This window comes from Dama dama, chromosome 5, assembly GCF_033118175.1.
Source record: "Dama dama isolate Ldn47 chromosome 5, ASM3311817v1, whole genome shotgun sequence".
NCBI lineage: Eukaryota > Metazoa > Chordata > Mammalia > Artiodactyla > Cervidae > Dama > Dama dama.
Window position 1 is genome coordinate 77,899,752 of NC_083685.1, and position 127,652 is coordinate 78,027,403.

Here is a 127,652-nt window from a genome sequence, read left to right on the forward strand (position 1 = left end):
GAAAAGGGAGATTCATGTATTTTGAAGGTAAACCTATTAAAGTGAGTCATTATTAAAAACACCAAACGAAGCCATGGAAGTGAAAGATTTCCTCCTCCCTTGGCAAGTCGAGAGAGGTGATGATCTCCAGAGTCCCCTCCAGCTCAGATGTGCAAGAAGTTTCTTGAGGAGGAGCGCAGGATGGGAGTTTGCTAGTTCTGTTCAAACGCTGACCCATTTGTCTCTGGCCCGAGTGTCTCCTATGAACAGATACATATTTTGCAAGAACAGAGAGAGCGGGATAGGACAACAGGGGAAACTGGGGAAAGGAGACTCATTTATTTAACCATTTAGCAAATATGTATCAAGATCCCAGTGCATGGACCACATTGAACAGAAAGGCAAGAGAATATTTCTGACAGCGGAGAATTCACCAATGACCTACAGGATGATTCTAAACAGTGTGGGAGGCTGAACGATGCTGCCCCTCCCCCGAGATGTCCACACACTGATCCCCTAAAGCTACTGCTTTGTTACTTTACATAGCAAGAGGGACTTTGTGGGTGTGATTAGAGCTCATAACCAGTTCTCCTGTATTATCCCTGGGGACCCAGTGGGATCACAAGGAGCCTTACAAGAGAGAGGCAGGAGCTCAGAGTCCAAGAAGGTGTAATGATGAAAGCAGGAGTGGTGTGGGACCACGAGGCAAAGAATGGGGACAGCCTCTAGAAGCTGGAAAAGGCAAGAAAACGGATCTTCCCCTAGACCCTCCAGAAGGCCGACAGTCCAGCCAACCCAGGAGTTCTGGAATTCTGACCTCCAGAACTGTAGGAGTATAACCTGTGTTGCTTTAAGTTACTAAGTTCCTGGTGATTCACTAGAGAAGCAGAATAAAACTAACATAATGGTTCCCACAGAAAACTTTCTACGTCCATTTCTATACAGTTGATTTTATCTGTATTAGAATACATGGATCACATTAATGTGTGTGTGTGAGTGTGTGTATATATATATATATATATATATATTTTCCCTGGTAGCTCAGCAGTAGAATTCGCTTGCCATGCAGGAGACGTGGGTTCAATTCTTAAGTCAGGAAGATCCCCTGGAGGAGGACATGGCAACCCACTCAAGAATTCTTTGCCTGGGAAATCCCGTGGACAGAGGAGCCTGGCGAGCTCCTCTGAGAGCTCACGAGGTCACAAAGAGTCAGACACAACTGAGCAACTAACACACACACACACACACACACACACTCTGGCCCGAGTGTCTTCTACGAGCAGAAACAAGCACACCTAACCCACCATATATATATGTGGGAGATGGAAAGGGGCAGGGAGGCTTGGCGTGCTGCAGTCCATGAGGTCACAGTCGGACATGACTTAGCGGCTGAACAACAATATATACACACATACACACACACAGTGCAAGTACATCTAACCCAAACGCAATCCCACCTCGAGGAACTGCACTTGCTAGTCTTTGACAAGAGTGCTCTCCCCCTAGACCTTTACATAGCTCCCTCCTTCTCAGCTCTGTTATCTCTGCTCAAGTTTCATTTCCTCGGAGCCTCCTTCTCTGACTGCTCTTTCTAAAATAGTGTCATGCTAATGACAAATATCATATGATATCACTTATATGTGGAACTGAAAAGAGAAAAAAGACAGAAATAAGCTTATTTTCCAAGTAAAATGAGATGCACAGATATAGAAAACAAACTTACGGTTAACAAGGGGAAAGGAAGGTGGAGGAGGGATAAATTAATAGGCTGGGATTAACATATACATGCTACTATATATAAAATAGTCAACAAGGACAGGGAACTATACTCAATATTATATAAAAACCTACAAGGGAAAAGAATCTTAAAAAGAATATATATACTGTATGTATATATATATATATATATCAAAGCTTCCCTGGTGTCTCAGGTGGTAAAGAATCCGCCTGCAATGCAGGAGACCTGGGTTCAATTCCTGGGCCAAGAAGATCCCCTGGAGAAGGGAATTATAAATGGGATAATCCTGTATAGGTTATCACATAATATTGAGTATAGTTCCCTGTGCTATACAGTAAACCCTCATTGATTATCTATGTTATATATAGTAGTATGTATATGCTAATCCCAGCCTCTTAATTTATCCCTCCTCCCACCTTCCTTTTCCACTCCAGTGTTCTTGCCTAGAGGTTCCATGGACAGAGGGGCCTGGAGGGCCACAGTCCACCGGGTAGACAAGAGTCGGGCGTGACTGAGTGCCGAACACTCCCACATTTCATAGATGTATTTTATATGTACCCAGTGGCTTCAGTCATGTCAAACTCTTTGTAATCCCTTAGACCACAGCCCGCTAGGCTCCTCTGTCCCAGGGGATTTTCCTGGCAAGGATACTGGAATGGGTGGTCATTTCCTCCTCCAGTGGTTCTTCCCACCCAGGGGTCAAACCCACGTCTCCTGTGTCTCCTGCATTACAGGCGGAGTTTTCATCTCTGAGCCAAAGCTGCGCACAGAAGAATTGATGCTTTTGAACTGTGGTGTTGGAGAAGACTCCTGAGAGTCCCTTGGACTGCAAGGAGATCCAACCAGTCCATCCTAAAGGAGCTCAGTCCTGAATATTCATTGGAAAGACTGATGCTGAAGCTGAAACTCCAATACTTTGGCCACCTGATGCAAAGAGCTGACTCATTGGAAAAGACCCTGATGCTGGGAAAGATTGAAGGCAGGAGAAGAAGGGGACGACAGAGGATGAGATGGTTGGATGGCATCACTGACTCAATGGACATAAGTTTGGGTGGACTCCAGGAGTTGGTGATGGACAGGGAGGCTTGGTGTGCTGCAGTCCATGGGGTTGCAAACAGTCAGACAGGACTGAGCGACTGAACTGAACTGAACTGAACTGAGCCACCAGGGAAGCCCCCCATATTTTATATATATATAATATATACATTATATATACATAATACACATAGAAACTGAATTGCTGTGCTGGACACCTGAAACTTACATGATACTATAAATCAATTATATTTCAATTAAAAAAATGCTTTAAATATCATCATGTGTCCCACCACCAGGCCCCCGGATGTTCCAGTGTTTCTAGACTGCAGGCTGCAATCCATTGGTAGATCATAAGATTAGTCTTAGTGGTGCATAACCAATATATTTTTTAAATACAGTAGAAAAGCAGAGGAAATATGAGAACACATCATGTGTAGTAAATGTAAGCACTGTTTCACAACCTTTTTGTTCTATTCTCTGTGTGTTAGTGTTTGTATATATATATACACATATATATATAGGGTTGAAATGTAAAATAACTCACTATGCATCAAAAATGTCCATCTAATTCAGCACCCTGCTGAATTTTCTCCAGAGTTGATATCACCATCTGTGATTCTCCTGTATATGTTATCTATGCTCCATCTCCACAGGCATGTAATCTCCATAAGGTAACGACTGCATTGGAATTTTCTTTTCTGTGTCCCTGGCATCTAGAAGAGCCAGTTACCCCATAGACATTCAACAAAGATTTGTTGAAGGAATGAATGATGAATTGAGCTTATGATTTCATGCATACTATTGTTGAGAACAGGAGTAATATTTTTCAAAAGTAAGTTAATTTAAAGGATCATATAAAGGCACTAGGAATACAGGTAGACTCCAGTGAGGCAAAAATGATGAGGATGACACTGAAATACTAAATTGGGGGAAGCAAAATAATGGACTTATGCCCTGCTCCTGAGGGGCCGTGAAGCTAGCTGGGGCAATATGCTGCAGAAGGGCCAAGGGACAGATGGATCTCACTCCAGAACGCTGGGGGTCACGCCCACCTCCTTCCGTCTCACCCGTGAGAATGGCATAGCCAGGGATGCCGAAGTGGCTTCTCCCAGGCCAGGAGGCGAGCCTGCATGAAAATTTGGGGCATATTGGTTTCCTTTCAATCCCAAAAGTCTGAAAGGCTTCACCCCAACTCTAGCCCCGCCTTTCCCACCACCCCTCCCATCCAGTGCTTTTCCTGCCCAGGAGCGTGGAGGCAGCATTTTACAGTGGAAAGATACCCAGCTCAGGAGTCAGGCAGAAATGGCTTCCCATGGACCTGTGTCTCCTGCTTGTTCACCCGAAAACAAGCAGGTTTTTTAGCCCCTTGAAACCTCACTTTACTTATCTGTAAAATGTGGAAATAAAATAACAAATCTATAAAGAGCCCAGAAGAAAGCAGATTCTCAGGAAATGTCAGTTCCCTTCCCTTCCCTCTTAAGGGATTTATGCATTGTTACTGTGGCTCAGCCTCTAACAGATGCCCACCGAAGGTGAGGACTGTTCAGAGGCCATCTGTGATAAGCTGCTGGGTGGCCCTCAATTGTCAGCTCCAAGCAATCCAGGCCCAGAGCCCCAGCAAGAGGACTGTGTCCTGAGGTGGAGGGCACTGTGCAGGGGACCCTCGGGCAGTGTCAGGGTGGGCATGGAGGTCCTGGGAATGGTGACAGGCCCCCCAGCACCCGCGTCCCTTCTGCACATCCCACTCCCACTGAAGTATAACCAAGCCAGGACCACATGATGACATTCATGGCTCTGGCCATTTTTGCTTTTGTAAACTCCTTCCTCCATCAACCAAACATTTAAAGTCTTATTTTACCACTACAGTGGTACACAATGAATATATGAATATGACATCATAAAACATTTTATTTAACCTAAAAGGTTTTCTTCTGATTTTTAAAAGAAATGCAAATATATTCAAGGGCCCCTGAAAATATTAGCTGCCCTGTGCCCACCATGGCAAAGCATAAATCAGTCCTAAGTCCAGTCTCTCACCCCTCATCCTTAACGATGGAAATTCACTGCTTCCACGGGGGCACAGGCCACGGAGGTGGACTCTGGATTACTAGAAAGCACCTGTTTATAATGAGGGAAAAGGTGTGTCCCTTGAGCTTCCATTCTCCGTGGCCCCAACTTTAGCTGCTGAAACTACAGAGAACAAGTTAACTAGTACCTTCCCTGTGGCTTCCCTGGGGGCTCAGATGGTAAAGAATCCACCTGCAATTCGGGAGACCTGGGCTGGGAAGATCCCTTGGAGAAGGAAACAGCAACCCACTCCAGTATTCTGGCCTGGAGAATTGCGCAAACTGTACAGTCTATGGGGTCGCAAGGAGTCAGACACAACTGAGCAACTTTCACTTTCCCTGGAGGAGAATAGCTATCTCTAGTGGGTTGAATGGTGGCCCCCAAAAAATATGTCCACCTCCCAGGACATCTGAATTCTACCATATTTGAGAAAAGGGTCTCTGAAGATAAGTTAAAGATCTCCAGAAGACGTCACCTTGGATTATCCAAGTGAGCCCCGAAACCAGTGACAAATTCTGTAAGAAATACACAGAGGGGAGACAAGAAAAGAGAAGGCAGTCAAAAATAGGAGGGAGCTCAGCTGCCTCAAGCCAAAGACTGGTGGCAGCTGTTACCAGCCAGAAGAAACGAGGAAGGACCCCCGCTAGAGCCTCTGGAAGGAGCGCAGCCCTACTGACACCTCGATTTTAGACTTCTGGCCTCCTGAGCTGTGAGAGAATAAACTGCTGCTGTAAGCCACTTTGTGTGTGGTCGTTCGTTACAGCAGCTCCTGGAAACTAATACACTTCCATTCATGATGCTTCTGCACCCCCAGCCACCCTGGGCTCTTTTTCTTGGAGCTGTAGAAAAAACAAAGGTTTTCTTTATATTTTGGTTGTTGTAGATAGAAAGTTGTGTTTAATCAGAATGACAACAATCTGGGGAGATGGTGGGCTCAGAGTTGCCCCCCACCAAAACCACCTCCAAAGATTCTGCTTGGCCATGAAAGCTTTCAAAGGGAAAACAGGGAAGCAGGCTCAGGGAAGCACTGAGATAGGAGGTCAGAGTCATCAATATCCCCTGCTGCCTGCAGGCTGGTCGACTCCTCTTGATCTTTCTTTAGATGTTAGCTTAGAACAAAGGCTTTCAAGTCTGGATCCTGACTCTGACTCTGCCAGTTGGTACCTGAGTAAAGTAGGTAGGTTTCCTAGCCTCCCAGCTAACTCATCTGTAACATGGGGACAAACATTATCAACCTTATCGGGCTGTTGTGAGGATCAAAAATAATAACTAGAAAACGTTTGGCTCATGCTTAACAACAGAGGGAATAATCAATTCCCACTGGGCTCCAGTGAGGGCTGCAGAGCCCAGAACAGCCTCTCCCTTGCTGAGACTCCAAAGCAGACTGGCCCCCCCACCGTAGAGAAGACAGGACGCCTGGAGCCCTGAGAAGGAGAAGTCAGCCCTGCCAGGGGCAAACCCTAGGAATATCCCTACCTAGGAGGTGGTGTTCATCTCCGTCTAAGGGCCTGGAGCTTCCAGCTCAGTTCTTATGCTTGGAAGAAATTTTGGATCCACTTTCTTCTGGAAAACCAAGAAAATATGGCATTCTTTCAAGATACTTCCTATTTGATTATCTGAAAGAGAAGATGGGGAAATGGATGGATGAGGACACACCACAGCTTTCTGAATGAGAGTAAAGCCTATAGAAAATTCTGGTCCGCTAGCAGGCCATGGGATGAGCAAGACTGATGTGAAGTGACCTTTTTTGAGGCACCAGAGAAAGGTATAAACATCAAGGAGTCAGACTTCCCTGGTGGTGCAGAGGATAAGAATCCATGGGCTAATGTAGGGGACACAGGTTCGACCCCTGGTCCACGAAGGTCCCACAGGCCACAGAGAAACTAAGGCCATGTGCCACAGCTCCTGAGCTCACACTCTAGAACTTGCAAGTCCCAGCGGCTGAGCCCGTGTGCTGCAGCTACTGAACCCCATGTGCCTAGAGCCTGTGAAGCCACCTGCGTGTGGCAACAAAGATCCAGTGCAACCAAAAACATTAATCAACTACTTTTTAAAAAATACATCATGGAGCCATGGGAGTCCAGGAAACTGGAGGAAGGAGTGCAGATTATCTGCTTGGCCAAAAGATGTGGGAAGGGTAAGGATGAGGAGCCCCAGGGTTCGATCCCTGGGTCGGGAAGATCCCCTGGAGGAGGGACTGACAACCCACTCCAGTGTTCTTGCCTGGAGAATCCCATGGACAGAGGAGCCTGGAGGGCTACAGTCCACAGGGTCACAAAGAGTTGGACACGGCTGAAGGGACTTAGCCCACGCGCACACACCTGACTCCAGAGCCCTCACTCTGAACCATGAGGGTGGGTGTTCCCTCTTCCTCCACAAAACAAAGACAATAATACCTTCCTCACAGGCTGTTCTCCATTCTAGACCGTTCACAGAAGCTTCCATAATGGCCAACGTGACTGTTCCTGGGCCAGTTTCTTGCCAGTCTCCTAGGACATTGATGGCTGAGCAATCATTTGGTTAACGAGGTATTAATATTCCTATTCTGATAGGGATGTGCCACCCCTGTACCTCCCCTCATCTCATGAAGCCTTGTTCTTCACTGAATTTATTTCTGTGTATATGCAATTACAGCTATCAATACAGACCAACATTCTCTTTGAAAAGTGAAGAAAATAAAAAGGAGAGCTGACTTTTACATTCAGAAACAAGAGGATGAAAATGGTATTTTCCAGAGGTTACATGAATTATCCCATAACTCCAGAGTGAACTATTTCCACCAAGAGGAAAGCACTTTAGCAGGCAGTGGACAGCATCACTTCTCAAAGAAATGACACAGCGCTCTGTGCTGCTGCAGCTGCAGAGATGCCCACATCCTCCAAAGGTCTCCTGGCAGACCCTGGTTGCTGCAACTTTGCCCAGAGGCCTGACGCTGCATAGAACCGTCCCGGATAATCTATCTCTAGCTATGCCAGGTAGAAGATGAAGGCTGCACAGTGTCTGTGCAACTCATAGGTCAGGCCAAGATCTTCCTGTACCCCAAGAACCCAAAGAGTTGGAATCAAACAGACCTGGTTTCAAATTCTAACCTTTGAGGTATAACTTTGGGAGCTTTATTCAAATCCTCTGAGGCTTCCAGATGGAGATGGCAACTTTGTTGAGAGGTTTTGGGGCCCAAATGAGGTGACTTCTGGATACTTAGGCAAACGGCAGAACTCAAAGACTGACAGGTCTCATTACAGCCGCAGCTTTTCCCTAGAGAACGTCTGTTGTTTTTGTTCAGTCGTTAAGTTGTATATCCTCTTTAGGCCCAATGGATTGCAGCATGCCAGGCTTCCCTGTCTTTCACTGTCTCCTGGAGTTTGCTCACATTCATGTCCACTGAGTCAATGATGCTATCTAAACATCTTATTGTCTGTTGCCCCCTTATCCTCCTGCCCTCAATCTTTCCCAGTGTCAGGGTCTTTTCCAAGGAGTCAGTCTTCGCATCAGGTGGCCAAAGTATTGGAGTTTCAGCTTCAGCATCAGTCCTTCCAATGAATATTCAGGGTTGATTTCCTTTAGGATGGACTGGTTGGATCTCCTTGCAGTCCAAGGGACTCTCAAGAGTCTTCTCCAACACCACAGTTCAAAAGCATCAATTCTTTGGCACTCAGCTTTCTTCATGGTCCAACTTTTAGATCCGTACATGACTGCTGGAAAAACCATAGCTTTGACTAGATGGACCTTTGTCAACAAAGTGATGTCTTTGCTTTTTAATATGCTGTCTAGGTTTGTCATAGCTTTCCTCCCAAGGAGCAAGTGTCTTTTAATTTCAAGGTTGCAGTCATCATCTGCAGTGATTTTGGAGCCCAAGAAAATAAAGCCTGTCACCCCTTCTATTTATTCCCCTTTTATTTGAGATGAAGTGATGGGACCCTATGCCATAATCTTCGTTTTTTGAATGTTGAGTTTTAAGCTGACTTTTTCACTCTCCTCATCAAGAGACTCTTTAGATCCTCTTCACTTTCTGCCATTAGAATGGTATCATCTGCATATCTGAAGTTGTTGATATTTCTCCTGGAAATCTTGATTCCAGCTTGTGATTCATCCAATACAGCATTTCTCATGATATTCTCTGCATAGTAGTTAAATAAACAGAGTAAAAATATACAGCCTTGTCATACACCTTTCCCAATTTTCAACCAGTCAGTTGTTCCCTGTAAGGTCCTAATTGTTGCTTCTTGACTCACATATAGATTTCTCAGGACACAGGTAAGATGATCTGGTATTCCCATCTCTTTAAGAATTCTCCACAATTTGTTGTGATCCACACAGTCAAAGGCTTTAATGAAGTCAATGAGCCAGAAATAGATGTTTTTCTGGAATTCCCTTGCTTTCTCTATGATCCAACAGATTTTGGTCATTTGATCTCTGGTCCTCTGCCTTTTCTAAATCCAGCTTGTACATCTGGAAGTTCTCAGTTCATGTACTATTGAAGCCTAGCTTGAAGGATTCTGAGCATAACCTTACTAATATGCAAAATCAGTGCAACTGTATGATAGCTTGAACATCCTTTGGCATTACCACGCTTTGGGATTGGAATGAAAACTGACTTTTCCCAGTCTTGTGGCCACTGCTGAGTTTTTCAAATTTGCTGGCATACTGCGTGCAGCACTTTAACAGCATCATCTTTGGGGATTTCCAATAGCTCAGCTGGAATTCCATCACCTCCACTAGCTTAGTTTGCAGTAATGTTTCCTAAGGCCCACTTGACTTCACACTCCAGGATGTCTGGCTCTAGGTGAGTGACCACACCACCAAGGTTATCTGGGTCATTAAGACCTTTTTTGTATAGCTCTTCTATCCCCTGGAGGAGGGCATGGCAACTCACTCCATCATTCTTGACTGGAGAATCCCCATGGATAGAGGACCCTGACGGGCTACAGTTCATAAGATCGCAAGGAGTTGGACACAACTGAGCGACTAAGCACATCTGTGTATCCCTGCCACCCCTTCTTAAATCTTTCTGCTTCTATTAGCTCCCTACCGTTTCTGTCCTTTATTGTGCCCATCCTTGCATGAAATCTTCCCTTAGTATCTCCAATTTTCTTGAAGAGATCTCTAGTCTTTCCCATTCTATTGTCTTCCTCTACTTTTTTGCACTCTTCATTTAAGAAGGCCTTCTTATCTCTCCTTGCTGTTCTCTGAACTCTGCATTCAGTTGGGTTTAGCTTTCCCTTGAGCACGTCCCCCAAATATGTTGGGCCAACAGCACCACCTGGTGGTCAGACCTAAGATCTGGCAAACCTGGCCTCGCTTTTAGGACTTTCTCAACGTGGGCAGAGATGTGCGCACATCGCAAAAAAAAAAAAATTATTTGCCTTCCAAAAAGGGAGCTAAAGAAAGAGACCTGTAGTCAGGAAAGGACCATATCTATTTATAATTCTTCCCTGATGGAATAAAAAATGGGCTTGGTCAAGAAGGTGGACGTTGGGTTCCGCCCACCTTATAAGACAAGACAAGACAAGCAAGACATTGCACTTTTCTGAGCCTCTGTACCTTCATCTATATAATGAAAACAATAGGTATCAAAAATGAAATTAATAAAGGTCCAGGTGACTGGCATCTAGTACACACTCAAGGCAATTTTTAACATTTAGGAAGCAAATGCATGTGTCTAATCCCCCAAAGCTGTGTCTAGTCTTCGGACAACTGGGATATGTTTTTCCAAGAAGCAGCAGCCAAGCCCTCTCCTGGGCCAGGTTCAGTTCTCTCTACTTGCTTTTTCAACCTCCCCTCCTCCAGGTGACACTACCTGAAAGACCGATCGGCTGGAGAAGCACCCACCAGAAGCCAGGGTTCTTGGAGACTGGAGAAGGAAGACGATTCATTCATTCACTCACTCATTTAACAGAAGGGCAGAGCAGTGGGGGTTTCCCTGGTGGTTCAGTGGTAAAGAATCTGCCTACTAATACAGGAGACGCAGGTTCAGTCTCTGGGTCCTGGAGAAGGAAATGGCAACCCACCCCAGTATTCTTGCCTGGGAAATTCCACGGACAGAGGAGCCTGGCCGGCTATAGTCCGCCAGGTTGCAAAGAGTCGGACACAACTGAGTGACTGAGCCCACATGCATGCACTCACGCTGAGCACTGGAGATCCAAAGATGACCTTGACATGACTTCTGACTCCAAGGAGCTCGCTTTCTAACTGGGGAGACAGAGGAACAAGGAAATACGTAAATGCAATGGATACTATAGTAGAGGTATGTGCTGTTTAGGAAGGTAACACAGAGGAGGAGGTATCTCGCCCTAGAAGATTTGGATAGATTCAACAGTTACCCACCAACTGTTGGGTAGCAAGTACGCAGTGAGGATTTAGAGATACAAGGATGGATAAATCTCGACCCATGCCGCAAAGAGGTTGTGATGGACAGGGGTGACTGAAGGATGCAGAGAGGCCATGCATGCGGTTTGGGACTACAGGCTGTGGGTCCAGGGAACTTGAAACAACAGGACAACTTGAGCCTTAAAGGTGGGACAGAGCAAGATCAGCTGGTGGCATCTCCACACCCATCCACTGCGTCCCCTGAGCTGCCTGCCCTGCTTTGGGATTCAGGCAATGCACTTATCATGTTTGATTCCATGCCATTTTTAAAGTTCGCTCATCCTCCACTCTGGTCCCTTCTCCAAAGGTCCCAAGTAGGTGAGGACTGAACTACATCACCCAGAACATCTCAGGCAAGCCCCCTCTCCACTCACCCTGCATTGGTACTCAGGGTCCTCGCCGAGGCCAGCTGCCCAGCAGCAGCCTGGCCCACCTTCCCTGGGGTCTTAAAGCCTTGGGTCTCTCCCAGCCGCCAAGCCGCCTGAGGTTCCAGGGTCCCTCTGACTTACTAACTGCTGGGAGCTGGATGGGAGGTACCACAGAGATACTGCAGGGGGGCGGGGGGGGGGGACTGCCCTCAGGTTCCAAGCTCCCCTGCTCTCCCATCCCAAGCCGTGAGCAGAACCTACCGCCCAGGCACCCCCATTTCCCGAGGATCTGCCGTGTCCACTCCCCTACTTCGGGGCGGGGAGGGGGGGGAGCAGTGGAGGGACAAGCTCGGGCCTGAGCGCTCACTGAAGTTCTGCCGCCTTCCAGCCGGGAGGTTCAGGACAGGCTACTTAGATGCCCTGGGCTGTGATTTCTTCAGTGATAAAGTGGAGAACAGTACCTACCTCATGGGGCTGTACCGAGTTCTTAGAGGTGGCCTGACACACAGTAAGAGCTCTCAGCGCTTATTCAACCACTGTGTGCCAAGCTCGGGCTGGGCGCCAGGGACGGCGCTGCCGCCGTGGGCCAAGCAGCCCAGGTCCTAGCCTCACCATGCGTACAGTCTGCTGCAGGAGACGGACTGTTAACACTCAGGGTGGGCTCACATGATTATCTAGTCACCAACTGGGATGAGCTCTGCAGAAAATGGGTAGTGTGAATGGAAGAGAAGAAATCAGAGGAGGCACTGGAATGAGATGGGGGACTGGCATTTCAGCCAAGACCGAAAGGATGTGCAGGAATGAGGTGATGAGCTGAGAACAGCGGGCCAAGGCTCCCGGGAAGCCAAGAATGCTGTGCCCTCGGGAACTGGAAGGACTGGGGCAGGGAGGCTGCAGGGCAGTGAACACAAGGGCGCGGCCCGGAGCCGAGGCTCAGAGCGAGCGGACGCCAGCGCCTCCGGGTCCCGCGGGCCACACAAGAAACTGGCCCTTGTGCTCCATCAGCCAGAAGCCACTGAGGGGCTTTAGGTGTGGGTGTACCGTTCAGACGCTATCTAATTGACATTTTCAAAAGATCACTCTGCTTATAATATTAAGAGCAGAATTGAGGACACCAGAAAGGAAGTGATTATAACCAGGGAAGGGGCGGTGGCCAGTGTGGGGGCATCAGGACTTGTAATCAACAGGAGCTGGTGATGGAATGGATGTGGGAGGTCAGGGAGGGGGAGGGGGAAGAGGTCATTTAACTGCGATGGGGAGACACTGAGGCAGGAACAGACCTTAGGAACAGAGTCCTTAGGAACAGACCTTAGAACAGAGTCCTCTTTGCAGACGTCAGCTTCTCATGGAGATCTGGAATATCAAAGAAATGGAGATTCAGGAGCCACACGTTTGGGAGTGAGAGCATAGAGCGTTTGTGTCAAGTGGTGAGGATGGATACATCACTCCGGGAGAGAGTGAGAGGAAGCAGAGAGGAAGGCTCGGGGTAGGGACCCCAGCACTCAGAAGGCAAGTACAGTAACAAGAGATCGCCAAGGAGACTGGGAAAGAACCGCCCCAGAGGGAGGAGGAAAACCAGCAGAAACCATTGTTTCAGAAAGGAAGACGTGACCCACAGAGTTCACAGCTACCTCAGGGCTAAGGAAGATGATGACAGGAAGGAACCACTGTGGACGGCCTTGCGTCGGTCAATGGTGACCTCGGCGAGGACAGCCTCACGGAGCAGGGAGGAGCTGCCTTGCTGGACCAGGCGCACGCACGGGCGGTGTGAGCGGACATCGCTTTTCATTAGCTTCAATCTGGTGGGTGGGGCGCGGAGTGAAAGAAGGAGCAGAAAGGTTGGTGGAGTCAAGGGATAGTTTTGTATCCCTTTAACAAGTTGAAAAACATTGAGCAGCTGTGACAGGGCTGATTGGGATGATCCAACAGGGAGGGCAAAAGGACAACACGGTCAAGAGAGGGGACAAAGGTGGAAAGAGGGCATTGAGAGGTGCAAGGGGGCCGCGGTCCAGAGCCCCTGTGGGCAAAGGAGCCTCGAGGCGGAAGATGGGGACAGGCGGGGGTGGGGCTGTAAATAGAATCAGTGGAATCGGAGGGGAGTTAGCACGGAGTTCTGTGCGAGGTCTTTCCGCATTCAATCCTCAACCAAGTCCTGGGATGTCAGTTTTATCTCCCCCACTACAGTCATCGGGGGCTTCCTAGGTGGCGCTACTGAAGGGCCCGCCTGCTAATGCAGGTAGATGTAACAGACATGGGTTTGATCCCTGGGTTGGAAAGATCCCCTGGGGAAGGAAATGGTAACCCACTCCAGTGTTCTTGCCTGGAGAATCCCATGGACGGAGGAGCCTGGTGGGCTATGATCCATAGGGTCGTAAAGAGTCAGACACGACGGAGTGACTTAGCACGCACATAGTAGTGAGAGGGATGAAGTCTAAGAAAGTTGAGTCACTTGACCCAGCATTTTGTTCTTGGGCTGCCAAGCCAGATTCAAATTCTAATTTGTCCAACTCAAAGACTGTTCTCTTCAGCCGGTTGCCCTGAAAAGTTCACAAAACAACCCTCATCACGGAGAGAGTGCTCAGTAATAGTTGAAGGGTTGGTTCTAAGCATAAATTAACCCACCAGTCCAGCTCTGCTGATTTGAATCTCTTAGTAGCAGCAGAGCATGGAGTCCTAGGGAGTCGAAGGGGTTGATAAAGAGGGGGAGACTTAGAAGGGAGTAGGTAGAAGAATTCTCTGGTGGTCCGGAGGTTAGGACTCTATACTTCCACTGCAGGGGCCACAGGTTGAATCCCTGGTTGGGGAGCCGAGGTCCCCATGCCTCATGGAGTGGTTCCCCAACCCCCACCAAGAAGAGAGAGTGAGTAGGTAAAGATAAGATGAAATTGGAGTGGAAGGGCAGGTAAGAAAAGAAGAGAAGGAAAGATCAGTATAGGCTCACGGGGATGCAGACTCCCACACATGGCTCTTGGGGTTCGCCTGCTCATTCCTATTACATCCCTGAGTGTGTCCCCACATCTTTGGTCCAGACACCACACACCAGAATATGGATGAACTGAAGCTCTTCTGGATTCTTGATTTACCGGATGTCATGGTTTGGGAGCCCCATCAAAGAGGTCGAGGCTCTAAATTCTGGACCAAGCCCAGCTCCATCACTTATTAGCTATATAGTTGTCAACAAGTCACTTTACCTCTAGGATTGTGAAATATTTATTGATGCATTTTCCTCTGGTATTTCCTGTTTCTACATCCCTTGTCCCCTGAGGCAACTGAACTCTGCAGCATCTATTTCTTCAGGGAAGGAAAGCTACACTGGAAGCCAAGAAATAGCTTTTTGAGTTTCACAAATGAACCCTGGGGGTCTCAGGACACAGCAATTACGTGATAAATCAGAACTAGGTTGCTTGATCTAAGACTGATTAAAAGACCCCTCAGATAAAGAAGTAATGGTGCGCACCTCACACTGGTCAGAATAGCCATCATTTAAAAGTCTACAAATAACAAATGCTGGAGAGGCTGTGGAGAAAAGGGAACCCCCCTACAGTGTTGGTAGAAATGTAAGTTGGTGCAGACACCATGGGAAACAGTACGGAGGTTCCTCTGGAAACTAAGAATCGAGTTGCCCAGCAACCCCACTCCTGGGCATATATCTGGGCAAAACTATAATTCAAAAAGGTCCATGCATCTTCACAATAGCCAAGATGTGGAAGCAACCTAAATGTCCATCAACAGATGAATGGCTAAATAATGTGTGATATATTTATGTGTGTGTGTGTGTGTGTGTGTGTGTGTGTGTGTATACTACTCAGCCATAAGAAGAGTGAAATAATGCCATTGGAAGCAACATGCATGCAACTACAGATTATCACCCTGAGTGAAATAAGTCAGAAAGAGAAAGACAAATGCCACACGATATCACTTACATGTGGAATCTAAAATACGGCAGAAATGAAAGCATCTATGAAACACAAACAGACTCACAGACATAGAGGACAGGCCTGTGGTTGCCAAGGGGTGGAGAGGTGGGCTGGAAATCTAGTGTTAGTAGATGCAGAGAATCACACACAGAATGGCTGGACCACAAGCTCCTACGGTACAGGGGACCGTGCTCAATCTCCTGGGATGAATCATAATGGAAAAGAATACAAAAAAGAATATATATATATAACTGAGTCACTTTGCTGGAGAGCAGAAATTAATACAAAGGTATAAATCAACTACAATAAAAAGAAAAGAAAAAAGTAAGTAATAGCGTGGCAAGACAGGCTAGCTGTGTACCAAGCCCATCCCCCCTGGTCCAGGCATGCAGGTAGGCTGCACCTGCCAGACACCCCTGCAGGTACACGCAGCCAGGTAACTGAGTCCTAGCACACACAGTGCCATCAGCTGTGACACGGGGCACTCCCAGGCCTGGCCCAGAAACCCCTTCCAAGCTCAGTTCTCAGATACTCCTGCTCTGTCCCCGGCCTGAGGCCAACACACCAGCAGCTCTGGAAGCCACGTGCTGAGGACGCACGGGCTACGGATGGAAGGGGATAGGAGAGCCACCTCCTGATGAGAGATGTCCATTCTAGGTTTCATGATGAATAAGCTCCTCCAGAGTTTAAACTAGTGTACAGTTGTGGGACTGGCATCCAATGCTGCCCCGTTACTACGTGTGGAAGAAGCTAAAGACGAACAAGCTTGGTTGTGCAACAGAGCTGGGGAAACAACCGGCTCCTTCTATCCAGGCTTGTGGGATTGGGGGCAAGAGGGGGCCTGCGCCCTGACTTTTAGAGGGAGCCACGGAGAGGTGGTGGCAAACCCACAGGGGAGTGGCTGTGTGGTGTGTCCAGAAAAGGGACATCCAATAGAGCCTCGCTGGGTTGGAAATAACCTGAGTGCATGGGAGTGAAGGCTGTTGCTTGCGTAGCCAAGAGAGGCCCAGAAGTTAGCTGAAAGACAGCTAGAGCTCTTGCAATTAAGAATAAGGAGTGGCAGATACAGTGGTGACCACAGGGACCAGAACAAGGGACATCTCAGTGGAGAACTGCAAAGACTAGTCTGCCCCTGGAACTCAGACAGAAACGAGAGAAGAGCCACAGGGCAGGGCAAGGCCCTCAGGGAATGGAATCCACCGAGAATCAGATTGTGTCCTTCCAACACAGCGGCGCTTGAAATAGAAAGTTAGGTCGAATGTTTGCACATCTGAGCTTGTGGACTGAGATTCTTACTTGCTGCTTCTCCATTAACGGGGCTGAAAAATCCTCTTCTGCCTTCCTCGTAGAGCAAAGAGAACCAAAATCTAATAGCATTCCTCATAGAGAACTGTCCACCACCCTGAAGCATAACTTATCACTGTAGTCGTCACCGTCTTCATGGTTAGTTTCAGCCAAAGTTGATGGGGAAAGATCCCCAAGCACCCGGGAGCTTTACAGCATGAAGGTCAGGCTTTTCTGGCAGCCCCAGGGAGTGTCCCCTCCATCGACAGGTCCGAATTACCAGCCCTCTGGGTCCCCGACACACAGGCCCGGATCCTGAAGAAATGACTCCTTCTCTGTCTACCACCCTCCTCTCCTCCTTCAAGCAAAAGGAGTCCTGTTTCCTAGAGGCCCATCGGGGGCAGACCGGCTGACTACACAGCAGATGACAAGTGAGGGGGGGCTTTTGACGAAGGGACAGAGCTCAAGAATGCTGAAGGACATCACCAGCTCACCCAGAAGGGAGCTGAGCCCACACTACCTGGAGCCCAGGCCCTCCCTGTGTCTCCCCACAGTCACTTACATCCTCTACTATGTTCAGCCTTTAACGGGGACATTGCCTTATGGACACAAACATTATTTCCCATCCAGAGTAACAGCTGATCATAATTAGCGTATTTAGCGAGCATTCACCAGGTGGCAGACCCTGCACTAAAAATGTTGCTACCCTATTTCGTATCCCTTTCACAAAAAATTATTTTCATTTCAGAGATGAAGTGCTTAAGACTCAAAGAGACTCAGTAAACTACTAGGTCACACAGTTTGAATGTGACCAAAATGTCAGAATTCAAATCTGAGACCATCTGACTTCAGAGGCCAAGCACTTACCCATCAAGCTACACAGCATCCTGCTTTCTATTTATGACATTTTTTGTGCATGGGCTAAGTCAGTTCAGTCGCATCCAACTTTGTGACCCCATGGACTGTAGCCCGCCAGACTCCTCTGTCAATGGGATTCTCCAGGCAAGAATACTGGAGTGAGTTGCCACGCCATCCTCCAGGGGATCTTCCCAACCTGGGGATCAAATCCGAGTCTCTTACATCTCCTGCATTGGTAGATGGGTTCTTTACCACTAGAACCACTTGGGAAGCCCTATGACATCATAGGCATCTGTGTTCTACACGTGAGGGGAAGCTAACACTTTGAATCAGAAATCTGTCATCATCAGTGATCACAGGCCATCTGCACTTTGTTGCTTGTTGCTGCTGTTTGGTCGCTGAGTCATGTCTGACGTCTCCTGCACTGGCAGGCGGATTCTTTTCAAGGGTATCAAAACTGTATCCTCACCTTGGCAAATCTCAGGAGCCAGGGAACCATGCATTATCCTCATTGCCCTTATCCATGTATCAGACCGCAACAATGCCGCATAACAAACCTCCCCACGCTCGGGTCATTTGTTTCCGTCACTCTCCACCCCGTGAGTTGGTTGGGGCAGCTCTGCGTCAGATTGTAGCTCAGCTATGCTTGGCTCCAGGCTCAGGGATGAGTGCAGACCTGTCTACATGTCCACACATTTTCTTGGGCCAGCAGTTCCTGGGGCGTGTTTTTTCTCACGGCCAATCCTAGGAGCACAAGAGATCCACTCTCACAGGCACATGAGAAACCACTGACTGTCGTCTCGCAAGTCAGATGGCCAAGCTGACATCAGTGTGGAGAGGAAGCGACCTGCACCCGCAGCGGGAGGGCACCACAAAGTCACATGGCAAAGGGGACGGATAGACCCAGAGCCCGGCGGCCACAGTCAGCATCTGTATCACCCTGACCAGCAGGCGTGGGCTTGGCTAAAGGATTAGGCTGGCAGACAGCAGCGCTGAGGTCCTCTGGAGCCCTGCATGGGGCGCGTCAGCCCAGCAGGCTGCTGGTGACCCCTCTTCCCTGCTGCCCCTTCCTTCCTCCCAGGGGCATCTTCGCTGCTCCTCGCACACCTCCAGGCACCCTCCTTTCAACTCCCCCTATTTCCCTGGCACTGACTCTTGCAAAGCCAGTCAGGTCCTTGGCAAAATCCAAGTGAGTCAAGATACAGCTGAAGCAGAAATCAGAATTCACTATGATAAATAAAACCCCTCAACTTTGAGCCACTTCCCGACTTGAACTTGACAACTCCCTCAAGTACACGGGGCTGGGAATGTTATCCAGGTTCCCACTGCACAGAGGCGGAACCCGAGGCCAGAGAAGTCACGCTGTCTGCTGAAAGGTCTCCTGGTAGCGGCCCGGCCAGAACTTGAACCCAGGTCTCCTCTGCCTGGGCCCTGGTAACAGGAGGGAGGGAAAGTCATCAAGTGCAAAATTCTGAAAACAACCCAGCCTTGGGAAAGTCAGACTCGGTGGGAAAAAATGTCTGGGGGAAAGGTGTGTCCCACCCAGATCGCCTGCACACACTTCCCTCCGGAAGCCTGGTCTGCACGGCCATGCACACAGCCCGGCCTGCAGCAGCCCTGAGTGTGGACGTGGCCACAGACGTCCAGGCCACAAGAATTCGGTGTCCTTCTGAGTGCCTTCAGGAGAGCCGATTTCCATCTTAATTCTAGGAACTCTGTGAGTGTATTCATGCCCATCCCCGAGCACCGAGGAGACATGCTTTTCTTTGTTTCCAGGGAGTTTTCGTCCAACCACTGACCGCGCCCCCACCCCCCCGAACCCCTCCACCCACCATCCCTTCCCCCATCTTCTCCAGGCTGGAAGATAACCTCCCGATTCGATTGGTTTTTCAAATGAGATGAGAAATGTAAACAAAGTCCTCTCTGCGGTCTTTTCAGCTACAAAGTGGTGTTGCTATGTTTTGGAGATGATAGTAAAAGAAGGACATTTTTTTTTTCTTTCAGTTAATGAATTGGCTGACATTATGATGTCAGAAGGACTGGAGCCAAAGGTGTTTTGCTAAAGGGAGTCTCCCCACAGCCCCCCCTCCAGACGACACAGCACCCCTGGAGCCCATAGTACTTGGGACTGTTCACGCTGTTTACACACCCAGCTCCCCTGACTGCCTCTTTGTGGGAACTTGTTTACATGAATTTATTTTGGGAAAATTCCATTAGACAGGACCAGGATTTCTTCACAAATCATTGCCTCTCGCTTGTGTCTTGATCAGATCTGGGCAGGCCACTCTTCTCGGAGCCCTGACTCCCCGAGCTTCTATTCACGGGTGGGAGGGCTGGGGGAGGGGGAAGAGGAGGATGGCGAGGGGACATAAAAGATAACGAAGTGGTCCATGGGGACGGGCTTAGGAAACAGAGGTCTGTCTGGCGGGATCTGAAGCAACAGGACTGGAAGAACTGGGGGGTCCCCACTGGCTTGGGGCCTGCAGACACACAAAGACAGTTTTTCAGAGAGTAGATACACATGGACTTGCTCATCTCGGTGCCCTGTGCTAAGGTGCTGGAGGACACAGACAAATTCATGATGCTTCCTGACTTCAGGAAACCCAGAATCTGAAGGAAGGAGGAGCAACAGAAAGAAACAGTTCAATAAAGTTGGGGTCTTGGGTCCTTGTCCCACCCAGGACAATCCCTCAGTCAATCACTGAGCACATTGATTCCCTCCGTGAAGCCATGCCTGCTATTCTGCTGAAGAAGAATTCCAAGTATCAGATGCACCCACTTTGTTTCCACTGGTTTGACCTTACGTTGGCTCACAACGTATACGGGCCACAGAGCTGCCTCCTCAGTGCCAGAGTAACCCTTCCTTGTTCCCTGAAGAAAGACTCACTGGGTCCCTACTAGATACAAGGCCTCAGGGATTCGGAGATGCTGAGACACCGTCTTGGCTCTGCAGAAGCTCAGCCTGGGCCCTCGCGGAAAAGGGGAGGGGAAGGGAATGGGGACCACAGAGAAGTCATCAGGGGACATGTGCCCTCGGGTAAGGGAAGCTGGCTGCAGTTCCTGGGATCCTCCAAGGAGGGTTGAAAGGAAGAGGGCAGTTCTGGTAGTAACTCAGCACCACTTGTGGGTGAAGGCACCCTAGACCACCATCAGGCTTAGCTTCCCTCCCCAGACAGACTTCTGACCTTGAAGACCGGTGAAGCTCAGGGTCACAAAGCTCACCAAACAACCCTGCAGGTCTGCCTCGCACGGGCTTCCTCATCTCTAAGAGGAAGGGGCTGCACTGTTGAGTTCTGTAGCTGCGCTAGCCACGGAGAACTCTGTGGGAACAAAATCTCAAGTAGCACTAACGGCTCATATGTCCTGAGCACTCACGACATACCAGGTACAGTTCCAAGTGTTCGACGTGAATCAGGTCACTCAGTCCTCAGTACCCCTATAAGCTGGGTACTTACCAGAGAAAGCAACTCTGCAAAATATGAAGTGATTTGCTTGAAGACCCAACATATGAACCACATATGTACACCAAGGTACCTTTTGTGGATGAGAGGGTAGGTGTCCCTGGTCCCTACAGACCTGACTGTAGACTCTCAGGGTCAGAAATAAAAACTCTCCTTTGCAGATGCGGATCCATCCCCCTCTAGGACCTTAAAAGCCACCAGCAGGGTCCTATGAGTGGAGAGGCGGCGGGAGAGGGTAGAGGAAGCCTTCATTTCAGGGTCAGAACTCAGCTCATGGCCCAGCTCTGTCACTCACTGACTCAGCAAGTTACTTGAGCAAATTCCTTAAACTTTCCAGACCTTGCTTCCCTCACAGGGGTTGCATGAACACTAAATGAAAACATGGATTCAAAGCACCCACGACAGCATCTACAGTGGATAGTAAAAAAAAAAAAAAAAAAATAGAGCAACGCTTGTTCTTATCCAGATGGGTGCAAGGGGCAGCAAGGGGAATGCAAGACGGGCACCGCGGTGGGCTAATCCTTGAGCCCCAGCCTGGCTGTTTCAGGGATGGAGGCCATCCAAGGGCTGACCTTAGTGGATTTTCCATTCCGCCACCACTTTCAACACGTTCCCACACATACTGCAAGGGCTACTGGATGAATGAGAATGATCTAGTGAATGGATGGGTGAAGGGCGGATGCATGAGTGGATGGATGGATAGATGTTCCAGAATGGTCGGTTCTCTGCAAAAAGCTCCACCACACCCGAATACATGTCTCATTTCAACACATTACGGAACACGCCAGCCCTTGCCGCCTCCCTACACTTCCAAAACCTGTGGCTCACCTTGCCAGATATCTCCCTGTGGCTTCTCTGCTCAGCCCCCCTCCACAATAACACACTGTTCCACTATCTGGTAGTTCTCGACCCTGGCCTTGCCTCGGAACGGCATCTTTTGGAGCCACCCTCCGCAGCCCGTGGGCCAACCCCATCCCAGTGCTGTTATCCCCTCCACAACCCCGGTCTGTGCACAGAGCTTTCAGGTTGTTGGGGAGGAGGTAATATACAGGCATTCATTCCCTGGAGCCCCAGTCCCTGGAGACCTGGGTTGGAACAGTGGCTCCTGTGTATCTTGGCATTCCATGGCCAGACTCCAGCCATGCACTGAGGCTGTTTCATGCACAGGCTTAAGTGCTCTGTGCTCTGCCTACCGAGGGGCTGGGAGCAGGCCCAGCCTGAGGCTCTGTCGCCCTCCCTTGGCAATGGCTAAAGGTGAAGAGAGAGCTCAACCTCCAGCAGAGTACCTGGGGCCACAGCCCACTCGTCCTCCCGGGGGCCTGTAACAGCCCTCCAGCTGTAGTCAATCCAGGAGCAGCTGGCTTCCCCACGGCCAGGGTTGCCAGCCCAGCACACGGATGCCCCACCAACACCATCACAGCTCCTGCCCTCACCATCACCAGTCCCAGAAAATTACCCAGTACTTGGAGCATCGTGCCCTTCCCCTTGCAGATGCAGTGATACCGAGAAAACCTCCGGTCCAGGTTCTTGGGGGGTCATGCGTGTCACCTTCCTAGTTTCAGACCTCGTGGAGAAGGTCGAAAGGCTGGCATGACTCCTCTCCCAAGCTGGGGGAGGAGACGAGGCCGTCTTGAGGATGTGGGGTGTCAACCAAATTCTGTGCTCTTTTTACATCCAAAGCCTCAATTTCAGGAAGGAATGGCCCATATTTCTGCAGGATTCCTGGTGGTAGGATGCTAATTAGCAATTCCAAGTTCAGTAGGAGGGGACCAGCTCTCCACTGGCCTGAGGGTCAAGTCATTCAGACTGACGCTGAGCTGGCTGGGGAGGGCAGTGTGGGAGCAGCTGGGTCTCCCCACAGAGCACGTGGGGAGTACGTCCAGGGGCTGGCGGGGTCTGCCGTGTGTGGCTCACTTCACCCTCCAGTCACTGGCCTCTCCTGCCCAGAGCTTCACCCGGGGAACCCATGAGCCCTCAAAGTACGGCCTCCTCATGCACACCACCTCTCGCTATTGGTTCCAGAAAAAAAAAAAATGCACTTTAGGGGGCAGATTGTAGAGGCCCTGTCCTGGAATCAGGTCCATCAAGTGTGGCCTGGAGCCCATCTCTGGGGTAAGCACAGCAGGCCCCTTCTCCTGCAGAGACATCAACACCATGCCCTCCTCCTTCCTGGCAAGACCCTCCTCACCCATCTTAGAGAAGAACAAGGAGGGACTTCCCTGATGGTCCAGCAGTTAGGATTCTGCACTTCCACCACAGCAGGTACAGGTTCCATCCCTGGTCAGGGAACTAAGATCCTGCAAGTGTCACAGAGCAGACTTAAAAAAAAAAAAAAAAGGAAGAGGGAGGCATCCTGAAAGATGCGTCAGGTACCTGAACAAGCCAGGCTAAAGGTTAGTTCCCAAAGAGACTGTTAGCTACTCAGGTCACCAGACAATTAAAATTTAAGGGGTGTTTTCCCTTTCCACCTTTCTGAAGAAGAGAAAGCTGCTAAGGAAAGCAAAATCCACTACAGAGAATTGCCTCTGAACTCTAATCTCACTACATATGTGATTAGAGTGTGAGGAAATTTATACCACAATGAAACCATACAAACAGACACCCCTGAGGGTGGATGGGAGGGTTCGAGTCTTGGAGAAAGTACTCAAGAAATAACTGCAATAACCATTTTCATTCAAATGAAGTTTATAATCACCGTGCTTCAAACATCGAACAGATTAAAAGAGACCTCGGGGCTCTGATCTATCCCTCAGAAGCAGGACCTGGTTCTGCGGAGACCCAGCCTGACATCCACAGGCCACTCCATGAATTGTCACTCACGGCCGGGTGCAGAGTCCCTGATACGGAACGCAGGGGGGCTCTTCGGTCTGCAGGCCCAACCTCCAAAAGTGACAGGAGATGGGACCATGGTGGGTGGGGGGTGGAACGCCAGGCTCTGTGCTGGGGAGGGTGCCCACTCCCATTCATGACTGCAGACCCTGCCCTGGGACAGGAGGTTGAGCTTTGCCCCAGGCCAGGGTCTTACTGAGAACAAGACTATTAGCAGAGAATCTGGGCCCTCCAGAGGAAGGAAGGCCAAGCAGAGGCCTTCAGCCTTCTGCCAGGAGGAGAGAGAGAGGAGGTCACCAGGCCTCCACCACCTCCACCAAAAAGCCGAGTTCCGGGGTGCTGACAACGTCCCCTTCTTGATCCAAGTGCTGATGACAAAACTTTCAGGTTCCATGTTTAGCATTTATGCAGTTTTCTACCCTTTGATTAAGAGTCTATTTTTTAAAGTCGCCAAAAACAAAATCAAACGTCCTCCCCCACAGTCTCCGGGTTCTTCACAGCCCCTTTTTACTGGGCAGAGAGGAGCACCCAGGCAGCTGTTGCTATAAATTGCCCAGTTTAATCCAAGTCAGTGAAAGATTGGGTCAGGCCGGGAATGGCCCCCAAGGGATATTTCACTCTTTCACCACAAAACTCAGAGTCTGACCTTCATTTGTTCTTCCATTCACCTCACAAGCTTATGTTCACCACACATTTCCACTCAGTGTCCCCTAAACTGGATGTCTCACACCTACCCTGAAACCTGTCTGACCTCCTGTGAGTCACCGTTTCCCCAGAGACAGACTCTAGAAGCTGAGCTAAGGGCTCCAGTTCCCCTCAGCTGTTTGAGGTTTACAACAACTGACGAATCACACTGTCATTTCTGCTCTGGAAAAGTCGCCAGACTCCATGCCTTCCTTTCCCTGAGCTACACCTGCCTCTTCCGGCCCCCAGACCCTGACAACAGCCTCCTCCTTGTGTCATGGTCTGCAGCCCCCACGCCTTCCAGATCAACCTCCCCACACCCATCAGAGACAGTGCAGGCATTCATCACCAAAGGCTTTTGACGGAGCCCTACTACCTCTGAGAAAAGGCCACAACCAGCCCCAGCTTGGCCAGCCAGGCCCTCCATGACCCAGACCACCTCCCTGGCCTCCCTGCTTTCAGCCCACCGACGGCAGGGGACCGCTCTCCAGTCCCCACGTTCAGCCGGCACATTTTTACTTCCATGGCTCCACTCACGTGACCTTCTCAATCCCACATACTCTCCCCACTTCCCAATCCTTCGATGTCCCCCTTGGCCTCCAGGGCTCTGCATAGAAATGAACTCCTCTGAGAAGTCCGCCCTAAGCCCCTGCTCAGATTTCAGCACCTCTTCACTTGGCAACTACTACACGTGGCCCATACTTGACTGCCATTCTGCCTTATCGCATGGGGACCATCATCAGAAAAACCAACCAGCTCTCCCTTCAGAATGTTTCCAGAATCTGGGCATCTCCCTCCACCTCCAGGGCTGCGCCTCCGGCAAAGCGTCACATCTCTTTCTGGGATTCTTGCCCCTAACTGTTCTTCCTGCTTCCATTCGGGCTTCCCAATAAGATCTGTTGTTTACAGAGTGACACTCTGAATATGTCTCAGGCTACACTATGCTTTGGCTCAAAGTCTTCCTCAGAATGAAGTCTAAAGTCTCCACCATGGCCTGGAAGTTTCTGTGGGATCGGCCCAGTCACCTCTTTTCAAGGTCCTGATTTTCTTTTTTTTCCAACTATCTATAAATGTAAAAACCATGCTGAGTTCGTGTACTACATATTAGGTGGCAAGCCAGATCTGCCCATGGGCTGTGGTGCGCTTACCGCCAACTTCAAGGCTGAACCGGCATCCTCCAGGTGAAGATGGAAGAATGGGTTGGGGATAAGCGTCAAAGTGACCCTGCAGAGTTAACAGCCTTTGAAAAGTCTTAAAAACACGTAAATTATATGGAAAGAAGCTTAGTGTGAGAGTCAGGACTAGGGTGGGGTCTGGACTGAAAGAGGAGAGATCAGAGGGTTCAAATGAGGAAGGAGCTTTCAAATTACGAATTTCATATACGCTTTGAATTGTGTAAAGACGTGATCAGACCCTGATGCTGGGAAGGATTGGGGGAGGAGGAGAAGGGGACGACAGAGGATGAGCTCGTTGGATGGCATCACCGACTCAATGGACACGGGTTTGAACAAACTCCAGGAGACGGTGGAGGACAGGGAATCCCTGCATGCTGCAGCCCATGGGGTTGAAGAGAGTTGGACTGGACTCAGTGACTGGAGAAGGACAATGATCAATCAGGCTTGCAGTTTAGGAACATGTCTCAGGAAGGAAGAGAAGCAGGGGACGGGCCGCCTGGCTGAAAGGCAGCGGTTTTAGTGCAGGCAGGATTGTTCTGGGTCCTGCTCACAATCCTGCAAAGCTGCTGTTAAATATTCGGGCATTTTTGTAAGTCAGCAGTTGGACACATTCGTTATTTTTGAGTTAGATTTTATACAGTTACAATGAAATAAATTACTTTTAAAACTAAGGTAGTCAGTACTCAAAACTTATCACTCTATCATTATTTTATGACGTTTTACTATTATCTTCGCTCTTGCGGTTATTTACGCCTATGCATTTATAGGGAATGCTACATAATGACGAGCTACTGAGCATCTCTGCCCAGCTGTACCCTCAGGGACCTGACGCGGGTAGCTTGAAAGTAGCTCTCTCTGTGGGAATACTTACACCCCAGAAATGGACCAAAGCTACAAATCGGGACACCCCCCGCCCCACCCAGCTGGTAAACCTTAACCAGCGCCCTGCCTGGCCTAGGGCGGAGATGGGTACCGGCGTCAGGAAGGAGGGGGCAGGGCGGGGGGAACGCTGGGATGAAATCACTTCAACCGGGTAGCTCTGGAGAGATGAGGGAGAAGGACCAAGAGGAGACGCTTCCAAACGCTTCCACGTCAGAGAAGGGTCTCTTAATAAAGAGGCCGCGGTGGGAACCCAACCCCCGGCTCCACACTCTCCCTGACGTCCTGGGTCCGCAGCCGCAGGGCGAGCGCGGTGCGGCGGGAGGAAGCGAGCGCTCGCCCAGGGTCCCCGAGGGGGTCGGCCCGGCCCCTGCGCCCGCGCTTCCATCTCGTATGCAGCTGCGCGCAGGGCTGTCTGAGCGCCCGCAGCGCCCGGCCAGCGGCCCGGCGTGTATTTACAAACACAGAGCCCCACAGACAGGTCTCACCGACATCATTTCGCACGGCCCCGCGGTGCCGGCGGCCTGCTTCCCGACCTCCCGTCGGGGGCGGCCGCCGGTAATCGGCGCTGATGGGAACCGCGCTCTCCCGGCAAGAGGCACGCAGCCCGCCGCCCACAGCCAGCGCCGGCTTCCCTCCCGGGGCCCGGGGGCCGGGCCTTCCTGGTAGAGCTCTGGGGAGAGGCGGCTGTAAACACGCCGCGGGCTGACCCGCGTGTGGAAATGACTCGCGGTCGGGCCTGGCGCCCGGCCACAGGCCTGCGGCCTCGCTGCCGCCAAGTATCTTTAGCAGGAGCCTTGGAACGGCGGGCCCCCCGCCGCCTCCCCCAGCCCCCGCCCTGCCGGCTCACACCCCGAGGCCGAGCCTCACCCTCGAGCGCGCGAGGAGGGCCTGGCTCCATCGCCCCCCACCCCCGGGTCATCTGACAGTAATCATGACAGCGCAATCACAGCTTCCGCTGCCTGGACGGGGCGCTTCGTCCCCGGGATCTGGTTGCATTTACACGGAAGCTTCGGAGAAAGGAAGGTTGCAGAGAGCAAGGTCAGTGGAGGCGTCCGGGGCTCTGGGCACACCAGAGACTCACACCATCGGGCGGGAAGGGCCCCTGTGCCCGAGGAAGAGAAGATAGAGCCAGGGGCAGTGATGGCAAGACTGAGAGAAGAGCGTCGTGGGCCTAGAACGGAAATCCACAGGTGCAGTTACGGCGTGAGGGAGCCGTCATGGGAGGAGAGCAGGCCTCCAGATCAGAGACAAAGGCAGGAGGGGTCTCTGAAGACTGAGTCAGGCAGAGGACATTCAGGAGCCCTCGGAGGCTGCAGAGGCTTCAGGCCCGGCTTCCTAAGGACCCTGGAAGGCCTCCTTGAAGACACGGTCCAAACAGGACCACCCCGAGGCCATCTTTCAATAATGCCAAGCCTTCATTTCTTCACCAAATTTCCAGGCCGCCCTTGGGCTGGGGAACTCACCACTGTGGGAAGGCGGCAGGTGAAGGAGACAGTGAAACTTCTCTTGGTCTCCATGACCGGTGGACAGGGCGCCTCTGGCCTCTGTTTTCTCTGAGATGCTGACATGGCCGGGGTTAAGCCCTCGCTGAGATGGTGCATGAGGCACGTGGCTGTCCTCCACGATCCATCCACTGAAGCTCTTCTCTCTCTCTCCCTCTCCTGAGCTCCTTCCTTCCCACTTTCTTCCCTCCCTGCCCCCTCCATGTGCCCATTCTCTACAATTCTAGCAGTTGGATTGTTCTTTCTTGAGTTGAACCACCCTCAACCTCCCTGTAGATCCCACATGTTTGCTCCCATGTCTGCCCTCCAGGGCCAGGTGGGATAAGTAGATAAGAAAACAACCATGAGGGTGATGCTGGGGCTGCCCCTGATGATGCAAATATTACTCAACTCTTATCTTGCACTGAGAAATTTGCAGCCGTTCCTTCACATACGAGGATCGCAACCTCACAGAACAGGTTCTTTAACCATCTCCATTTCAGAGACTGCAAAACTGAGACTTGGAGGCATTCAGTAACTTGTCCCACATTTCACAGCAAACGGGTGGCAGAATTAGGATTTGATTCGGAATGTGATCCAAAAGCCAGTTCTCTTAACCATGGGGATGCACTGATTTTTTTTTTTTTTTCCTCTGTCTTCCATTTGTGCATGTGTGCTAAGTCGACTCAGTCATGTCAGACTCTTTGCAACCCTAGGGACTGCAGTCCGCCAGGCTCCTCCATCCATGGGGATTCTCCAGGCAAGAATACTGGAGTGGGTTGTCATGCCCTCCTCCAGGGGATCTTCCCCACCCAGGGATTGAACCCAGGTAACCTGCATTACAGGCAGATTCTTTACTGTCTGATCCACCAGGGAAGCCCAAGAATACAGGAGTGGGTAGCCTATACCTTTTTCAGGGGAACTTCCTGACCCAGGAATTGAACAGGGGCCTCCTACATTGCAGGCAGATTCTTTACCAGCTGAGCTACCCAGGAAGCCTTCCCAGAGCTGAGTATAAGCCTTTCCCCACATGCTCATTAACCTCCTCAAAGATCATCATATCCAGCTCCTTCCTTTTGAGAAAAAATGCATTAGCCCTCCCTGTCGGGCTTCCATCTTTCAGAGACCTGAGAGATTCAACCATAAAACAGAGATAACGGAATCAACTATGCAGAGTATCTATTAGGTACCACATCTGCCATCCCTGTGATGTCACTTGCAGCCGCCCATTTGGGGACCCTCCCTAAATCAACTTCCACCCCCCTCTTACTGCTCCTTCAATACATCTCCCCTCATGCTGTGCAGTGGGTCCTTGCTGCCTCCTTCAGGTTAGACATGCCCTCTGTCCGCCACTCCCCTGCCTCCACCCACAATAAACCCAGATCAGATGCAAGCCCAAACCCTACCCATTGTCACTGCAGTAAACAGCCTGGACACGAAGCCCACCTCCCTCACTCCCCAGAAGATTAATAAATCAGATTCAGACGCCTATTGTTCTGGACACAGTCAGAATCAATTGCAGGATTTTAAATCTCTCAGCACAGAGCAGCTGGCCGGCTATGAGAGGCCCCACTATGTCTCTGGGAAAACTTTGCCAGGGATGGAATGAGAAAGGAAAAAGGGATCAAATAATCAATAGCTATCATGAGCTCTTGGCCTTGTCCACACAGTATCCTTCAGGAGGCAAGTCCCCGACTTTATCCTGATTCTCACTTCATAAGGGAAGGAGGAGGGGCAGAAGGAGGCAGGTCCAGGTCTGCTGGACCCAGGCTTAACCCTCGGATGGGTGGGGTTGCTCCCCACCCACCTCCTAACCTCACCAATGCCTAATTCCATCTGCAAATGTTTGAATGTTTCAAAAGTGAGCACTCACAGCCTGAAGCCACAGGGTGAATTCTAGTTTATTATCCCAGAATTCCCAAGAAGAATTCATAGAAATCCTTGTATCTTAGACTAATTACCACTCACCACCCCCAACCCCTAGTCCTTGGTCTTTTTTTTTAATCCCTTACTCTCATGGGAGACATGGTGTGCCTGCCACTGCCGCCTGAGTGGCTGCTAGCATTTTCCCTAGCTGTTTATGTGGAAAATCATAAAAATATTTGGTGGCCAAGAAAAGAGAGGGGAAATGCTTTGGTGGTCTGATGCAACAGAAATGCTTTTTTGAGGGGGAAAAAAAAAAGCTGGCTGTCTTATTCTAATCCAAAAGCATGCATAAACGCTGTATTGATTGAAAAGTACTATGTGGAAGGCACATTTGTCTCAGAGACCTGCCCCCACTCCACTCCCTGAAAGCAGACAAAAGCACTATTGGCAGCTGGCAGAGGGTAAGTCACTTATAATCCAGCCACAAGGTTTGGGAAGAGCTGAAAGCAAAAATTCTTGTGGGCTGTACTCTACCCTGAGTCTGGTATTATGCTTCTGCCCTGGTGGCCTAATTCTCTTGGCTGAAAGCGGAAGCAATGCTGGTGATGGTGATAGTGATGATGATGGTGGTGGTGGTGGTGATGGTGGTGATGATGGCAGAGGTGGTGATGTGATAATGATGGTAGTGATGATGGTGGTGATTGTGATAACAGGTCTGATGATAGTGGTGGTGGTGATAGTAGAGGTGATGGTGATGGTGGTGATGGTGGTGGTGATGGTGGTGATGATGGGGGTGATGATGGTGGTGGTGGTGATGCTGGTGGTGATGGTGGTGGTGGTGGTGGTGGTGATGGTGATGGGGGTGATGGGGGTGATGGTGATGGGGGTGATGGTGGTGATGGTGGTGGTGATGATGGTGGTGGTGATGCTGGTGGTGATGGTGGTGGTGGTGGTGATGGTGATGGGGGTGATGGGGGTGATGGTGATGGTGGTGGTGGTGATGGGGGTGATGGGGGTGATGGGGGTGATGGTGGTGATGGTGGTGGTGATGCTGGTGGTGATGCTGGTGGTGGTGGTGGTGGTGTTGGTGGTGATGGGGGTGATGGGGGTGATGGTGATGGTGGTGGTGGTGATGGTGGTGGTGGTGGTGGTGGTGGTGGTGGTGATGGTGATGCTGGTGGTGGTGATGCTGGTGGTGATGGTGGTGGTGGTGGTGGTGATGGTGATGGTGATGGTGGTGATGGGGTGATGGGGGTGATGGGGGTGATGGTGGTGGGGGTGATGGTGGTGATGGTGGTGATGGTGGTGGTGATGGGGGTGGTGATGGGGGTGATGGTGGTATTGATGGTGATGGTGGTGATGGTGATGGTGGTGATGATGGTGGTGGTGATGGTGGCAATGATGCTGGTGGTGGTGATGGTGATGGTGGTGATGGGGGTGATGGTGGTGGTGATGGTGGCAATGATGGTGGTGGTAGTGATGGTGGTGACGGGGGTGATGGTGGTGGTGGTGGTGGTGGTGATGGTGGTGATGGTGATGGTGGTGGTGGTGGTGATGGTGATGGTGGCAGTGATGGTGGCGGTGGTGATGGTGATGGTGGTGTTGATGGTGATGGTGGTGATAGTGATGGTGATGGTGATGGTGGTGATGATGGTGGTGGTGATGGTGGTGGTGATGGTGGTGATGATGGTGGTGGTGATGGTGGTGGTGATGGTGGTGATGATGGTGGTGGTGATGGTGGTGGTGGTGGTGATGGTGGCAGTGATGCTGTTGCTGCTGCAGCTGATGCTAATCAAAAGCCATTTGTGCTACATTTAACAGTCATGAGGCCTCGCCACAAATTCTCTCTCCTTTGATGCTGGTAGTGATGTCCAGAGGGAGGTAGGAATCATTATCACATTGCACCCATTTCATAGAGGAGGAAAAAAATGAAGCCTAGAGAGTGAGTGTCTTGCCCAAGAACAAACAAATTGTCAGTGGCAAAACTCAGATTCAAACCCTGCAGATAAGCTTTTTTATCATAGTGCTTCAGACTCTAAAGAGTGCTGCCTCGTAAAAAGATCATGGAGCCACATAGCTCAAAACTTTCCATTGGCCACATTTTTTTAAAGTAAAAAGAAACAGATGAAACTGATTTTAATACAGGCAGACTTCGTTTTATTGCATTTCATTGTATTGCTCTTCATACATGTTGTGTATTTAATAAATTGAAGGTTTTTGGCAATCCTGAATTGAACAAGTCCATCAGTGCCATTTTTCGAAGAGTATTTGGCTCATTTCATGTCACTGGGTCACATTTTGGTAATTCTCGCAATATTTCAAAGTTTTTCACTATTATAGTCATGATGGTGGTCTGTGATCTGTGATCTGTGATAGTACTACTATCATTGTTTCAGAGCGCCAAGAACAGCACCCAGATAAGACGGTAAACTTAGTTGGTAAATGTTATGTGCATTCTGACTGCTCCACCAACCAGCTGGACCCCCATCTCTCTCCCTCTCCTCAGGCCTCCCTATTCCCTGAGACACAACAATATGGAAATTAGGCCAATTAATAGTATCACGTGCATGTGTGCTAAGCTGTTTCAGTCGTGTGTGACTCTTTGCAACCCCATGGACTGTAGCCCACCAGTCTCCTCTGTCCATGGGATTCTCCAGGCAAGAATATTGCCATTTCCTCCTCACAATGGTCTCTAAGTGCTCAAGTGAAAGGAAGAGTCACACATCTCACTTTACATCAAAAGTTAGAAATAATTACATTCAGTGAAGAAGGAATGTCAAAACCAGAACAGGCCACAACCTAGGCCTCTTGCACCAGTTAGCCAAATTGTGATTACAAAGGAAAGTACTTGAAGAAAATTAAAAGTGCTATTCTAGTGAACACATGAATGATAAGAAAGCAAAACAGCTATGTTGTTGATATGGAGAAAGTGTTAGTGGTTTGGATAGAAGATCAAACCAACCGCAATATTCCCTTAAGCCAAAGTCTAATCCAGAGCAAGGCTCTAGCTCTCTTCAATACTATGAAGTCTGAAAGAGGTGAGGAAGCTACAGAAGAAAAGTTTGAAGCTACCAGAAGTTTGTTCATAACACTTAAGGAAAGAAGTCATCTCCATAGTATAGAAGGGCAAGATGAAGCAGAAAGTGCTAATGTAGAAACTACAGCAGGTTATCACGATCTAGCTAAGATAGTTGATAAAGGTGGCCACACTAAGCAATAGATGTCCCATGCAAATTAAACAGGATTCAACTGGAACACTATGCCATTTCGGACTTTCATAGCTAGAGAAGTTGATGTCTGGCTTCATAGCTACAAAGCACAGGCTGATTCTTAATAGGGGTTAATACAGCAGGTGACTTTAAGTTGAAGCCAATACTTATTTATAATTATAGAGTCCTAGAACCCTTAAAAATTATAGTAAATCTGCTTGTGCTCTATAAATGGAACAACAAAGACTGGATGAGATGACAGTACATCTGTTTATAAAACAGATTACTGAATATTTTAAAGAATACTGGAGTGGGTTGCCATGCCCTCCTCCAGGGATCTTCGCAACCCAGAGATTGAACTTGCATCTCTTAAGTTTCCTGCATTAATAGGCGGGTTCTTTATCAGTAGCGCCCCTCAGTACCTAGAGAATCTGCCTGCAGTGCAGGGAATCTGGCTGCAATGCAGGAGACCCAGATTCAATCCCTGGGTTGGGAAGATCCCCTGGGGAAGTAAATGGAAACCCCTTCCAGTATTCTTGCCTGGAAAATCCCATGGACAGAGGGCTGGTGGGCTATAGTCCATGAGATCAGAAGAGTTGGACATGACTTAATGACTCAACCACCACCACTCAATATTTTAAGCCCAGTATTGAGACCTACTGCTCAGAAAAAAAAATTCCTTTCAAAATATTACTACTCATTGACAATACACATGGTCACCCCAAAATTCTGATAAAGATGCACTACAAAACTTGTTGTTTTCATGCCTGCTAACAGAGCATCCATTCTGCAGTCTGTGGATCAAGGATTAATTTTCCCCTTTCAAGTCTCATTATTTAAGAAATTTATTTCTTAAGTCTATAGCTTTACCTATATAGCCACAGATAGTGGCTACTCCGGTGGATCTGGGCAAAGTAAATTGAAAATCTTATGGAAAGGATTAACCATTCTAGGTATGCCATTAAGAAAATTCATGATTCATGGGAAGAGGTCAAAATATCAGTCTTAAAAGAAGTTGGAAGAAGTTGATTCCAACTCTAATGGATGACTTGGAGAGGTTCAAGACTTAAGTGGAGGAAGTAACTTCAGATGCAGTAGAAATAGCAAGAGAACAAGAATTAGGAATAGAGCCTGAAGATGTGACAGAATGACTGTCATCTCCTGATAAAACTTTAATGAATGAGGAGTTGCTTTTTATGGATGAGCAAAGAAAGTGGTCTACAGAGATGGAGTCTATGTCTGGTGAGGATACTGTGAAGAATTTTGAAATGACAACAAAGGATTTAGAATATTATACATAACTTAGTCAGGCTTCCCCTGTAGCTCAATCAGTAAAGAATCTGCCTGCAATGCAGGAGGCTCCAGGTTTGATTCCTGGATTGGGAAGATCCCCTGGAGAAGGAAATGGCGACCCACTCCAGTATTCTTACCTGATGAATCCCATGGAGAGAGGAGCCTGGCAGGCTACAGTCCATGGGGTCACAAGAGTCAGACATGACTTAGCATGTGTCCACCATATACTTAGTTGATAAAACAGTGGCAAAGTTTAAGAGGACTGATTCTAATTTTGAAAGATGTTCTACTGTGGGTAAAATATTCTCAAGCACCGTTGTATGCTACAGAGAAATCACTCATGAAAGGAAGATAAACCAATATGGCAAACTTCACTGTTGTCTTATTTTAAGATATTGACACAGCTACTCCAGCCTTCAGCAACAGCCAACCTGACCATTCAGCAGCCATCAACACTGAGGCAAGACCCTCCACCAACAAAAAGATTACTGTTCACTGAAGGCTCCAATGACTGCTAGCATTCTTTAGCAATGAAATATTTTAATTGTTATGTACATTGTCTTTTTAGACATAATGCTTTTGTGCACTTAATAGATTATGGTATAGTGTTGCCAGTGGGAATTTGCTATGTGACTCAGGGAACTGAAACCGAGGCTCTGAACCCAGAAGAGTGGGATGGGATGGGAGGAGGAGGGGATACATGTACACTCACGGTTGACCCATGTTGATGAGTGAAAGAAACCAACACAGTGTTGTCAAGCATTATCCTTCAATTAAAAATAAATAATTTTTTTAAAAAGATTATGGTATAGTGTAAACATAAATTTTACATGCACAGGAAAACCAGAAACTTCATGTGACTTGCTTTACTATGATGTTTGCCTTATTGCAGTGGTCTGGAACTGGACCCACAATATCCTTGAGGTATGCCTGCACTTTATGTAACCCAATATATCCCAAACATTATCATGTCAACATGCAATCAACGTAAAAATTATTAATGGGATATTTTACCTTCTTTGTTTTTGTACTAAGTACTTGAAATCCGGTGTGTATTTTGTACTTGGAGCACATTCTCATTTCATTGTGGCAAGTGGCTACGTTATTGGCTGGCAGAAGTCTAGAAGGACCCAGAACGGCTTTGATAACTGGGTGTGGTATTGAGAGAATCTCAGACAAAAGGAAGCATGATTGCTGCTTGACTCATCTTTATTCCTAAAGAGGAAAAACTCTCATACTGAGTTGAGCTCCCCATAGTCAAGCAGGGAGGGGGTAAACGTTATTTCAGTTCACGAATGGTATTTTTCTTTCTCTTATCCTCCCTCTCTTCTTCCTCTCCTTCTTGAGCAACAGCTGCTAAAACATCTAATCCAGATATTAACACTGAGTTATTTGCAACTCATCTTCAAGCAATCACGTGGTCTCTGCCATCTGAAGATTTTCTGACCTCCAGCTGAATTACAAATGGTGCTACACCAGGCAGAGCGAAAACAATGACCCCTCAAAGAACACTGGCCACTTGTCTGTGTGCTTCCAGCGGGGAGATATGGTTGGAGGAGAAAGTTAAGGAGGAGGAAACGAGAAATGGAAGGAGAGAGGGAGGAGAATACTGGGTTGAATAGTGACCCCCAAAATTCATAGTCATCTGGAATCTCAAAATGTGACTTTATTTGAAAAAAACAAGTTCTTTGCACATGTAATTAGTCAAAATGAGATCATACTGGATTAGGGTGGGCCCTAGTTCATTGACTGGTATTCTTAGAAGAAAAGGGAAATTTGGACATATACACAAGGAAGAACATCACGTGAAGACAGGGGCAGAAACTGAGTCATGCAACTACAAGCCAAAGAACACCAAGGGTTGCTGGCAGCCACCATAAACCAGGAGAGAACCACGGACCAGATTCTCCCTCAGGGCATCCAGAAGGAACTGACCCTGCCAACACCTTGCTTTTGTACTTCTGACCTCCAAAACTGTTAGAGGGTACATTTCTGTTGTTTTCAGTCATCCAGTTTGTGGTAATTTTCTGTGGCAGCCCTGCAAAACTGATACAGAAAAGGAAGGCCAAACCAGACATGCTCCTTGTGAGAATCACTAAAGAACAAATGCAGGATCAGAAAGAACTCACAGTTGAGAATATCAGCTCTCCTCTCCCTCCTCCCTCTCTGATCACCCACTCTAGTCATTATACCTGAATCTCAGGTTTGCCATGAAGAGATTAAGCCTTAAAATGAGGGGTTCAAGAATTTCAAATATTGTCTGCCAAAAAAAAAAAAATCTGGGCTTCCCTGATAGCTCAGTTGGTAAAGAATCTGCCTGCGATGCAAGAGACCCACATTTGATCCCTAGGTCAGGGAGATCACCTGGAGAAGGAAACGGCAACCCACTCCAGTATCCTTGCCTGGAAAATCCCATGGACAGAGGAGCCTGATGGGCTACAGTCCATGGGATCACAAGAGTCAGACACAACTTAGCAACCAAGCCACCAAAAGAGAAAATCAATTATCCTATGTGACTGCTGAGGACAAGATGAAGACCAAAGATCAAAAAGTATAGTTTCAGCTCCACATGTAGAAATTTTAAATTGTAAGTGACCCGTGGCAAGTAGGTGCCTCATAGGATGAACTGGCCCTGGAGGTATTAAACAGAGGCTATGGGGATTTTATCTTTCTGATCAGTCCTAGGTGTTCACTGGAAGGACCGATGTTGAAGCTGAAACTCCAATATTTTGGCCACCTGATGCGAAGAGCTGACTCATTTGCAAAGACCCTGATGCTGGGAAAGATTGAGGACAGGAGGAAAAGGGGACGACAGAGGATGAGATGGTTGGATGGTATCACCGATTCAATGGACATGGGTTTGGGTGAACTCCGGGAGTTGGTGATGGACAGGGAAGCCTGGCGTGCCGCGGTCCATGGGGTCAAAAAGAGTCAGACACGACTGAATGACTGAACTGAACTGAACTGAACTGAACTGATATCATCCAAGGAGTTCCTGGTGGGATAGCAGAATAAGCTGAATGATCATAGGACACTTTTCCATTAAAGCTGACACTGCATAGATAAGGCTTTGTGTCTGCTGGGCCCCAACCTCCAGGAGACATGGCCCTGCTCCTGGCTTTGGCTGACCAGATTCTCACGTATTTTGACTAATACAGAGATTCTAATCAGAGAGATGCAGGGGCTAGCACAGAATAACTTGGAACCATAGCAAGTCATGGCCACATGCAAGTTAAATGTATGGGGGAGCAAGAAATATGAGTAAACAGGAAAAACCAACAGAGAGGGGGAAAGCAAAAAGAAGCAGATTCCTGGTGTTTCCACTTACTTATTTCTGCATATCAAATTACTCTGAAATTTAGTGGCTCAAAATGACAACCATGTCATTATATAGCTTGAATGTCTGGATTAGGAATTTGGGCAGGGCTCAGCTGGGTGATTCTTCTGTGCTGCTCGGGATAGGCAGAAGTCACTGTGTGGTCATCAGCTGGCAGACAGGCTGGAGCGGGAATGCCCTGAGAATCATCTGAGATGATTTCACTCCTGTGTCTGGCACCTTGGCAAGGAGTTGGAAGCCAGGCTCAGCTGGCACTATAAACCAAAGTGCCCAACTGCAGGCTCTCCAGCGTGGCCTTTCGGGGTTATTGTACTTCTTATAGGAGAGTCAGCAGTCCATGAGTGAGCATTTCAGTGAACACGCCAGAAGCTCCCTGGCCTTTCATGGCCTAGCCTGAGAAGTCTCAGAGCAACATTTCTGCCACACTCTGTTGGTGGAAGCAGTCATAAGCCCACCCACATTCAATACAGAGCCTGCCACTTCATGTGAGGGAGGCGGTCAAAGGATTTATGACCATGGTTTAGAGCCACCACCCCAGAGAGGAGGGAGACAGGAGGAGCTGCTTTCCAGCTTACAGTCCTCAGGAGAAAGCCTCATCCTTAGCAACAGTCCTCTTTTTGCTTAGTTAATTTGAGTGGGAGTCTAGACCTTGCAACCAAAATAGTTCTACTCTGGGCTAAATTTTGTCCCTCAAAGTTTGATGTTGAAAGTCCTAACCTCCAGTACCTCAGAATATGACTGTATTTGGAGATACAGTCTTTAAAGAGGTGATTAAATTAAAGTAAGGGATTTAAAATGGACCCTAAGGCAACATGACTTGTCTCTTTATAAGAAGAGATCAGGACACAGAAACACCCAGAGGAAAGATCCCAGGAAAACACAGGGAAAATTGACTGTCTACAAGCCAAGGAGAGAGGCTTCTGAAGAACCTGACCCTCCCAATGTGTCGTTCTTAAACTTTTAACCTCTAGAACTGGGAGGAAACAATTTCTATCTTTTGAGCCATGCAGTCTGTGGTGTTTTATTGTGGCCACTTTGAGCAACTTCATACAGAGCCTGACTAACCAAGTGTGCCCACAGTAGGTATCTTGGTACTAATACAAGGAGTGGGGAACCTTGGCCTGCAAGCCTACTGGTTAGGGCAGGATGGCCCCAGCCCAGGCAACTCTGGTGCTCGGGAAGAACACAAAGCAGGCTGGGAGCCCAGGCCGCTGCCTCCCGTAGTGTGCATCCAAGGGAATAAGGAGACACAGAGCAGGTGACTCCTTTCTCCCGTCTCCCCTCCTGGCAAAGAAAAGCATTGACTCTCACCCCTGCGGTCCCACCATCAACATCTCACCCCCAGCCAAAGCAGCTGGCCTCCTCTTGTTCATTCACTTCCACGATGCCCACTGTGGATTCTCATTAAGACCTGTCTCTCCAGCTTGCTGACTTCCGTCCCTTCTTAAGCAGGCCGGAGGCCAAGTTTCCTCATTTAACCCGCTCTCTGACTGTCACTGCCAATCCCTCACCACTTCGCTCCTCAGTTGCATTGAATCCAGAAAGCCTTGCAGCTCTGTAGCCAAGCCCACAGGGTTCCATCTCCCCCTACCAGCTGCATGAGCAGGTGCCACAGGAAAGGCCGCAGCGAAGACCAACCATCCCTCCACGCGTCCCTACCAGCCCTTCTCCCATCTCCCACGGTGCCTTCCAAGCCTCCCCCAGGCCCCTCTGGCCCCCAGCCGGGGAAGCTGACCTTGCCTCCTACTTTGCAGAGAAAATAGAGGCTGTCAGGAGAGCACGCCCTCACTTTCCTGCCAACCCCACCTACGTGCTCCGTGTACTTGCACTGCCCTTCCTGAGGCCTGGAAGGGGTGTGCGCCACCTGTCCAGGGCTAATCCCGCAGCCTGTGCCAAGATTCCACCCACCCCCACCTCCCTAAGTCCCTGTCCCACCGAGCAGCACCCCGTCTTTCCTGTGCCATCCCTCCCACGGTGGGCATCTCAGTCTCGGCACAAAAGCTTGATCAGGACTCTCCTTTGCAGGGAAAAAAAGAAAGTCCTCGACTTTGCTCTTGCCTTTAGTAACAGCTTATTTCCCTGTTAAGTTCCTGGCTGAGAAATCTGAAAAGAAAGCTACTTTAAAATTCCTTATTGTTCATGCATGCATTTTTAAAGTGAAAAACTTTTAGGATTTTTATTTCTGTTAATAAAAGGGTATATGCTCACTGTTTATTTGCAGAAGAGTCAATTCATGTGAGAATATTTAAAAACCAACTTGGGACTCTCTTCTGTCAGGGAGAAGTAGGTGCCGTCTGTGGCGGTACCCACCACTCCCGCCATCCGTCTAGTCAGACACGGACATGTACCAAGCTCAGCACTGATAGGTTCATAGCTGACCAGCTTTTCTCACTACTCAGCAGGCTGTGAGTGTCTTTCCAAGTCAACACATATGAGAGCGTACTGTTATTGATGCTGCTAGGATTCTGTTGCATGGACCTGCCACAATTACTCAACCAGGATCCCTCCTTTGGGCATTTCATCTGCTATTTACTGTCCCTTCCCAAGTCTGCCAAGCCAAAGAGAAACTCCTTCCTGCTTTCTCCTTCCAACCGCAGCCCCCTGCTGCATCCTGCTGCACTTCTGAGCCACCTGGGAAGCCCAAGGTATATGGGCTGGGTCTGGAAGATCCCCTGCAGGAAGGCGTGGCAACCCACTCCAGTATTCTTACCTGGAAGGTCCCATGGACAGAGAAGCCTGGTGTGCTATAGACCATACAGTCCCAAAGAGTTGGACACGACTGAAGCAGCTTAGCACTCAACTAGTGAAGTCGCTCAGTCGTGTCTGACTCTTCGTGACCCCATGGACTGTAGCCTACCACGCTCCTCTGTCCATGAGATTTTCCAAGCAAGAGTACTGGAGAGGGTTGCCATTTCCTTCTCCAGAGGATCTTCCTGACCCAGGGATTAAACCTGGGTCTCCCTGGAGAAGGAAATGGCAACCTATTCCAGTATTCTTGCCTGGAGAATCCCATGGATGGAGGAGCCTGGTGGGCTACATCAGTCCATGGGGTCACAAAGAGTCAGACACGACTGAGCAGCTTCACACTCCCACATTATAGGCAGACGCTTTACCGTCTGAGCCACCAGGGAAGCCCCTTGGCACTCAAGCAGTATATATATATATATATATATATATATATATATATATATATATATAATGGAATATTACTCAGCCATAAAAAATGAAATAATGCCATTTGCAGCAACATATATAGACCTAGAGACTATCATACTAAGTGAAGTAAGTCAGACAGAAAAAGACAAATATCTTATGATCATTTACATGTGGAATCTAAAAGAAATCATTTTTTAGAAATTATTTACATAACAAATAGGCTCACAGACACAGAAAACAAATTTATGGTTACCAAAGGGGAAAGAGGACAAGGAGAAAACTGGGAATTTCGGATTAACAGATACACACCACTATATATAAAATAAACAAGAAAGATCTACATCACACAAGGAACTACATTCAATATTTTGTAATAACCTACAAGGGAAAAGAATCTGAAAAGTAAATATATGCATATATATTTAACTATATATAAATAATGTATATATAATTATACATAAGTATATAACTAAATCATTTTGCTGTACACTTGAATCATTGTCAATGAACTATACTTCAATTAAAAAACAAAAGCTACAGGCTAGAATGTATTCGGTGCTTAGGCATTGATTAACTTATTTAATTCTCACATAAATCCAAGGTACCAAATAGGAAAAGAGAAATCACTTGAAGTCCTTAAAAAGTACAGAGAACTGGCTCTCTTGGTGATGAGACAGCAGAGAAGCCAAACGAGAACAATTTAGCCCAACAAGAGAGCCCAGTTTAGTACTCAGAGAAAGTCACTACCCCACCCCTGGTCAGAGCTGGGCAAAGAGAGTGGGAGTCGTGGCTGCTGGGCTCCTTGGGAAGCTGGAAACACAGTGGCCCTTTGCAGCAGGAGCAGGGAGCTGCTTGCAGAGACCAGACTCCAGGCAGAGAGAGGGGAGGAAGTACTCTGGCCTCACTCCCACCCCGCCCATCGACCTCCTGCCAGCGCCTTTCACTGGGTGAACCTCACTGGGTGAACCTCACAGATGTCACAGGAGCCCTGCACACGCAGCCTGCAAGGGTGGGCACCTCGGCTGCAGAGAAGGGGAAAGGCGCAGAGCAGACAACAAGGCCTACAGGCCCGGGCCAGCATAGGTACCATTATTTCCATGTACACATAAAGAAACAAGGCACAGAAAAGCTGAGCAACTTGCCCCGTATCACGCAGCGAGTCAGTAGAGAGGTAGGGTCTGCACCCAGACAGCCTGGCCCTGGAACCCCCAGTCTGACCTGCAGCGCTCTAGCACTTTCCCCAGAGCCTCTGGTCTTGCAGCCAGTGGCTTCCTCTGGCTTCTCTGGCTTCCGTCCTTTCCCTCTTTTTATTTCTGCCTGGCACAGACACGGTTGCTGGCACATACACAGGCCTTTGGGGTCAGACAGATGAATTCCATTCCAGATCCACTACTGATTAGTTGGGTAAAGTTACTTAATCTATTCAGTCAACACATGTTTATTCAGCACTGACGATATGCCAGTCCCAAGGGACCTAACCCCTTCAAGTCTGTTTTCTCATCAGGACGATGGGAATAACGATATACACTGGGCATGCAGATGCGGTGAGGCAACTGTCTGCTATGTCATTATTACACTGTGTGTGCATGCTAAGTCGCTTTGGTCATTTCTGACTCTTTGTGACCCCGTGGACTGTAGCCCGCCAGGCTCCTCTGTCCAGGGGATTCTCCAGGCAAGAATACTGGAGTGGGTTGCCATGCCCTCCTCCAGGGGATCTTCCTGACCCAGGGATCAAACCCACGTCTCTTACATCTCCTGCATTGGCAGCAGGTTCTTCACCATGAGCGCCACCTGGGAAGCCCGTTATTACCTTTGTCCCCACCAACGCTGACCCCCCCTTCTCCTCTGTCTCTCCCACCTTCTTGCTCCCGCCAAAGCTTTAGGTGTCCCTCAGGCCAGCCCTGCATCTCCCAGAGCCTCAGGGTCCCCATCTGGAAAGTGCGTTGGGGGGTCACCCCCATTTGTCCACAGGGAAGAGGCGGAAAGGGCAGGGGACCAAGGAGCAAGAGGAAAGCTCCGCAAATGTGAAAAACATTTAATAACATGAGCTAAAACAGCAATGGCTTCGGGCAGCAGAACCTGGTGTTTGTTCACCTTCCCTGCTCCTGGGAGCCCCGCTGCTTCTGGCTGGAAGGTCATCAAGAGCTCCCGGGCCCACACGTGCAGGAACCCCTGGGTCAGGCAGAGCCACTGGGCCTGTTCTCAGCACAGGCCGCACACAGGGAGGGTGCAGGGCCAGGCAGGCTGGCCTCCCACTCCACATGCCCCCCAACCCGGGAGCTTGCTTCAGGAGCAGCCTAGGGGGGCCCCATGTGGGCCCACCAAGTCCGTCCTGCTCGCTTTCAGATCAGCTGCGCACAGACCCTGTGACCTTGGCGAGACCTGCTTTCCTGGGTCTCAGGCTTCTTCCCTGCAGAATGGAGACAGAGGCACCTGGCAATACCCACTCAGGGGGCGGGCAGCAGGGGGCTGAAGGCACACCCAGCAGGGAGATGGGGAGAGAACCCGGTGAAGGAAGCTGCTGTTTCCCCGGGGCGGAGGCAGTGCAAGAGCCAGAGACACAGAAGGGACCCCTGCTAGGAGCTCCTGCGGGACACAGAGCCAGAGCAGGAAGGAGAGGGGAGAGACACGCTGACCTCTGTCTTCCAGGCCTCCCATGTCCCGCTCACATATCAGACAAGCCCAGGTAAGGCTGCCGGTAAAAGCCCAGCCTCCCAGGCACAGAAAGAAGAGCAAAGAGGGGATCTGGAGGGTAAGACGTCGTCACAACCTCAGCGGCATCACGGTTCCACCAGAGGAGGCAAGGGGCTGGGACCCTGGGCATGTCTCCCACTGCCTGTCAGCCCATCTTTGCTGTCATCACTGTCAACTTCACTGTGATTCTGGCGTGAACACTGCCTCCCACTTCGTTCTTCTGTCCCTTCTTCGCTCAGACAAAGGGAAGAGCCTGGTCATCCGCTGTCTTCTTAGAGAGGAAATAATTGACAAAGATGACAGCATTCAGCTCCATTCCGCTGACCAAATTCCACCGCGGGTCTCAGTTCACGGGGGTGGGGGTTGGGGCGCCAAGTACCGAAACCGGCTTGACTTCACCTTGGCCTGGCCTCCCGAAGAGTGGCCGGCAGGGTTTCCATCTTTAACATGCTCCTTGCCCCTCACAGTCAAGGAATCAAGGAAATGAATCAGATCCACTGAGCCCAAATCGATTCTACTCACTACTCAGGGTGGCTCTGTGGTTTGGTGAAGAGCATTCACTTTGAAGCCAGCCAACCCCGGGCAAGCTGGTAGACTTCTCTGAGCCTCACTTTCTTCATTGCAAAAGTAATCACGCGGCCCATCTCCGCGTTGCCGTGGGGATAGAAGAACCAGGCACAGAGAAGCCTTCCATAACCCCTTCTTTCCCGGAATGACCCTGTGGTGCCGGTGTGGCAGATGGAGAAACAAGGATCATAATAACCAGGAAGGAACCTCTCATGGAGCCACGTCAGCAAGCTCATCTCAAAGCCGGGGGCCTTCCACACCCCAGCCCGGCCCAACAGCCCTCCCCGTTGACTTGTCCCCACCAGCCAACAGTCGCTATATTTTGAAAAAGCCAAAAACCCTTTCTTTCTGCTTGCTTTGAGAACCTGTTCTGTGGCTTTACCTTTCTGGTAATTATTTCTTTGTTGTTAACAGACAAGATGGGAATCTGGGTGTACAGCCGTCGGCTTCCATGATCGCAGCTGTGCAGACAGGGCTGAAAGGTGGAGGATGAGGGCAGCCTCTGAGTGGAGCGTGCATGTAAGGTAATGAAGTGACTGACCACGTCTTGTTCTTGGAAGTTTCCTTCTCTGAAACTACCAGCGCTGGGTATTGGAGTCCGGACCCTGGAAACCTCAGTGTTACCCCTGACCATCCCACCCATGTAAACTGGAGCGGCTCATTCCTCCAGATCCTGCCCTCCAAATCTAGAACACGGGCTCTTCCCTCTCTTCCAGGGCTATGGGTTGAAGTCAAGCCATTCAGAAAGCTGGGGTCAATGTTGGAGGTGGTTCAGAAGGGAGCTTTGGAGTCCTGGCTTTGAGTCCTGACCTGAACTTTGCTCTGTGTGACCTTGGGCAAATTACTTCATCCCCTGGACTTTAATTTCCTCATCTGGGAAGTGAGGGTGATAAATGCATACCTCAGGGTGTCCTGAGGAGTATTGGGGTGAGGTCACCGCAGGGAGGTCACCGCACAGGGCGGGAAGTGCTCAGAGAGCAGAGGGACGCTGAGGGGACAAGAAGCATCAGAGCCAAAGTCCCCCTCTCCTGCCACGCGTGCTGGGGGGACCCCCGGAGACCAGCCTCCCGGGATCGCCAGACAAGGCTCCTGCCTGCCCGGCTCCCTGCCCCTCTCGGTCTGTGGTCCTCTTTGACTGGAAAGAAAAAAGAAGGGAAGGAAGGGAAGGAGAAGCAAGGGAAAGAAGCACTTTTCCTCTGGAGCCCTTTGCCCTGAAACTAGCTGGAGAATGCCTGAGACAGTCTCTCCACACAGAGTATGCTGAGCCACTCTCTGGGCTTAAAAAAATATATTATTGTTTACCTAACGGTTCTTCTGTGAGAAATGGGTGTCTGTTCCTTTAAACAGAGCGCAGCGCGGCAGCAGACAGAGCGGCTCCGGGCTGTTTGCAGCCAGAGGAGGGGAGACGCGGGACATCCTGTTGTTGAGCAGACGACAGAGACAGACAGACAGACAGGGAGGAAAGGTCAGCTCAGACCCTAGCAGGAGAATGCAGCTCATTTTTTTCCCCCTATGGAGAATTTCCCTTTTCAAAAAGAAAATATTCACTTTTTTTTTTTTTTTTGGCCTATATCTTGCCTGTCTAACGCCAGATACTACTGGCTTTCGTAAGACAAGGGACTCTTTCCCAAGTGGAGTGACTTGTCAAGATAAAGGAGGTCCTGCTGGTCTCAGCTCCTTGAACTTTGTGCAGAACGTAGCATGTTGAAAGCTTTTCCAAAATTTAGGATGTGGGAATAGGAATCAGGAAAAGCATCTCTCATTTGCTGAGTGGCCATGACTGTCGTATATTACCTCCACTCTTCCCAAGAGCTCTGCTGGGGAGGCTTGTGCATCGCCATTTAACAGATGTGGACACTGAGGCCAAGGCAGATGGAGGGCGTGCCTAAAGTCAGACAGATGCCCTAGGGGCGAGCAGGGGGGCCAAGTGCTCCCTTCAGTCTCCAGGCTCCTCTTTTCAGAGCTCCAAGAGGCCTCCTTTGTAAACACAGCCGCAGATCTGAGAGGGGAGCCGGAGGGGAGACAGAGACGGGGTGGACTTCTGGCTGTGCGGTTTACCAGCCTCGAGTTTAAACACTTCAGCCACCCGTCGGTTCCTAGGGTTCTCTGGCATCAAGGACAAGCCCAAGACAAACTCCCATGAGCATGTCTGATTCAACCACTACCATCCTCAGGAACGTAACAGAGCATTTAAAAAAAAAAAAAAAAACTTTTAAGAAAGGTTTTATCAGTTGCCACATCGGACTGCGGACTCCCCCGCTTACATCTGGAAGGGGGCTCCCAAGACCTTGCAGGGCCGGTCCCTGCCTGCTCCTCCAGCCCTAGCTCCCCGCCCTCAGCCTTGCTCCCCACGCTCCGCCACACGCTCACAAGCCGCTCGGTTCCCCTGCCACCACGCTGCCCTAAATGAGAGCCACGGCCTCAGGCCCGGGGGGATGGCTGCAGACTCAGGAAGACGTGCAGCACCGTCCCAGAACCTGCTGTCCGTAACAGCCCCGGGTGCGCCGTGCAGAGCGAGGAGCACCGCTCCCGCACGTCTCGTGTTCTCCACCTCGGGACCCTCACATGTGCCACTTCTTCGTGGAAAGCAGTCCCCTTGTCTCCTGGCCTCACTTGGCCCTGCCCATCCTGAACACATACGTCACCTCCTCAGGAAAGGCTTCCTTGGCCCTCCAATAACATTATTCTCCCTTAAAAGTCCAGCTTCTTCTCTCTTACAGCACTTTCTGCAGGGTAATTGCTTATTGAATGTCTCTCTGTGAAGGCTGAGGCCATGTCTCGTTGGCTTACCAGGAACAGGGTAGGAGCTACACAAACACACGCTGAATGAATAAACACGGTGCTATTTCTGGTGCTGCTGGGAGCTTCAGAGACAGACCCTCCACTTGGGTGTTTGGTCTCTTGAAGGCATTTTCATTCAGCTTCAGCAAATATTTACTAGGTGCTATTATGTATCCGTAGCTGGGGTCATATGTGTCAGGAGACTTCTTGTAACAAAGTGGATCCCTGCGTTAGGAACAGTGATTCTGTTGTCTCCTTTAGGGCACAAGGTCAGGGGCTGAATGAAGCTAAGCCAAGAAATGTACATTCCTGGTGGTAACAACGAGGAACCCTTCGAAGGAGGACAGGAAATTAATATTTCCTGGGCTCCACTTCTGGGCCAGTCACCTACACGGCCTGCAAGTGTTTTACATATACATGTATATATACACACACACAGCACACCATTTTATATATGCAAAATGTAAAGGACTGGAATTAGACAAGATAATTATGAGGAAGACAAGCAGGAAAGATTCACACTTTCACATATCAAGACATATTACAGATTTACAGTAATTAAATCCATGTGGTATTTGTGCAGAGACTGACAAATAGACCAATTTGAACAAAACAAAGAACCCAAAACAGACCCTCACATAAATGGAAACTGTCTACATTCAGTGGTGACAGTATCCTTCAATGAGGAGAGGCTGAGTTGCTTAATAACTGGTGCTAGGCCAACTAGCTACTCACATGGAAAAATTAAAGTGAGATTTTTGACCCACTCTGCAAACAGAAATAAATTCCAGATGGATTAAGGACTAAATTTTTTTAAAGCTTTATAGTTTTTAAGAGAAAATAGAGGAGAATATCTTTATAATAATTGGCATATGGAAAGATCCTTAAAGCAGCATGGAAAAAAAATAATCCAAAAAGTAAAAGATTAATGCATTTGACTGAAGCAAAAGTCAAAAGCTCTATTCAACAAATAACACCACAAACAAAGTTAGAAGACAAGTCACAGAATAGATAGTCAATTCACATGACTAGCACCCAGAGTTTAGCATATCAGCCTACATATCACTAAGAAATTGAACAAAGAAGAAAGGAAGGAAGGAGAGAGGGCAGGAGGAAAGGAGGAAGGGAGAAAGGGACAGAGAGAAAGACAGAATGAAAGAAAGAAAACAGAAAGGGGGAGTGGCAAAGGACTTGAATTGTGCTTTCCAAAAAGATAATCCCCAGTGAGCAGTAAGTATATGAAAATATGGTCAAACACCTTAATGATCAAGGAAATGCAAATTAAAATGAGTCATTCAACAGATGGCACAAATTAATATATCTGTCTAAAAAGAGTGTTGATAGAGAAGTGGGAAGACATTGATACACCCACCACCATGTTGGGATGACTTGATACAACAATTTTGAAAAGGGATTTACTAATATTCAGTAAATTTGAGAGGAAAGATAAAAGTTGTACTTTATAAAACAAGCCAAGAGTGGCTCAGTTGGTAAAGAATCCACCTGCAGTGTGGGAGACCTGGCTTCAATCCCTGGGTTGGGAAGATCCCCTGGAGAAAGGAAAGGCTACCCACTCCAGTATTCTGGCCTGGAGAATCCCATGGACTATATAGTCCATGGACTACAGTCCACGGGGTTGCCAAGAGTCAGACACAATTGAGCAACTTTCACTTTCACTTTCAATGGCAAAACTGAAGATGTCTCATTGGCATAATCCAGCAATTTCACTCCTGGGTAGGAATCTTAGAGAAATGCTTATATATAAGCATGAGCATTTATATGTAAAAGCATTCATTGTGGTATTATTTACTAACAAAAAATAAAAGGAAATGACTTTTTCGAGAACAGGAGAATGGATAAACAAATTGTGGCATTTATTTAAAGTAGACTGGTGCACTAGGAGGAGGGTAGAATCATGGGAGGGAAGGAAAAAAGGACTGTGGCTTATATGTCATTATCCAACCAGTCCACCCTAAAGGAAATCAGTCCTGAATATTATTCCTTGGAAGCACTAATGCTTGAGCTGAAGCTCTAATACTTTGGCCACCTGATGTTAAGAGATGAGTCATTGGAAGAGACCCTGATGCTGGGAAAGATTGAAGGCAGGAGGAGAAGGGGACGACAGAGGATGAGATGGTTGGATGGCATCACCGACTCAATGGACATGAGTTTGACCATACTCCAGGAAGATAGTGAAGGACAGGGAGGCCTGGCGTGCTGCAGTCCATGGGGTCACAAAGAGGCTGACAGGACTTATCGACTGAACAACAACCCAGAAGCCAGCTCATGATCTTCCATAGCACCCACCTGACTCCTCCAAAGTAGTTAAAACTTCATCTCCATCAGATCTTTGATTGCTGGTAACAAATATTGACTGGAAAGATACTGGGCTTGCCCCCAGACTCAGAGAAGAACTTGGACAGAAGCAGGAACCAGGTTTCCGGAACCTCCATGTAGGAGCCCGCGGACCGTTCCTCAACGCAAGCTTTCCCAATCTCAGCACTGTTGACATTGGCAGCTGCAGAATCCCTTGTTCTAGGGGCTGTCCTGCGTAGTGGAGGATGTTTGGCAGCCTCCCTGACCTCTCTATAGACCCTCTAGATGCTAGTAGCAGCCCTCCACTCATGAAAATCAAAAGTGCCTCCAGATACTGCCATCTGTCCCTTGGGGGCAGAGTCACCCCTGGCCATGAAGTTCTGACTGTGGTCTTCTGAACCGCAGCATCACCGGGGAGCTCATTAGAAACACAAAATCTCAGGGCCTACCTAGACCTTCTGAATCAGATGCCCTAAGGGCAGGCCCAGTAATTTGCATTTTAACAAGCCTTCTGGGTGATTCTGATAATTGCTTTGCCTGGCTTGGTCTTGGGATGCCCCAGGTACAACCTCCTTCCATCCCTGTGTGTAACCTTCCAAGACTCAGACACTGGGAGCAGGTATCTCCTTGTTGTTGGTTTGTTTAATTGCTCAGTCAGGTCCAAATCTTTGCGACCCCATGGACTGCAGCTGGCCAGGCTCCTCTGTTTCTGGGATTTTTCAGGCAAGAATACTGGAGTGGGTTACCAGTTCCTTCTCCATGGGATCTTCCCAAACCAGGGATTGAACCCAGGTCTCCTATACTGGCAGGTGAATTTTTTACTGCTGAGCCTACAGGGAAGACCATGTATCTCACTGGTCTAGATCAAATCACATGCCCCTCTCAGGCAAGAAGAGGCAGCTTCATACAGACCTACGGGGAATAGGGAAGAAGGCAGTTTCCCCAAAAGTCAGAGGCGGATGCCATTGTTTCCAGAGATGAAGAGGAGGGATTCTGGGCTGCAGCTCCTCAACTCATCAGACATTAAGTTGTTATTGTTCAGTCACTAAGTCATGTCCAACTGTTTGCAACCCCGTGGACTACAGCACTCCAGGCTTCCCTGTTCTTCATAAGCCCCCAGAGTTTGCTCAGACTCACATCCTTGAGTTGATGATGCCATCCAACCATCTCATCCTCTGTGGCCCCCTTCCCCTCCTGTCCTCAATCTTTCCCAGCACCAGGGTCCTTTCCAATGAGTCAGATGTTCGCATCAGGTGGCCAAAGTATTGGAGCTTCAGCTTCAACATCAGTCCTTCCAATGGATATTCCAGGTTTGATTTCCTTTAGGATGAACTGGTTTGATCTCCCTGCAGTCCAAGGGACTCTCAAGAGTCTTCTCCAGCACCACAGTTCTAAGTTGTCAATTCCAGTGATTCCCTCTGGATCTCTTGAGTGCTGGAGTCTTTACTATCACTGATGGTGCTGTTGAGCTCCAGGTTGGCCTCTGATGGTCCCAGGAAACTGTCAGGAAACACCGAGAACTCGACCTTCAGCAATGGGAAGCCCCAACTCACTCCCTAGTTCTGCTCCCTCCCAGCTGCATAACCTCAGGCCCACGAGCCTCAGTTTCCTCACGAGCAAATGGGATAATAATCCTTACCCCACTGGACTGTTGTGAAGGTCAGATAAAATAATGGCAAGATGCATTATAAATATTTATTATTATAGGAAAGGCACAGGTTTGCAGTAGGGGACAGGGTAGATAATGAACTGCCAAGTCCTTTTCTCGGCACTTTGATAATCATCAAATGGCCTGCCCCATGCCAGATCCCCCCATCTCTGCTTAAAACATCAGCCACATCCATTCTCCTGTCTCAGCAGCTATACCATGATACCTTATGTTTACATGATGTGTGGGAGCTTGCAAAGTGCTCTCTGATCCATCATCTCATTGGATTTGATCCTAACGACATCCCTGGGAGGGAAAGAGGACCAACATCTAAATATCCATTTCATAGACAAGGAAGTTGAGGGTCAGCATGATGAAAATTTGACCAAGATCACAGGACCAAGCCATAGTAGAACTGGGACCAAACGCCAGCCCTTTGAGAAAAGGAGATTTCACTGCCCTATACTGTGATACCCAGGAAAGACACCTTACTGTGATGAAACACAAAATTTAGCGAACTTTCATGAAGGAGTCAAAGTGGAAAGTGAAAGGAAAGTCATTCAATCGTGTCCAACTCTTTGTGACCCCATGGACTATACAGCCCATGGAATTCTCTAGGCCAGAATACTGGAGTGGGTGGCCTTTCCCTTCTCCAGGGCATCTTCCGCCTATGCATTGTGCAAGGTTTATTAAGAACAGGTGAGTATTTTCAGAGTTCCTTTTCTGCCATTGGAATGTCTTAATCCTGAGTAGGTAGGTGGAGACCCTCTGGTGAGTTTTGCTTAGCAGCTTCAGGGTTTTTTGTGGGTTTTTTTTTTTTAATGTCTATTTATTTGGCTGTGCCAAGTCTTAGCTGCAACATGTGGGATCTAGTTCCCTGACCAGAGATGGAACATCAGGCCCCCTGCATTGAGAGTGTGGAGTCTTAGCCACTGGGACCACCAGAGAAGTCCCCAGCTCTGAGTTGTTAAAGGCGCTACGTCAATTACAACTCAAGCACACCTAAACACAGCCTATGTCATCTCTCCACCTCTGTGCTGTCGTCACTCAGGCAAAACGCCGGGTTCTGGGAAGGAGCATCTAATCAGCTGAGCCTAGGAAGGGCATCTTTGCATGGGCTGCCAGGGGTAGGAATAAGGAGGGGTTTACAGTGGGAAATGGATCTTCCTTCCCATGCCAGCCCATATGATCAAACACTACACAAAGGGAGGCTGAAGCAGAAGAGGGTCTTGAAGCCCAGCCCATCTCTACTCTCCAAACCACATGTCCTAGCCAAGGCTCGTTAAGCAGAACTTGGACTGTACTTCAGTCCCCAGGAACCCTACGAGCACCTTGTGCAGTCTACAACCTGCACTAGCGTACACGGCAGCTCTGCTTCTCAGGAAAATGCAGCAGACTTGGCCACACCAGGCTGCATTCTCGCATGGCAGCAACTGGAGGGAATTGAGTCATATAAGCTGCCGCCTTTGAATGGACACACACACCCCACACCCCACAGTGCCCAGCCAGCCTGACACAAACAAGTATCACCACGTGTCTGTGTCCCCTGCCTGGCCCCCAAGGCACTCAAGTTTATGACCCCTGTCTTAAACAATAAATGTATTACATTGGTTTATCTAGGTAATTAGTTTCACAGTCTATTTCTGAATGGCATTTTTTTCTCTCCCCCCACCAACCCCCATTCCCAGCACTCCTGGTTAATCTATTTATTTTTACTCTATGTCTTCCCAAAAATACATACAATACAAGATTTAAAAAAAAAAAAAAAGGTCTGACTCCTGGTAATCTTTGGAATGTAGGAGGAGCACTTTCACCACAAAGCTATATTAAGAAGTTTAATTATCATAAAATTACTGTACAACAAATATATCAAACATTAAGTATGTACACTGTATATATACACTGAGAATTCCTGGGCAACCTCAGTCTATAAACTCATTCACCTCACCTACAACCTCAACAGACTCTTTATTTCTTGTCTTTGACCAGCATGGGAGACCCATGCTTCTGGAGAGCTCCCCACCTTTCCAGGGCCCATCACTCATGCTACATTCTCGAGGCAGTAGGGAGAACTTTCTCAGCTCATCCCAAAGATGCTATCACCTCTCTCTTCTGTTCACTCAAACTCACTCCCAATTTTAGGCATTTTATTTTTTCAATTCCCATATTTCAGGAAGCCATGGGGCTCCAGGTTGCTCTTGTGGGTTGTCTCAGTCAGCTACTGCTACATAATAAATACAAATACCGCAGTGGCATACAGCAGGAAGTATTTCTCACCCTATGCCTGAGGGTCAGCGGGGGTGGCTTTGCTTCAGACTGCAGGTCTCCGTGGTCACCTGGGGCAGCTCTGCATAACCCCGATCTTCTTGGGCCCATGTCATGTTTTCCTCATGGCTACAGCAGAAGCAGGACAGCAAACTCAGCAGCACAAGCTCCATTCTAGTCTCTGCTCATGTCATATCCAGTAGCATCTCATTTGCCAAAACGGAATGACAAAGCCTAAAGTCAATGGCAGGCAAGTAGAGGTGCCCCATGGGGATGGACAGAAAGGGGAGAGAGGGAATTTTTACAGATAATGCCCTTCTTGTGCCATTTTGGTTACAAATATTCATTCCTTTCCCACATGCAAAATACACTCACTGCATCCGGAAGACACTCCAATAGTCTTATCCAATCCTGACACTGACCTGGAAATCAAGAAACCTAAGACCTACATCACACCTCGCTGAGGCTCCTCTTGATCCACAGAAAAGCAAAAAGACAAGTTATCTTTCCCATGTAACCCTAACATACAATGGTGGGACAGGGTCAGAAACACTGCAAAAACATTCTCACTTGAACAGGGATTAGTCTGGGAGTAAGGGGTGTCACTAGACCTGGCCCCTTGTCGCATGCCTTCAGACTAGCTCCCTGGTCCTTTCTCCCCAGCTCTGCCCCGGGAGGTCCTCCTGTGCATCGGTCTGGGCCACTGCTGAAGTGCCCATTGTCCCCTTCTCCTCCCACCTTCAATCCCTCCCAGCATCAGGGTCTTCTCCAAGGAGTCAGTTCTTCACATCAGGTGGCCAAATACTGGAGTTTCAGCTTCAGCAACAGTCCTTCCAATGAACACCCAGGACTGATTTCCTTTAGGATGGACTGGTTGGGTCTCCTTGCAGTCCAAGGGGTTCTCAAGAGTCTTCTCCAACACCACAGTTCAAAAGCATCAATTCTTCAGCACTCAGCTTTCTTTACAATCCAACTCTCACATCCATACATGAAAAAACATACATTGGAAAAAACATAGCTTTCACTATACAGACCTTTGTCAGCAAAGTAACGACTCTGCTTTTTAATATGCTATCTAGATTTGTCATAGCTTTTCTTCCAAGGAGCAAGTGTCTTTTAAATTCATGGCTGCAGTCACCATCTGATTTTGGAGTCCAAGAAAATAAAGTCTGTCACTGTTTCCATTGTTTCCCTGTCTATTTGCCATGAAGTGATGGGACTGGATGCCATGATCTTCGTTCTTCGAATGTTGAATTTTAAGCCAGCTTTTTCACTCTCATCTTTCACTTTCAGCAAAACACTCTTTAGTTCCTCTTTGTTTTCTGCCATAAGGGTTGTGTTACCTGCATATCTGAGGTTTTTGATATTTCTCCTGGCAATCTTGATTTCAGCTTGGGCTTCATCCAGCCCGGCATTTTGCATGATGTACTCTGTGTATAAGTTAAATAAGCAGGGTGATAATACCCAGCCTTGACGTACTCCTTTCCCGAATTGGCACCAGTCCATTGTTCCATGTCCAGTTCTAACTGTTGCTTCTTGACCTGCATAGAGATTTCTCAGAAGGCAGGTAAGGTGGTCTGGTATTCCCATCTGTTTAAGAATTTTCCATGGTTTCTTGTGATCCACAGAGTCAAAGGCTTAGTTGTAATCAATAAAGCAGAAGTAGATGTTTTTCTGGAACTCTCTTGCTTTCTCTGTGATCCAACGGATGTTGGCAATTTGATCTCTGGTTCCTCTACCTTTTCTAAAACCATCTTGAACATCTGGAAGTTCACAGTTCACATACTGTTGATGCCTGGCTTGGAGAATTTTGAGCATTACTTCGCTAGAGTGTGAGATAAGTGCAATTGTGCGGTAGTTTGAACATCCTTTGGCATTGCCTTTCTTTGGGACTGGAATGAAAACTGACCTTTTCCAGTCTTGTGGCCATTGCTGAGTTTTCCAGATTTGCAGGCATGTTGAGTGAAGCACTTAACAGCATCATCTTTTAGGACTTGAAGTAACTCAGCTGGAATTCCATCACCTCCACTAACTTCATTCATAGTAATGCTTCCTGAGGCCCACTTGACTTTGCATTCCCAGATGTCTGGCTCTAGGTGAGTGATCACACCATTGTGGCTATCAGGATCATGAAGATCTTTTTTGTACAGTTCTTCTGTGTATTCTTGCCACCTCTTCTTAATATCTTCTACTTTTGTTAGGTGCATACCAATTCTGTCCTAAATTCTGCCCTTTATTCTGCCCTTCATGCAAACACATCTTTGCATGAAATGTTCCCTTGGTATCTCTAACTTTCTTGAAGAAATCTCTAGTCTTTCCCATTCTATTGTTTTCCTCTATTTCTTTGCACTGATCACTGAGGAAGGCTTTCTTATCTCTCCTTGTTATTCTTTGGAACTCTGCATTCAGATGGGTATATCTTTCCTTTTCTCCTTTGCCTTTAGCGTCTCTTCTTTTCTCAACTATTTGTAAGGCCTTCTCAGACAACCATTTTGCCTTTTTGCATTTCTTTTTCTTGGGGATGGTCTTGATCACTGCCTCCTGTACAATGTCACGAACCTCCATCCATAGTTCTTCAGACACTCTGTCTATCAGAGCAACCAGACCAGTGATCAAACCCATGTCCCCTGCATTGACAGGTGGATTCTTAACCACTGGACCACCAGGGAGGTCTAAATATCTTTATAACATCTATTATTTCTGTAGCACCGCTTCTACTCCTAGAAGAGATTGACTGAACCATCTCAACTCTTGTGGCTCATACCTGACACTATGTTAATGGGCTTTTCTGGCATATATTTGCCATTAATTTCAATGCCACCCTTTGTCCTGGGCCACCCTACATAAAGTTTTAACCCTCCTACTCCTGTCTTATTTCCCCATGATATATTTCACATACTTTTTGTTACTGTTTGTCTTCAACAAAATGTAAGTTCTGTATGAACAGAGAAATTTTGCAGTTATTCACTGTGTTTCCAGTGCCTGCAAAAGTCTCTAGAATGGGATACATTCTTAATAAATGGAATGAGGAGCTTCCCTCATGGCTCAGAGGTGCAGGTGACAGGGGTTTGATCCCTGTTCCAGGAAGACCCCACGTGCCTCGGAGCAACAAGCTGTGCAGCCGCAACTATTGAGACTGCACTCCAGAGACACACCGTCAGCTGGTGCTCTGCAGGGAGAGAAGCCGCCACAGGGAGAAGCCCACACACCGCAACTAGAGGGGAGCCCCCTCTCCGCAGCTCCACAGCCAGAGAAAAGCCTGTGCAGCAGCAAAGACCCAGCGCAGCCAGAAATAGATAAACACAATTTTTAAAGTTAAAAAAAAAATAAATGGAATGATAAGTGGATGGATGGATGGAAGAAGGAATAAATGAATGAGTGTATAAGCAAGTTCTGAATCTTTAGCTTGAAAGGGACTTCATACTCTGGGCTTCCCCCACCGCGCCCTGCCGGCTCCAGCCCTGCTGCAAGATGAAACCTTGCCTTCTCTTTCTGGTTCTGACTTGCCTTCTCTCTTTTAGGATTCTGCCCAACACGACAGGACTCCTTCAAATTCCCTCTGTCAACAGTTCATCAAGAATCCCCCCACATACCCAAGTTTTCTGAACATCTCATGGATTCTCATGGACTTGAAGGCCAAATTTCAACCAATAGTAGAGGATGATTAAAACTCAGGTGGGTAAACCAGAATCAAGTCAGAATCAAAAAGCTTAAGCTGAGGAAAGCAAGTGCAATTGAGCAAAAAAAAAAAAAAATGTCACTGAGCTTCCTGGTGACCAAGGCATAAAGGGAAAGAGGATGAGGGCACCATTAAAAGACGTGTGCTAGTTTGTTAGGCAAGGCCACCTTTTCCTGGGCACCATCAGATACGGTAAGCAGGGTAAAATTCAGATGGAGAAGAGTTCCCACAGTGAAGAATTCAACAATGACCTTGAAATTAAAAATGAGGAGCTCCTGTGAGCTTCAAGAAAGGGCATCATAGCCTGAGGGCAGCATCCTGTTCCCTGGAGGAGAGAGGAGGTCAGCATGGGGGAAGAGCAGGAGTTTAAAGCACCTTCCAAGAGAGTGAAACTCAAGACTTATCCAACTGTATTTTATTTTGCTTTTCAAGCTGCAAAAAGATGAGGCGAACCACAGAGTAATCAGCTCCCTTAACTGGAGGGCAGGTAGATACAGCATTTCCCTAGCTCCTTGACTTGCAGGTTTGCTGGTTCACTGTTGGTACTGTGGGACACTGGGGGTGTTATTCGGTCTGAGAGCTGGGGGCTGAGGTGGACATTTATTTCTTGAAGGTGTTGGAAACCCTAGATTCCCGGTGCTCCCACATGAGGCTTGGGGGATGGTCATGCCCAAGAGGCTATAGCGTCCCCTCTGGAGGGGCAAGGTATGTGCCAGAGAGGGAGAGTTATCATGTGAGTAATAGAAAATATTGAAGAAAGAAGCTTTTTTGTAGTTGTTGAAATTTCTTTTTACCATATGGAGCGGGGTTTGGTTCCTGGGATGACCAACAACCAAACTCACTGCTTACTCGTGACCTTTGTAAAACAGTGTTGACCCCTCCAGTCCCATAGTTTATGTTATTACACTTCCTTCTGAAAGCCTGGCTTCTAAGCTCCAGGGCCTGCTTTGTCGGGAGAGGACAGAGAGATGCAGGCGTCATATTTATAGCATAGCCCTCCTTAGGAATTCCAGGAAAGTGAGCTGACTTCAAATTCAGAAGACCTTGAACTCAACACTACCCTCCTCAGTTTGGCTCCCTTAGCCTTGAGGCGGAGGTGGGTGCTCAGAGAATCAAGGACAGAGAGTTTACTGGGTCCCAAAGATGGAGTCGTAAAAGCACCTTGGAGCGGATGCCACCAGTACAAGAGGTCGTTCTGTCTTCCCCACCTGGATCCTGCCCGGTTCATGGCTGAGTGCCGAAGCCAAAATTTGGTCAAACTCTTTCCCGGATTCCCAGACGGGGCTTCCCTGTCCTGGGTTGCTGGCATCTTCTCTACTTACTAAATGTGCTTTGTGATCTCAGGTAGTGGGAGGCAGAAAACCCACTGCTAAACAGGGAAGCAACTGAAAACCCCAAATGCCAACACGTCTGGTCGGGTACACGGTCATGCACTATCCCATTCATTCATTAATATCCCCATTCACAAGTTCCTATCGCCAGTCTGCTACCTGCCGCAGCAGCTAAGGGCTGCAGGTCTGGCAGCTTTGTTCAAAACTAGGAAGGAGAACCAGCCAACCCTGGTCAGAGTGAACAGAAGAAGGGAACGTGCCTTCCATCTCCGCCTGGCTGAGAACAGCCTGGAGCAGCCGGGGGTATCCTAAAGAGAGGCATGAAGAATGAGATGGAGCCAGGAGGTTAGTAAAGCAATTAAAGAACGAAATTAAGAACACTCTCAGCCTGGCCCCCCAGGAGGGTGAAGGATTAGGATAGAGCACAGAGCGCCTCATCTAAACCTCGCCTCAGAGACCATCCCCAGGATCCTGGGGGACTCGGGCAGCCTCCCTGCTGTGGGGCAGGCATCCTTGGCGACCAAGGAAATCTTCAAAGGCTCCAGCAGCAGGAATACTCCGGCCATTAGACAGTGGAAGACAGATTTCCTCTGAAACGTGCCTTTAAAGGCAGCTCATTTACCTTCCTGGCCCCAGGATAGCCCACAATAGGTGCCATCCAGGAAAACCCGACTCATGCAGATCAACACGGTGTAATGTAGCGTAAGAACCGTGGGTCCGCCCAAGCAGCGACTTCCCGCCTTCACAGGCCTCTTGGGCCATGAATGGGGCTCCTTGAGAGACTGCGAAGTCGCCTTCTCGCAAAGTTTGTAGCTTCTTGCTTCCTTACTTAGGGTGGTGGATGGCGGGCCTGCCCAGGGGCAGGCAGAGAGAGGTGATAAATTCTCAAGCCTCTTCCTCCTATCCCAGAAAGCACTTTCCAATCTAAGCACTTAGGGATCCCTGGCCTTTCTGGGTTTAGAGCTGAGTCCAGAAAACAGATCAGGACTGCAACTATATCAGACTCTCAAGGAGGTGGGCGTGGCAGGCATAGGATGAAGCATCACAGTTTACTTCTTTATCTTATTTTTCAGAGATAGGTCAACTCAACCGTGTAGCAGGCTCCAGACTTTCAAATTCTAAATGAGAATTCTCTTAGCCTGAAAAGCCATTTTACTATTCTAAGCATGTGGGGTTTCTCTAGTTTTGTAACAGCTGTAGGATGTAAAACAAAATCCATTTCTCTGCAGTCCCTGCACAGCTCTAAAGTAGCAAAAGGTAAACCCAGATGGGGGGGTGGGGGGAGGGGAGGGTGGAGAGTGGGGGAGGGGAGGGGGCTGGGGGGTGGGGGGAGGGCAGACTGGAACAGAGAGTGTATGCTCTTCATATTGGAGAACATCTCCTAAAACAGTAGATGTGAACCCTCAGAGCTCCTGGGGAGCTATAGATTTTACACAAGCATCTGAGAGCTTTGGATATGCCCCTAAAATTTGAATACAAACTCCCCAAATGACATGGTCAGACTCAAACAAGCTGCGTCTCTCAGCAGTGGGACATTGACATCCTCTGGTAAAAGGAAGAGAAAGGGGGTTTAGAGGCATGTTAGAAGGTGGTCCTTTCATCTGGGCTGTTTTGGGTTTGGGACACCTTCTCCAGGATAATTCTTACTGGCTTTGCAAGCACTATAATTGCCTCACCAGGGCAGACGCTGTGACCGGTTTGGTTAAATGAGTCCATGACTCTGATGACTATGTACTGTGCACGCTACTCCGTGAGCTACAGGGCAGGTGCTGAGCTTCTGACCACGGTGGTCCTGATCGCGCCCGACCTTCTCTCCCTGCTACACCCCTGCCCTTGGTGCTCCTGAGAACTAGTCGCTCACTCATTCAACTGACCCTCCCATGCTTTCAGTCAATATTCACTGTGTTCCTCTCAAGAGCTGGAAGTGCAGCCATGAATGAGACAGCCCACTGCCCTGCTCCCCATCACATCCGAGTAACAGGAGATTCGCAAGCGAAGGAACAACCGCAGAGAGACAGATAGATACATACATGGGTAGATACGGAGAGAGAACTTTAATATTTATTACAAATAGATTAAAATGTATATTTGTGTGTGACTATATATATATATATATATATATATATGGGTCGGGAAGGTCCCCTGGAGAAGGAAATGGCAACCGACTCCAGTATTCTTGCCTGGAGAATCCCATGGACAGAGGAGCCTGGTGGGCTACAGTCCATAGGGGTGCAAAGAGTCGGACACCACTGAAGTGATTTAGCACACACACACATGTATATACAATTTTTTTTCCAAATGGTGACAAGTGCAATGCAGCAAACCAGGCAGTGGAGTGACTGCCGTGGCCCCAGCATGGCTCAGGTGAGTGGGCAAAGCCCCTGTGTGACACTTAAGCTGAAACTTTAGTGCCCAGGAGCCAGCCGGCCCATGAAGATGGAGGAGGATGCTCCGGGCAGAGAGCCCAGCAGGCACCAAAGCGGGCAGAGCGCCACAGGACTGCGGGGGGTCCAGAGTCAGTGCCCGGGAGAGACGCTGACCATGGGGGTCCAGAGTCAGTGCCAGGAGGAGACGCTGACCACAGGGGTCCAGAGGCAGTGCCCAGGAGAGATGCTGACTGCGAGGGTCAATCCTCAGCCTTGAAGCTGAGAATATGAGGCTCACAGATCAAACCTGACTTGCTCAGGGTAACTCCGAGATTAAGACTACAGCCGGGACTGGTCCCCGAACCTGTGACAGTCTGGCCCACGTTTGTCCCGTGTGTCACATGTCACAGCTCACATGTATGTATGTAGCACCGGCCTACAGGATCCTTAGCTGGGGAATGGCAGATCAGGGAAAACGTAAGAGCTACAGGAGGTGGTGAAGGAAAGCCTAGATGTCCACGTTAACCCGTCCTGGCCTCAGGCCCAGACTGCCGCTGGCAAGACCTGAGACCTTGGGGACATCATTTAACCCTCCTGAGCCTCGATCTCACCTTCCATGCAGTGGACACGTGGTGCAGACAGTGTGCGGGGCCCGTGACATCGTTCTTCTGTAGTTCTTATACGGCCCTGGCCTGTGGTGCTGGAGAGACCCCCCAGGCATGAAATTCGCGAACACTACGTGCTTCTTCACACACTCACCAGACTTCACTGCGCACCCACGCTGTGACAGGCACCGCGCCAGTCCCCGGGAACACTGCAGGGGACAAAGCCACATGCGGTTGGCTGGCACCCGAGATAGGCCGCCATTGACAGAACCACGCGGCATCCGCGGTCGCGCCTGCAGAAAGCGTGGGGCAGCTTGCTGGGTGGTGAGAGACCGTCCGGAGAAGGGGGGTCTGGTTGGTGAGCTCAGCAAAAGCCTCTCCAAGAAAGTCGAGCTTGGGAAGCAACGTGACCTGTGAGCTGGGGTAACTAGGCAAAGTACATCGAGTGCCAAGGTCCTGGGGAGGCAGAGCATGGCAGACATGAGTGGCTGAAAGAAGCAGGAGTGTCCGTCAGAGGCCGGAGGCCCATCAGCAGCACAGGCTGGAGACGGAGGAAGGAGCCAGACCACAGGGGCCCTTGTGCCAAGACAAGGGGTTTGGGGTTTATCCTGAAAGTGACAGGAAGTCTTAAAGGACATTTAAGCAAGGATGCTTGGAACATAATCACGTCACTGTCTCAAATGCATTCATTAATTGAATAAACATTTACTGGGCTTCTTGATGGCTCAGTGGTAAAGAATCTGCCCGCCAATGCAGGAGACCCCAGTTCAATTCCTGGGTTGGGAAGATCCCCTGGAGAAGGGATAGGCTACCTACTCAAATATTCTTGGGCTTCTCTTGTGGCTCAGCTGGTAAAGAATCTGCCTGCAATGTGGGAGACCTGGGTTCCATCCCTGGATTGGGAAGATAGGGAACGGCTACCCACTCCAGTATTCTGGCCTAGAGAATTCCACGGACTGTATAGTCCATGGGGTCATAAAGAGTTGGACACGACTAAGTGACTTTCACTTTCACTTTGGCAGCTCAGTGGTAAAGAATCCACCTCTCAATGCAGGAGACACAGGTTTGATGCCTGGGTTGGGAAGATACCCTGGAAAGGAGAATGACTACTCCCTCCAGTATTCTTGTCCAGAAAATTCCATAGACGGAGGAGCCTGGCGGGCTACAGTCCATGCGGTGGCAAAGAGTCTGATAAGACTGAATGGCTAAAACACTTTGTATGTACAAAATGTTATTCCAGGCGCCATGAAGACAGGGAAGATAGCTTGGGCACTAAGACTCTAAAAGAACAGTGAAGCAAATGGCTTACTGTAGAGGAGCCCCAGACTGCGTACTGAAGACGTGGGTTCAAGTTCCAGCTTTGCCCTTTACTCAATAGCCCAGAGCTCCTTGAGGAGAGTGACTGGGTTCGATCATCTTTGTCCCCAGCACCTGGCACACAGGAGGATGGATAAACAGAATAATCACATCGCTTTGGATAATATCAGTAAGACCTAAGATTTGCTTAGTGCTTTATTGCCTTTTAAGACTCTTCATAGGACTTCCCTGGTTGGGGAACTAAGATCCCGCAAGCTGAGCCACAGAGCCAAAAAAACCCAGGAAAGACTTTTCACATACTGGATCTTATTTTATTCTCATGCCATCTCTGTGAGGTAGATTCAGAACCAACTGCATAATTTGTGAGGCCCAGTGCAAAATGAAAATATGGGCCTCTTTGTTTAAAAATTAAGAAGAATTTCAATACGGTGGCAGCACAGCATTAAGCCAAGGCCAGGATCCTTGTAAGGATGGAATCCTGTGTTACTGCACAAGCTACATGTCCATGAAGAGAGCCCTGGGTACATTCTATCTTATTCATTTCACAGGTGAGGAGACTGAGGCACAAGGGAAAGGGACTCAACGCCACTCAGCTGGCAACCGAAAGAGTGAGCGTCTAAAGAAATTCAGGCTGTCTGACTCCAGGCCTGGTGTGCTTCCTGGTGAAGCAGAGCTGACTCGCTCCTGCTCTGGCTCACAGCTCTGCTCCAGGGTGTTCCTGGCAGGGAAGTTCTAAGCATTGTTTGAAAAGTGAGGTAGACAAAAAAAGTGGAATGCAATTGTTAGTGATGTTGCACAGAACACTTCAACAGGTCTCACTGTTCTCAGGCAAAGGGCCAGAGATGGAGTCCTTTTATAGTCTGTTGCTGTTCAGTTGCTCAGAAATACACGAACTACAAAGTGATTTTACCTGCCGTGCTGCGGGCAGAATTGACAATTCAGAAAGACCACCCTCCAGTGACTCTCTGCGACCCCATGGACTGCAGCACACCAGGCTTCCTGGTCCTTCACAGTCTCCCAGAGTTTGCTCAAATGTACATTGAGTCGGTGATGCTATCCAACCATCTCTCCTCCTGCCCTCAATCTTTCCCAGCATCAGGGTATTTTCCATTGAGTCGGCTCTTTGTATTAGATGGCCAAAGTATTGGAGCTTCAGCTTCAGCTTCAGTCCTTCCAATGAATATTCAGGGTTGATTTCCTTTAGGGTTGACTGGTTTGATCTCCTTGCAGTACAAGGGACTCTCAAGAGCCTGACCCGTGATTAAAAGTCTCCAGCTGTATCACCCACCCTTGCTCTCTCCTTCGAAATGTACTTTCCAACCACACACACCTTCCTACAGTTTCCCAACTGGCCTTGCTCCCTCTTACTTCCAGGCCTTTGCTTGTACTTCTCCCTCAGCCCCAGATGCTGTGTTATAAAGGATGAGTTCAAGGTAGCAGGAAGGGAGCAGAGCAGGATAAGAAAAGGCATCTAGGGCAGATGACTGCAGTCTGCCTCCTTAGAAAAACTAGCCATTCATCCATTCTTCCCTCTTTCCATCCATCCATTCTCCCTTCCATCCATCCTTCTATCCATCCCTCCTTCCTTCCTTTCATCCCTCCCTTCATCCCTCCATCCATCCACCCTTACACCCAATAAGTATTCACTGAGCCCTGTGTGCTATACCCGAGGTATTAAGTTGGACGTTGGACATCCGGAGATGAGTAATCCACACCTCCCACCCCCAGGGAACTTACAGTCCAGTGGAAAGACAGACAAGCATTCCCCATCTTACAAATCCCCAGTTTCACAACCTCCATGAATCCAGACTCCTTCCTCACAATTTAACCAGATTCTTACTTTCTTCGTCTTGATCCTGTCCCCATGCTTGTTTATTAAGTGTCATCCCAGTACGGCCTTGAGCCACTGGGCATAAAGCCCTAAGCCCCTTTACTAGTTCTCCTTAGGAAACATGATCCCAGCGTCAATGTTATGGATGTGGTGACGCTGTAGATCTTATATGCTACGGCCTTCCACCGCCTTACTGGTTTGCCCCCAGCAACCCTCCACTTCCCCAAAGCCCGGCGATCGGCATGGACCCCTGGGGGATCGTCCAGTCCTCACTCCTGACCCTGACACGTCCCCGGGACGGCCGGCTCCCCAGAACCTGGTGAAGATAAGCGCTCTGACTCACAGGAAGGGGGAAGACCATACAGCCAGCGGCGCGCTCAGCAGCAGGGCAAGTTCAAGGTGTCCAGCAAGGGCTGGGCTCCAGGAAAGACTCCTGGAAGAGACAGATCAGCTGAGGACACTTCAAGCAGGACAGGGCCGAGGACGAGAAGCCAGAGTGGGCATGGTGAGTTAGAGGCGACAAAAGTGGGTCCGCAGAGCGGGAGCGTCAAGTGTACGGGGCTGAAGCTGACTCTGGGGACAGAGGCGGGAAGGTGGGCCAGGAGGGGCCGGGGGCCCACTGAGGACCTTGGGCTTGAATCTCAGCTTGCAGAGCTGCTGCTGAGAGATCTGAAGCCAGGAGGTGATAAGCTGGCAAGAGAATTCCGAGAACTTATAGGGGCTGAGACATATGGGGTCACTCAGTCCTAATCCGGAGGCTGTGGGAACCTCAAGCTCAAAGTCACTACAAGGCAGCAGTCTGCCTTCCAGCCCACTGGGGAGTGGGTATGAGACCAGACAGAGCCACTCCTGGGGACGAGCCTTGTGATAAAAACGGGCAACAGGGCCCCTGGGAGGCTGCTCTTGTGTCCCCAGGGGTGTGGGAAGGCCACACCTACTCTGTTCTCCAACAGCTCCTGTTGAGGATCTGTCATCAGACCAAAAACAAAGTCTGCAAGATTCGTGGGCTGTCCAGACCTGGCAGAAGGATTCAAACCAATTTTCAAATGTCCTCAGGTCCGCAAAACTTCAGAAGCGCTTTTTTCCCGTGTTTTCTGCGCCTCTGCACACCCCACAGCCGCTTCACTCTAAAAGCCACATGGATTTTAAGGGAAACAGGATCATCGTGGTCCTGGAGCCTTCACACTTGAGTCCACAAACTGTCTTGTAAGAGAAAGAGCACTTCCCAGGCACCTTAGTGGGCTCCCTGAGCAGCTTGTTTTGAATCAGGAAATTGGATCTTGCCAGGACTTTATGTTCAAGTTCAATATTAGTGTCAGAACCCACAAAATGTGAGTGAGTTCTAAATTTGGAAAACCATGTCCTTCCACCTCTCCCCCAAAGCATTCCTTCAGCTGCTGGCAAATCCTCTCCTCGCTGTGGCTGCCCAGGGTTGGTTCTGAATGACGCACTCGGGATGCGAACACTCGAGATGCTCCCGCAGCTGATCGATAGAGCAATACCCGCTCAGGAAGACCGCCCAGAGGGAATCCGACATCTAACCGGCTTCTGTCTCGGCAGAGCTGCTGGATGGAGTCTTGGTTCTGTTCAGGACATCTGCCCTGACTTGAACTTTGACTCCCTAGCCGCGTCCTTCCTGAACTGTTTACACTGTGAACATAACGCCTAAAAAGATTTATTAAAAAAAAAAAAAAAAAAAAGAGCTGAGTGTCATTTTTAGAAAGGCAAGACACCCAACACATCCTACTCTGAGTAGATTTCTTTGACGGCTTGTGATGTTGCCTGAATGGTAAATACACCCTCAGACTCCAAGTAAATAGTCCAAGGCATGTAACTTGGGGATAAAAGAGGAAGTTTTATACAAGGTGGCCACAGACGCCTTGTCATTTCCCAGAAAATTAGAGGGTCTTCCAGCGCCCTGTAAATTTATCACACGAGTATTCTTCCACGACTTCAGGAACAGATGGGGCCTGTTTTGATAATGTTTCCCAATCCCCATAGATAACACGGAGGGGAAGGGATGGGGGGCGGCTGGGACTGGCTGCCGTTGCCCCCGGAACCAGGGGAAGCTAGCGCTCGGGCCAGCAGGCAGCGGCCCACGGTCTGGGCCTCTGGTCACTTGAAAGACAGTTTGTTAGCACCGCGGCATTTCGCTTCTGAAGGGAGGTAGGAAGGAATCCGGGGGAAAGTTCATCCCTGTATCTGGCAGCCCTTCCCTGAAGCGGCGAGCTGGTAAAGGATGGGCAGAAAGACACTCAACTGCAGAGGAGGGGCTGGGATCCAGAAGAGGCTGCAAGGGGTCTCGAAACACTCTTCTCTGCCTCGAGAGAGGGTCACAGGGATCCTGCAAGCAGAGCGAAACTTCCCAGCTACTGACCAACCAATTTCCCTCCTCTCAGTGGAGAAATACAATCACCTTCCAGGCGGCGAGTGTGGGCTCACTTTAAAAAGTGGTTTCCACCACTAATAATAATAGCTAATATTGACCGAGGGATTCCCAGGTGCCAGGCGCTGGGCTGATCACTTGGCCCGGGGTTCACGCATCCAGGCCTCTCCACTCTGCATGCGAGAGAAGGAAGAGGAGGTGCAGAGAGGTCAAGAGGTCAAGGCCCTGCCCAGTGTCTGCCACAGGGCAGGGCAGGGCTGGGGAGCATCCCAGGAGATGCCAGCGGATGCCCCGAAAGTCGCTGGGCTCTCCACGCCCCGGGTTCTTCACCTGTTGTGTGCAGCTGATAACAATAAGATGCAAGTGTTTTCCTTTCTCTTTTTTTTGTCCTTTCTCTCTCTCTCTTTTTTAAACCAGGCTTGTATGCTTTAGCCCACAATTTCTTTCAGGGTTCTCATCTCCAGATCTTATCACTCATTTGTCCATTCAACATACAGACTGAGTGCTTACCAGTTATGTTACCAGCATCCAGACTTTCGATCCAAACTTTTGTCATTAGCCATGCACGCGTGCTAAGTCACTTCAGTTGTGTCCGACTCTTTGGGACCCTAAGAACTATAGCCCACCAGGCTCCTCTGTCCATGAGATGCTCCCAGCAAGAATACTGGAGTGGGTTGCCAAGCCCTCCCCACTGCCTTTTCACACTGAGCTTTTCCGTCATTACCGTGCCTTTAACAAGCATCTCTTTATGCTGCCGTTTTACCAAAACTAACTATATCTGTCTTGTGCTTTACTCTTCACAGAATCCTGTCCCCAAGACTTACTTGTGTGTGATCTTTATGATGACCTAGCCGAGAAATGAGAAACAGATATGATATTTTTATTATTATTATCCTATTAAAGCATAGCCCAGGCATTCCAAGTGAATGCTGGAACCAAGATTCAAGCTCAGCTCTCACGAAGCCTACACCTAAACCCTTTCTACATAAACGTGACCCACCCTCTGGGCCCCATCGCCCTTTCCTGGGCTGCTTTGGTAAAGGACAGTAGCACAGAGCACCATGGAGCTTGGCAGTTATTCACGTGGCCTCTTGAGCCAGACAGCCTGGGTTCTAAATCCTGCCCCTGCCACGAGTACTAATTGATGACCTTGGGCAATGCCTCTATCTCCTCATGGGTTAAAGGGGGATAATAATACCTTGCCTCATAGGATTGGTGTGAGGATCAATGATTAATATTATTTTTATATTATATAATTAATACATATTATATTATGTTATATAATATATGTGTTATAGACTATAATATAATATTAACATATATTCTATATGACTTATATATATATTATAATTGATGGCATTGGTGGTGGTTGAGTCACTAAGTTATGTCCAACTCTTGCAAGCCCATGGACTGTAGCTCACCAGGCTCCTCCGTCCATGGGATTTCCCAAACAAGAATACTGGAGTTTCCTTCCTGCCATTTCCTTCTCCAATTATAATTGATATGTTATATAATGTTAATGTTTATTATACTGCACATTAATTTAATCTAGAGTACTGGTTAATATAGTATATTAATAGAAAGCTCTTAGGACAATGTCTCCCACTTAACAAATGCCATCTAACTGTTCATTGTTTTAATGTTACTATAGAGGCATCTGAAAGCAAACAGGCTAGGAAGGGAACAGCAGAATAGAGCAAAGAGCTCTAGCTGGGAATCCAGTTCAGTTCAGTGGCTCAGTCGTGTCCAACTCTTTGTGACCCCTGGACTGCAGCACGCCAGGCTTCCCTGTCCATCACCAACTCCTGGAGCTTGCTCAAACTCAAGTCCATTCAGTCAGTGATGCCATCCAACCATCTCACCCTCTGTCGTCCCCTTTTCTTCCTGCCTTTAGTCTTTCCCAGCGTCAGGGTCTTTTCCAATGCGTCAGTTATTCGCATAAGGTGGCCAAAGTATTGGAGCTTCAGCTTCAGCATCAGTCCTTCCAATGAATATTCAGGGTTGATTTCCCTCAGGATTAGGGGATCCAGGAGGGGAAAACCTGACCAGATCTGACAGTCAGGAGATGTGGTTCTGCTCTCCAATCTGCCACTTACAACCCCTGCTGCTGGGAACAAACCTGTCAGTCTCCTCCTTTCCAGTTTCCTCATCTGTCTGGTGGGAGGGAGTTAAACTTCTTTGGGTTGGAGAGGTTTGACAAAGACCCCCAGACTCCCTCATTGGACCCCAAACCTCTGGAGACGCTAATGAGTGCACCAGCCACTGCCCCCACTTTGATTAAGACCAGTGAGAGAAGATGATCTGTTTGTTTCACTTAAAACCAGGCTGACCAACTCATCTCAGTTTCCCCGGGACTTCTCCGTTCTAAAACTGAAAGTACCACATCCAAGAAACACAATCCCAGGAAAATCAGGACAGCTCATCACACTAATTAGGTCAGCCTCTTAAAAAAAAAAAAAAAAATCCTATAATCTCATCCATCATTCTCGAAATCTTGCCACATAGGTAGGTTATCACCTTCAGATATTTTGTCGTAACTTTGTTCCAGCTGTGGTGGTTTAATCGCTCAATCATGTCCAACTCTCTGCGACCCCGTGGACTATAGCCCATCAGGCTCCCCTGTCCATGGGATTCTCCAGGCAAAAATACTGGAGTGGGTAGTCATTTTCTTCTCCAGGGGATCTTCCCCACCCAGGAAATGAACCCAGGTCTCCTGCATTGCAGGTGGATTCTTTACCAACTGAGCTATGAGGGAAGCAACCTGAAATGTCCTCAAATATCCTGGAAATAAGAATAGCTTCTAAACTTATCTTCTGCAGCCTATAGGGCATGGCAAGCAAGAGGAGCACACATGTTTGGGGCTGGACTCCAAGAAGGAAGAGATTTGCAGGAGTAAGAAACTCCAAGTCCCTGACAGAAGCAGGACACACCCCACGAATGCACTAGGAGAGCCCTGGCCCCGGGGACTTCACCATGAGGCCTCACTGGAAAGCAGAAAGACGCCAGGGCCTAGTCTCTTATCTTTCCCCTGGGCCTTTGCAGGGGTTCTGTCCTTGGGCAGAGGGGAGGGTCTAGAGCTAGAGAAACTAGAGTGAAGGGTTTTGATTCACGTCAGGGCCAAGAGCAATGTGCAGATGAGAATCCTGTCTCCAGCATTAATTAGCCCAGCAGATGGGCCCAGAGCCTGTTTTTCCCTCTGACCTAAGCCGCAGCTTATACCCCAGTAGGTCCCCTGCAAACCGAGGTTTTGCAGCAATACAGGAAACCCAGGTTCAATTTCTGGATGGGAAGATCCCCTGGAGAAGGCAATGACTACCCACTCCAGCATTCTTGCCTGGGAAATCCCATGGACAGAGGTGCCTGATGAGCTATAAGGGAAGCCCAAAAAAGGACACATGGCCAAAACCCAGAATCAAACCAGGGACCTCTAGATCTTCAGTCTAAGGCTCTCCCAACTGAGCTATTTTGGCCACTCCAACTGTGAAATTACTCAAATACATGTATTCTCTGGTGGTCTGGTGGTTGAGAATCTGCCTTTCAATGCAGGGGATGTGGGTTCAGTCCCTGGTCGGGGAACTAAGATCTCATATCTTAGTGGGGTATAAGCATGCCTGCTGCAACTAAAGAACCTTCACGCCACAACCAGGGAAATCCACATGCTACAATGAAGAGCCCAGGCAGCCACACACACACACACACACACACACACACACACACACACACACACACACACACACTCTTTTACATTGTTACTGCAGCAATCAGGATAAGCCAGCTTAGCTGAAAGTTAGTTGCTCAATCAGGTCCAATTCTTTGCAACCCCATGGACTGTAGTCCACCAGGCTGCTCTGCTCATGGGATTCTCCAGGCAAGAATACTGGAGTGGGTTGCCATTTCCTTCTCCAGGGGATCTTCCCCACCCAGGGATCAAAGCTCCTGCATTGCCAGCAGATTCTTTACCGTCTGAACCACCAGGGAGGCCCTGAGGTGACAAATAACCCCACCAGGTAGAGAACTGGAAATCCACAGGAATAGCACTAGACTGTGAACATAAACCAGCATTGTGGGCCATAAAAAGGGGGAAAGGGGGATAAAAATTAATGAAAATAAAGCAAATAACACTAACCAGTGGGGTGACTGAAGGTTCTGTCTGGCCCCACATGCCTGCTCACTTTTTGGTAAAAGGAAAGATTAGTAAGAAATTAAAACATCCTGTGATTTTCTTCTTTCCATAAGCAGGCTTGAAAAGAAATGGATCACTCTCTGATTTTATCTTATTTAATAAGATCCCCTAGAGAAGGAAACGGCAACCCCATTCTTGCCTGGAAACACCCACGGACAGAGGAGCCTGGTGGGCTACAGTCCATGGGGTCGCGAAGAGTTGGACACAACTGAGCAACTTAGCACATACCACGTCATGTCCATCTACTATCTAAAAGTCATCTCCCACACTACCAGCGGAGGACATCAAATACACTGGGAATGACAGAGTAAGAGAAAGCCTAGGGCTGGATCGTGCGTTTAAATGGTCAGCTCTTCCAGAGGTACCCTTCCCCCCAAAGCAGCTTTTACCACTCATTAGTCCCAAGTGACAGGCCACCAGCTGAGAGGGGGACCCCTCTCCAGCCTCTCCTTGATCTGGAATCCCACCTTGCCTAGGGCGAAGTACCACAAGAGACAGACAGAACAAGCACCCAAGAGAGGTCTTTGTTCCAACAAGATCAGGTGGGAAGAATTTCAGCAAAGCAAAGCAGTGGCAAAGGACTTGTGACTTTAAGATCCCAACAAAGTCTAGGCGGGTCCCCGAGAAGATTAAGAAACGACAGTAAATTCTCACCATGTGGTTGAAAGCGCCTATGTTACAGCTATTTCTTCCAAAGGAACACACGCATGCTGTCACTTCAGCTGCTGTCTGACTCTTTGCGACCATATGGACCATAGCCCACCAGGCGCCTCTGTCACGGGATTCCTGGCAAGGATGGGAAGTGAAGTGGGTCCTCCTCCAGAGGATTGTCCTGACCCGGGGATCAAACCCATGTCTCCTATATTGCATGCCAAGTCTTTACCCCTGAGCCAACAGGGAAGCCCTCCAAAGCAACAGTAGTACCAAAAATAGTTTGCCAGCTAAGACTGGTTACCCAGACACATCTCAGACGGAGCTACAGGGGAGCCCCGCCTCACTGTCTGTAGCCTCCTCCACTTCCCTGAGCACCGCTCACTTTCCCCATTCCAGCCCTGACCCGCTCACTTGTCTGGGCGACCTCATCCATTCCATGGCTTTAAACCCCACCTACACGGCCGATGACTCCCAGTCTGTATCACTATCTGCTTGCACTCCAGACTCCAGACCCTACCAGCTCCTCCCCACCTGGATGTCTCAACAGAACCTCACATTCAACGTGTCCAAGTAGAATAGGCAATCTGTTCTGCCCCAAACCCATTTCTCTTCCACCATCCACTCCTTTGCTCAAACTCAAAACCCAGGAGTCCGCTGTGATCCCTCTTTCTCCCCAAACCCAGCCCTATCAATTTTACCACCTAAATGTTTGTAGAAGTGATCTTTTCCATCCCCACCCCTCCCACGCTCCCACAGGTACCCACGTCTCTCCCCCATCCAACTATGGAGTCTTCTAATTGGTCTCTCAGGGTCACCTTTGCTTCTCTCTAGTCCTTCCATCCGCAACACAGTGACAAGCATCAATTTTAATGTAAATCTTTTTAGCTTATTTTCCTTGCTTAAACCCTTCAGCTGCACCCTATAGCCCTTGCCACTGAAACCATGGGTTAAATTCATTTCTCCTGCCTTCACTGAGATTGTTTTAAGACTTGCAATGCTCTCCAAGCACATGTAGCCTTGTTCTAGTTCAGTCACTCAGTCGTGTCTGACTCTTCATGGCCCCGTGGACTGCAGCATGCCAGGCCTCCCTGTCCTTCTCTGTCTCCTGGAGTTTGCTCAAACTCCTGTCCATTGAGTCCGTGATGCCATCCAACCATCTCATCCTCTGTCGTCCTGCCCCCACCCTCACTCTTTCCCAGCATCAGGGTCTTTTCCAATGAGTCAGCTCTTTGCATCAGGTGGTCAAAGTATTGGAGCTTCAGCAATAACATGTAGCCTAAGCAGTATCATGTTTGCTCAAGTTACTTTCCAGGAACTTGGAGTCAGCTGCGTCTAATTCAAGCCGAGCTGGTTAAGACTGGGCAGGACCTCCCACCCTTCAACTAGGCGTGTGTGAGCATCAGCTCAGTGACCTTTTGACACCAGGGGCCTGGAAGGTCCCCCTTTAGCACACGCAGAAGCCTGTGAGCTAGTCACACCCGCTCCCAACCATGGTCACTGCAGCACCGTTCCCCCTGCTCCCCCACACCTCATGACGCCCCACTTCTCCGTTTGTTATCCCACAAATACCCTGGGTCTCTTGTCTTCAGGAAGGCAGACTGGAGATCTGTTCTCTCATCCCCTCGCTTGGCTGCCTTGCAAATAAACTCTCCCTTTGCTACAAACCTCTGCAGCCCAGCATTTGGCAAGCCAGCCAGAAGGTAAGACCAGACAGACATTCTGCCCGTGTTTTGTTGGCCCCTTGCCTGTATCAAAAGCAGCTGCCTGGTCCATCTGTTCCAGGGACCATCCCCTAGATTTCCTGGCAAGGGGCCACTGACCTTCAGTGCTTAGCTTTGCTTTGTAGCAAAGAGATGGTTTGGGGGTTTGGGGGTCTCGAGGTTTGGAAGATGTTCTTTGGGAGAGTAATTTTGTTAAAGAAATGCACCTATGTCTAGATTGTTTTCTCAATCTTCACCAAAATGTGGGTCGGGGTCCAGCCACCAGGCTGTTGGCAGACAACATCAAAGATTACTGCTGCTGAGGCAAACCATATCTGGGTTAAAGGCCCAGGGTTCTATAGAACCAGGGCTCTAGTTCTTGGTTTTGCTGTTTGGTTCTTGTTTGTCTGTGTCTGACTGTCTTAACTGTTAAGAATTGGCTATTAGAGATTGAGCTTCTTGGTGACTATAAGCAAGAACTCTTAGAAAGATTTTGTTGCTGCTACCACCTAGAAGCAAAGCCCCTTCAGTTTCAAGGAGAAATGCTAATCCAGTTTCCTCTTGCAGCTCTCTAGGCAGTATTCTCCAAGTTGAACGACTTTTGATTACGAATCCATGGTAAAGAAAAAGATGGCATTAATCTTCTGGAACACTGCATGGTCACAACATCCTTTAGACTCAGGAGCAAGGTGGCCTAAAAATGGCCCCTTAAATTACAGTATAACTCTGCAACTAGATTTGTTTTGTAAATGGGAAGAAAAATGGGATGAAACATTATTTAGACAGTCGTGTTATTGTATCAAAATAAACCTGTGCAAAGAAGATGTAACCTTATAGTCCAACAGGAAAAGAAAGCAAATAAATTGGTTTCACTTGATTCTAAGGAAACTTGTCTGAACTGCTGTTGATTCAGCTGAACACTCCAACGGCTCCTCCTCCCCCTCAGGAAGGTGTTGCTGCTGTTTCATGGCCAGTGTCTGAGACACAGCCTCAGGCCTGGCTGTCGAGAAATAAGAATGGTCTCCCCCTCTCATACCCTCTAGGGCACTGCATGTGACCAGGGAGCTACCAGACTCAGATGGGGCAAGATCCATCAAGGCAAGTCCCCACTGGGTGAAGGGGTGTAAATGTTGAGACTAGGCAGCTGATGGGGATGAAAAAGGGGAGTGGACCCAGATTAACTTCCAAGTAATTTAATCGGAAGAGCAACATGACGACTTATAGAGATGATTCAAAGAAAATAGGAAAGCTTTTTTATTTTTGGGGGGTGGGGGTGGGCAGCCCACAACCCAACCTGGACAGATAATCAAAACTCACTAAATACCCTCTTCACTTCAGAAGAACATAGAATGGTGCTGGATGAAGCTAGGGAGGAGGCTGATGGCTTCACAGGGAAACCCTTGGCAATATGGTATAGGCTGCAGCAAGCATAGAGGTACCAGCAGCGGATCCTGATTGGGATGGGAGTGCTGGGCTACAAGCTGAGCACTATAGACATTGCATTACTTGCAGGATTATGACAAGGGGCACCAAAACAAAGAAGCCTTAATAAAGTTCAGGATGTAAAAGAGAAGTCAAATGAAGACCCTTTGGAATTTCAGCAAAGGGTCTTTAAAGCCCATAGGCAGTACATAGAGAGCTGCAGTCCCAGAGAATTTAAAGGTAGTTAATATGACTTATCAGTCAGAGTGACCCCCAACATACAGAAGAAACGGTAAGAGATAGAAGTGTTGTCTATCACATGGACCCTACTCTGTTCTTTTTCTGAGGTTCTGAAGGTTCAGTTTCCATTCAGGCTCATGCAGCCAAAAATAAAACGGAAGCTAAGATGAGAGCAGCACAAGCTTTATGCAATACCCAGAGATGGGAAAGCAAGAGCTTGGTTCACAAATCAGCTTCTCACCTTAAGCAAGAGGGATTTGCTTTCAGGGAGTAAGAACAGTGGGAGAGGCGGGAGGCTAATTGTGGTAGGCAGGCGCATTGTTCCCTGAGAGAGAGGCTGGGCTTCCCCCAAAGTGGGGTGCCACCCCTTTTTCATCTGTGGCTGCCAGTCATGGCCACCAGGAGGGGTGTCATGTTTTATGCTAATATAGTAAAATTATAGCAGAGAGTAAGACTCGGGGTCTGTTGGAGGTCAGATTCATGGCCACCTTGGTTTCAGCTCGTTCCATATAGCTTCTGCTTTTCCCTTCCTATAGCTGGCTTTCTTTGTGTCTAAACTATATGATCTAAAGGTATATGTTAGTTCCTGTTCGAGGGAGGGAGCTGATGGGTTTTGAGCAAGGGTCTGGGGGTAACTCTGGTGAATGAGGGGCTTAAAGGATGCCCATGACTTAGCTTGCTGAAACTGCCTTTACAGCTTTTAATAGCAGAGACCAGGTTCAGGGGACAACAGAGAATTAGACAGGCCACTCTGCTGGCAGCTGCCCTAACACAGGGGAAAGAAGGGCCAAGCTGAGGGCTTTCACAAGGAACGCAGCAAAAGGGTTGCCTTTGCACCTGGACAAACGGACACAAAGTACAAACCAGGGCAGGCTTGTATACTGCAGTCTCCTCTGTTCCAGTCTTGCAAAAAGAAAAAAAGCCTGCAACCATTCCAGAAGAGTATACTGCGGGAGGAAGCTCTTAAAGGAGGAAACAATGAACCTCTGGGCTAAAACCTTGGAAGATTAAAAATCCAGAAGACCAGATCCATCCTTGCTGGACTGGACCTTATGAGGAACACAACGGAATATGGAAACCATGCTGCAGGAGAAAAACTGTGACCAAGCTCACTTGAACCTTGTCTTTTCTGAGTCAGCAAGGGAACCGCTAACAGATCTCAAGTTCTAACGGAAGCAAGCTATGAGAAAGAAATTTGGGTGATCATCTTTGTCTGTGGCTTGGCAGTGGTGATGTTGGTAAGGTAAAACCCTTCTAAAGGAAATCTGAATCCCTTGTCACACTACCAGAATGACTGTCCTCTCTTGTTTAAGCCTTCTCCACCCTCAAGCCCTTGTTGGGTCTAAGCCGCTTATCCTCAGGAAATAGCTGGAGCAATCGTTGCCTCTCTTCCTCAATGTTGAGGAATAATCAGGGAGGGCTGAAACTGTGGCTTCCATCCATCTCACCTGTCTTCACTCATCAAAGTTGTTTGAAGACCTGTATGTCCTCCAAGAAGAACATAACCTAAACAATAAGATGTTTGCCCAACTTTTTTCCAGGAACTTGGAGCCTGCTGTGTCTAATTCAAGCTGAGCTGGTTAAGACTAGATAGGACCACCAACCCTTCAGCTGAGCATGTGTGTGTCCACTCAGGGATCTTTTGACATCAAGGACCCAAAAACTCCACCCTCAGAACACACAGGGACCTGTGGCCTAGATACACCAGAACCACATTATTCCACCTTCTTCCAATCACCACTTGCCATGTCTGAGACTGCCCTGCTTCTTTATTCATTATCCTATAAATACCCTGAGCCCCTTGCCTTCAGGGTGGTGGGTTTAAGGTCTGTTCTCTCATCTCCTCACTTGACTGCCTTGTGAATAAATGCTCTTTGCTGCAAGTCTCGCCATTTTGGCTCATCGTGCATGGGGCAGAAGGAACCTGGTTGGGTAGCAATGAAGCCTCACGTCCTTAACATGGCTACCAAGGCCGCATGTGCCCTGCCTTCTGACCCGTGCAGGCTCACCTCTGTGCGTGCCCCCTGCCCTGGGAGCCTCTTCACTCCAGCCCCACGTGCTTCGCCCACCTTCTCCTCAGTGTCAGGGTCTTGAACGAGCTGGCACAGTGCCCAGGGATACGGCCAGTACTCTGAATACTTGGAGACGAGTGATAACCATGAGAGTTACCCGGGCGCCCCGCCCTCATGCCTCTCAATGCCCTTTCTGAAGAAAACTCAACAGCACGCATTCCGATTTTAGAGAGCACAGACTCTGGTGACACCCCTGGGAAGCCTGACAAAAATGTGGCTGTGGGGGGTTCACCCAGCCCTCAGGAAGGACCGAGGATGGGGTCAGGCTGCACCACACACAGGAAGAGCCTGAGCCGGTGCCGCCAGCGCGGGGTGTCCTGAGCCTTTGGTCTTGGGTTTCTCTTCCTAGAGTATTTATATCCATCCGGAGAAGCCGGCTGGTTTCATTAATTGTGAGCGTTTGTCCACCCAAGGCAACCATACGCTGAATATGTTGAATACCAGACCTTATATGGGCATCCCTTGTTGATTTATATATGAATACACGACGTGAACGGGGGCTCGGGCAGAAAGCCAAATGTTCACCCTCCCCTGTGATCTCAAAGGCACGAGTTTGTTGGCGTATTGTTTGTTTTTAATGGAATGACTCTCCTTTCAAAGAAAAAAGATCATGGTGAGGCCCACAGACGTTTAATGACCACCATAAGGACAGGTGTGCAGTTCAGGAGGGGCCGCAAATAACACAGATTTGGTGTCCGGGTCTCAAATGAGAACCACTAACACATAGCAGGTGTGAGTGCCCAGCGCCCGCTAAAGAGCCCGCCTGCCAAGAGAGGCAAGTTCGATCCCTGGGTGTGAAAGATCCCCTGGAGAAGAATCTGGCAACTCACTCCAGTATTCTTGCCTGAAAAATCTCGTGGACAGAGGAGCCTGGCAGGCTACAGTCCACAGGGTTGCAAAGAGTCAGACCATGACGGAGCAACTGAACACACACACATCCTCAACACAACTGTACCCCCTCATTCAATCCCCACAGCCTGTGTACAGGTAGGTGCTCCTATTATGCCCTTTTTTTTTTTTTTTTTTTTTGCAAATGAGCAAACCAAGGCCCAGAGAGATTATGTGATGGGCCCTGTTAGTAAGTGGCAGGGTTGAAGTCTGAATCCAGGCAGCCTGGCCCCACAGTCCAGAAGAGTTGGGCCCCATGGGGATCCATTCAGTCCAAACCAAAGCCGAACCCAGGATCCTGCTTTTGGAGGACTCCGCCCCCTGCCCTGATTGGGTCTCTTCTCTCTTGAGGGCTATGGAGAAGCTGCAAGCAGGGCCCCAGCCCGGAGGAGCAAGTGTGTCTACAGTCGAACAAATTAGCTAGTGCGACGTGCCATGCTGTGGAACCAGGGGCCAGGGACTGGTCCATACAAGGAGGCAGAGGTCCTGAAGCCCTGATGCCCAATTACCTCTCTGCTCAGAGGTTGCCATGTTCCACAGCTGTGGACAACTCGGTTTCCTCTTGCAAGGCTCAACTTCCAAATCCATAAAATGGAAATGCTGAGGATAACAGATGTGCTAGTTCCTTTCTCCCAGGGATGGCTCAAGGAGTGTATGAGAGAAAGTGTGCAAAACATTTAGGACAGAGAATGTCTTCAGTACATATTGGTTCTATGATCTCTAGCACGCAGTTCAGGACATCGCCAGTTCTTCACTCACAAACATGGATCGAGCACCTAGGAGAATGTACCAGACATCCGCGCCAGGTGCCAGGACTACCAGGGCGGAGAGAGCAGAGAGGTCTTCAAAGAGCACCTTGGTCAGAGAGGCTGTGATGTTGGGTGCACACGAGGGCCAGCGCGGGTGGGGACGCGAGTCCCGTGGAAGCCTCGGGTCCTTGCAGAGAAATCAAGACGGTGCAGAGAAGGAGGGTGAGGAGGGTGCAGCATGGGGGCTGAGGGTGTCCCCTGTGGGTGCAGAAGCACCAGTAAGGGCCCAGCTTCAGGGCATCGGACAGCTTGGGGATCAGTGGGCTTGAGGAGGGGGGTCACCATCACACAGGGACTGGGCTTCCAGGCAGGCAGCTCTGAAGTGGTGAAGTGTCCATCTACCTCCTGAAGTCTCCTTTATCTCCAGACTCAACCCGAGACAAAGGAATAGCTAAACATTGAAGCTGGAGTCTGAGTGTGGGATTTTTTTTTTTTTTTTCTGTTCGGTGCCCAGTTATTTGCCTGTTCGCCAGCCCTGGGATAAGACAGAATTTATGTCTCACCAGAGAGGCACCAAAAAGTGAAGGAGACAGAGACACATACAGAGAGAGAGAGAAGATTATGCAGGGTTTTGTTTTTTTTTTTTTTTTTTGCTTCAAAGTGTCTCCTCACTAGAATGCTGCCACACTGTCTCCGGGGAGCAGTTGGCCCTCCAGAAAATATGACACTTTATTTCCTGCCCTTGTTTGCTAACACACCCCATTACCATCCATCTCAGTTTCATGTAGCTGCCAGCCGGCATTAACGCTCTCCTCCTCGCCGAGGAAGAAAACAGAAAAGGGAGAATTCAGCACATTTTGCCCCGTGGCACCCTCGCCGGCACCAAGATAACCAGAGCAGAAACCACAATTGGATTCTTAATTCCTTCAGCCCAGGAATGCGAAGGCCGGGTCGGTTTAACCACCTCCTGCGTTTTCCAGCAAAGAGAGTCGGCTTGTTATTTCGGTTGTCTGGGCTCCCTTCTTTGCTACGGAGAAAGATACATTAATTAATTAAATTTTTTTTCTTCTTTTTTAACGTTGGGGCAGGAGATGTTGCAAACTGTCAGGAACTGTCAGTGGGCGCCGGCCCGAGCAGGTAAAGCGGCCAGCGGCGGGGACATACTGACCCCCAGTGGCCGGCCGGGCCCTCGCAGCCGGGTGCCCCCGCCCCCCAGCCTCGCCCCGGGCTGGGCGAGACTGCTCCTTCCCCGCAGCCTGTGAGATGCAGGGAGGCCTCGCTGTGTCCCCCCACGGCTGCCCCGGCGCAGACACAGACAGCCGCACCCAGGGAGACACGCAGACACGCACACGCGCTGCCCCCATCCTCCTCTTCTCCGATTTCGCGGCGCATCCATCTGCCGAGAAGTCCCCTTGTGGGCTCTGGGCTTACAGATAAGGCCTGTTGCTGCTGCTCCCGGTGGCGTGCATGGCTGTGAGAAAGGCCGCCAGGGGCCCAGCAGGACCCAGGGCTGAAAGGCAGGAGAGGACCGGCCCTGTGGAGGGCTCCCGTGAACCAGGCCCTGGGCACACATTTTCCCCACGGGAGCCACAGTCACCCAACGGACAGATTAGGAAACTAAAGCTCGGGCTGTGTGGCTTGCCCACATCACAGTTCTCTTTACTGATTTTATTTAATAAGCAAATATTTACATAATACCTGTCAAGCAGTCATCTAGTGCTGTATCTATCTCCCAGTTAACTAGACTGCATCTTTACTGCAATCCTGTGAAGTACTATTACCTCCATTTCACAGATGAGGAGACTGAGGCCTAGAGAGGTTAAATCAGTGAGTGGTGGATCTGGTGTTCAGTCCCGCGGTGTGGCTTCACTGCACTCTGGCCGCTGCGAGGCAGCCTGCACCCTGGATACTTGTAAGGAGGAGACCAGAGCTCCAAATCCCAGCTCGTTCCCTGAGGTCTTTTATCCCCTGAGGAGAAATCGCTGCCGCGGCACAGGAAGGAGCTCACAGTCCTTCTCAAGAAACATCGTGGAGAAGGCAGCACTGAATCTCCTGGAAGTCGCCGACCATGCCATTCACCTTCAGAGCCCCAGACCCGCACAGGGCGGGAGGGGTGCTCAACAGCAGCTCAGCCGGACTGGGCCTTGAGAGAAGGTTCATGAACCTCGAAGGAAGTTTCAGTGAAGGCGGGAGGGAGGTTACAAGGACTGCAAGAATCACCATGCTGAGGCAGAAAAGCACAGGTCATATTTCCCAGGACTGTCCCCGTGAAAAGGTATTTTCAAACCCACCCATGCTCTTCTGGGCCAATACAAGGGGATAACGTGTGTGTGCATGTTTGTGTATATGTGTGTTAGTCGCTCAGTTGTGTCCAACTCTGCGACCCCATAGACTTTAGCCCGCCAGGCTCCTCTGTCCATGGAATTCTCCGGGCAAGAATACTGGGTGGGTTGCCATTCCCTTCCCCAGGGGATCTTCCCGAGCAGGGATCAAACCCATGGCTCCTGCATCTGCAGGTGGGCTCTTTATCGCCGCGCCACCTGGGAAGCCCTAAGCTTGACTGTAATTGAGCGCCCCCTACTGCACGTGCCTGTAATTAATATTTTCTAAAGTGTGTCCCCCTCCCACCTCTGAATTTATCTCATCTGAGCGTCACAGCAAGCCCGTAAGATAAACATAATCAGCGCCACATTAAGCAAGAGAAACAGAGGCGCTTCCCAACGGGCTGAGCTGTCCCGGTTTCCCAGCTAGTACACAGAGGCCTGGCCTCCCGGTTTCCTGCCTTCCGGAGCCCAGGTCCCCGCGTGCTCTCAGTATCAGGCAGGCCCCTCCGGCGGGGAATGCCCAGCCCCCACGCTGGCAGCCCTGGCGGTCTCCCGCGGAGTCCTTGGAGCTGGCCGCCTGGTTCCCGTCTTGCCCCACCGCTCCCTCGGCCTGAAACGTTCTTCCTGTACATGCATCTTCCCTTGGCTGGCTTCTTCCTGTCATTCCGGTGTCAGCTCAAGTGTCACCTCCTCCGAAAAGCCTTCCTTGTCCACCCAACCGAAAATAGCCTTCCAGTCACTCGCTGTTGCATCACTGTTTCGTCTTCTTCCCAGCAGCGATTCATCTCTGGTAATTCCATGTCCAGTTACTATTGTTAGTTTCATCTCGTGTATAATGCAGGCTATCAGTTACACGGCACAAAGCCGCGTGTGCCAGCAGAGCTTCAAGAGCTCTGCGCCCAGTAGCTCATTTCATCTCACACTCTCCTTTCGTGTAGGCTCCATTATTATCCCCGTTTTACAGAAGAGGAAGCTGAGACAGGGCAGGCTTGGTAACTTGTTAAGATTCCACCTTTAGTGAGCACTGCTCTTAGCTGCTACAAAGACATCAGTCTTCAACAGCAAAAACAAAAAGAAATTCCCTGGTGGTTCAGTGCTCAGGACCTTCCTGCTTTCACCGCTGTGTCCTGGGGTTTGATCCCTGATTGGGGAGCTGAGATCCTGCAAGCCACCTGGGACAACCAGAGGCAACAACAACAGCAGAAAGAAAAGCAATTGAATTTTTAAATGAATAAAGGACTTAAATAGAAATTTCTCCAAAAAATATATACAAATGGCCCATAAGCATGTGAATAGGTGCTTCATTAGTTGTTAGGAAAATGCAAATCAAACCATAAGATAGTTCTGCACAGGTACTGGGAAGGCTATAATCAAGTCAGTGCTCTGTGATGACCTGGATGGGTGCGATGGGGGGTGGGGGTGGGCGAGAAATTCAAGAGGGAAGGGACGTATGTATAGATATAGCTGATTCACCTCCTTGCACAGCAGAAAGTAACATAACAGTGTAAAGTAGCTCTATCCACTAAAAAGTAAAATTCAATTAAAAATGTTTTAAATGGGGAAAAAACAGAAGGTAAGTGATGGCAAGGATGTGGAGAAATTGAAACCCTCATACGTTGTTAATGGTGTAGTGTAAATGGTACAGCCACTATAGAAAACAGTTTGCTGGTGATTCCTCAAAAATTGAAACATAGAATTGCCATACAACCCTGCAACTCTACATCTAAGTATATACCAAAAGAAATGGAAAACAGGGACTCAAACAAAAAAATATACGTGCATGTTCATAGCAGCACTATTTGCAATAACTGAAAAGTGGAAACGCCCAGATGATTCATCAGCTGATGAATGGGAGAACAAAATGCGGTCTGTCCATCCAATGGAATATTATTCAGCCATAAAAAGGAATCAAGGGCTGACATAAGCACCAGCATGGATGACTTGTAAAAACATATACTCGGTGAAAAACACCAGCCACAAAAAGCCACATATTGCATCATTCCGTTTACATGAAATGTCGAGAATAGGTAAACCCATGGAGTCAGAGACCAGACTGGTGGTTGCTAAGGGGTGGTGAGAGGAGCAAACAGGTAGTGACTGCCTAATGGTCGTAGAATCTCATTTTGGGGTAAGAAAATGTTCCAGAACTGGATAGTGATAATGGTTGCACAACATCATCAATGTACTACATGCCACTAAACTGTATACTTTATAATGGTTAAAGCGGTGGCTTATGTATGTCTGAATTCTAAACTTTTTTTTTAAAGTTCAGACTTGTCTGTCTTGTTCATTTATGGATTTCCGGGGCTTAGAATGTTAGGAAGCACACAGTAGGTGCTCAAAACATGTTTGTTGGAGAAATGAATAGAAAGGACCAGAGCCCAGGCCTCCCAGCTCTCAGTCTTGAGCTCTTTCCACAACATCAGGAAGCTCTAACTCAGTGGTTCTTAAGCTCTGAGTCAACCAGTTACCTGGACAGCTCACTGAAACACAGACTACCCGAGCCCAGGACCCGAGAGTCCGCTTGTCTGACAAGTTCTTTACTGGCCCAAGGACCACGCTTTGAAGCCACTGCTCTCTGCTGCCCACTAAACCACCAAAGAGAAGAGGAACTTTGATGTGACCAGGAGAGAGGAAAGCCAGGGCTGATGCTTAATTAAAAGAAAAATAGATTTAAACCACAAATGCAGCTGCACAGAAAAACATCAGTTTTAATCAATCGATAAGTCTCTGGGGCAAAGACTTGTTTTCTATCAGCTGAGTTGACAGGTTTGGTGGGGAGTTTAACTGGACTGGAGGAGACTTCCTACCTACCTCCTCGACGAAGACACATCTCTTGCTCCTCAGAAATGAGGCCACACTGGCCTTCAGGAAGCTCCTAGAACAAAGTGGTTCCTTCCTTGGGGCCTTTGCACTTTCTGCTGCTTCTGCCTGCAACGACTCTGGCCCTCCCCCTTCCCTCCCTTTCATCCCCACCTCCATCTCCTTTGTCTGACTGATTACTTTACAATCCTTCCTTCCCTATAAGAAGGCTTCCCTGACAAGCTGCATTAGATCAGGATCTTTAAGGAATTAAAAAGCTATTAATTATTATCACATTGATATTATTAAAAATAGTATGATCATTTCAATTCATGCAAAAGTGCATTCAAAAAAGTAAACACCCCTTATAATTTTTTTTTTCAAACTAAGAACAGAAGAGAAATAGCCCCCAAATAGCCTTCTACCAAAAGGCTATAGCGATCATATTACTCCCTTTGAACACAGATAGGAAGCAAGAAGACCTCTGTTCAGCACTGTTGTAGAAGTCCTAGATGTAGTGATAAGACAGGAAAAACTAACAAGAGTTATACCTCTTGTAACAGAAGAAGCAGTATTGTCAGAAAATGCAAGGGAACCTACAGTATTCGAGGGACGCTTGTTCCTTCATGTTGATGGTTCTTCGTGGTGATAACTCCATTAGAACAGCACCCCTGGGCTCTCTTTGCTCCCTCACCCATCACTGAAGAACAACTTATCAAGTTTGGAGAAAGAACTGGGCCTGCAGAGACCAGCACCCTCCTTTCTACCCTCTTGGGGAACCAGCCTGCCCATAGGAACCTCTCATCCTCTCCTCCCACACCCTGTGATGTCTACAATGGCAAGACCAGCCGTTTTCCAGCTCTGCCTGCAACTGGGTACATTTAATTGTGGAATAGGATATTAAAGAGCCTACTGTAGCCACAAACCTAATCCATATCTCCGGAACAATTTTGTGAAGAATTAAGGTGATAATTTGTACCTCTGACTATCCGACTCCGGCAGACTCCTAACTTCTTAATTTGTTCTAAACTTGGTAGAGGAGCAAAGGTCATACATAGTAACCCTCTCAAAACCTGAAACTATTAGAATTAATAAGAGATATCAAAAAGGTGTCTGGAAACAGTATATAAAAATCAATATTACTCTTATATACAGCAGAATAACCAACTAAGCCACCCCCTTGGAAGTGAAAGTGTGGAGTCCTAACCATTGGACCACCGGGGAATTTCTGAGAAAATGTAATTTTAAGAAAATTCCAGTTATAATTTTAAAAGTCCTGCAAGGTGCCTAGGAATAATGCAGACAAAAAGTATGTATAATCTTTACAAAAAAAATTATAAAGTTGTAATGATGAATGCTAGAAAGTGGCCTAAATAAATGCTGAGATTGATCATGCTCACACACGTGAAGGTTCAATAATATAAAGATAGCAACTTGTTCTCAAATAGGAGGGCAGCCTTTCTGTATCCTGTATTCCCCCAACCACTCTCTACCTCTTCCCTAAATAAGAAGTTTTAATACATAAATAGCGTTAGTCTCTCAGTCCTGTCTGATTCTGCAACCCCGTGGACTGTAGCCCACCAGGCCCCTCTGTCCATGGAATTCTCCAGGCAAGAACACTGGAGTGAGCTGCCAATCTCCTCTTCAGGGGATCTTCCCAGCCCAGGGTTTGAACCCAGGTCTCCTGCATTGCAGGCAAATTCTTTACCGTCTGAGCCACCAGGGAAGCCCCAATACATAAATAGAAAGAATTTATCTTGATTAATAAAACAACATCCAATAATTTTTTTTAAATAGTAATGACTACTTTTATGGAGTGCTACTGGATAAAGGAAAGGGCTTCCCAGGTGGCGCAGTGGTAAAGAATCCATCTGCCAAGCAGGAGATGCAGGTTCAATCCCTGAGTCAGGAAGATCTCCTACAGGAGGAAATGGCAACCCACTCTAGTATTCTTGCCTGGACAATTCCGTAGACAGAGGAGCCTGATGGGCTATGGTCCACAGGCTTGCAAAGAGTCAGACGTGACTGAGCAACTGGGCACTCACTCAAGGGAATAATCACAATAACATTTGAACTAGGTGCTATTATTATTATTCCCATTTTATGGATCAGTTGAGACCCAGAGAAGTTATTCAACTGGCTCCAAGCCTGTTTTCTTTCTTTTTGTAAGTATTTTATTTTTATTTGTTTATTCCTTTTGGCTGTGTTGGGTTTTTGTGGCTGCGCTGGGGCCTTCACTAGTTGTGGAGAGCGGGGACTACTCTCTAATCATGGCGTGCAGGCTTCGTATTGAGGTGGCTTCTCTTGTTGCAGCAGAGCATGGGGTCTAGGCACTTGGCGTCAGTAGTTGTGGCTCATGAGCTTAGTTGCCCCAAGGCACGTGGGATCTTCCTGGACCAGGGATCTAACCTGTGTCCCCTGCACTGCAAGGCAGATCCTTAGCCCCTGGACCACCAGGGAAGCCCCAAGTCCGTTTGCTGAACCCTCTGTCTGTGAGGCAGGGGAGCTGACTTTGAAGGGAGCTCACTGTGAACCCAGAGCTCGAGCCCCTTCGTCTGTGGCCTCAGGGACTGTGTGCCCCAATGAGCCTCCAGGGAGGAGGTTGAAAATCAGGGTCCGTCTGACCAAGGAAGAATTCCCCCTGATCATAAGAGGAGTGTCTGCCCCTGAGATCTGAGCCTCATCTAGGGTTCCTAGCAACTCAAAGAATCCCCTCTTTCTCTGATGGGACAGGAGACCTCGGCTCCCTCAGGGTCTGCTTTGCTGTGAATTCTGCTTCATGCCTTCTCATCTTTGGGACTCATCAGGGAAATCATCTTGCATTCTGTGCCCCACACACATGTGCGGCTCCTACTTCTTAGCAAACACCCCGAGACCCAGGCATGGTGGTGGCCTGCACAGGACAGCTCTGTCTGCCGCTGCGCCCCATCCAAGCCCCTGAGTTAAGTATCAGACCCACGAAACAGGTCTGGTGCTCAGTGACACCCCTGCTAGATGGGGTGCAGTGGGGTCCCAGTAAAGACACATCCTGAGCACTCAAGAAGCTCAGATGGAACAATGAGGTGACTACTTAAGGCAGGCGAATTTCAGGTTAAGGGCAGAGGACCAGTGTTTGGGGGGCTCAGAGTAATGTGGGGCTTCCTAGGATCAGATTCTAGCTCTGCAGGGACTTGAACAAATAGCCTATAGTAGGCAGAATAATGCCTTCCCTCCAAGATGTCCACATCTCATTCCCTGGAACCTGTAAGTATGTTAGCTTGAGTGGTGACAGGGAATCAAGGTTGCTAATCAACTGACCTTAAGATAGGGAGGTTGTCCAGGCTTATGTGAGTGAGTCCAGTGTAATCACAAAGGTACTTAAAAGTGGATGAGTGAGGCAGGAGGACCACTCAGAACAATATGGTTAGAGAAGAGCTCCTTATTCCTGGCCTTGAAGATGGAGGAAAAAAGACACAAGATGAGAGATGCAGGCAGACTCCAGAGCTGGAAAAGGCAAGGAGACAGATTCACCCCTGGAGGCTCCAGAGAGACTGACACTCTGACTTCAACCTCATGACACTCATGTTAGACTTCTGACCCGCAGAATGTAAGAAAATAAATTTGTCTTAAGGGTTCTGGTCTTCTTTTATAGAGAGATAGAAAATTAATACACCACCTAAATTCTGTAAACCTCAGTTTTCTCATCTATAAAGTGGGAATAATCACTACAGTCACTTCCCAGAGTAGGTGTTGTCAACTGAAGAAAAAAGTACCACCTAAAGGTTTCAAGTGAAGTTTTATTCAGGGACCTTACTGAGGACTATAGCCCGAGACACGGCCTCCCAGATTTGGGGAGAAGCCACAACATACAGGACTTTTTGCTGGGGGGCGGGGTGGAAACAAGGAATTCCCAGTGGTTAGGACTCAACGCTTTCATTCCCATGGCCCAGGTTCAATCCCTACTTGGGGAACTAAGATCCTGCAAGCCACATGGTGCCGCCAGAAAATAATAGAAGACTTGTAGGCAAACATCAAAAAATTACTGCTAATCACAAAAAAGCAGACATCTCAGTGAATTTACTCAATGAATTAATGAATTACTCAATAAATGAATGAATTTACTGCTTTTCTATCTATGCGTGCTAAGTCGCTTCAGTCATCTCTGACTCTTGAGAACCCCGTAGACTGTAGCCTGCCAGGCTTCTCTGTCCATGGGATTTTCCAGGCAAGACTCTGGTCTCTTACATCTCCTGGATTGGTAGGCAGATTCTTTACCACTAGCGCCACCTTGCCGTCTATGGAAGTGGCAACTCTGGACACGTTGAAATTATTCCTTCGATAGGCATCTCCACTATCTAGGGCCAGGATCCTGTTTTTCTCTGTCCTGAATTCCCTTCAGGACACATGGTCAGGGGTAGCTGCAGTGGTTGATGGCTTGATGGTGGGCAACATTCATTGTTTACTGAAACGCAGGCAATGTATTTTGTCTACAGTGTGATGATCAGTTGAAGTAATGTATATAAAAATCTCTGTGCGGGGTTCAGCCCATCGTGGGCTTCCCAGGTGGCAGAGTTGGTAAAGAAGCCACCTGCCAGTGCAGGAGACACAAGAGGTGTGGGTTTGATCCCTGGGTCAGGAAGATCCTCTCGAGTAGGAAATGGAAACCCACTCCAGTACTCTTGCATGGGAAATCCCATGGACCAAGGAGGCTGGTGGGCTGCAGTCCTTGGGGTCACAGAGTTGAACTCAACTGAGCATGCACATGCTCAGCCCATTGTTGTTCAGTCGCTCAGTCGTGTCCGACTCTTTGCCACCCCATGGACGACAGCACACCAGACTTCCCTGTCCTTCACTATCTCCCACAGTTTGCTCAAGTTCATGTCCATTGAGTCAATGATGCCATCCAACCATCTCATCCTCTGTCACCCCTTCTCCTGCCCTCAATCTTTCCCAGCATCAGGGTCTTTTCCAATGAGTTGACTCTTCACATCAGGAGGCCAAAGTATTGGAGTTTCAGCTTCAGCATCAGTCCTTCCAATGAATATTCAGGGTTGATTTCTTTTAGGATGGACTGGTTGGATCTCCTTGCTGTCCAAGGGACTCTCAAGAGTCTTCTCCAGCACCACAGTTTGAAAGCATCAATTCTTCGGCACTCAGCCTTCTTTATGGCCCAGCTCTCACATCTGCACATGACTACTGTGACTAGGCAGACCTTTAGTGCGTATAAAATAAATATAGTATCATTGTTGAGAAGCTCAGTAGCTGTCTCCTGGACAAGCCCTCCTGGGCTCCCTTGGCACAGACCCGCCTCTGTAACCCAGGGTGGACGAGCATCTCTCCTTATCCTTTTTGAGGATGCCACATTCTCCGTAGGACCACCCAGCCCACTTTCCCTTGCCTTCCCAGTTTCTACTTTTGTTGGTCTTTATTAGTCCAATCTCTGATTCTGGGGGTTGTGAGCAGGTAAGGGGCACTGACATACGGAAGCTGTGACCCACTTTCCACAAGAAATGTCCCCTTGACTACAAGACCAGGGTGTGGACCTAGTACTAACTTATGGCCATATTCCCACAGCTGGTCTTGGACAAATAATCTCTTTACCAAAAAAGATGACCTTTGTGGAAAACTGCTGGGTGTTTGTGTTTTCATCCATCCAACTATTCTAAGAAGAGTGAATTTTCTGATGCTGGAGTCACAAAGATAAACAAGGGAGAAATTTTCTGCTTCTCTTCTTCTAGGAAATGAAAACAGACACCAATGGAAAGTAGGTTTAACACCAGTATTTATTAGAGCAGAAAAGGAGAGAGGAAAAAAAGCAATGACCAAAACCCCCACAGCCTGAGTGGTGTGTTTCACTGAGCTGAACAAGGCTTTCCCACTAACCTCTCTCCTGTTCTAGAGGTCCCAGCTCCACCAGCCCCAGGAACGATTCCCCTTCTACTTACCCTTCAAACTGGTAGGAAGGGACCATTGAAGGGGAGGGAGGGAGGATCTACAGTTTAAGGGATTGGTTTTAATGAGCTGTTCAGGTTAGTAAAGTGAAGCAGCATAAATATTTGCCGTTAGTCTCCAACACAATCTTGCTGTGCCCACAATTCACAAGCCCTGGAGATCTCCACTCCACAACTGGAAAAGAAATGAAAGGAGGCTCATCTTGTTTCAATAGTATCCAGGCCTTTGCTCATCAAAGCACCTGCTGGAAAAAAACAAGAAGATAATGTTATGATGATGATGATGTTGCTAAAGAATGTGGTACGTATATACAATGGAATATTACTCAGCCACTAAAAAGAATGAAATAATGCCATTTTCAGCAACATGGATCGACCTAGAGATTGTCATACTAAGTGAACTAAGTCAGACAGAGGAAGACAAATATCATATGCTATCTCTTACGTGAAGAATCTAAAAGGAAATTATACAAATGAACTTGTTTACAAAACAGAAATAGAGTCACAGATTTAGAGAAGGAAATTACGGTTACCAGGGGGGAAAGATCTAGGGAAAGAATAGTCAGGGGGTTTTGGCTCCACAGGTACACACTGCTACATTTAAAATGGATAACCAACAAGGACCTATTGTATAGCACAGGGAACTTTGCTCAATATTACTGAGCGGCCTGGATGGGAGGGGAGTTTGGGGGAGAAAGGATACATGTATATATATGGCTGAGACCCTTTGCTATCCACCTGAAACTATCACAACAGTGTTAATTGGCTGTACTCCAATATAAAATTAAAAGGTTTTTTTAAAAAAATTTTTTAAAGAAAATAATGTCAATGTGATGATGTGTTGATAAAGAAGAAAAAGTGGGGAGGAGGAGAGCAAGGGAAACAGCTACCAAATTGTCATTTCCTGAACACTTCCTAGCATGTGCCGGGGCAGTACTGTTTTCCACGCCCTGACTTTTTTAATGCTCTGAATAGCCATATGAGGGGCAACCCTTACGTGTTACAAATGAGGAAGCTGAGAGAAAAGTGAGGAATATTTTTTTCCGAAGTGGAGTCACAGTCAGAATGCTATACCCACCCCCCCCCCCCACCAGCCGCTTCCTGGTCTTCTGAAGCGAGGCCCCCGTGGAATCCTCTGTTTTGCAGGAGCCAGCCCACCACCACCAGAGGCGAGGCTGCTGCCCTGAGGCTCGCCAACCTGGAAGTCTCTCCTCTCACCTGGCCTGCACCAAGGTGACAATGGGCCCTGCTCGTGGAGTCAGTCACGACATGCCTGGCTCTGTACACATCATCACTACCCCAACTCAGAGACTCAGAGAGGGTAGGGGACTTGTCCAGGGTCACAGAGCAGAAACCCAAGAGTGCCAAACCCAAGCCCGCCAGGTTCCAGGGTCTGAGGGCTTATGTACTCCGCAAGCAAGGGCTTCTGATGCTGGAGGACAAAGGTCTTAGGTGCCAGGGGAGGAACAAGTGCTGGCAGAGGAAGGAACCAGCTCAGAGCCTGGAGGGACTAAAGCTGGATGTTAGCAGAGCCCCTAGACCTCAAACACAGAACTCCTGTTCCGTTCCTAGGAGAGGCTCCTCTCACTGTTCAGGAGGACCATGCCCCATCTACCCCCGGAACACACACACACAGGTCCCAGCAATACAGCGTGCAGAAAGCGTGCAGGATCTGGGACTGTCAGAAGACAGCCATATCAGCCACGGGCTGGCATGCGTTAGTCGCTTAATCACACTCAGTTAAATCCCCTATAAAACAGGATTAAGGACTTCCCTGGTGGTCCAGGGGATAAGACCCGCCTGCCAGTGCAGGGGACACGGGTTCAACAAATGGCTGGGAAGATTTCACACGCTGCGGACCCAGTAAGCCCATGTGCCACAACCACCGAACCCATGCTCTAGAGCCCAGAAGCCACAACTACTCAGCCTGAGTACCGCCACTCCTGAAGCCCGTGTGCCTAGCGCCTGTGCTCCGCAACAAGAGAAGCCTCTGCAATGAGAAGCCCGCCCACTGGAACGAAGGGTAGACCCTGCTCGTTGCAACTAGAGAAAGCCTAAGTGTCGCAGCGAAGACCCAGCACAACCAAAACTAAAAAAGGAAAAAAAAAAAAAAAAAAACAGGACTAAGACTCACGCCCTGCAATGACCCAAGGATGTTCAGAGGACCAAATGAGAGGTTTTGTGTAACAGCACCCTGAAAATTACAAAGAGCAGTCCTCTGAAGGGGGTGTTCATGTGTCTACTCACAATGGCACCGAATGAACAAGAAGGGAAAAAGACGTCTGTTAATCACAGCTGATCGAGTGTCAAGTTGTGTATTCTGTCCTGCTTACTCCATCCACATGACAGAGGAGAAATGAAACTCACCCAGCTTCACCTCTGAAGGGGTTTTGCTGTGTTATCTGGCAAGAATTGGAAGGGAGCGAGGACATGGACACAGATGGACAGTGAGGGAACCAGCAAGCAGCCCCTCGCAGGAACAGAGGTGTAGGGCTCGGGTGTCCCAAGAAGGCTGAGCCGTCCAGCTCAGGGGCACTGAAACGGCAGAGCCGAAGGAGGAGGGCAGACTGGGCTGGCTGGGCAGGGACCCAGGCTGAGAGGTGCGGAGGCAGTAAAGAAGGCGCTGGCAGTCTAGTGGTTAGGACTTGGTGTTCCCACCCCTGGGACCTGGGTGTGATCCTTGGTCAGAGAACTAAGACCGAGCAAAAAAAAAAGTTTCTGATCCTGGTGACAGTGGTGACCCTTGTGATGTCACCCGTCAAGCCCATGGATGTTGACGCCCCCCTGGAAAGACCCAAGTCTCAACAAGCCACACTTCTCCAGTTTTGTATTCCAGAGGGACTCTTTGTGGGTGGCAAATGAGGTCTCGTACCTCCCCTACTTGGGATCTCGTACCTCCCCTACTTGGGATCTCGTTCCTACCCTATTTGGGACCTCACCCCTCCCCTGTGTGGGGTCTCACCCCTCCCCTGTTTGGGGTCTCACCCCGCCCCTGTTTGGGGTCTCCTGGTGGCTCAGCAGGAGTCAGGCCCCCTGCGTGTCCCCAGTGAGCCTCTCCACCTGGTCCCCACCCACCTCTCACGCCTCGCCCCTCCCACTCTCCAACCCGAAACTAACTGACCTGCTGGTTCCTGCAGCATCATGTTCTCAAAGGCCCCCGGAGTCCTGCCTGCATTGCCCACTGCTGTCTCCCTGAAACAGAAGGCCTGGGAGAGGGAACATACCAGAGGCTGGTCCCGAGCCTCTTAGATGGGATGGACCAGGTTCCTGTCGCAGTGGGGTTTGCAGTGTGGGTTCAGCCAGTGCTCCAGGAACTGCTCCTCGGCACGGTGTTCCAGGAGGAGCAGATGGTGCATGTACTCCTGTAAAACAAAAACACATTTCAGAGAGAAGCTTTTATCCACAGTGACGGCCGAGCCGCCCCTGTGCGGGGTACAACTACGCTTCGGAGATAACGGCAGCACAGCCAGGGAGGAGAAAGCACCAGCAACCGTAAGTGCTGAAAGGGGGTGTGTCCGTGGGGGCTCATAGACACTGATGATGGAGAGTTACATGGAACAACCACTTTGGGAAACAACCTGTTGCCTAGAATCCTGAAATGCCACTCTTTTTTATACCCTAGAGCAATGACTCTCAAATTTCATCAGGCATCAGAAGCCCCCTAGAGGGCTTGTTAAAACCTACAGTTTGGGACCTCTGTAGTGGTCCAGTGGCTATGACTCCACGCTCCCAGTGCAGGAGTCTCCATCCCTGGTCAGGGAACTAGGTCACATGTGCTACCCCTGAAACATATCCCACATGCTGCTACTAAAGCCAAAATAAATAAATAAAAACAAAATTTTAAAAACCTACAGATTTCTGGGCCCCACCTGCAGAGTTTCTGATTCAGTGAGTCTGGGATGACAGTGAAGTCACTCAGTCGTGTCCGACTCTTTGCGACCCCATGGACTGTAGCCCACCAGGCTCCTCAGTCCACGGAATTTTCCAGGCAAGAGTACTGGAGTGGGTTGCCATTTCCTTCTCCAAGGGATCTTCCCAACCCAGGGATCAAACCCGGGTCTCCCACACTGCAGGCAGACGCTTTACCGTCTGAGCCACCAGGGAAGCATTTCTAACAAGTATCCAATTGTGACTGTCACTGGTCACTTTGAGAACAAGAAAAGATAAGAATGTTTACAGTAGCAATATATTAGTAGTAGCAAAATACTGGAAATGTGGGAACATTTCAAATATCCATTGATAGGAGGATGGATAAATAAATTATGGTAGGGTCACAAAGTAGAGTATTACACAGCAGTGAAAATGTAATTATAATAACATACAAAAACATAGATGAGTCTTAGAAATAGCATGAGTGAAAAGAGCAACTCCAAGAAGACAATGTTTATAGTGTGACATCATTTTAATCAAGCTGAAAACATGCATAACTTAATAATATACTAGTTATGGCAGCACACATTTGTGATAAAATCATCTTTTTCAAAAGGTAAAAGATAACTATAAGAAAGTTGGAGTTGATATACTATTATCAAACAAAATAAGTTTTAAAGCCAAAAAAAAAAAAATGTTACTGGGGATCTAGGGGCATTTTGTGAAAACAGCCTGGCAATTTCTTAACACAGTGTTAGTATACAAGCAAGCAATGGGAAAAATGAAAGGATATGTTCACACAGAAGTGTGTCCACAGATTTTCACAGCAGCATTATTCATTACAGTCAAAAAGTAGAAACAACCCAAATGTCCATCAACTGATGAATGGATAAATAAAATATAACGTATCCGCATACAATGGAAATACTATATGGCCATTAAAAGGAATGACGCATGCTGCAACCTGGATGCACCTCAAAAATACTCTGTTAAGTTTAAAAAAGCCAGTCACAAAGAACCACACATAGTGTGGTTTCATCTCCATGAAGTGTGACTGGCTCTGCGTGTTGGCTGGTTGTTCGATGCTGCCGGTCTCTGTGACCAGCATCACCCCACGTGGCTGGTGAGGCAGAGCTTCATCGTGCTCCTGAATCTCCTCCTCTGCCCTACCCTCCAACCCCACCAGCCAGTCAAGCCCCAGGTCTAGGAGGTGCTCCCAGATCCCGCCCCGATCGCCTCTGCGCAGCAGCCGCAGTCCCCGGCCCTCCTGCGCGGTCCCCGCCCCTCTGGGGAGCTCTCCCTGCCTCCTGCCTCACCCCGTTCCCCTCCGCTCAACTCCAGGGGGAGGGCCTGGGGAGGGGGCGGGGACTCTGCTTTTCGCTTCTTTGTTTTTTCTTTCTCCTTTCTTTTTGATAGACATTTTTTCAGAGAAGTTTTAGTTTCACAGCAAAATGAAGCAAAAAATACAGTGATTTCCCATATACCCCACAGATGCACAACCTCCCCTATTATCAAAATCCTGCCCCAGAGAGGTGCATCTGTTACAAGAGATGAACCTACATTGACACCGCGTCATCACCCAGAGTTAATGCTGGGGTCACTCTTGGTGTTGTACATTCTGTGGGTTTAAACACATGCATAATGACACATATCCATCATTAGACTATCATACAGAATACTTTCATTGCCCTATAATTCTTTCATGTTCTGCCTGTTCATCCCTCCCTCCCCTCTAACCCCTGGCAAAAATCGATCTTTGTACTGTCTCATAGGTTTACCTTAGAAGTAGAAAAACATCTACTTCTGCTTCTTTAACTACACTAAAGCCTTTGATTGTGTGGATCGTAAATAACAAACTGTGTAAAATTCTTAAAGAGATGGGATTATCAGGCTACCTTACCTGCCTCCTGAGAAATCTGTGTGCAGGTCAAGAAGCAACAGTTAGAACCAGACATGAAACAACTGACTGGTTCAAAATTGGGAAAGGAGTAGGTCAAGGCCGTATATTGTCACCCTGCTTATTTAACTTATATGCAGAGTATATCATGAGAAACGCTGAGCTGGATAAACACAAGCTGGAATCAAGATTGCCAGGAGAAATATCAATAACCTCAGATATGCAGATGACACCACCCTTATGGCAGAAAGTGAAGAGGAACTAAAGAGGCTCTTGATGAAAGTGAAAGAGGAGAGTGAAAATGTTGGCTTAAAGCTCAACATTCAGAAAACTAAGATCATGGGGTTGGGTCCCATCACTTCATGGCAGATAGATAGGGAAACAATGGAAACAGTGACAAACTTTTTTCTCTTGGGCTTCAAAATCACTGCAGATGGTGACTTCAGCCATGAAATTAAAAGACACTTGCTCTCTGGAAGAAATGCTATGACTAACCTAGACAGAATATTCAAAAGCAGAGACATTACTTTGCCAACAAAAGGCCATATAGTCAAAGCTATGATTTTTCCAGTAGTTGTGTATGGATGTGAGAGGTGGACCATAAAGAAAGCTGAGTGCCAAAGAATTGATGCTTTGGAACTGTGGTGTTGGAGAAGACTCTTGAAGTCCATTGGACAGCAATGAGATCAAACTAATCAATCCTAAAGGAAATCAATACTGAATATTCATTAGAAGGACTGATACTTAAGCTGAAGCTCCAATACTTTGACCACCTGATGCGAAGAGTTGACTTATTGGAAAAGACCCTGATGCTGGGAAAGATTAAAGGCAGGAGGAGAAGGGGACGACAGAGGATGAGATGGTTGGATGGCATCACTGACTCGATGGACATGAGTTTGAGCAAGCTGCAGAAGATGGTGAAGGACCAGGAAGCCTGGTGTGCTGTAGTCCATGGGTTTGCAAAGAGTCGGACATGACTGAGCAACTGAGCAACAACAACCACTTTAATGGCAGAAAACAAAGAGGAGCTAAAGAGCCTTTTGATGAAGGTGGAAGAGGAAGTGAAAAAGTTGGCTTAAAGCTCAACATTCAAAAACCTAGGATCATGGTATCCAGTCCCATCATTTCATGGCAAACAGACGGGGCAAAAATGGAAACAGTGACAGACTTTATTTTCTTGTGCTCCAAAATCACTGCAGATGGTGACTGCAGCCATGAAATTAAAAGACACTCGCTCCTTGGAAGAGAAGCTATGACAAACCTAGACAGCATATTCAAAAGCAGAGACATTACTTTGCCAAAGGTCCATCTAATCAAGGCTATGGTTTTTCCAGTAGTCATGTATTGATGTAAGAGTTGGACAATAAAGAAAGCTGAGCACTGAAGAATTGATGCTTTTGAACTGTGGTGTTGGAGAAGATGCTTGAGAGTCCCTTGGACTGCAAGGAGATCAAACCAGTCAATCTGAAATGAAATCAACCCTGAATATTCATTGGAAGGACTGATACTGAAGCTGAAGGTCCAATATTTTGGCCACCTGAAGGGAAGAGCTGACTCATTAGAGAAGACCCTGATGCTGGGAAAGACTGAAGGCAGAAGGAGAAGGGGATGATGAGGATGTCATCGCCAACTCAGTGGACATGAGTTTGAGCAAATTCTGGGAGATAGTGAAGGGCAGAAGTTTGAGCAAATTCTGGGAGATAGTGAAGGACAGGGAAGTCTGGTATGCTACTGTTAATGGGGTCCCAAAGAGTCAGACACAAGTTAGCAACTAAATAACAACAACATTTACCTTTTCCAGAATATCTTATCATTGGAGTCATACTGTGTGTAACCTTTCCAGATTAGCATTTTTTACTTAGAAATATGCATTTAAGTTTCCTCCATATTTTTTCATGGTTTAATAGCCCATTTCTTTTTAGAGCTCAATAATATTTCATTTTCTACATATACCACAATTTATCCATTTACTTACTGAAGGGCATCTTGGTTGCTTTCAAGTGTTGACAATTATGAATAAAGCTGTGATAAACATCTATGTGCATGTCTTTGTATTGAACATAAGTTTTCAACTCATTTCAGTAAATACCAAGAAGCATGATTTCTGGGTCATATGTTAAGAGGATGCTTAGTTATGTAAGAAACCACTAGATTGTCTTTGAAAGTGGCTGCACCACTTTGCATTCCCACCAGCAGTGAACGAGAGTCCCTGTTGTCCTACATCCTTGCCAGCATTTAATCACATCAGTGTTCTGGGTTTTGGCCATTCCAAGAGGCATACAGTGGTATCTCACTGTTTAATTTGCATTTCCCTGACGCCATATGATACGAGCATCTTTTCCAATGCTTGTTTTTCAATCCATGTTCTTTGGTGAAGTATCTGTTCAGGTCTTTTGCCAAGGTAGGTTTTTAAAATCTGAATAATGAAAATGGCTTTATTGTTTTTTATCACAGGTGACACATATTACTGTTTTGAAATTATGTAAAATTTAAAAGTTATAAAGAAGAGAGTGAGAAATCCCTGCTGTTGGTTTGGTTTGGTTTTGTCTATCTCTTCATTCTGTTGCAAAGTGACTTTTTAAAAAATGTATATGCAATTGCTTCCTCTCTTAAAATACTTGAATGGCTTCCACTGGGCTAAGCAAATTCCTTGAGGTGGTTTGCAGGGTTGCTGGTGATCCTTCCTCACCCTCTTCCTGAGCCTCTTCTATCACCATCACCCCACGCAAGCTTTGTGCTCCATCTTCCCCTGGGTGGGCTGTGCTTGCTCTGCTCTCTGATTTTAGGCTATTCTCTCTGCCCAGAACACCCTGTGCCTTCTCTCTTTCCTCAGTTTAGTTCAGTCTCTCAGTCGTATCTGACTCTCTGTGACCCCATGGACTGCAGCACGCCAGGCCTCCCTGTCCATCACCTACTCCCAGAGTTTATTCAAACTCATGTCTGCCACGTCGGTGATGCCATCCAACCATCTCATCTTCTGTCGTCCTCTTCTTCTCCTGCCTTCAGTATTTCCCAGCATCAGGGTCTTTTCCAATGAGTCAACTCTTTGCATCAGGTGGCCAAAGTATTGGAGTTTCAGCGTCAGCATCAGTCCTTCCAATGAATATTCAGGACTGATTTCCTTTAGGATGGACTGGTTGGATCTCCAAGAGTCTTCTCCAACACCACAGTTCAAAAGCAATAATTCTTCGGCGCTCAGCTTTCCTTATAGTCCAACTCTCTATCTCATCCCGATCTGATTTTTCAGCCCTCAGCTTAGATGTTACTTCCTCCAGGCAGCTTCTTAGGTTCTCCGTGGCACCGCAGCTCTCTGGACTGCCCCCCAGCACAGGTCACTCAGCTTAGCAGTGACCTCTCCCAGAGAGTGGGGATTTAATTGGCCTCATCAGACTTTTTAGTGGAGGTGCTGTGTATGTTGGCTCATGTGTTGGCACATGGACTTGATGTTTCCTCTTGAAAGAGATAGAACTGACTTTCAATTTGATGGATATATGTTGTCGACATTGCCCTGAAATAAGGCTTGGTGCTGAAATTATGGGATGGGAATCACTGCAAAGTATGCATAGAATAGTCCATATGAGCACATATAGATAGCCCAAAGCTGCAGGCAATTAAATCAGAGAAGTGGCATTTCACCTTATACACATAGGTGGTAATATCTGTAGAAGATAATTTTGGCAGGTACAGATCTAAAAATCCTAAATCATTAAAACCCTCCAATGGCATTGATAAAGCTTTAACAGACCGTCCAGTTTAGAACTCTTGAGTTTTTAAGTTTCAAGAACATCTTCTAGGAAGTCTACATCCTATTTTAGATATAATTTTTTTTAATTTAATGACTGTGCAAAGGAATGAATTATGAGGTGTCCAATTTTCCTGAAATGTGTTTTCTTTCCCCCAGGACTCAGGCAGTTTGAAATTGTTTTGATTATGTTATTGCTTTCATTTAAATCATCAAGATGTACTCTGTGTCCTGGGTGAGGAGTCTCTAGGACAACCGGGGAAGGGATGGTTGCTGGGAGGTCTCCTTGTGGGACCCAACAAGGACTCCCCAGCAGCTTGCTGGACACGTTTGTGAGTTTGGGCAGTGAGACAGGGCAGACAGCCCTGCCCTGTCTTGCCCTGTCTGCAGAGTCTTTGGCCAGAGGAATAGTCACTGGGAGGAACAGGAAGGCAGCGTGGAGTCTTGTAAATGAGGAACAAGGACTTTTCAGCACACAGCTTTACTTATTCAGCTGTTCTGTATGACAGCTCCCTGAAGGAAACCCACATTGCTGTCCGCTCGCCTGCCTGTTGGCCAGGCATGTGGTGGAGGGGCCAAGAGGGTCAGCCTGGGTCTGGACCGCGGGCTAGTTCCAATCAAGACCTTACCACGACTGCTGCTTTCCATATCAGTCGCTAAGTTGTGTCCAACTCTTCTGCAAACCCATGGACTGTAGCCCACCAGGTTCTTCTGTCCTTGGGATTTCCCAGGGAAGAATACTAGAGTGAGTTGCCATTTCCTTCTCCAGGGGATCTTCCAGACCCAGGAATCAAACCTGCATTTCCCGTATTAGCGGGCAGATTCTTTACCATTCAGCCACCACATGTCCAGCCTCAATTTGTCCATCTGCAATATGAGGTTGCACTAGCACTTACTTCACTGCATTTCCAGGATTAAACAAAATGATACGAATGAAGCTCTGTGCCAAATACGTCATCTGCATTTTCCTTTCTAAACCCATTCTCAAGACTTCCCGGGCTGATAAGGGGTTAACACTCTTGATTCCAATGCAGGGGGTGCAGTGTCCATCCGTGATCAGAGAACTAAGATCTCTCATGTTGCACGGTGCGACCATAAATAAATAAACAAACCCATTCTCTCCCTTCCTTCTCCTGGCCCTTGGCACTAACAGGCTGACCTAGATGAACTGCAACACAGATGCTTCTGTCCTGCAGCCCCCAGTTGGGTTTGGAGGAGGAGGTGCCAACAGAGGGCTGGAGGCAGGAGGCGAGAGGTGGGGTCCATACGGACTCCCCTGGTACCTCCCCTCCCCGAGGACTCCCGGCAGGTCGTCTGCATCGCTCCCCTGACGACCCAGCTTCTAGAGGTCTGCCCCTCTGGGTCTGGGAACCACACTCTTCCCTTCCACCCTCCTGCCTCGGGAGCCTCAGCTCTGCAGCCTTTATCATTTCCTGTCAGTTCCCCTTCATCCTGCCACACCTTTGTAAAAAGCCCTTGACTAAGCCCTCCTCAGTTAATTTTGGTTGCTATTTGATATGGAAGACCTGAGCATGCCCTGAAGTTGTGGATAGAGCATCTCTCCCAGGAACTGGTCCACAGGAAACTTTCAATAAATGTTTGTTGAATAAAAGGCTAAAGCCGTGGTCCTCAGAGCATGACGTGTGCTCCCCTAGGGGGTCCACGATGGCAAAACGACTTTTTGAACAATATTAAGGCATTTGCCTTCTCACTGTGCACGCGCGTGTGTGCTCAGCCACTCCGTCATGTCCAGCTCTTTGTGACCTCATGGACTGTAGCCCACCAGGCTCCTCTGTCCATGGCATTTTCCAAATAAGAATACTGAAGTGGGTTGCCATTTCCTACTCCAGGGGATCTTTCCGACCCAGGGATCAAATCCACGTCTCCCTCATCTCCTGCATTGGCAGGCGAATTCTTTACCACTGAGCCACTTGGGAAGCCCCCTCACTGTGGGTGAAACTGACGCCTCTGCAGACAAAGGCACCAGCTATCCTGGTGGTCACAGTGTCCTTCACCACACACTCACAGCTAAAATAAATAATAAAAGTAAAGCATTCTTAGCATGCCAGTTTCACAGAAACACGCCCTGGTGAAGCCGTGGAAAGTGACCAACAGGAAGTACCCAAGCAGCACTTCCGCCACCCAACAAAGTACAACCATTTTCTCAAGGGAAGGCACTGGGGGGACTGGAGGTGTCAAGGGTTGAACTAGGTGTGTTTCATGTGCCTGTTTGGCAGGCGTCTTTCCAAAAACAAATGCACTGAGCTTGTCACTTCCAGGAAACAACTGACAGCGCTTGTTACTAAATGGTGAAATCTGAGCTTTCAAGGGGAAATTAGAACTAACTTTGGGAAACTTACATTTGCAACCATGAATCTGAGAGCTTCCAGAAAGACTTTTCCAATGAGATTGGTGGTGATACAAAAGAATGTCACCACTGAAAAACAGCATTTTTGCACCTCTTATATGCTCATTGGCATCCTTACTCATTTAATCCTTGTCCCTCTCAGCCAAACACCTATCTGGCTTTTTGATGAGTGACCAAGACATACCTAGTACATGACTGCTTGACACATAGTGGGACCTCAGTAAAACACACAGGAGAAATGTACAAACAAGGGAATGAGTAAGTGAAATGACTGTTCTTTCTCCATAATCTCACTAACTGCTCTTTGGGAGGTTCCTGGGTATCTGTGTCAATCTGCCCATTATAATGGCCCAGGCCAAATGAACATAAAAAGCATCCAAGAGTGAAATATATATATATATATATTTCACACTCCTAAATAGAGGCTGAAATCATTGTTGAAGAAAAACAATACAGACACACACATAGAGAGAGAAAGAAACAAGCTCTGGTTTCCATGACATTTCACTATTTATTTAAAATGTTAGGGAAATGAATACACCACAAAGGCCTAAAAGCAATCATTAGTCAAAGATGAAAAGCCAAACTGAAAATCTGCTGAAAACCACAAATTCAACAATTGTGTTGGCTAGGTTAGAAATGGCCCAGCATTAATGATAATCTCAAATGTTCCTGGATCAAGAAAGAAGGGGTAGATGGAAAATAAGTTTTCATTTTTTTTTTTTAATTTCTTTCTTCACGGGGAAAAAAATTAAAGCAAACAAAAACCACTATCTGTTTTCCATGTCCAATGCCAACTGTAATGGTTTAAGCAAATAATTTCTCAGTAATTAGAGCAGAAATTGGAAGAGGTCCTTTATAATGGCACAGGAGAGGTGTGATAATGAAATTAAAAACCCACTGGAACCTGAGCTTAGCTGAGAATCATAAACTAGACAGTTAATCTATCAAAGTGGGATCTTTTTCCAAGAAGGCAAACTTCTTCCCATGACATTTGCATGGAATTAAAGATCCACTGACATCTGGATGAAGTATTTTGCTCATTAGTAAAAGCAAGGTAATCATACAGTCAGAACTTAACTACTCAGGGCCATCAGAAAGCTCAGTCCTAAAAGAAGGCAAATCATTTATGTGCACAATTTGCCTCTCGGTCGCTCTGCACTGGTTTTTGAGATCACAGGGTGTGAAAGGGTAACGGAGTCACTACATACATCTGTCAAGGCACCAAATAAGAAAGCATATTTTACAAAGACTATTTACAATAAAGCTAATATGATTTATACTTGCCCAACAAGAACATTCCTTAAAGGAACACAGGCCAAAATGGAAAGCATATTCCCAGGGCACACAAGTGCTTACGAATACAATCAAAAAGGACATAATTTTAGCTCAGATGTCATCTTTTTAGAGAATTTCCATGGTTCACCCCAGCAGTTGGCAATAATTTCTTCCCTAAAATTTGGAATGACTAAGAGAAATTTAATGAATTTAAGCAAGGCCATGGGGAAGATGTCTTTGAAATAACCTCCAGGTTCTGTGGTAGAGTTACGTCCTACAACATTTCTCCCCTGGAGAGAAGCAGAGAGAGGAAAGGAAATAAGTATCATGAGCATTTAGTAAATGTCAAACTCTGCTTGGTGCTGGGGGCCCAGAAGTGAAACAAATAGTCCATCTGCTCAAGCAGTTTAGAGCAGTCTAGTAAGAAAGAGAGGTTGGTTGTTTTTTATTTTTTTAAGTCAGAAATAGCAAGTTTATGCTGTGAGTGCTAGGCCAGAGGGATGATTTAATTCTTGGTGGGAGGATGGGGACATCAGGAAATCCTCTTTAAAAAGGCATCATTTCAGGTGAATCTCTGCAAATGAGTAGAGTTAATCAGGTAGGCAAAAGCAGAAGAAACAAGTACACAAGATAACCTGCTCCTCCTCCTAGGTTTCCAGGGCCATTGAATAGCACCCACACGTCCACACAGACACCCGCAAGTCAGTTTTGATCCCTCATCTTCCCTGACTGCATCCACTTCTCCCGCCCCAGAAATGGCCAACTGACCTACAATTTAAGATACCATAATCATGTTCCCCTCGTATTTTACCTTAAAACCTCCACTAAAACACTCTTGGAGGACAAGAACATGAATTATCTTTTAAAACTTTTAGAAAGCAATGTGGAAATATATACTAAAAGCTTTAAAAATATTCATATACTTGGACCCAGTCATTTATTTTCTGACAATATGTCCTTAGCAACTAACTCAAAATGTTAAAAATAGTATAAGAACAAACTTTTAGACTGTTGTTTGTCATAGAAAAAACAGTGGAAGAAGGAGCCCTCCTACACTGTAGGTGGCCATGTAAACCGGTATCACCAGTATGGAGAACAATATAGAGGTTCCTTGAAAAACTAAAATAGAGCTACCACCATATGACCCAGCAATCCCACTCCTGAGCATATGTCTGGAGAAAACCATAATTATAAAAGATATATGCACCCTGAGATTCATTTATAATAACCAAGACATGGAAGCAAACTAAATGTTCAACAGATGGACGGATAAAGAAGAGGTGGTACATGTGTATGATGCAGTATTACTCAGCCATAAAAAGGAATGAAATAATGCCATTTGCAGCAACATGGATGTGCCTAGAGATTAGCATACTAAGTGAAGTAAGTCAGAAAGAGGCATATACCATATGATATGGCTTACATGTAGAATCTAAAAAGATAATACAAGTGAACTTATTTACAAAACAGAAATTGATTCACAGACTTTGAAAGCACGCTTATGATTACCAAAGGGGAAAAGTCAGAGAGGGATAAATTAGGAGTTTGGGATTAGCATATCCTTGCTACTATATGTAAAATAGATAATCAACAAGGACCTACTGTGAGGCACAAGGAACTCTACTCAATATTCTGTAATAACCTCTATGAGAAAATAAACTGAAAACAAATGGATATATGTATAACTGAATCACTTTGCTGTATACCTGAAACTAATACAACATTGTAAATAGACTATATTCCAATATAAAATAAAAATTAAATTTAAGGCACACTCCTTCTTTTCGTTACAGTTGATGAACCTGAAAGCCATGTTACTACAATTGAAACTTTTATTATTTACAGGATTATTACTAAGACATCTCATGGAGAATTTGACTCCAGTGAATTCGAAGTTAGGAGACACTATCAAGCTTTTCTTTGAAGTTAGGAGACACTATCAAGGTTTTCTTTGATTGAAAGAAAAACTTGAAGAAGCACAACCCACTCTGATTATTCCACCATTGCCAGAAAAGTTTATAGTGAAAGGAATGGTGGAATGCTTTAACGGTGACATCACTGAGATACGCAGGAAGGCATTGCACAAATTTTTGAACTGAGTTGCTGATCATCCAACTCTAACATTTAATGAGGACTTTAAAGTTTTTCCTATTGCACAACTTGGGAACTCTCTTCTCACAAGAAGCAAAGGCCTAGATTACTCAGCAGGATGGGGCAGACAGAGCGGCTGCATTATCAATGAGAGGAGTTAAAAGTCACCCCGAGGAATCCATGGAAATGAATAACTTTGTTGAAATATTCAGCCAGAAAATAAATTTGATAGATTAAAATATCTCAGAGAATTTGCAAGAAAGAAAGGGAATATTTTGATGAAATGAAAGAATATGACCCAATTCATATTCTGTGGTCAGCATCAGAAGGAGATCTGGCTGATACTCTAAAAGGTGTTGCCAGCTGCATTGACAAATGCTGTACAGCCTCTGAAAACAGATGTCTGGCCTCTCAGAGGCCCTGCTTCCTGTGTATATGAATATGTGCTTTATAGTGAAATGTTAATGGGTGTCATGAAGAGACCAGATACAGGCAGAACTAGATTCCAAAGTTGAAGCTTTGACCTCCAAAAAGGCAGATACTGATCTGTTTACAGAAGAGACTGGAAAACTGGAAGATAAAGTGAAGTACACTAATAAAACCCTGAAAGCAGATTGGGAAAGATGGAAACAAAACAATGCAAAATGCTATCAAGTCAGCATTTACCACCAGGGCTGAGGTGGTTCTCTATGATGAACAGTGGTTCTCTATGATGAACAGTGAAAGTGAATTACCATTGATCTACAGATGGTGTCTCGATGTCCTGATGGTGTCTTTCCATTACTTAGTGCCTTGTTACATGGGAATCCTTCCTTACATCACGGACAGATATCCACTTGGAAGAAGCTTCTAAAGATAAATTGTAATTGCATTGACGACTTCTAAGCTACCTTTGGGAAACAGTGTCTGTTAAACAAAGTTATTCTTTCTAGATGGCCTGGGTCCTTTCTAAAGTGGATGAAAAGTGTTTCACAATATCTGGAAAACCAACAATTTAAAACTCAGGTGTTTCAGATCATTGATATGAATTTGGATATATATCCAATTTGGATGGGTTTCCTTGATAGCTCAGTTGGTAAAGAATCCGCCTGCAATGCAGGAAACCTCGGTTCGATTGCTGGGTCGGGAAGATCCCCTAGAGAAGGGATAGGTTACCCACTCCAGTATTCTTGGGCTTCCTTTGTGGTTCAGCTGGTGAAGAATCTGCCTGCAATGTGGGAGATCTGGGTTCAATCCCTGGGTTGGGAAGATCCCCTGGAGAAGGGAAAGGCAACCCACTTCAGTATTCTGGCCTAGAGAATTCCATGGACAGTCCATGGGACCACAGATGACTGAGTGACTTTCACTTCCACTTCCAACTTGGCTATATTTATTTATTTATATATATATAAATATAAATACATACATATAAATATTTAGCTTAGTTTTAAATATGTTCTTAAATTTGTATGCCAATAATTATACATAAAGAAGTCTTCTCTTAAATATTTGTCTGTGGAATATGTCATTTTAAATATATTGTAAAGACTCAGTTTTAATAAAAAATTTAATATGAAAAATTAGACTTAAAAAGATAGTGGAAGTGATCAAACAAAAGAGGGTAATTTACTATCATTATGGTTATAAAGAGTTATAATAATATGAAGAAATGTGTATATTATAATATTAAGAGAAAAACCAGGATACAAAATTGTAGATAAGAATATGACTATACTTTTTTAAAATACACACAAAAACAACAAAAAGAAATACATCCCCCAAAATGGCAATGCTACCTTTGAGGAGAGAGAATAAGAATACATCTGGTTTTTTACTCTTCTTTTGATTCTTTCTTGGTTTCCAAGTTTGCTGTAATAAATACAAATGGCTTAAATTTTATTTGTAATTATACAAGTAACACATGAACATATTGTTATTGTTTAAAATTCAAATATAAAATATAAAGTTCCCTAGATTACATCCTGTAATCTTAGCCTCCTTAATGAGATGACACAGTTAAAAGTCAACTGATCAAAATTCTAGAGCTTTTTCTAGAAATTTACATCCATATAGATGAACCTATGTAAATATATAGTATTATTCTGTGATTGAGAACTATAAGGGTAGGACCGACTCAGGGAAGATAGAGAAAGTGACATTGAGAATGAAGAGGAGGGTACCAGGCAGAAATAATGGAAAACAGCCCTGCCAGCAAAGGGAATCATTTGTGAAAAGATGTTGAGACCAAGAAGAGGAAAGCCTCTTTGAAAAACACTGAGAAGTTCCAGGCTGCTTGGAGCATAAATGGATTTGAAAGAACAGCAGGAAATGGGACAAAATGGTGCCTTGCATCTGATCTGTCTCCCAGGCCAAGATATTTGGCTTTTACCCTGTAAGTAGTAAGGGGCCAAAGAGGTTTTTGTTTTAATATATTTTTTAAAGTATTTATTTATTCAACTGCTGCTTTGTAAAAAACAAGAAGAATGAGAGCCAGTGTCACAACTGTCAGGCGTTGTGCTTTGCATGTCTTCTCTCACAATAAATCTCTGAGATAAGTTTGCTCATCACACCTTTATATCTAAAAATAAGACTGAGACAGAGTTTAAGCAACCTGCCAGGATGTGATAACCAAAAAGTGGTGAGCTGGGATTCAGACTTGGCACTCTGCAGCCCTACTCTTAACCCCTCTCCTTTGCTGTTTTTGGTGAAAACTATGCAAAGGAGAAAAGGAAAGATATACCCATTTGAATGCAGAGTTCCAAAGAATAGCAAGGAGAAATAAGAAAGCCTTCCTTAGCGATCAATGAAAAGAAATAGAGGAAAACAATAGAATGGGAAAGACTAGAGATCTCTTCAAGAAAATTAGAGACACCAAGGGAACAGTTCATGCAAAGATGGGCTCAGTAAAGGACAGAAATGGTATGGACCTAACAGAAGCAGAAGATATCAAGAAGAGGTGGCAAGAATACACAGAAGAACAATACAAAAAAGATCTTCATAAACCAGATAACCATGATGGTGTGATCACTCACCTAGAGCCAGACATCCTGGAATGTGAAGTCAAGTGGGCCTTAGGAAGCATCACTACAAACGAAGCTAGTGGAAGCAATGGAATTCCAGCTGAACTATTTCAAATCCTAAAAGATGATGCTGTGAAAGTGCTGCACTCAATATGCCAGCAAATCTGGAAAACTCAGCCGTGGCCACAGGACTGCAAAAGGTCAGTTTTCATTTCAATCCTAAAGAAAGGCAATGCCAAAGAATGTTCAAACTACCACTCAATTGCACTCATCTCACACGCTAGCAAAATAATGCTCAAAATTTTCCAAGCCAAGCTTCAACCATACATGAACTGTGAACTTCCAGATCAACAAGCTGGATTTAGAAAAATCAAGGAACCAGAGATCAAATTGCCAACATCCGCTGGATCATCAAAGAAGCAAGAGAGTTCCAGAAAAACATCTGTATCTGCTTTATTGACTATGCCAAAGCCTTTGATTGTGTGGATCACAACAAACTATGGAAATCCCTTAAAGAGATGGGAATACCAGACTACCTTACCTGCCTCCGAAGAAATTTGTATGCAGGTTAAGAAGCAACAATTAGAACTGGACATAGAACAACAGACTGGTTCCAAATTGGGAAAGGAGTACATCAAGGCTGCTTATTTAACTTATATGCAGACTACATCATGAGAAATGCTGGGCTGGATGGAGCACAAGCTGGAATCAAGATTGCTGGGAGAAATATCAATAACCTCAGATATACAGATGACACCACCCTTATGGCAGAAAGCGAAGAAGAACTAAAGAGCCTCTTGATAAAAGTGAAAGAGGAGAGTGAAAAAGTTGGCTTAAAACTAAACATTCAAAAAACGAAGATCATGGCATCTGGTCCCATCACTTCAAGGCAAATAGATGGGGAAGCAATGGAAACAGTGACAGACTATTTTCTTGGGCTCCAAAATCACTGCAGTTGGTGTCTGCAGCCATGAAATTAAAAGACGCTTGCTCCTTGGAAGAAAAGCGATGACCAACCTAGACAGCATATTAAAAACCAGAGACATTACTTTGCCGACAAAGATCTGTATAGTCAAAGCTATGGTTTTTCCAGAAGTCATGTATTGATGTGAGAGTTGGACTGTAAAGAAAGCTGAGCACTGAAGAATTGATGCTTTTGAACAGTGGTGTTGAAGAAGACTCTTGAGAGTCCCTTGTACTGCAAGGAGGTCCAACCAGTCCATCCTAAAGAAAATCAGTCCTGGGTGTTCATTGGAAGGACTGATGTTGAAGCTGAAACTCCTATACTTTGGCCACCTGATGCGAAGAACTAACTCATTGGAAAAGACCCTGATGCTGGGAAAGACTGAAGACAGGAGGAGAAGGGGACGACATAGGATGAGATGGTTGGATGGCATCACCAACTCGATGGACACGAGTTTCAGTAAACTCCGGGAGTTGGTGATGGACAGGGAGGCCTGGTGTGCTGCAGTCCATGGGGTCACAAAGAGTCAGACGCGACTGAGTGACTGACCTGAACTGAACTGATGCATATGTTTATTAAAAATAAAAAACTGAGTGTCCTGGGTTGAATAGAGTCCTCCAAAATTGAATGTCCACCTGAATCCTGTGAATGTGACCTTACTTGAAATTGAGGTCATACTGGACTAGGGTAGGCCCTAAATCCAATGACAAGGAGCCTTAGAAGAAAGAAATCTGGGCATGAGGACACAGAGGGAAGAAGGCCGTGTAAAGGCAGATGCAGAGATCGGAGTAATGCAGCTGCTAGCCAAGAAATGCCAGGAATGGCCAGCCAGCACCAGCAGCTGGGGAGAAGACAGCACAGGCTCTCCCTGCAAGCTCTCAGAAGGAACCAACCTTGCCATTGATTTCAAACTTCTAGCCTTGATCTCAAACTTCTAGCCTCCCAAACTGTGAAAGAATAAATTTCTATTGTTTCACACAATCCAGTATGTGGTATTTTGTCATGGTAGCCTTAAGAAACTAATATAAACTAGTATACTAAAGTAGTGGGCTTCCCAGGGGGCCCTAGTGATAAAGAACCCGCCTGCCAATGCAGGAGACGTAACAGACTCAGGTTCCATCCCTGGGTTGGGGAGACCCCCTGGAGGAGGGCATGGCCACCCACTCCAGTATTCTTGCCTGGAGAATCCCACAGACAGAGGAGCCTGGCGGGCTGCAGTCCATGGGGTCGCAAAGGGTCAGACACGACTGAAGCGACTTAGCACGCACATGCTCATAAATACTAAGCAGTAGAAAAAGCATGAAAATAAAAGTATTAATTTGCCCCAAATTTTATTATGGAGAAAATCATATCATTACTGTTAGGTAACTTGTCTCCATAAACACATACAGAGAAAAGAGTATAAAGTTGTCAGTCAGTCAATTCAGTCGCTCAGTCATGTCTGACTCTTTGCAACCCCATGGACTGCAGCACGCCAGGCCTCCCTGTCCATCACCAACTTCTGGAGTTTACTCAAACTCATGTCCATCGAGTGGGTGATGCCATCCAACCATCTCATCCTCTGTCGTCCCCTTTTCCTTCTGCCTTCAATCTTTCCCAGCATCAGGGTCTTTTTCAATAAGTAAGCATATACAGATAAAAAAGTATGCGGTTGACCTTCCTTTCAAAACCTTATTTATTCCCATTTTAAATGTTGCGCATGCAAAGTCTCATAAGAACAGGTGTTGCCAAGAATACAAGGAACTAGGTATTTTTATACACACTACTGATGGGAGTTGGTAAGGCAATTTGGCAGTACCCATTTCAATTGCAAGTACATAAACCCTCTGACTCAGAAGTTTCATTTCTTATCACTGAAGTTGGCAAAACATACCTCTGTACAACGATATCATGATCAGAAATAACTATAATGCCCATTGTTCCAGGAAGAGTTAAATAAAATAAGTAAGTTGTAATATGTCTTAGTCCATTCACGCTCTATAACCTGAAATACCACAGACTGGGCAGCTCACCAACCACAGAAATTGACTTCTTCCTGCCCAGGAGGTGGAAGATCACAGATCAGGGTGGAAGCAGGGGCGGACGTGGGCTGCCTGGCAGGCCACAGACATCTCCTCGCATCCTCACATGGCAGACGTGTCTGGGGAGATTTCCTGGGGCCTCTTTCATAAGGATACTAATCCCATTTACAATCCATGAGAGCAGAGCCTTTATGACCTGAGTACCACCCAAAGGCCCTATCCCCGGATACCGTCACTTGGGAGTTCAGATTTCAGTATATGAATGGAGGGGAGGGGAGGGCACAAACACTCAGACCATAGCATAATACATTTATCCTACACTTCAATTTAAAATGAACTAGAACAAGAAGTTTTACTGAGTGAAAAAAAAAGCAAGTCACGAAATAAAGGCAAGCCTGCTTTCCCCCTAGCCTGCACTACAGCAGTGGAGGGGCAGACAAGCCTGACGTGTCCAAAGCACGGGATGAGGCCAGCGTGACTGCAGGTGTGGGGCAGGGAGAGCGATGAGACTCAGGCGGAGGTCAAGGCGGGAACAGAGGGAGGTGACAGACCTCTAGGGCCTCGCAGGCCATTGTCGGGCCATGGCAGTTTTTGGAGCAAGGCAGGAAGTCACTGGAAGGATTTAAGCTGGGGGAAATGGGGTCTGGCTTACGTGTTTAAGAACTGACTCTCGCTGCTCTGCTGAGAACAGAAGCCAAGGGGTCCAGAAAGGATGTTGCTCGGTCCACTCTAAGGGCTCGGGCGGTGGCCGGGGAGGTGAGAAGTGGTCAGACGCTGGATTTCAGGCTCACACAACTAGGAGGAGGAGGCCGCCCCCCTTACCCCAAGGGGGAAGGCAAGGTCAGGGAGTGGTTAGGTCTGAGCTGCAGGCTAGATGTTCCAGTGCAAACAGCCCAGAGGACAGTTGTGTGAGGGAGCTCGTGGAGAGAGCCCAGGCTGGACTTAGGAGTGTGCGGCCATCAGCACAGAGGTGATACTTCAACTAGGGGACTATAAGAGGCAGAGAGCTGGAATGCTCTGACGTTTAAAGAACTGTCGAGGGCTAAGAACCTGGCAAAGGAGACTGTGGCTCAGCAGGAGAAACCACAGAGGAGAGAGAGAAGCCAGGGGCCAGGTGTCCTGGAAAACAGGAATCCACTCGAGCAGAGAGCCCAGAGGGATCCTTGTGTCAAAACAAAACAAGCACTGGCTTGATCCCAGCCCGCAGGACACTGGGAGTAGAAGCTAAGGGCCGCCCCTCCAGGACAGCACTTCTCGCACTTAGACGTGCCCCTGGGGCCCCCAGCCTGCAGCTCAGGCCCACCTTCACATGTGGGGAGGAGCCTGAGGCTCTGTGTGTCTGGTGGGCTCCCAAGCGAAGCCCACCAGCCGGGCTGGGGACCACTCTTGGAGTTCTGAGGGTTCAGCCCCCAAACCCTGACCATCAGCAGAAGTGCAGTCGTGACTGCTGACACACTCCAGGGAAAACTCAGGACTATCTTTCTTCTCCAGCTTCTCCCCTCGTACCCCGAGCCCAGCCCTTCTTTCCACACAGCCGTGTCTCCCTCAGCTTCTCAGGCTGTTTCCCCTACCTGAGGATCTGGAGACTTCCAGCATGATGTCTTCATACACTTCAGTCCTAAATCGTAGAGCAGAGTAAGTGAACTCAGCGAACACCCAGATGTCCCCGGGGAGGGGGGGGGGCGGGGCGGGGGGGTTGTCCCCACGTGAATCCTAGCCCTCCAGGAGGGCCTGTCGCCTTCCTGTGACATCTAGAACCCAATTCCCCCACTTCTCTGAAGATCTGGGGGTCGCATTTCCCCCATCACTCCAGCTTCCAGATCCGAGTGCGTGCCTTCCCCTTCCTTCAGCCGCCTTCACCCTGCACGGCACACACCTGCCCTCTGCCACTCCCCCAGGTTCAAACTCAACTCCAAGGCCCTGCCATAAAATGAACGTGTTGGCTATTTCCTGCCACAGGAACTCTGTCAGAGGCGGGCCTCTCTGACCTCCCCACCACCCCACCCCGACCCCTCTCCCCATCCCCGCCTCTGGGACTTTCACACCCTTCCTTCCTGGCTGCCTCCAGACACTCAGAACACTTCCGGCTTCCTTCCCAGAGCTGGGTCTCTTCCTCTCTCCCTCGGTCCTCATCTTCCTCCATCAAGGGTGCCTGCAAGGGGTTCCCACTCCTCTGAGGCAGAAGCCAGTCCTCCCCACAAGGAGGGCGCACCAGTGATCTTTTCAAAGGCGCTATTCTGTCCTTCCCACCACACAGTCAGGAAAGAGTGGCTGTTGCCTTGAGTTGGCAGGATACAGGCTGTCAAAGCTGCCCAGCCCCCGGGATGTGTGGGTAAAGCTTGTCTGAACCTGCTTCCAAAACACCTATCATCCCACAGAAGCCAACACCTGCCAATATTTAAGCCAAGTGTCAAGAATACAAACATTGCTTCATAGACACTCCCGAGGAGAGACGACTGCAAATCTTCCTATTTGCTTTCATTCTGAATTCTTGATCCCTCCCCAAAGCACCATATGTTTCCTCTCACCGGTGGCCTCTCTTCTCTCTGAAAGGGTTTTCTTGTGCACAGTCCCTCAGACAGAAGAAGAAAAATGAAATAACCCGCCGGCCATCTCTCAGTAATTTTGAGCACATGAGTCTCCAGGCTCAGCTCCCGAGGACAGACCCACGCTGCTCATCTGTCCCGGCTCACCTGTCCATCTCCAGGTTACCGTGGCAAGGAGGTGCCATAACATGTCCAAAAACGTAATATCCCACGTCCTGTGGATAATGAGACCTGAAGGCCAGAGTTCAAGAGGCTGTGTCCTGAGCCTCTAAGTGGCTCCTGCACTCCAGCTCTAACCCCGCCCCGCTTCAACCCCCTTGTGGCTCCCACCGAGTCCAGAATGAAAGATCACTCCGCTAGGACAGCCCGCGCCTCCCAACCTGGCCCCGAGAGGCCGTCTGTGCTCATCGCCTGTCATCCCGTGTGTCCTAGACACTCAGGGTCAAAAAAGAGGAAACTGGAATCCAGACTGTCTGAAAAACATTATCCTGCGATGCTCTTTCCAAAACACACACACGCACACACACACACAACATACCTCCACACATACATATTATCTTATACACACAGTCACACACAAACCCTCACACACACACACGTATAGTTATACACACACACATACCTCCACACATACATATTATCTTATACACACAGTCACACACAAACCCTCACATACACACACGTATAGTTACACACATACCTCCACACATACATATTATCTTATACACAGACAGTCATACACAAACCCTCACACACACATATAGTCATACACACACACATGCCTTCATATATACACACCCTCACATATATATATATATATATATACCCTATACACACAGTCGTACACAAACCCTCACACACACATACCTTCACATATACACACCCTTCATACATTTATATCCTATACACACAGTCATACACAAACTCTCTCACACATACACACGTATAGTCATACACACACACATATCTTCACACATACACACCCTCAAGTACATATATACCCTAAACACATACAATCGTACACAAACTCTCTCTCTCACACACACAATAGCTGCCACCCTGAACACACAGAACAGTGTCTCCATCCCTAACAAAGGAACATGTAAGTTGATGGTTTGCACAAAGAAAGAAGGAGGGTAGAAAGTGGTTTCAGCAAAAGGTAAAGAGCCACGAGGTGTGGTTTATGTGGCCAGAGGCGCATCTCATGGCCTCCTGGTGACCTGCTGACAAACAGAGGTCACTGCACCCAGGGCCCACATTCGACAGCGATGCTGGCTAAGATGGTGGTGACATCCACCAGTTGCTCAGCTGAAAGAGGTGAATCGAAACGGTAAGGCAACTAACTGTATAGCACGAGGAACTATATTCAATATTCTGTGATAAACCATAATGGAAAATGATATGAAAAGAAGAATATATATATGCATGATATACACCTGACTGACTTTGCTTCACAGCACGAATTAACATTGTAAACCAACTATACTTCAATTAAAAAATACTGTAATTTTTTAAAAAGGGGATGAGGTGCCTCTTTTTACACAACAGGTGGTTGGTATTGTTCATCTTGCCCTCAGTAAATCCCTTGAAAGGAAAAGTCAACAGCGGGACACAAGGGGGAACAAAGTCAGGCAGCAAGTGCAGGAGGCCAGGCACACAGCAGCAGGGCCAGCTCAGGGGGGGCCTGGTGTTTGAGGGAGACCCTGACATAAGCCCCTCCAGGGGCTCCAAATAACCCCTCTGGCCCTTGCCAAGTCCAGGTCTGGCAGTGGGCTCTTCCTGTCAGTCACTGCCTGGCACCAAGAACCTGGTCGCCCTGACACTCTCTCCAGATTCTAGATTACGAAGCCTGGGATGAACATTTTAGCCAGACTCTGGGCCACACTCTGCATTTTACAGAGAAAACTGCTACTCCAGGAAAAGGAAAGGACTCACCCCCAGTCGAAAGGCCATAGTTCAGAACCAGTCTGCACAGAATATAGCCTGGAATCACACTGGAGGGCGCTCTTGTCCAACCTCGCCCACCCACACACTGTCTGCAAACTCCACTTCCTTCAAGCTTCAACTCAGTGGCACCTCTTCCAGGAAGCCTTCCCAGCCTCCCTCCTCTTTCAGGTTAGAGCTCAAGGCCCTCTTCTCAGACCCCGTGTGCCAGATAACCTCATTAGATAACTGGAGTCAGGCTGGAAGACTCTGGCTCATCCTTATCCATACTATGGACACACGCTTCTCAAATGAAAGAAGAACATCTAGTCTATAGCCTCAGGTCCAGTGCTGGGCAGGGCACCGAGGATGTAGAGTGTAACTCGGAGCCCATCTTGGTCAGCATGGAGGGCCCTCTGCTCAACCACTCAACCCTCTCACACAACTCTCTCTCTCTTACCTGCATCTAAACAACTAAGCCACCTACTCTCCAGACCACAGTCCAACACTCAACTGCTTTCTAAACGTGCTCGGCACTGTTACCCGTGGCAGGCCTCCCCGGAGAAGGCCCAGGACGGTGGTTCTGGGCTTCAGCTGCACATTGATGCCATCTGGGGGCCTCTACCCACTCCCCCTCCCCGATGCCGATGTCACACCTCGGGCCACCTGAGGGGTCCCAGGCATCATATTTTTAACCTCCCCATTTGATTCCAGCACATTGCCAAGATGAAGAAACACGCTCCTAAGGGGAAAAAAAATGTGATTCCGGAAACTGTGTTGGTTCAGCCAGGACCATGCGTGGATGGAGGTAATTGTGAGTGAGTGTTAGAGACGCTCAGAGAGACACACACAGTGAAAGAGGAAGAGGTTGTTCAGCACTGTAGCCAGGCTTCCTCACTCTCGGCTCTATTACAGTTCAGGCCAGATGAGTTTTGTTGTGGGAGCTTCTTTGTGCATTGGAGGATATTCAGCAGCAGCCTTGGCCTTAACCTGTTAGATGCCAATAGTAAACCCTCCCCCCAGCAGCTGAGACAACCCAAGAAGTCTGCAGACATCAGCAAATGTCCCCGAGGTAGGGGAGCAAAATCACCCCTGCGTGAGAACTACTGGTGTAAACTAACTACCAAATGCTTTATTGCATATTTATGTATTTATGTACATATTTCAACCACAGGTCACGACAGGCACTTTTCTAAATTTGACTGAGTGGCTAAGGATTCTAGACACAGGTCAGTGTCTTGGTGAGGGACACACAGGACTGTACCACACGCGAAATGTGTAGGAAATGGTGGGTGAGTCGAGACAGAATCACAGAAACTAGATCAGGCAGGTTCAAGGAGTTAAGATGAGTCACTGGTGCATGCGTGCGTGCTAAGTCACTGCAGTCATGTCCAGCTCTTTGCAATCCTATGGACTACAGCCCGACAGGCTCCTCTGTCCAAGGAATTCTCCAGGCAAGGATACTGAAGAGGGTCGCCATGCCCTCCTCCAGGGGATCTTCCCGACCCAGGGATCAACGCAAGTCTTTTCTATTTCTTGCATTGGCAGGCAAGTTTTTTTACCACTAGCGCCCCCTGGGAAGCCCGAGTCAGTGGTCAAACCTATGAAAGAATATCAAATTAACAAAACCCCAGAGCCAGATATTCCAGAAAACAGCAAAGCTGGAGGCAAGCGGAGGGTTGTCACAGATGAAGGCTGGTGATGATCAGGAGCTGGGAAGAGGGAAACAGTCAGAGAAGGAGCTCTGGGACCTTCTGGGCATGGAAGGACCACAACAAGCCGTGTCTGAGGGCAGAGTTGAGCATGGTGGGCAGCTGGCATAGGCGGAGGAAGGAAGCTGGAGGCAGGAAGCGGAGCCTTACCGCCCCGGCCACCTGCTGCCTAAACCGCCTCCAATCCCCGCAGGGCCGCCCTTCCACAGTCAGAGCTCAGGGCAGACGCTGGCGGAGAAAACGCTCGGCCCACTCTGGGGCCGAGCACAGCCTGTCTCCCAGGCACCTGCAGGGGCCTTGAACCAGCCCCATGACCGGCCTCCCCCAGCCTCCGGGGCCCACGAGGAAGAGCCTCCGGAATGGCCCCTCCAGACAACACCCCACAAGCACAAAGAACCAACTGGGGCCCCCCAGGGACCCTGGAGCCAGACACCCTGCCCCCCATTGGCTCCGTCACCCTCCACCCCACCCCTTCCCAAGCCCTGTCCCCTGGGCTCCCGTGGCCCCCTGCTTGGGTTCCCCCCCTCCCCTCACATTCCTCCTGAGCCACTAGGGGTCTGCTGCTTATGCCCACCTCTGAGCGCCTGGGGACTCAGACTTCAGTCCTGGGCCTCTTCTGAACGCTATCTGTTTAAAGCCTGAGTCTGCACTCCCCCACTCGAATCATCCTCTGACTGTCCTCTGCTGAAGGCCAAAGTCCAGCATCCCCGCACCGTCCCTGCTCCCGCGTCTGCCCCCCGCCAGCCCTGTCCCCCTGCACTCAGAGACTCCAGCCACCTCTGGCTTCTGCCAGAAAGAACAAAGCCACGTCCCCCCTTCACAGTCTGGAGCCCCCGCCTGGTTTCTAAGTGACTCTCAGAAATAGGCTTTGCTGGCTCCTCTGTGTCTGCCACCGGCGGGGAGCAGAAACCCGGAGGACCATCTGCAGCCTTGCTGCACCCCGTCCCTGGTGCTTCGTACTCAGAGGAGTCTTCCTGCTTGCTGAGTATTCTTCTAAGTGCCTTAGTATGAATTACCTTCTTCTCTTCTCACAAAGGAGTTGCTTTACGCTATTATTTATAACAATGATATGATAGTAATATGAGTAGTACTATTTGTTACCCTTTTTTTACAGTCAAGAATATTGAAGTCAAGAGTACTGAGAAACATGAGGGACCGTCTTCAAAGTGAAGTCGCTCAGTCATGTCCGACTCTTTGTGACCGCATGGACTGTAGGCTACCACGCTCCTCCATCCACAGGATTTTCCAGGCAAGAGTACTGGAGTGGGTTGTCATTTCCTTCTCCAGAGGATCTTCCCGACCTAGGGATCGAACCCAGGTCTCCCGCATTGCGGGCAGATGCTTTACTGTCTGAGCCACCGGGGAAGACTTGTTTAGTTGCTAAGTCGTGTCCAATTCTTTGTGACTGTAGCCCACCAGGCTCCTCCATCCATGGGATTCTCCAGGCAAGAATACTGGAGTGGGTTGCCATTTCCTTCTCCAGGGGATCTTCCCGAACCAGGGATGGAACCAACGTCTCCTGCCTTGACAGGCAGATTCTTTACCACTGAGGCACCTGGGAAGCTCTTACCTTTACCTGAGTGGGATAAAAAGACCAGGAATGTCAGCTCTTCTGTCATGGGAAGGCAAGACAAGCCAGGGTGGCAGGGTCTTGTAGCACCCAGCACAATTCACAAAATGAAGGCAGGAGCAGGGCTCCTGGTTCATAAAAACTAGGTGGACACCACGGACCTACCAGGCAGAGCCAAGGCCCCAGCCTGAAATCAGAGGCATAGGGTGAGGGCAGAAGCTGGTGGCAGCAGGACATAGATCCTGCCTTGCCCAGACAGAGCATCGTCACTGGTTGGGGTTGCTGGGCCAGCCTGCCCGGGGCCCAGGGCAAGAGGGAGAAGACGGGATTGACACCAGCCTCGGGGCACAGCTCCCGAACGTCCCGTTCAGGGGAGCCGCCCAACAGCCCACTCAGGATCCTGGACCCTCAGCGGGGGCTGCACTATTTCCATTTAAAGCCTGTGTGAACAGCAGGGGAATGGGGCTGGCGACACTGGAAGAGAAAGGCGTGAGGAGAAGGTGATCACCCTGCACCTGAGACTCTATAGAGTCTCCATCTAACGCCCTCCCTGGGCTGGGAGGACCGCCTCATTTGGTTTCACAGTGAACAAGCACTCCAACCACCTCCCTCTCCCTCCAGACAGCCCAGAGCCTGCCTGGAACTCACCCGCATGGGCTCATCGGGGAACCCGGGTTTGCTCGGCCTGTCCTGGCGCCGGGATCTCAGGAACTGCTTGGCCTGCTTTTCCGTCAGAATCGGAGAGGCCCCTGAAAAAGTCAGGAAGGGACCTCGGGGACTCTCAGGCACCCCCATCCACGCGCCATCTCGCCATCCAAGGCCAAGCATTTGCAAGTCCAATTTGGGTCGGCACACAAAAGTTCTTTCACAGGGACCTGTCTCAGAGGGATGGGCTTTCTTTCCCAAAGGCTCAGAGAGGAATTTTTAATTGTTCCTAAGCTGGCTAAGGCTGCGTAACTAAAACTTACTTACCTACTGCGATGACCCAGTCCTCTAAAAGTGGCCATTACTTTAATGGATATGTTTCTTTAAACACGTTTTCTTCAGGTCTCTGGGCAGTGTGTTTCTTATCCCTCAGGGTTGCTTTGGGGAGATTCTTTCAAAGCCTCAACACACTAAATCAAGTTTAAATGTTACTGGAAGGTTCTCCCATGACAAGAAGATTCTGTTAAACTTGGTAAGCACGCATGATCTCTCAAAACAGATATTATAATATTATAATTAAAGTAAATCAAGTTTTGATAATCACACACAAACTCTAAAAGGTATTATTATAATAAAAGTATATCAAGGGAATTTTCTGGTGGTTCAGTGGTTAGGACTCCCACTTTTACTGCAGGGAATGCCAGGTTCCATCCCTGGTCAGGGGGGCTAAGATCCCACAAGCCAGGCAGCACAGCCAAAAAAAAAATTGAAAAAAATGTATGTCAAATTTTAAGATTGATTAGCATTTTTGATAATTAGTATTCAAATGCATTTAAAGATTAAAAGAATAATTTATCCCTTATGATAGCAATTCTGGGAGCCTACTCTTAAGGAAAAAAAAAAAAGAAGCATTGAATTATTATGTATTACATATTATTTGAAATTATGAAAAAATACTTTAAAAATATAAAATAGCTTTATTCCAGTTTATCTTGTCAGCATAGACATAGGTTTCAGGAGTTAATGCTCACCTGAGAAGAAAATCAGCAAGGTGAGAGACAGTGCAAGCACAAAGAACCTCTTCATCCTGCCGGGTCGCTCTCTGCCTGTCTCAGAATGAATCCCCCCACAGAGAGCCAGCCTACTTGAAGGAAGCCACATCCGGCCCAAATACTGTGCTTTGACTCACAGCGCTCACAGCATGATGCAAAACTCATCTGACTTGAAGTTTTTACTATGATCACCAAAATATTTTCTTCTGAATTCCTATAAATTTTCATCCTGAGGAAGGAAATTATCCCTCTGTCATATGACTTTCAGAGCTTGAATTTGACAAAGCAGCATGCAACAACAATTTCATTTAAATAGATACATAGACGTCTTGGAGTAGCTTGTGTTTATCTGTAGCTTCTGTTTATGCTCCTATTGTTTCACTGAGGTTGCATCATCTCTTCCATTTTCATATTTTATGACATTTTCCCAAAGCCCATTCACCAATCTAATTTGACCTCCCCAATAATTTCAGAGGTGGGCATGGAAATTAGCCAGGAGCCTGATGAGGGGAAAATTTTTTTCAGCTGACCTTGGAGCCAGATAGACCAGGGTTCACGCCTGGGGTTTATGTCTTTCTAGCAACGTAACCTTCCATCAATCACTTATCCTCTCTCTTTTTTTAAAAAGAAAGTTTTGTTATTTGTAGCTGTGCTGGGTTTTCCTTTCTCCGTTCGGGCTTTCTTTAGTTGCAGTGCGTGGGCTTCTCATTGCAGTGACTGTAGTGGCTTCTCCTGCTGCAGAGCATGCTCTCTAGGTGAGAGAGCTTCAGTTAGCTGCCATTCGTGGGCCAGGCTCAGTAGTTGTGTTTGTTGGGGGGTGGGGGGCGGGGTGGTCCGGCAGGGAGAAGAGGGGGTCTCGTTGCTCTGCAGGATGTGGGATCTTCCAGGACCCAGATTCGAACCATGTCCCCTGCATTGGCAGGCAGATTCTTACCCACTGGACCACTAGGGAAGCTCCCACTTACCCTTTCTGAACTTCAGTTTCTTCTCCTGAACAAAAGAAATAACAATACCTACCACGTAGGGTCGGAGAAGGCAATGGCACCCCACTCCAATACTCTTGTCTGGAAAATCCCATGGACGGAGGAGCCTGGTAGGCTGCAGTCCATGGGGTCGCAAAGAGTCGGACACAACTGAGCAACTTCACTTTCACTTTTCACTTTCATGCACTGGAGAAGGAAATGGCAACCCACTCCAGTGTTCTTGCCTAGAGAATCCCAGGGACGGGGGAGCCTGGTGGGCTGCCATCTATGGGGTCACACAGAGTCAGACACGACTGAAGCGACTTAGCAGCAGCAGCAGCAACCACGTAGGGTGTAGGCTATGGAATGAGCTGCATAGCTCATCTTCATTTTATAGAAAAGGAAGTGAGGTTCAGAGAGGTGAAATAATGTCCAAGTTCACACGTTATGCAGAAGTCCAGCCAAATTTTTCTGTCTCTAAAGCCCAGCACTCTTCCCATTATGCCCCCATATTGCTCTGGCAATATGCTATCAGTCCTACTATAAGCAGCCTCACTCCACATTGAAGTGTATTTTTTTAAAGATAATAAAATCTCAATAAGCTAGTCTTTTTAAATCCAAAATCACCAAAAATATATTACATAAAATTTTAAATATATTATGAAATACATGTGTGGATGGTAGATGGCAATGACTGGGATAAAATTCTCAATTCAGAAAAGGGATCTGATGTTTGTGTGGTTACTTTGCCCACTCAAAAGAAAACAGCCTCCTATCGGTAGTGGTCCAAGTTTATGCTAATGTTGGGTAACTCATATTAAACCAAAGTGTTCTGCCCATTCTGTTGGTATAAAGGTAGTCTGAATACAGTATAAACAAGGGGGAAGAAACCATGCATTGTTAGCAAAGTCGCCTCATATGTTAATTTGCTCAATATTATATGTTTGGTTTTATGTACTCTGTTACTATTACCATCCTTCTGTTTTCATACAGTTTTCAATAACTGTAATTATTGAGAAATTTAAGGAGCACTATTTTTGTCACACTAAACACCTTTGTTTTTTATGTGCATTGTCAAGCCTTTTATTCTTTTTATTCTTTGTGGTTAGAACAAACATTAGCTGCATTGTTATACCAAATAAACATCTTCTGTGGGCCAAAAAAAAAAGTTTATATCTAGCTAGAAATTTCTATGTATCCAATGTAAATTTACTATAAAAGTACTTTTTAATTTGGCAACTATTGTCTTTATCAACATTGTCCAATAAAATCATAATGTGACTCATAGGTGCAAGCTACTAATACATAATCTACATTTTTCTAGTAGCCACATTTTTACAGTAAAAAAAGATAATTTTTAATTATACTTATTTAACATGAAATATCCAAAATATTGTTATTTCAACAAGTAATCAAGATAAAGTAATAGTGAGATATTTCACATTCTTTTTTTTTTTTTGTACCACATCTTTAACACCTGCACATTTCAAGTGCTCAGTAGCCACATGGGCCTGCTTTCTTCCATCTCTCTTGCCACCACCAGCATGGGCCTAGATTCTTCAATCTCTCTTGCCACCACCAGAATCTAAGCTACTGTTACCTCTCACCCAGCTGCCTGTACCAGTCCCCAAGAGGTCTCCCAGCTTCCCTCCCTGTTTGCTTCAAACCATTCTGCATGTAGCAATAATGATAGTCTTCTTAAAACAGAAACACAAAATATAAATCGGGCCTCATCACTTCCCTGCTTAATAATCCTTCTTTATCTCCCCACTGTGCTCAGAACAGAATGAGAATCCCTACGATGCACTACAGGACGCTGTGTTATCAGGGACTGTGATCCTTTCCAAACCCACTCCACGCACACCCCTCCAGCGCATGCCAATCTAGCCACACTTCGTTACTTTCAACTTAACAAGCTCTCTCCCACCCAGGACCTTTGCACGTGCTCTTCTTCCCTGTTCTTGGATTTTTCTCAATCTTCAGGTATCAGTTTGTAATTTCTCTTGCACAAACAAGCCTGTCCAACCTGCATAGTGAAGGTTCCCTGCCCCGACCATCATGACTGTCCACCTCACGGCACTCCCTGTAAACGGGTAAATGTTGTCTTTGCTTACTTTTTAAAATCCGTCTCCTCCATTGGATTGTAAACTCTACATAAGCTTGTATTACTTTTATAATTTTTAAAAAATAGAAAGAAAAGGGAACCTTGAGTGGACAGAAGTGCTATTGGAGAAAGGCTGTATCCCACCGTGGGATACTGCTTCACGGCCTCAGGTGATAAGCCCCCCAGGTGTGATACTGGCAGGTCATTCAAATGCCTTTCAGGTGGGGCTCTGGGGATATCATCTCACAAAAGGGAACAATGGCAAAACTGAAAGAGCAAGATAATCTTGTGAGTGTCATTCTGGTGGGGAGAATCTCCTTCTATTTGCCTATGACCATTTCCAGGGAGACTGGGAGCATCAGTTAGGTGTCACCAGGGCTCACGGCAGAAGGCGCAGTTCCCCAAAAATCCACAAGGTGGCAGAGTAGAAAGAAGAACCTGGGACAACCAAGGTCAGGGGAAAGACACTCAAGGTTCATTGTTCCTAAGTTGCCAACAACACCAGAGAAGCTGTGGGAGGTGGAGAGAGATGGCGCTGCAGAGCCTCGGACTGTTTCCTACCTTTTTAACTGATCTGAAGGCCCTCAGCAGATACTAAGGCGTGACAACATTTAAGAATGGTTTCTCCAGTGGTCATCTATGGATGTGAGAGTTGGACCGTAAAGAAGGCTGAGCGCCGAAGAATTGATGCTTTTGAACTGTGGTGTTGGAGAAGACTCTTGAGAGTCCCTGGGACTGCAGGAGATCCAACCAATCCATCCTAAAGGAAATCAGTCCTGGGTGTTCACTGGAAGGACTGATGCTGAAGCTGAAACTCCAATACTTTGGCCACCTGATGTGAAGTGCTGACTCATTGGAAAAGGCCCTGGTGCTGGGAAAGACTGAAGGCGGAGGAGAAGGGAGTGACAGAGGATGAGGTGGTTGGATGGCATCACCGACTCAATGGACATGAGTTTGGGTGGACTCCGGGAGTTGGTGATGGACAGGGAAGCCTGGCGTGCTGCAGTCCATGGGGTTGCAAAGAGTCGGACACGACTGAGCGACTAAACTGACTGAAGAATATATAAAGGAAGAATAGGAAAAGGAAACGGTTAGTCACTCAGTCGTGTCTAACTCTTTGCAACCCCATGGACTGTAACCAGCCAGGCTCCTCTGTCCATGGGATTCTCTAGGCAAGAATACTGGAGTGGGTTGCCATCTCCTCCTCCAGGAGATCTTCTCAACCCAGGGATTGAACCTGGGTCTCCCACATTGCAGGCAGATTCCTTACCATCTGAACCACCAGGGAACCCCAAAAGAAAGAATACTGCCACCCATATTCACAGCACCCTGACATAACTGACATTTTCATTTGTATCGGTTTCCTTTCTCTTTTTTTTTAATAAATTTTTATTTACTTATTTTTGGCTGTGCTGGGTCTTTGTTGCTCTGTGGGCTTTCTCTAGTTGTGATGCGAGGGCTTCTCATTGTGACAGCCTCTCTTGTTGCAGAGCACAGGCTCTAAGGTGCATGGGCTTCAGTAGTAGGGGTTTCTGGGCTCCAGAGCACAAGCTAAATAGTTGTGGCGCGTAGGCCTAGTTACTCCGTGGCACGTGGGATCTTCCCGGACCAGGGATTGAGCGAACCTATGTCTCCTGCATTGGCAGGCCGATTCCCCCACTGAGTCATCAGGAAGGCCCTCCCATCTCTTTTAAAAAGAAATTCTTCAAAGTTTAAGGATCGGTGATAAAGCCAACATCATCAAGCTCTCAACATAATCACACCGAATACTCTTGCAATAGGATAAGACAGTGATTTCAAATGCTGTGAGTTAAAGAAACTTCAGAAACAAAAGAACAAATTTTCTTTTTTTTAACAGAAAGCTGCTAAACCAGTCCCAAGAGAATTATAATGTGTCCACGTTCTTTAGGCCCAGAGCCAATTAAATAAATACTAACATTTCCTTTCGTAGTTGTTTTCTTTTTCTTTCTTTTCTGTTTTTCTCTTTTTTCTCTCTTTCCCACTAGAATACAACCCCTATATTTTCACCATGTACATATAATTCTTGTACACTATTAATAAAGTACTTCCATAAACTGCATGTGTACCCAGCCACATGTTAATTTACAGGCACACTGCGTGAGCAGATGTAGGTAGACGGAATTATTAGCATCAGTTCTTCACCATCGCCACTGCACATCTGTGCTGTTTACCATATGACTCTGCAGTCCTGTCCTGTATAACTTCGGGCCCAGCCAAGTGACGGGCTCTGGACAGTGGGAGGGTAGCAGACATGGCGCAGACAGAGGCAGGAAATGTGTTTGTGTAGTTCGGTGTGCCCTCTTGCATTTTGCAGTCATTGTTACAAAAAGAGCTTTCCCCAGACAGCTGCCACCCTTCAAGCTTGGTGTCAGAATTAACTCACATTGAAAGTGTCTGCCCGGATGTGCAGCCGACAGCAGAGCCGCCCAGCCCAGCCCAGCCTCGCTCAGCAGCCGTCCAGCTACCACCGCCTGGAGCAGAGCCTCCCAGCAACCTGCAGGCTCTGAGACTGCGCTGTGCTGAGTTACTCAGCCGTGTCCGACTCTTTGTGACCCATGGACTGCAGCCCGCTAGGCTCCTCCGTCCATGGCATTCTCTGGGCAAGAATACTCGAGTGGGTTGCCATGTCCTCCTCCAGGGGATCTTCCCAACCCAGGGATCGAACCCAGATCTCCTCATTGCAGGCGGATTCTTTCCGGTCTGAGCCACCAGGGAATGATTGCTACTTCAAGTCACGGAATTAGGGAGCGGGCTTCCCAGGTGGCGCTAGTGGTAAAGAACTCACCTACCAAAGCAGGAGACATAAGAGGTGCAGGTTTGATCCCTGAGTCAGGAAGTTGGCATAAGCGAGCTGGGAGCAGTTTGTTACGTAGCATTACTCTGACAACAGATAACTGATGCTGTTGTTGTTCAGTCGCTAAGTAGTGTCCGCCCCTTTTCAACCCCATGGACTGTAGCACACCAGGCTCCTCTGTCCTTCACTGCCTTCTGAAGTTTGCTCAAATTCATGTGCATTGCCTGAGTGATGCTCTCTAACCTATCTTATCCTCTGCTGCCCTCTGCTCCTGCCTTCAATCTTTCCCAGCATCAGGGTCTTTTCCAGTGAGTCGGCTCTTCACATCAGGTGGCCAAAGTACTGGAGTTTCAGCTTCAGCATCAGTCCTTCCAATGAATATGCAGGGTTGATTTCATTTTGGATTGACTGGTTTGATCTTGCTGTCCAAGGGACCCTCACGAATGTTCTCCAGCACCACAACTTGAAAGCATCAATTCTTTGGTGCTCAGCCTTCTTTACAGTCCAACTCTCAGCTCCATACATGACTACTGGAAAAATCATAGGTTTGACTGTATGCACCTTTGTCAGAAAAGTGATGTCTCTGAAAGTCTCTGATTTTTAACACGCTGTCTAGGTTTGTCATAGCTATCCTGCCAAGAAGCAATATCTTTTAATCTTGTGGCTGCAGTCACTGTCTGTAGAGATTTTAGAGCCCAAGAAAATAAAATCGGTCAGGGATGGTCAGCATGAGCAAATCTGGTTGCTTTGGGGTTCAAGTTAATAATTGGGGGTTGCCAGAGCTTCATTCAAAAAATGAATGAATACCTACTGTGTGGGCCGAGAGCTACAATGGTCCAGACTGTGAGCTGTGGAGTCATCCATAGACCTGAGCTTGAACCCTGGCTCCAAAACACTGCCTGTGTTACACTGAAGCTGTGTAACCCTGGGCACATTCCTTACTATCCAAGTCACTGTCTGCTCATTATCTTAAAACAGGAATAATAATTATAATAAAACTTACCTCCTAACGTGTTTTGAGACTTTAAAGAGAAAGAATGTGTAAAGTACTTGACAGATGAAACTAATACCTGGAAACTACTGTTATTACTGTTGTTACTGTTATTCTTCTCCTCTGTGAAGTCACTTACTTATGTTTGTATAACTTCCTCATTCTCAGACACATGGCAGAAAGGCTGTAAAGAAATTTAAGGACCAAATGATACTGAGATTAACCAAATACGTATTAAGCTCATTTTATATATTGTTGAAATAAAAGTACATCTTTACTTAGAAAAGATCTGGTGCCTTTTAAGTGTGAGGTGCTTTCCCCATCTCTCACCTCTCCCCCGCTGTCTCTGCAGCCCACGTCCTAG

General features: G+C 47.8%; 1 protein-coding gene, 1 non-coding gene and 1 pseudogene across 3 annotated transcripts; 1 reads left to right on the top strand and 2 right to left on the bottom strand.

Annotated features, from left to right (window-relative positions):
• Positions 1-70,171: 70,171 nt before the first annotated feature.
• TRNAF-GAA (transfer RNA phenylalanine (anticodon GAA)) lies at positions 70,172-70,244 on the bottom strand. Its single transcript has one exon. It is a non-coding gene; the product is annotated as a tRNA-Phe (tRNA).
• Positions 70,245-89,552: 19,308 nt separating this feature from the next.
• Positions 89,553-120,502, bottom strand: C5H17orf67 (chromosome 5 C17orf67 homolog). Of its 2 annotated transcripts, none has more exons than XM_061142586.1 (4): positions 120,396-120,502; positions 119,368-119,468; positions 92,963-93,100; positions 89,553-89,980 (listed from the first exon to the last, which is right to left on the bottom strand). In XM_061142586.1, exons 1-3 carry the CDS (start codon positions 120,448-120,450, stop codon positions 92,984-92,986), a joined length of 273 nt encoding a protein of 90 aa, XP_060998569.1. In that variant the 5' UTR covers positions 120,451-120,502; the 3' UTR covers positions 89,553-89,980; positions 92,963-92,983. The 2 variants fall into 2 exon arrangements, with proteins under 2 accessions (XP_060998569.1, XP_060998568.1); XM_061142585.1 differs by having other exon boundaries at positions 89,553-89,983; positions 120,396-120,501.
• Positions 104,417-106,233, top strand: LOC133056812 (sorting nexin-7-like; annotated as a pseudogene).
• Positions 120,503-127,652: the final 7,150 nt, after the last annotated feature.

Bases quoted from the DNA above. Each gene is read 5' to 3' on its own strand.
- C5H17orf67 (XM_061142586.1), bottom strand. From the start codon at position 120,450: ATGAAGAGGTTCTTTGTGCTTGCACTGTCTCTCACCTTGCTGATTTTC. The intron at 119,469-120,395 runs GTGAGCATTAAC...TGACTTTTTCAG, and splicing joins CTTGCTGATTTTCTTCTCAG to GGGCCTCTCCGATTCTGACG. The intron at 93,101-119,367 runs GTGAGTTCCAGG...TTTGTTTTACAG, and splicing joins TCCCCGATGAGCCCATGCGG to GAGTACATGCACCATCTGCT.